The sequence below is a fragment of the Canis lupus genome, chromosome 19 (assembly GCF_048164855.1).
Source record: "Canis lupus baileyi chromosome 19, mCanLup2.hap1, whole genome shotgun sequence".
Taxonomy (NCBI): Eukaryota; Metazoa; Chordata; class Mammalia; order Carnivora; family Canidae; genus Canis; species Canis lupus.
In genome coordinates this window covers 43,026,126-43,164,764 of record NC_132856.1, presented here as the reverse complement: position 1 = coordinate 43,164,764, position 138,639 = coordinate 43,026,126, and the positions used below count along the sequence as shown (strand labels likewise).

Below are 138,639 nucleotides of genomic sequence, written 5' to 3'. Positions count from 1 at the left end.
AAAATATCCAGCTCCTTTTTAAAACTCTTGGCCAGAGGTGCTTAACTTTGGTACACATAAAAGTCACTAGCAAACTCTTAAACCACACGTTCACTCATAGGTCCCTCCTCAGGGACCTATGGCTAGGGTGCAGTGCGGGCACTCCAGTGCAGGCAAATTTCCCTGGTGGTTTGCTTCTCAAAGTGTGAGAGAACTGGACTCCTGTGTTTAGTTTCTACTTCTCCAAATGCAGCTGCATTCCAGAGCTGCCTTCTTGAGATTACACCCTGGTTACTGTGGTTGTGGATGTCAGGAAACTCTTCATTCACACTTTTCCAAAAGTCAGCTACTGACTGTCCATCAGGTAAATGATTATTTGTGAATGGCAACATTATTTTTTCAAGTCTTTGGAAGAGTAGGTCTCTCCCACATACATCCCACCAGCGCATGTTTCACACATAAGTGCTATTGATTCTCACCGGGACTTCGCAGGTAGTGTGGCTCATTTTAGTATAAGGAAACAGCCTCAGAAGGGCTGAATAACTGACCTATTCATCAGCTAACTGGTGGTGGTGTCAAGAATTGAGACCAGATTTCCACACTCAGTCTAGCTCACTGGATGGGAGCAGTGTCTGACCTTTGGAAGCAGCTGTTCCATCCAGCCTCATGCCCAGTGTGAAGGGGGCTGCTGCCTGGTACTGTGCAGACCTTAGATTATAGAAGCAACATCTCTATGCTGAAGCAGAGGGAGCCAGGTTATCTGGGGGCTCAGTGCTGCAGGAGAAAGATCACTGGTGGGGCAGCCTGGGTGGCTCAGCAGTTTAGTGCCGCCTTCGGCCCAGGGCCTGATCCTGGAGACCTGGGATTGAGTCCCATGTCGGGCTCCCTGCATGGAGCCTGCTTCTCCCTCTGCCTGTGTCTCTGCCCCTCTCTCTCTTTCTCTCTCTCTCTCTCTCTCTCATGAATAAATAAATAAATCTTAAAAAAGAAAAAGAAAGATCACTGGCCCCTAAAGTAAGAGAAGTGCTTTCCATGGCATCTATACTCTCTTGCTCAGAACCAAAGAGCCTGTGGATGAAAAGTGGACTGTGAGCTTTATTCCTCTGCTTGACTTCCCAAGTCCTTTTGTTGTAGTTCCGTGGACTCTTCCCCTCACAACAAACAGCAGAAACCACTCCTCTGCCCCCAAAGGTGAGCACTGCTGTTTTCTGTTACTGCTCATGATCACATAACATTGTACAACCAGGAACTGACCAAGGGATCACACAGTTCTCGTGGCAATTAGCCCAGGCTTGCTGTTCCCAATTTCATCTTTTGTGGTACACAGATGTTTTTCTCTCTAATGGAGCTGAGCCCCGTTCCGTATTCTCTTTTTCCAGCTTTGCAGTTAGGATAAAAACCCAAACTCCATAGCATGGCATAGAAGGCCACTGTGACCTGGCACTTTTCCCCACTCGGCCTCCCTGAAATAGTCCTTCAGGGTGTCCATTTGGATATCACCCCTGCAGGAAAGCAACTCTGGTCAGCCTGGTGCCCCTTCTCTATGCATGCTCCCTGTTCTTTATGCCATCAGGGCCATGACCTCTTTGCCTATCTTAACCTGGTAGATTGTGTCTTTTGTTGTGTACCCAGCAACCAGGCACATAGAGGAGGCCTAACAACTATGTTTCTTGAGCTTGAGGACACTTGGGTGTATCAGATCAGAAGGTTGCCTAATCATGCTTCTCTCCTCTTCCTCCATTTCACATCACTGGCTTTTTAATAGTTTTATTGAGGCATAGTTTGCAGACCTTAACATTCACCTGTTTGAAGTGCTCAAAATATTTTTGGTAAATAGAATTGCACAGCCACCGCTATCCCATCTTAGAATATTCTCACCATTTAAAAAAATTCCCTCATGCCTGTGGGCAGTGAAATCCCCGCTCTCACCCTCATCCTCAGGCCTTCTGTCTCTAGATTTGCCTGTTCTTGACATTTCATGTAAATGGAATCCTATAAAATGTGGTCTTTTGTGTCTGGCTTCTTAAGAATGTTTTTGAGGTTCATCTATGCTATGGCATGTTTTGTTCTTTCTGAATAGTATTCCACTGCATGGATATGCCACATTTTGTTTATCCAATTTTTTTCACTAACTGATGAATATTTAGATTGTTTCCAGTTTGTTTGTGGCTGTTACAAATAACACTGCTATGATGTACAAGCCTTTGTGGACATGTATCTTCATTCCTCTTGAGTAGATTCCTAGAAGGTTGCTATCACATGGTAAATGTTTGTTCAACTTTTTAAGGAACAGAAGAGCTTTCCCAAAGAAGCTGTACCATTCTACATTTCCATCAGAAGCAGGTGAGGGTGAGAGTTTCTCCACAGCCTTGACAAACCTTGCAATTGTCTCTATTTGAATATAGCCATTCTAGTGAATATGACGTGGCATCTCCGTGTAGTTTTTTGTTTGTTTGTTTGTTTGTTTGTTTGTTTGTTTGTTTGTTTATGATAGAGAGAGAGAGAGAGAAGCAGAGACACAGGCAGAGGGAGAAGCAGGCTCCATGCACCGGGAGCCCGACGTGGGACTTGATCCCGGGTCTCCAGGATCACACCCTGGGCCAAAGGCAAGTGCCAAACTGCTGCGCCACCCAGGGTTCCCCTCCCTGTAGTTTTAATTTGTGTTTTCCTGACCACTAAAGATTTTGAGCATCTCTTCATGTCCTTGTTAGCTATATCTTTGATGAAATATCTTTTCAATTCTGGCCCATTTGGGGGGCCTGGTGGCTCAGTCTACTGAGTGTCTGCCTTCGGCTGAGGTCATGATCCTAGGGTCCTGGGATTGAGCCCTGTGTCAGGCTCTCTACTTGGCGGGGAGCCTGCTTATTCCTCTCCCTCTGCCTGCCACTCCTCCTGCTTTTGTTCTTTCTCTCTGTGTCAAATAAATAAGTAAAATCTTAAAAAAAATCTGGCCTTTTCTTTTTTTAAGATTTTTTTTGTTTATTCATGAGAGAGAGAGAAAGGCAGAGACACAGGCAGAGGGAGAAGCAGGTTCCATACAAGGATCGCAACGTGGGACTCAATCCCGGGACTCTGGGATCACACCCTGAGCCAAAGGCAGATGCTCAACCGCTGAGCCACCAGGTGTCCCGAATCTGGCCATTTTTAATTTGGATTATATGTCTGATGAATAAACTGTAAGAATTCTTTTACATTTCCTGGATACCAATCCTTTATCAGATACAGGATTTGTAAATATTATCTCCTAGTATATGGTGTTTCTTCATTTTGTCAGTGGTGTCTCTTTTTTTTTTTTTTTTTTGTCAGTGGTGTCTCTTGAATTGTACAAGTTTTTAATTTTGATGAAGTTTGGCTCATCAGTTATTTGTTTTATGGATTAGGCTTGGAGTCATGTCTTACGAACTTTTTGCATAAGCAAAAATCATGAAGAAATTCTAGAAGTTTTATAGTTTTAGCTCTTAGGTAGCTATAGGAACCATCTTGAGTTAATCTTTAAAATTTCATTATTGAGGGGCACCTGGGTGGCTCAGTCAGTTGAGCATCTGACTTGATATCAGTTCAGGTTGTGATTGCAGAGTCATGAGGTCAAGCCTTGCATTGGGCTCCATGCTCAGCAGTGTGTCTGCTTGAGATTCTCTCTCCTCCCTCTGCCCTCCTCCTGTCCATGCTCTCTCTCAAATAAATCCTGTTTTAAAATTCCGTTTTTTTGTGTACATGGATATCCATTTGTCTGAGTACATTTGTGGTAAAGACTATTCCTCCATTGAATTGCTTTGGCATCTTTGTTAGTCAGTTGACCATAAATAGAAGAGTTTATTTCTAGCTTCTCAGTTCTGTTCCATTGATCTTATATACTTGTCCATGAGCCAATACCACACTGATTGTATGGTATTGATTTCTTCATCTTTAAAGTAAGTCTTAAATAAGTCCTTAACCTTGTCTGCTCAAAATTCTTTTGACTATTTTAGATACTTTGCACTCTCATACCTTTTGTAATCAGTTCATCAGTTTATACAGAAAAGCCTTCTGGGGATTTAATAGATATTATGTTGAATTTACAGATCAATTTGAGGAGAAAAGCCATTCTTACAATATAAGTTCTTCCAATCCATGAACATATAATGTTTGCCATTTGTTTGGATCTTTCTTGATTTCTCAGCAATATTTTGTCATTTTCAGTGTATAATTTTGTACTTCTTTGGTTAAAATATTCCTACATATTTTTGTTTTTATGCTATTGTCGATGGAATTGCTTTCTTTATTTTCAGATTTTTTTGGTGCTAGTTATTTAGAAATTATTTTTTAATATTGATCTTGTATCTTAGACCTTGCTAAACTCATGTATTTGTTTTTATTCTTAAAAAACATGTATATCCCTTGGGATTTATATACATTATATAATATATATGATATATATATGACATATCATTTGTTAATAAAGGCAGTTTTACTTTTTTCTTTCCAATCTGGATGACTTTAACTTTTTCCTGCTTAGCTATGCCTGGGTGGCTCAGCGGTTGGGTGTCTGCCTTTGGCTCAGGGCGTGATCCCAGAGTCTGGGATTGAGTCCCACATTGGGCTTCCTGAAAGGAATGTGCTTCTCCGTCTGCCTACGTTTCTGCCTCTCTCCATGTGTCTCTCGTTAGTAAATAAATAACATCTTAAAAAACAAACAAAACAACTTTTTCCTGCTTATTGCACTAGCTGGAACTTCCAATACAGTGTTGTGTAAAAGTGGCAAAAGTGAACCTCCTTGCCTTGTTCTCAGGAAAACATTCAGTCCTTTACCATTAAATATGTTAAGCTGTGGATTTTTTAAAATTTTAATTAATTTATTTTTATTCATGAGAGACACAGAGAGAGAGAGGCAGAGACATAAGCAGAGGGAGAAGCAGGCTCCATGCATCCAGACATCCCTGTGGATTTTTTTTAATAAAGATTTTATTTATATAACAGAGTGAGTGTAAGCCCGGTGGGGAGGGGCAAGGGGAGAAGACGACTCCCCATTGAGCATGGAATCCAGTGCAGGGCTCTATCACAGGACCCTGAGATCATGATCTGAGTCAAAGTGAGGCGCTTAGCCAACTGAGCCACCCAGGTGCCCCAAAGCTATGGATTTTTCATTGACTTTTCAAGCTGATGAGGGCTTATTCTATTCTTAGTTTGCTGAAAGTTTTTGTCATCAAGGGGTATTAGATTCCATCAGATGCTTTTCCTGCATATATCACAGTGATCATGTGGGTTTTGTCCTTTAACCTATTAATATTGGATATAACACTGATTTTCAAGAAGAAACCACTAGGTTCCCTGAGTGAGCAACTAGGAAGATGAGAGATACACTATGAGGAGGGGGATACTAGGGGGTGACCGGTTGAGGTTCCACTTTGGACGTGGTCATATAAGAGTCATTCATCTTTTTCTTTTTCTTTTTTAAAGATTTTATTTATTTATTCATGAGAGAGAGAGAGGCAGAGACACAGACAGAGGAAGAAGCAGGTTCCATGCAGGGAGCCCAATGTGGGACTCAATCCCGGATCTCCAGGATCAGGCCCCGGGCCGAAGGCGGCGCTAAACCGCTGAGCCACCAGGGCTGCCCTTCTTGGTTCTTTCTTTCTTTCTTTCTTTCTTTCTTTCTTTCTTTCTTTCTTTCTTTCTTTCTTTCTTTCTTTCTTTCTTTTTCAAGATTTTATTTATTCATTCATGAGAGACACAGATGAAGAGAGAGGCAGAGACACAGGCGGAGGGAAAAGCAGGCTCCATGCAGGAAGCCTGATGCGGAACTCGATCCCGGGTCCCCAGGATCCCGTTCTGGGCCAAAGGCGGCGCCAAACCGCTGAGCCACCCGGGCTGCCCCACCCTGGTCCTTTATAGAATATTTGTCCGACAAGTCTTGTAGGATCTCCCCAAAGAGATAGCAGGGATATCCACATTTTATAGATAAGCAAACAGGGTGAAAGAGGGGAGGAGACCCCCTGCCCAAGATCACTCTATAATAAGTGGCAAACAAAATCAACAGGTAGATAACAAATTGTGATGTGACCATACTTGGCAATAAGGAATGAACTATTGATACAACATGAATGAATCTCAAAATCCTTAGAAAAGCCAGACATGAAAATAATGTCTACTGTCTGATTCTTAGCCCATTCAGGCTGCTGTAACAAAATGCTGTAGACTGAGTGGCTTACAAACAACATAAATTTATTTCTCATGGTTGTGGAGGCTGCGAAGCCTAAAATCAAGGAACTGGCAGACTTGGTGTCTAGTGAGGTCCTGCTTCCTGGTTCACAGACAGCTAGCTTCTTGCTTTGTGTGCCATCACGTGGCAGAACTGGCAGGGCAGCTCTCCATCTCTTATAAAGGCACTAATGGATCCATTTGTGAAGTCCCCACCCTCATGACCTAATCACCTCCCAAAGGCACCACCTCCAAATACCTTCAGTTTAGAGCGTAGGGTTTCAACATACACATTTTGAAGAGACACAAACACCCAATCTAGAGAAGCTTCCTTTTATATAAAACTCTGGAAATTGCAAACTAATCCATACCAACAGAAAGCAGTGGTTACCTGAGAACAGCAGGACTGGGGAAGACGATGTTAGGGAAGAGGCAAGGGTTATAAAGAAATGTGAGGAAGTTTTTGGGGATGGTGAACATGTGTACTATTTTTACTTTGGTGATGACTTCAGGGGTATTTACTATGTCAAATGTATCTAAATGTACATTTTCAATACATATGGGCAGGTTAATTGTATGTATTTAATTCAATGTGTATTGTATGTCAATTATAGCTCAATAAACCTGTTTTGGTTTTTCTTTTTTTTTTTTTTTTTAAGATTTATTTTAGAGCATGAGTCAGAGGAGGGGCAGAAGAGAATCTTCAAGTAAGCAGACCCCTTGCCCAGTGGAGCCTGACTTGGGGCTCGATCTCACAACCCTGAAATCATGACTTGACCCGAAACCAAGAGTCAGATGCTTAACCGACTGAGCCACCCAGGCACCCCTGTTTTGTTTGTTTGTTTTTTAAGCAGAACACTGATTGTCAAAAACAAAACAAAACACTGATTCTCACTGCAGCTTCTGAGTCCCCTAAGATCTCCTGTCTCCTCTGGGGCTCGGGATCCTGCGATAGGGTGCAGATGGTAAGGGGGCCTGTGGGGCCTCAGGGCACTGTGGTCTCCATCACATGGGGACAAGCCCAGCTCAGCAGCTCCCGGGCTGAGGCCAGGTATGTCCTCCAATGTAGGTAAGCTTTGGAGTCCTGCTTTTACCATTTGACACAATTTCCTTGATGTTACATTGTCCTCAAGATTATCACTGTTTTGAATTGTTCAATTTCTTTATGCCTATACTCACCTCATACCTCCCTCTTCCTACTTCACATAAAGGAGAAGTGTCCCTCAGAGTTAGGCTTTGCTCCAGTGCAACTCCCACTTTTTTCCTTTCATTTCCTGCTTGACTCCCCCTCATTCTCCTACCACTTGTATCAGTAGCTCCCCCAACAAAGAGCCCCGCTAACACCCATGGATTTTCATCTCTGCTTTTCTCCATCTGCATGTCTATATTAGGACTTTTTGTCTGTTTCACAGAAAACGGATTCTACTGTCCATAATGCTTGAGCTTTCTTTTTCCCACACCTTCTGCTGAAGCTCTAATCTAACCCATGTATTTGCCCCACCATTGATTCAGCCATTCCCCCCACCATTCCTGGTTTCCTCTTCATTCCCACATTTTGGCCACTTGGTTTTCTTGAAAGATGTTGTTTTATTTTGTATACCCTGTGTCTTTAATCCAGCTGGAATTATTAATAGATGTTATATGTTTCCTCCAAGTGGCCAGTTAGACCTACCTCATTTGAAAACTATCCTTTTCCCACTGACAGGCACTGCCATCATGATCAGCCATCATCACCCATCTCTTCTGATAAATCTCCCTTCCTAGACCATAGTCACTTTGTCCAAACACATTTTTAATATTCAATAATTTTTGTCTATTTTTTAAATAGATTTTATTTATTTATTCATGACAGACACAGACAGAGGTAGAGACATAGGCAGAGGGAGAAGCCGACCCCTGCGGGACTTGATCCCAGGTCCCCGGGATCATGACCTGAGCCAAAGGCAGATACTCAACCAGTGAGCCACCCAGGTGCCCCTATGTTCTGTAATTTTTGAAAGCATGCATTGCTTCTATAATAAGATTCATTAATCACTTACCAAAAAAAAGAAAGCAATTTGAGAAAAAACAATTCTTTAAAAGGCTTGCACAGTCAAACTTCACATGGCTAGGTGAGGTGGGTGGAGGCAGAGGCTCAGCGCCCTTGAGGTGGGACAGTGGACAGGGCCTGCTGCTCCCCTGCCCCAGTGGTGGGAGATCCATGCCACTCTCCCTGAAGGCCCACCTCTTTAATCCTAAGGTTGAAGTGGGTGGTGGTGCTGGACTTCTAAAGAAGCCAGAGAAAACCAGTAGTTGACTCTGTTTTACAAATGAGGGAACTAGGGCGTGCAGAGGTCACAGTTACAGGTTTGAAGGGACTTAGCCCAGGTCTTCCCACCAAAACCTCTGAAAGGGGCCTCTCAGGTGACTTCCCCAAAGATTTAAGATGTTTGGGGCTTTTAGAAACTAGCTGAAGGATCTCACTTCATAGCTGTATCTGACCTTGAGGGGTCACTTCCTGTCTTTGCCCCTCCTCTCCATTTCTGTGAAGTCAGGAGAATACCTGCCTTGCCTGTTCAGCTGCCAGGAGAGGGGCAGTTGGGCCAGAAGGGGATGCCAGAAGCCTCCATCCACCACCATCACCGGGAGACACTAGTGAGACCAGTCCCCTTCCTGTCTGTCCTTTGAAACAGCTCTGTATATTCCTTTCTGCCCAGGGCCTGAATATAGGCTGAATTCCTAGACCCACATTTCATCCTTGGGCAAACCCCCAAATTTACCAGCTGTCCAGCTGTCAGGCCTTGAGATTAAAATCTTTGTCTTACCTTACCATGGAAGAAACATGATCACAAAAACAGCAGTAGCTAATGTTAACCAAGCACTTAGTACCTGTGCCAGGCATTCTTTCCCGCCCACTGACCTCACAGGCTGCCTTTTGGAGGCAGATGTTACGTGCTTCCCAGCCTGGGTGGGCCCTAGGACACCCATCAAGCTCAGTAGTGGGATGGCTTCCAGGCTGAAGAAGGGCCGTCCTCATGTCCTCTTATTAAAGAACCACAAGGCTTGGGTGACAATCTCCTCATAGCTTGGTCGGCGCTGGGCCACACAGGCCACCAATGCTAACTAAGCCTCTGGTTAGCACTGGTGTCTTCCAGGCCCCTACCGTTGTCCCTTCTCTGATCCTGCCACCCGCAATCCCTTTTGGGTGCTACTCTGGCTGCCTTGCCCAAGGGCTGCTGGTGACATGTAAGACTGGTGCCTTCCTGAAAGGGGTCTCTCCTTTGCTACAGATCAGACAACCAGTCCAAATGCCGACTGACATCCCCAATTTAAAATGGAGCCTCAGAAAGAATTTTGGGGTGAGCTTCCTCTACCCTAAAGGCTGTATGGGAGTTGGAAGACAGCCAGAATCCCAGGGACCTGGAACAGGTCAGCTATGGGGAAGAGGTCTGGTCACAGCAGCAGCCTAATTGGGGTAACTGGCATCTGCCTAATTCCAAGTCTTATTTATCCTATCCGATAAGAGACACCGAGTTTATTTTTTTACTTATTAAAAGATTTTGTTTATATGAGAGAGAGAGAGAGTGCACGCTCATGTGCAAGACCTGGGGTGGGGGGAGGTGGGGATGGGGGTGGAGGGATTGTGTGGGGTTGGGGAGAAGGAGAGGGAGAAAGAGAATCTCTCAAGCCGAATAAGCATGGACCCACGCAGGGCTCAGTCCCACAACCCTGGGATCATGACCTGAGCTGAAAGCAAGAGTTGGACACTCCACCAATTGAACCATCTAGGCACCCCAAGAGACATCAAGTTTGGGAGTATGCACCCTGCACCCTGAACCCAGGCTGGTAGTTGGAGTCCAGCCAGAGATCCATGGGCTTAGACTGCCCCCTACAGGTGGAGGCGCACTAATAACATGAAGCCTGTGCCTGCTCAGGTGGCACAGGTCAGGGTGGCCAAGTGCTGCAGCAGGACAATGTGGTCAGGCAAGGCTGGTTCACGGCCACTTGAGGAGTCCCTGGCATCAGCCTAGCCGCAAGCCTTCACCTACACAAATGCGCATATTCACTGTGCAGGCAAAGCTGGAGGAACCTGTACTACCTCGCCAGGTTCAGCCCAGCACAGTGGCTGGGATATCTCCTCCAATAAAAGACACCTGTAAGTCTTGATTTCCGGAAGAAACCAGAGACCTCAAAGAGCAGTCAGTCCAAATAGGGACTGTCCCTCAAAGCTGACATCTCAGGAATATATTTTGGAGGTGGGCTTCCTCAGTCCTAGAAGCGTGTACCAACTCAAGCTCCACTTGACTAGAGGACCCTGGCTGACCTCGGCTGGCAGACCATGTGTGCGCTCTGCTTGTTTGAGGTGTGCAGGTCAGGTTGTCAGGGTCCTGGGACAGGAAAAAGTCAGTCGAGGCCTGTCACAGGAGGGGCACATAGATAGATCAGCCTGATCCCAACCCTTAACCTACACTGATGTGCGTTTTCCCACTGCAGGCAGAGCTGGAGAGATATAGACTCCCTTGCTGGGGCAGTGTCTGGAGGGATGGCTGGGGTACCTTCCAATAAGAGACACCTGGGAGCCCCAATTGCCACAGAAGCCCGGGACCCTATCAGGCAGCCCGTCATCTGTAGAGCAGAGATGACTCCTCTTACCTTGGAAGAGTGAGAAGATTAAAAGCTAATGTGGGTGGAGGACCTGGGTCAGCAAGTAAGGCAGAGGAAGCCTCAGGTGCGGTGGCTTCTAGGGCTGTGGTGATTTTTAGGGCAGTGATGGCCTAGAGGCGCAGCTGAGACCATTAGCAAGTATGGAGCTCTGACCCCTCCAGACTCTGACCAGGACCCGATTTTGCAGATGAAGAAAGTCAGGCCCGGGGTGGTTAAGAATGGGGTCCCGGGCACAGAGCTGGTAAGTGGAGGTGCTATGGTTTAGAACAAAAATATTTCACAAGGGCCAAGGAATTGTGAAGAAAGGGATCCCTGGGTGGCACAGCGGTTTAGCGCCTGCCTTTGGCCCAGGGCGCGATCCTGGAGACCCGGGATCGAATCCCATGTCGGGCTCCCGGTGCATGGAGCCTACTTCTCCCTCTGCTTGTGTCTCTGCCTCTCTGTGTGTGTGTGTGTGACTATCATAAATTTAAAAAAAAAAAAGGAATTGTGAAGAAAGAAGCCCAGTGGCCCCTTGGGCCAGCCTCTGTCCTCTTGGGCCTCAGCTTCCCCCTTGCTCTAATGGGGTGATCAAGGAGGGGTACAAATTCTGGGAACCCTTAGCCCTTGCCCAGGTGGCCTGCACAAGCCAGATGGAGAAAGTGGTTGTGGCCATATTGGGCCCATGGGGACACACACTCAATGTTCCAGAACCAGCATTAGGGCCCCACTACCCACGGGCACTGAGACCTCAGCTAGAAAGAGCCTGACACTGAGAATCCCACAGGTTGGCCCCAGCCCTGACCCATCAGGTTTGGCACCCCCTTCCTCCATGCAGAGGGTGCTGCCCAGCCTCCAGACTCTCACTGCAAAGGCCAGGACGTCTCAAAGTTCTGCCACGGTTGGCTGTGCTACTGCTTAATGCTTAGCACCAGGCAATCCAGGAGGGTGAGTGTGGGCAATCCTGAAGGCTCCATCTATCCTGCAGTCTCTCCCTATCAATGACCTGAACTAGGGTGTTTGTCCTAGGTATGGGAGGGATAAATCCTCTGATGCTTCTTTTCTACCCACAAACACTGGTACAGGAGGGCCCCTCACCCAATATTTCAATCTGGTCCTGAGCAAAAAAAAAACATTGTTTCAGATCTGCTGGAGGTTGGTGTACCAGTGACCCCTGGGATTGTGGCTGTGTCGTTACAACACTGTGGCCTTGGCGCCATCTGCTGGCCAAGTGGCCTCTGGGAGATGAGGAGTTGAGGGGGAGTGTGGTTTCTTGGATGGGCCTCAGAGGCCCCTGACCTTCTTGCATATTTGCAAACCTGTTGTATGGGAGCCTTTCCTAGGAAGAAAGTAACCATTGCTCCAAGAGATCCTAGAGGGTCCAGGGCCTCTCTAGAGGGAAGAGGACCAGCCCTAAATCACTGAGCATCTGCTCCCTTGCTGGGTGCCTTTCTCTGGGTCAAAGAGAGGGGAGCTGCCTCAGAGTCCCCTCCCAAGCTCCAGTAAACTGGATGGTGGCTGGAAGGGAAGGAATTCCATGGGAACCCCTCTGGCTCTGGCTTCCAGTTTGTCAGGTGTGAGACCCAGAGAGTTCTCTCCCCACTCCCTTCCTTCTCTCCTCTCCTTCCCTCTTCTCTCTTCTTTTCTCCATTCCCCTGCCACACCAGACTGAGCCCCTGTCCTCCCTCAGAGCCCATGTGCTGTTCTAGGCAGGCTATTTCCCTTTCTATGCCTCAGTTTCTCCACCTGTCAGGCAGTGGTTCTCGATTCTCATCCAAGGAAGGTGGTAGGGGATGAGGACTCCCTGTCTCCTATTTGGATAGCTATGACCATTCTTCCTGGATACACCTCCTGGTGTGTGTGGGCAGGAGTCTTTCTAGGCTATGTAGATACCCAGCCATTGAATTGCTGGGACACAAGAGATATGTAGTGTCAACCCAACTAAATAATACAAACTGGTTTTCCAAAGTGATGGTGCCAATTTACCATCTGCAGTGGACGAGAGTTCCTGTTGGGGCACATCCTCACCAATACTACTTTTTGACTGATGTGTACTCATTCATCTGATTTGTATGAAGTGGACTTTCATCACTGTTTGGGTTTGCATTTCCCTGGGTATTGATGAGGTTCAACATCTTTCCATACATGACTGGCTGTTCCCCTACGAATCATATGCCCATTTTTCTGTTAGGCTATTTGTCTTTTTCTTCTTCCCCTCCTCCTTGTTCTTATTCTCCTTCTTCTACCTTTAAGATTTTATTCATTAGAGGGACACCTGAGTGGCTCAGCGGTTGAGCATCTGCCTTCAGCTCAGGATGTGATCCTGGAATTCCAGAATATCTCTGCCTTCTCTCTGTGTCTTTCATGAATAAATAAATAAAATCTTTTTTAAAAAAAGAAAGAGAAACTTCTTTTTTTAAAAAAATATTTTATTCATTATAAAGAGAGCAAGGAGTGAAGGCAGAGGGAGAGGGAGAACCAGACTCACTGCAGAGCAGGGAGTCCAATTTGGGGCTCAATCCCAGGACCCTGAGACAATGACTCTAGCCAAAGGCGGACGCTTAACTGACTGAGCCACGCAGGCACCCCTGTCCTTCTTGAGAACTCATGAGAGTTTTTTACACAGCCTATTTTTATTCATTTTTAAAAAGAAGTCTTCGTGCTTGACATGGGGATCAAACTCACAACCCCAAGATCAAGAGTTGTATGCTCTACCAACTGAGCCAGTCGGGTGCCCTGAGGTGGTGGTTGTTGTTTTTTTTTTTTTTTTTTTTACATATTCTGGATGATAATCTTTTACTGGTTATGGCTGACAAATATTTTCTCCCAGTTTGGTCATGTCCTTGCTTTATGGTGTCCTGTTATATGATTTCAGACTTATATAGAAAAGTTACAAAAGTAGTATAAAGAATTTCTTCATCCTCTTTTCCTAGATTCTCCAAGTGTTAATATTTTGCCACATTTGCACCCTCTTCCTCTCTTGCTCCCTGTATATAACATTATGGATATAACACAAGTACACACACACACATACTTATCCCTCACCCCTCCCCCTCCCAGCTTCCTGTGAGAGATTTGAGAATAAGGGAATAAGGGACAGGGGCAGAATGCTGCCTTTTTACATCTAAATAGTCAGATGTATATTTTCTAAAAACAACATTCTCTTCAGTAACAACATTCAGTAACAAGTCTCAAAATCAATAAATTAACACAAAAACACTACCATTATCTAATCTACAGACCTTATTCAGATTTCACCAATTTTCCTCGTGATGTCCTTTAGTGCAAAAGAAAACTTCATATCACGAATGTTTCATTCCATTGTTAGGCCTCTTCAGTGTGGGTCTCTCAAGCTCCTTCATCTGAAGTTATTTTTTCCCCTTGGTAATTAATAAGTATATTGCAGGAAGATACTATGGGAGTATAGAACTACCATGTTACTTTACTTCTTAAGTTCATTACTTTTATGTCCATTGATGATTTTGTCTAAATTATTAATATGATGGTTGCTGAAGAGTGGTTTCCTAATTTCCTCCTTCGTAATAAATCTAGTAGTTGGCTTTCTACTGTTTTCCCCATTATTTATTTATACCTGTATAAATTCATGTATCTTTTATTTGATAGGTTATAATCCCTTACTATCCTTATGTTATTTTGATTCTCAAATTGTGCCAGATTTGGCAGATAAAGCTTCTTAAGCTGGCTCCAGTGTTTTATGATGTCTTTTGCTCAACAGAATTTATTAACTCACATGAAGTTGAATTTACTGATCTTCCATCATGGCTGGTACTTTCTATACCTTAAGAAATCTTTCCCTGCTCAACTTTATATAAGATATTCTCCTATATCTACTTTGAAAAGTTAGAGATATTTGCCTTTCTCATTTCAGTCCTTAATATACCTGGAATTAACTTCTTATGTTAACTTTTTATTGAACTGTAACATGTATGCAAAAAGTGCTCAATAGAAAAGTGTACAGCTTGGTTTATTTACTTCTTACTGAAGTAAGTAAACAGATTCCTGTAACCAGTGCCCAGATCGATCAAGAGACAGAACATACATTCACAGGAGCCCACAAGTTCCTTGTGTGTCCTCCACTTGCTATCACTTCTCTTCTCCCATCCCTAAGGATGACCCCTCTCCTGACTCTCTGCAAGACTGGAAACATGATGTGAGGTTGAATCTGTATCAGTTAGGGTTTTCCAGAGAAAACAGAACCAATAGGAGACACATAGATAGTTTGTAGATAGACACATAGACAGATGGATTGATTTTAAGGAATTGGCTAACGTGACTGGGGGGTTTGCTATGACCAAAGTCTACAGGTAGAATTTCTTCTGTTAAGGACACCGGTTGCTGGTTTAGGGTCCACCCTAATCCAGTATGACTTTAATTTGACTATATCTGCAAAGACCCTATTTCTTCTCTTTCTCTTTTTTTTTTTTTTTTTTTTTAAGATTTTCTTTATTTATTCATGAGAGACACAGAGAGAGGCAGAAAGAAAAGCAGGCTTTCTGTGGGGAGCCAGATGTGGGACTCAATCCCCAGACCCCGAGATCACAACCTGAGCCACCCAGGCATTCTGGCCCTATTCCTAATTAAGGTCATGGTCACAGATACCTGGGGGTTAGGATTTTAACATATCTTCATGGGGATTACAATTCACCCCATAACAGACTCCAATTTATTATTTATTTTTTAAAATTTATTCATGAGAGACACAGAGACAGAGAGGCAGAGACACAGGCAGAGGGAGAAGCAGGCTTCATGCAGGGAGCCTGACGTGGGACTCGATCCTGGATCTCCAGGATCAGGCCCTGGGCTGAAGTCAGCGCTAAACCGCTAAGTCACCCAGGCTGCCCCAGACTCCAATTTAATTGTTTCCCTTTGGGGAACTAGTTGATCTGCATCATTTAGTCAGTCACCTTTCCACTCCTCTCTGGCCTGCAGTGCTAGAGTCCACTGAGTGGACATGGAAGGCTTCAGTCTTTTACTGGGTTTTCTACTCCATTCCGATGTCTAATGTTATATTCCTGAAGAAATACCCACCCTGTTCCAATTCCCCAGGTTTCTACCAGGACTAGACATCTGGTGGAATAGGTCTTCTCATTTTGTTTCTCTTCTTTAACACTCTTCTTTAAGGCTCTGGAGGCCTTTGCTTTTACATCTAAATTTGAGAAGCATCTTCTCAACTTCCACACACACACACACACACACACACACACACACACAAATTAGGAGTTTGACAGGAGTTGCACTGAGCCTAAGGATCACTTCTCTTCTTTTAGGAAGACTTCTCTCCTCACCAACCCCATTAGGCTCTCTCTGTCCCCCACAGATTCAGTTTCCCTACCCTGTTCTGTGGAGGTGATTGGGCCTGAGCACACCAAACCCCACCCCCGTTCTGCCCCTGTGGTACATTCTTTCCTCTAGTTCCCCCTCACACATTTCCTATGTGTGCCTATCCCAGACCTCTCTGTGAAGATCCTGAGGCAGCAGTTCTTCTGCCCCTACTGCTCTCTATAGGGCCCAGAACAGAGTCCTGGGAATCCATAATTCTTGGTATAGGTCCTTCCTCTGAGCACCACCCTCTACAGCCCATCAGTATACCAGCCAGTGTAACCCTTAAACCTAGGTCCGATCATATCCTTCCTCTGTTCCTGAGCCTCCCATGGTTCCGTCATCCAAAGAAAAGCCCAGATCCTCACCATGGCTTTTGAGACTCTGTACCACCTGCAAAACCCTACTTCACCTCTACCTAGTGCCTCTCTGACCCTGTCTCTTATGTTTTCCACACACCCTGGCCTCTTTGTTGTTCTCCAGACACAGCCTTGGCTCAGGGTCTTTGCCTTTGCTATGCTCTCTTTCTAGAACTCTCTTTCCCTAGCTATGTCTCTGGCTTGCTCCTTTACTTCCTCAAATTTCTGCTCAAATAGACATTATCAATGAAGCTTTTTCTCACCATCAATATAAAAGCTACAAAACTGCAGATGTCCCTTCCTCATGCTCCCACCCTCCTTTCTCTGCTGCTTTTTCATCTTAACCATAGCTGTTATCGCCATCAAACATACCATATATTCTTTGTTCTGTTAATGTCTGTGTCCCCTCACTAGATTATGACCTCATGATGGCAGAGATTTTGGCCTGTTTTATTCAACAGCACCTAGGACAGTGCATAGGACACAGGCAGTGTTGAGTAATTATTTGTTTTTTTTTTAAGATTTTATTTATTTAAAATTTATTTATTCATGAGGCACACAGAGAGGCATTGACATAGGCAGAGGGAGAAGCAGGGTCCCTGCAGGGAGCCCAATACAGCACTTGATCCCAGGACCCAGGGATCATGCGCTGAGCCAAAGGCAGATGCTCAACCACTGAGCCACCCAGGTGCCCCAGTAATTATTTGTTGAATAGCTTAACTGAGAGGGAGGACACCCTGACCCAGCCTGGACTCTTCCATTCACTTGCAGGGAGACTTGAGGGATCCAGTCATCAATCCAGACCTCAGTTTCCGCTTCTGTAAAATGGGGAGGGTGTCTGAATCCTGGAGCCTAGTCAGAGTTCCCTTTTGCCACTGCAGTTCCACTCACTTGGAATGCCTGCCTCTATGTAGAGGTTCTCTGTCTTAGGAGACTTCCTACTCCTGACCTGTCCCTTTCTGACTGTCCCTGCCCATACTAACCTACAACTGCTTAATTTTGACCCCTTGCTGGTCTTAAGCTTGGGGCCTGAGCTGTCTATGTCCTGTGGCCAAACTGCTTCCTGTATCTGCCTGCTTCCCTAGGCCTATGTCCTGAATCTTGTCTTTTTTTCTTGCTCAGCAATGTTTTTTTTTTTTTTTTTTTTTTTTTTGCTCAGCAATGTTATGCTATAATTAGTCTCCCATCTCCCAGCCTGCTTTGGTTCTAGCTGCTGTATCCATGTCTAATGCTTCCCTGATGGCTGGCCACTACCTCACCATCAGAGAACCCCTAAATAAGCTGCTTTCTGCTTCTGCATTTCATTTACTATAAACTGTGTTGGGGCAACTTTCTCCTCTTTCTCGTGGTTGGGATTTTTCAGGGCATGGGCTTTATCCTCAAGGCCTCCACCTGTGACCAGGTGACCCCAAGATGCTCCTCCAGAAACAGGCTCTTTTAAGATATCAGTAAATTTTTCTCTTCTTTAAAAAAAAAAATTAACTGTAAGATCTTGCCTTTTCTTAAACAAATTTTTATTGTAGTAAAATGAACCTAACATAAAGTTCAGTATTTTAACCATACAATTTGGCATTAAGCACATTTACACTGTTATGCAACCACCATCCATCCCTAGAACTATTTTATCATTTCATACTGAAACTCTATATCCATTAAACACTAACTCCCTCCCCTGGCTCTGGTAACCACCATTCCACTTTTAGCCTCTATGAATTTTTTTTAAGATTGATTTTATTTATTTATTTATTTATTTATTTATTTATTTATTCATTCATTCATTCATTCATTCATTCATTCATTCATTCATAGACACAGAATGAGAGAGGCAGAGACACAGGCAGAGGGAGAAGCAGGCTCCGTGAAGGGAGCTTGATGTGGGACTTGATCCCGGGTCTCCAGGATCACACCCCAGGCTGCAGGCGGCGCCAAACTGCTGCGCCACCGGGGCTGCCCTAAGTCTCTAAGAATTTAACTATACTTAGGTACCTCATATAAGTGGAATCATACAATATTTGTCCTTTTTTTAAAAAACAGATTTGAGAGAGTGCGTGTGCAGGAGAGCACAAGGTGAGGAGGGGAGCAGAGGGAGAAGCTGAGCAGGGAGCCCCACCTGGGACTGGGTTCCAGGACTCCAGGGTCACGACCTGAGCTAAAGGCATGCTTAACCAACTGAGCCACCCAGGCGCCCCAATATTTATCTTTTTTGCTCTGGTTTACTTCACTCAGCATAATGTTTTCAAGTTCATTGATATTGCAGCAGGTGTCAGAGTTCCCTTCTTTTTTTTTTTTTGACAGGTGAATAATAGCCCGTGGCATGCATTTGCCACATCTTGTTTATCCATTCATCCATGATACACATTTGTTTTGTTTCCACCTTTCGGCTGTTGTGAATGACATTGTTAGGAACACTGGTGTGCTCTCATTTTCTTTTCCATGAAGGTTGGCCCGTGACTGAGTCTTGCAAAGTCTGGGCCCAAACTGCGCTGTGGGTGAATCCTCTCTTGTGAGCCCCCATACCACATTCCAGGCTCTCCTTTGCATTTCTTGAATGGCTCAAAGCCATCCATATCCGGCTTCACACAAGACAGACCTGAACTCTTCGCTTCCCCTGGCTTTACACCCCACCCCATCTAGGCTTTCTTCTCCCATCCCTGCAAGGGGACACGTCAGTGTCTGAGTCCCCGGCCTTTCAGACCGAACCGAGGGTACCAGTCTCCAACCACTCACTTCTTTGCCCCAAAGCTCTGCACATGGGATAAAAACCCTTCGCTGTCTTCTCAGCCCCATGTCCTACCCAGCCCGGGGGTCCCTCCTTCAGGGCTCAGTTTCCAAGTCACCTCTTTAGGGCGGCCCACCTGCCACGCTCTCTCTATCCGAGCACCTGCCTCTCCCCTCTCGGTCCTTCCGCTCCACTTGGGACTTCAAGCTTCTGGGTGAGTTCTCTAACGCCCTTCCCACGAGATAGGAGCGCCGAGGCGAGGCGGAAGGCAGGCCCGCAGGTCCCCCGGGCCGGCCGGGAAAGGAAAACCAGCTCGCGCCGGCTTCGCAGCTACGTGCAGGAAAACTATCACTCCCAGAAACCCTTTCTCCGGGGGCTGGACAGTCGCCCTCCGCGCCCTTCCTGCGGAGGAGACTGAGCATGCGCAACGGCCGCTGCGGTTAGCCCGCAAGGCTGCGCGGGCGGGGACTGCATCTCCCAGGAGGCCCTGCGTGCAATTTTCATCGCCGCGTGACGAGCGGCTTCCGGCGCGGAGGGGCGGGGCGCGCGGCCGAGGCAGCAGCTGGGGCAGCTAGGGGAGCGGCCGGGTGGCCGGCGGGCGCCAGCCGCCATGGAGGCCGTGCCCCGCATGCCCATGATCTGGCTGGACCTGAAGGAGGCCGGAGACTTCCTCTTCCAGCCGGCCGTGAAGAAAGTAAGTCCTTCCCCCCATCTCTCCCGCGTAGCGCCGTCTGCCAGCGCGTGACGCCCCCTGCGCGTCCATCATCTCCCTAGGCCCTGGTCGCGGGGTCGGGTGAGGCCGGGAGGGGCCTCCGCTGGATTTCCTCAGCCCGCCCTCCCCCCCGCCCCCGCAGACATTCCTGTCCCCTCCTCGCCCGCTCGGGGCTAGCACCCGCAGTCCGTCGAAACCTGCTTCCCGACTCCTGCTCCGGCCATCCACGGTTCCCACCGAGGCACCGCACTTCCTCCGAGTGACGCTCGGGACCTGGTTCTGCCCCGCCCGTCCTCCACGCCGGGACCGCCTCGCGGGGAGAGGTGGGCGGCCCTGGCCGTCTGCTCTGAACTGTGCCCTGCGTGCGCTGTCTGTCGTTCCAGGACCGGCCTGGGACGAGCGCCGGGGATGGCTCAGCATGTGTGTGTGTTAAGGCGGGAGCCAGAGGAATGCCTGACCTCTGCGATTGGGGTCTCTCTGACACTTGGTGCAGTTCTCTCTGGACTCTTAAGAAGAACCATATTCGGGAGCCCCCTTAGGCCAAAAGATACAATTCCTTGTCATTTTTTTGGGAGAGTTACTGCTTTTCTTAATTGCCAGGAGGGGGTAGACAGCGTTGTAGCTCCTGGAGAAGCCTTAGCAGTCGTGTTTGGACCTTCAGTTGGACGGAGGAGACCCAGGCAGGTTTGGTGGTGATGGAGGCAGGGGACCTGTGTGGTGAGATCAGGTGGGGCTGGTACAGAGAGGGGGGCCAGGTGTGTTGAATGAGCATCGGGTGCCCTCTGAGACTTCAGCCTTGGGAGGGCCACCTAAGAGTATTGGGTCAGAGCAGAAGTAAACAGGAACAACCAGGTCGTTACAGGTTGGCATCCTCGTGATTTTAGTAGTTTAGAAAGACAGGAAATTGGATTCATCTAAAACTTAAGAGTTTTGTTACCTCTTCCCCAGACTTTGGCCTTCTAGCCATCTGCTCTTTCATACAAGTACAGTTAGATGAGTTTTCCTGAAACACAACAAAACTTTGTTTTCTAGTTCAGCTCTAACCCATTTAGTTCTCCCCGACCAACCACAGTTCTTTCCGTAGTTTTTGAAGGCCCACTGTATGTTTGATCTGTGTGTGTGTGTGTGTGTGTGTGTGTGTGTGTTTTTAAGATTTTATTTATTTATTTGAGAGACCGGGTGAACTAGAGAGCACAAGCAGGGGGAGGGGCAGAGTGAGAGGGAGAAGCAGACTACTCCCTGATCAGGGAGCCCGATGAGGGGCTCGATGCCAGGGTCTCGAGATCATGACCCACGCGGAAGGCAGACCCTCAACCGTCTGAGCCACCCAGGCATCCCCTTGATCTATGTATTTCTGATATAGGTTCTGTTCACAGTCAGCCATTTGCTGTTCTCTTAACATTCTCTGTATATTTGCTCTTCTGTGCCTTTGGTTGTGGAATTCCTCCCACCCAGAAGTGCCCTATTCTTTGTCGTGTGGGATGGGCATGGGGCCCTTCTTTAATCTCTTAGGTTGATTCTCTCCATCTTTCAAGGTCCAGTTTAAGTTCTTTCTCTTCCAAAAGTGCTCTTTAATTCTTTGATTTGGGTTAAACTTCCCCTTCTCTGAATCTTTTTTTCCATTCTTCTCCTGGTGTTAGTATTGTGTGCTATGTTTTAACTCTCCTATTCAATTTTAAGTGACCTGAGAGGCATCTCCCTGCTCCTCGAAGCCTAGCGGGGTTGTCTCTACACAGTTGGCATTCAGGAAAATACTGCTCAAATAAGGACATTTGAGAGAGAATTTAGTCATGGTGACCATAAATTTATGGAAATCCAGTGGATAAAATCTCAGCCCAGAAAATCCTAGGAGATATTTTTGTTTAAACTTAGCCTTTGATATTCTGGTCACTCTTACCTAACCAACAAGGTTTTATGTGAGTAATGACTTCCCTGGAAGCCTTCCTGAGTCTCCATGAAAGTAGTTGCTCACTAGCCATTTAGCCTGAGGTGGTATTAAATACTGAAGAGACTATTCATTTCCTAGACTTCAGCTCTTTTTCTGTGTTTCCTCCTGGGGATTGGGGAAGATGCCGCCTGTGATTGTGGCATGTATTTGCATGAACCCATTGAAAAGGACTAACAACCTGTGGGTAGGCTGGGCTTGCAAATGGGTACCCTGGAGCTCTTCCTACAGGAGACTGCAGAAGCCACTGCAACCTGGGAACTCTTCCTGACCTGGACTCTTCCCCAGCCCTTGAGCCCTTGCTCTACCCTTGTCCTCTTCTATCCTTTCTCTTAACCATGGGAACCTTCACCAATGATTTGGAGCTGAGAGAATTTAAGTTAGGATACTGGGGTAAAAATTGATTCTGTTGAGGTCACCCTGTTGAACACATCTGTATTGGTAATACAGATGAATAACAGACAATTCTGTTTGTTTTTCTTTCATGGAGTTCAGTTTAGTAGAGGAAACTTAAAAATTAAATGGCAATATCAGTGGAAGAATATGTGTAGGGTACAGAAGTACCAGCCTAAGGAGGGGCCATCAGAGAAGCCTTGGTGGGATGACTAGCCTTTGCAGGATGAATTGAAGTTTTCCGGATAGCTGAAAGGGTTTGTTTCATTGTAAGGCCTGGGCTGTTGAAAGACCTTTAATAATGATTAGTATTGTTTTTTGCTGCTGATGGACATGCCTTCAATTATGAAATAATGTAAAATAAGAGCCAGGAGAACAGCAAGCTGGTTTTGAACTGCAGCGCCATGTTTTGGGTTGAATACCGCGGCCCATGTAATTTTTTAGTGGAAAAATGCTGCTGTTCCTGCACTTCCTTTTTTTTTTAAAGATTTTATTTATTTATTAATGAGAGACACAGAGGGAGAAGCAGGCTGCACGCAGGGAACCTGACGTGGGACTCGATCCCGGGACCCCAGGATCACGCCCCGAGCTGAAGGCAGGTGCTCAACTGCTAAGCCACCGTCATCCCGTCCCTGCACTTTCTTACCTGAGCCCAGATTGCTGACTCACTGGAAACTGATGAAGGCTGATTTGTACTTTTCATCATTGAGTGATTTGGTGACAAGTGTTGGTATTTGAAGTTGTTTTCTTTTCTGGTGCCAAACACCTTTCCCTAATCAATTGCACTGGAGCATAAATCAAACTGACTTGGACTTAGGTGTTAACATCATCTCTGACTCATTCATTGAGCAAGTGTTTGTTGAGTGACTGTATGTGCCAACCCTGAGAATTCAGGGCTGTGTGTAATGATAAAAATTGTTGCTTTCAGGGAGCTTATCTTTTAATGATCCACATGGTAACCCATCCTCAAGGGAAGATGTATCATGTGGTAGCCACCCTGCCATCTGAGTGACTCCTTGGCCTTTCCCCCACTCCCACTCTGGCTGGATTGATCTCTAAATCTTCCGTTTTCCACCAGGTTCCTCCAAAGAAACTGCCTGCTATTCAAGGCCTGCCACCACTTGGCTTCAGCCTGCCTCTTTCTAATTCATTCCCTCAGGCCTCTCCTCTAGGAACTGTCAGCCTCTTTTCCTTCCACATCTGATCATTGCTCTTGCTCTGGTCCTTACTGGAATTCCTTTCCTCTTGTTCATTACTCTGGTTGAACCATACCTCCCCAGCTGCCTGGCTATTGAATGACACTCCAAATTCAGACAGGTCTTAGCACTCAGCTTGTCTGTACCACAGAGTGCACACTCTTCTTACCTCTTGTTACTGTTCCTCTTATTCACATGTAGGGAAAGTCTGGTTTTTAGGTTTGTGGAATTCCCCCCCCCCCCCTTCCGTGTTTCTCATAGGATAGCTGCTGACTCCTTTGAATCACTTGCAACATACACAGAAAAGATTATGAGACAACTGGAGGCCTAAAAGGGGACCTGCCTCCTCAGCAGTGAGGAGCAAGGGACATTGCCAGTTACCTCTGGTGTTGGGTGACCTGTCTTTTCTCTTATCACAGATTTAGAGTTACCAAACCTGTCTGCCTACTTATGTTTTACACAGGATGACTTTAGGAACAAATGACGTGCATTGTCTAGTTCATTCTTCTCTGACTTTAGTCTTATACACCAAAAACCTGTATCCATTTCACTCCAGATTCTTCCTTTTACTCGGGAAGTAATAAATATCTGTATGTGGAGAATGCTTTACAAGTGTTGGTTGAATGACCTAGTCTAGTTCTAGCACCCACTGGGAGATGTAACATGAGTTGTCCTTGCTGATATTGTTTAGATGAGATGTGGAATAGGGGTTAGGCTAGGCAGGGACGAAGGTCTGTTCTCTTCCTCTGTGCAGTAGGGCTGTAATTTGGTTTTAGGCTTGCTGACATCAAGGGTGGGACTTGATCCCGGGACTCTGGGATCACACCCTGAGCCAAAGTCAGATGCTCAACCACTGAGCCACTCAGGCGTCCTAATAAAATTAATCTCATTTGAAATTCAGTAGCAAAGTATATATTGTATTTATTAACAGTCCTATATGTGGGACTTAGTTTTATGTGTGTTTCCATGGACCTGCCTAAGGAATGGGCTTCAGAGTGTGAACTAAAATTGTTTGCACATTTTTGGGTTTGTGCATAGTTGAATATTTCTAGGGAGATTTCTTTTATGGCTTTTGTAATCTCAAAGGACTCAGAAAAAGGCTAAGAACTATGGATATAGGGGAAAGTGTTTTTCAGGTACCGTTTAATTCTTCAGCAACTCTTAAATATTTGTTTTCCACATTTCCAACGTACAGAAAAGTTGAAAGAATAATAAATTTAATAAATAATAATAATAAAATTCTCTCTACCTAGTTTTGATAATTATATTTCACCATGTTTGTGTGTTCTCTGTGTCTTTGTGTATGTATGTGCTTACGTGCATGTGTATGTATCTTGTGAACCTTTGAAAGTAAGTTGTACACATCTCAGCACATCGTAAGACTAAGGACATTCTCCTGTGTAACCATATTATCATCACACATAAGAAAATCCACAAAACTTTTCTACTATATGTTAAAACTTCACCTATTGTCCCCAAAGCATTTTTTAAAGATTTTTTTCATTTTTTAAAAGATTTTATTTTTAAGTCATCTCTACATCCAATGTGGGGCTCAGACTTATAACTCTGAGATCAAGAGTCACATGTTCTACTCACAGCCAGTCAGGTGCCCCTCCCCCCAATTTTTGTCCCCCCCAAAGATTGTATTTGTTTATTCATGAGAGATAGAAAGAAAGAGGCAGAGACATAGGCAGAGGGAGAAGCAGGCTCCACACAGGGAGCCCGATGTGGGACTAGATCCCGGGACTCCAGGATCATGCCCTGACCTGATCATGCACCCAACCACTGAGCCACTCAGGCGTCCCCCCCCCCCCGCCCCAAATATTTTTTATGACTTTTTCTTCCCCAAATTTGGATTCAGTCAAGGTTCTCATATTGAATTTAGTTCTCTTTCTTTAATGTTTTAAAATCTAGACTGGTCTCCTGTTTACCCCACCACCACCATGACATTGATTCTTTTCAGAGACTGGGTTAACTGTTGAGCAGAAGTCCCAGCTTTTGAATATTCTTGAGTGCCTCCTTTTAGTATTTTCAGTTTGTTCACCCATCCTCTGAATTTCCTGTAAGTGCCACCATTTGCAGACCATCTGACACATCTGATAAGGCTCCTACCATTCCCAATGCACTCATTGTTTGGTGCGTGTTAGAGGGGTGTCACTGGCATGACCCTGCCACGGTGCCAGGCACAGTCTGGTGAAGGCATGTTTAGAATGTAGAGAGAGCAGCAGTTAAAGTTTAAGGGATTGACATTTCAGCTGAGTCTTTTTTTTTTTTTAAGATTTTATTTATTTATTCATGAGAGACACAGAGAGAAGCAGAGACATAGGCAGAGGGAGAAGCAGGTTTCCCGTAGGGAACCCAGTGCGGGACTCGATCCTGGGACCCCGGGATTATGCCCTGAGCTGAAGGCCGACACTCCATCGCTGAGCCACCCAGGCGTTCCTCAGCTGAGTTAATATTGGAGAGGGGACAACATGTGGGCAAGCATTGAGACCTGAAAGCAGCAGTTCCACAGGACTGTTGGCTGGGCGTCCCCAGGAGTCACTTGAAGACAGCCCTTGAAGGCAATTGGGAGCTGATTGTGAAGGGCCAGGAACTCTGTGCATAGGAGAGATTGGAGGCTTTGGAGAGCCATTGTTGCACATCCTTTTCAGATGATAATTTTTCTCTTTAGATTGCAACTCATTTCTCATAATCTCACTAACCTGAGAAAAGTGTTTGGGTTTATTTTTTCCCCCGGTGTGTGTGTGTTTCAGAAGGCTTTGAAGTTAGCAGTGACAGTGAAGTTTGCTAGAAAGAGAACTCTGGCCTCTAGGTAAGGGGCACATTTAAAGGGGTGGCAACAGGATAGAGAAGAGAGCTCATGGACACAGGGATTTGCAGGAGGTAAAACCAGCAGAAGAGGTGGGCATCACTGCCCTTTGTGTTTGTGGAATGGGTATATTTGGCTCCCCCTAGATTGGCAAGTCAGCCAATAGGAACCATAACGGGGTGGTTCCAGCTGCCTTAGTCTGTTGACCTTAGGTGAACAAGGGGTCTTTTGATGCAGGCTGTGCCTCCAGACTGATGAGTTTGCTCATTTTTGAGAGAGTCCGCTCCTGAGGTGGTGAGTGCTGTTGTGGCCAGGCATGCCAGTCCCCTATCTGATGTGGGCACTGACTTTTCCTTCTATCTTGATCATTCCCAACACACACCTGCAGGCCTTTCTTCAAGGTGAGGAAGATGTAAATTATTTATTCTGTGTTGCCATATCCTAGCCTGGAAAGCTGGCAAAGAAGGCTTTGCACTCCCACTCTTGTTTGGTATCTCTTGCCTATGTTTGTGGTTGGATTAGGATTATGGTTGTAATCCCAGAACACAGCAAGGTCTAGTCCTTGAGGGAGGCTTGAATTTGTGGCCTATTGGAATGTTCAGTAGGATCCCTTTTCAGCCAGCTAAGTTCCCCTGCTTCCTGAGCTGCCAGAGTCCTGGACTTCACAGAGAGGGCTGCAGCATGATGAAGACCAGTCAGGGTGTTCACCTAAAGTCGCCCAGCATTATTTTCTATTTTGCTCAAAGGTAGAGGCATCTTAGCACTGCTCCATCTTTGAGGTAGAGTTCCTAGTGGTCCGGGAGATAGGCTCGTGATTGTGGATCTAGACTGGTGACTGCCAAGGACTCAGGACAGGAGTGAGAGCAGGGGAGTGTTCTGCATTCATGGTTTAAGTTGTTTTCTCTTTCTCTTTTTCTTTCTAGTTTGTCCTAAAAAATTATGGAGAGAACCCAGAAGCCTACAATGAGGAACTGAAGAAGCTGGAGTTGCTCAGACAGGTAGGAGGATAGTATTTTTATGCACTTGTAAACAGGACTGCTTGGTAGGGAGGTAAAGAAACCACCTGAAACTGTTGTTAATTTAATATTTTTTCCTCTTTAAGAGCAGCAAAGTTAATGGTAAAAAAATTTGAAAATGCTTAAAAAGGACAGTTTTTAAAAAATCCTTCTCATTTTTGTATATATTTTATAATTTTTATATAGTCAATCCTTGAACAACAGGGATTTGAACTGTGTGGGTTCGCTTATATGCAGGTTTTGTATAGTACAGGCTTTACATGTATTTTCTTTATGATTTCTTTAGTATTTCCTTTTCTCTAGCTTACTTTATTATAAGAATACAATATATAATGTATATAACATACAAAATGTGTGTTAATTGACTGTGTTTCCAGTGGGGCTCTGGTCAACAGTAGGCTATTAGTAGTTAAGTTTTTGGGAAGTCAAAAATTATAGTAGATTTTTAACATGGGGGTCAGCACCCTTTAACCCACACTGTTCAAGTGTCAGCTGTGTATACTATATAAAAACACACTAGGATCCTACACTGCCTGTAGAGCTTATTTAGTCTGAGCTTTATTTATTTATTTATTTGTTTATTTGTTTGTTTATTTAAAGATTTTATTTATTCATGAGAGACACAGACAGAGAGGCAGAGATACAGGCAGAGGGAGAAGCAGGCTCCATGCAGGGAGCCCGATGTGGAACTCGATCCTGGGACTCCAGGATCACGCCCTAGGCCAAAGGCAGGCGTTCAACTGCTGAGCCACCCAGTGGTCCCATGTGTTTTCATATAATGCGCATTGTAGATTTGTTTCTTTATCAATGAACATAGAACAGTAGTATTTTTCATGTCTTGTGATCATTACATTGCACTGTGATTTAATCCATCTGGTCTCATTGAACATTAGGTTATTTCAGTTTTCACCATTGTAAGTATAATCCATGTTTGTGCATACTTGGGCATTTACAGGATTGTTTCTGTAGGAATTAGTGGGTGAACAGGATGCATTTGCTTTCGTTTCCACCTCCAGCATGGTACATGCTTATTCCTGCTGTTACTTTTCAGTTCTGGCAATCTGGTAGGTGAAAGGGGTATTTAATTTTAATTTTCAGTTATTTGGCTAATAGTAAGGTTTCACTTTTTTTTTTTTTTTTTTTTTTTAACTTATGATAGTCACACAGAGAGAGAGAGAAAGAGAGAGAGAGAGGCAGAGACACAGGCAGAGGGAGAAGCAGGCTCCATGCACCGGGAGCCCGACGTGGGATTCGATCCCGGGTCTCCAGGATTGCGCCCTGGGCCAAAGGCAGGCGCCAAACCACTGCGCCACCCAGGGATCCCGGTTTCAGAATTGTTAATGTGTTTGTTACATATCTTCTTTTAGAGCTTGCTAATATCTTTTGTCCATTTTTCTATTAGAGTGGTATAGGCATACCTTGTATTGCGCTTTGCTTTATTGCACTTCACAGATACTGTGTGTGTGCGTTCTTGAAGATTTTATTTTTAAGTAATCTCTGCACCCACTGTGGGGCTTGAACCCACAACGTCAAGATTAAGAATCACATGCTCCACCAACTGATCCAGCCAGGAGCCTCTAGATATACTGTGTTTTTTACAGATTGAAGGATTAGGCTGTCTTGCATGGAGCAAATCTATTGGTGCATTTTCCCGATAGTACTTGTTCACTTTGTGTCTCTATGTCACATTTTGGTAATTCTCACAATATTACAAACTTTTTCATTATTGTATTTGTGAGGGTGATATGTGATCAGTGATTTTTGAGGTTACTGTTGCAATTGTTTTGGGGCACTGCAGACCCCGTTTAAGACCGAGAGCTTGGGGATCCCTGGGTGGCTCAGCGGTTTGGCGCCTGCCTTTGGCCCAGGGCGTGGTCCCGGAGTCCCGGCATCAAGTCCTGCGTTGGGCTCCTGGCATGGAGCCTGCTTCTCCCTCTGCCTGTGTCTCTGCCCCTCTCTCTCTCTCTCTCTCTGTGTCTATCATAATAAATAAATCTTAAAAAAAAAAAAAATACCAAGAGCTTGGGGCAGCTCGGGTGGCTCAGCGGTTTAGCGCCGCCTTCGGCCCAGGGCGTGATCCTGGAGACCCGGGATCGAGTCCCACATCAGGCTCCCTGCATGGAGCCTGCTTCTCCCTCTGCCTGTGTCTGTCTCTCTCTCTCTTTCTCTCTCTCATTAATAAATAAGTAAAATCTTAAAAAAAAAAAAGAAAAAAGACCGACTGCTTAATGGGTAAATGTTCGGTGTGTTCTGACTGCTCAATCAATCCACTGTTCCCCTTTCTCTCTCCTTGAGTTTCCCTGTTTCCTGAGACACAACAGTATTGATATTAGGGCAATCAATAACCTCGCAACAGCCTCTAAGTGTTCCAGTGAAAGGAAGAGTCTCACATTCTCATCTTAAATCAGAAGCTAGGGACGCCTGGGTGGCTCAGTGGTTGAGTGTCTGCCTTTTGCCCAGGGCGTGATCCTGGCGTCCTGAGATTGAGTCCCAAATCGGGCTCCCTGCATGGAGCCTGCTTTTCCCTCTGCCTGTGTCTCTGCCTCTCTCTTTCTCTCTGTCTCTCATGAATAAATAAAATCTTAAAAAAAATAATTCAGAAGCTGGAAATGATTAAGCTTAGTGAGGAAGACAGGTTGAAAGCCAAGGTAGGCTGAAAGGTAGGCCACTTGCACCAGTTAGTCAGGTTGTGAATGCAAAGGAAAAGTTCTTTTTTTTTTTTTTTTTTTTTTTAATTTTATTTATTCATTAGAGAGGCAGAGACACAGGCCGAGGAAGAAGCAGGCTCCATGCAGGGAGCCCGATGTGGGACTCGATCCCGGGCCTCCAGGATCACGCCCTGGGCCGAAGGCAATGCTAAACTGCTGAGCCACCCGGGCTGCTCTGCAAAGGAAAGGTTCTTGAAGGAAATTAAAAGTGTTACTCCAGTGAGCACATGAATGATAATAAAACCACATCAGCAATGGCTGATGAGGAGAAAGTTTGAGTGGTGTGCATAGAAGATCAAAGCAGCCACAACAGTCCCTTAAGCCAAAACCTAGTCCAGAGCAAGGCCCTTACTCTCTTCAATTATATGAAGGCCCAGAGAGGTTGAGGAAGCTGCAGAAGGAAAGTTTCAAGCTAGCCGAAGTTGGGTTATGGTGTTTTTTTTTTTTTTTTTTTTTTTAAGATTTTATTTATTCATGAGAGAGAGAGAGAGAGAGAGAGAGGCAGAGACACAGGCAGAGGGAGAAGCAGGCTCCATGCAGGGAGCCCAACGTGGGACTTAATCCCGGGTCTCCAGGATCAGGCCCTGGGCCGAAGGCGGTGCTAAACCGCTGAGCCACCCGGGCTGCCCGGGTTACAAGGTTTAAGAAAAGAAGCCATCTTCGTAACATAAAAGTGCAAGGTGAAGCACCAAGTGCTGATGGAGAGATCTGGAAGATAATTCATGAAAGTGGCTACACTAAACAACAGATTTTCAGTGGAGACAAAACAGCCTTCTGTTGGAAGAAGATTCCATCTAGAACTTTCACAGCTAGAGAGGATAAGTCAATGCCTGGCTTCAAAGCTTCAAAGGATAGGCTGACTCTCTTGTTGGGGGCTAGTGCAGCTTGTGACTGTAAGTTATAGCCAGTACTCATTTACCATTCTGAAAATCCGAGAGCCCTGAAGAATTATACTAAATCTACTTTGCCTGTGCTCTAGACATGGAACAACAAAGTCTAGATGGCAGTACATCTATTTACAATGTAGTTTACCAAATTTTTTAAGTCCCCTTTTAAGATCTGCTCAGGAAAAAAAAAGATTCCTTTCAGAATATTACTGCTCATTGACAATGCACATGGTCACCCAAGAGCACTGATGGAAACGTAGGAGGGCTTTTTATTTTGTTTCGTTTTTACCCCCGGAGTTCCTCAAAGTTTTCTTCATGTAGGTTTTACACATAACTTGTTGAGTTTATTTCCGGACTTTTTTTTGATTGTTGTTGCTATTATTGAATATTCCTCCCCTTTCTTCTTTTATATTTTCCACTTCTTACAGTAGAGAAAAGCAACTGAGCAATATATTTTGTTTTTTGTTTTTTGTTATTTATTTTTAATTAATCTCTACATCCACCATGGGGCTTCAGCTCATAACTCTGAGATCAAGATTTGCATGCTTATCCGACTAACCCAGTCAGGCACCCTGAGCAATTTATTTTAATTTTTTTCTTTATGAGTTCACTTTCTTTTTATTTTTATTTTTATTTTTTTAAAATTTATTTATGATAGTCACACAGAGAGATAGAGAGAGGCAGAGACACAGGCAGAGGGAGAAGCAGGCCCCATGCACTGGGAGCCCGACATGGGACTCGATCCCGGGTCTCCAGGATCGCATGCTGGGCCAAAGGCAGGCGCCAAACCGCTGCGCCACCCAGGGATCCCTTGAGTTCACTTTCTTGGGTTTTCCAAGTTCTTGAGTCATAGCATAAACACATAATGATTTTGCTTTCTTTCTAGTGGTTGTACTCCTTATTTTCTTGGAATTAGGCATTTCCAGAGCATTGCTAATAATTGTGAAAATGACTTGTTTCTGGTGTTGAGGTATCAGCTTTGAGCACAGTGCTGGCTGCTGTACCCCGTGTCTGAGGGCTTGTTTCTGCATTTGGGGGTGCAGTGGCCCGTAGCAGTGGCTCTTAGCAGCTCATGTCTGTCTCATAGGGGCAGGGGTGTCTGCACATTTGCTCATTTGCTGTTCTGATTATTAACAGATCATAAAAACTATAGAAAGTTTTGAAAATAAGAGAAATATAAAGAACAAGACAGTCATTCCCACAGTCATTGTGATTTTACACATTTCATTTTTATTTAAAAAGCGAGAAGTTAAAATAACATTGCCAAAACACTATAGACTAAATTATTTTAATTGTTACAGTATTTGCTTAAATTTTATTATGTTTCTAACCTTTCTTAACCCTTGCTCCTTAGCAATAAACAATGACCAATAACCAAATGGTGTTTCTGCAATTAATATGAAGAAAGCATTTTTCCCAGTTTTTGAATAAGAATGACATAAAACTGAATAATTTCAGCTCAGCTCTTGCTGGGGGCAAAGCTTGATCACCCAATAGAGAACTAAGAGGAGCTCTTTATCTGTCCTATTTATATACTGGACTTCCAGTCATGCTTTTTATTTATTCCATTAGCAAACATTTGTTGAACGTTTTCTTAATTTCAGGTACTGATCTAGGTACTGTAGATCCAACAGTGAAGAAAGCAAAGTTCTTGTGGCGTTATGTGACATTCTTTTTTTTTAAGATTTTATTTATTTATTCATGAGAGACAGAGGTGCAGAGACACAGACAGAGGGAGAATCAGGCTTCATGCAGGAAGCCTGATGTGGGACTCGATTCCGGGTCTCCAGGATCACACCCTGGGCCAGAGGCAGCACTAAACCACTGAGCCACCCGGGCTGCCTGTTATGTGACATTCTAAATAAGATTCTTTGAGCACAGTGGCACTGGTGTGGCACCACTGGCAGTGGGCTAAGCTTCCAGTGGCAGGGAAGAGGACAGAGGAGCCAAATTCTTCTGAGGGTTAGGGGGAAAAAAAAAGGATGCCCAGTGAACGAGAGGCTTCATGAGGGATCCAGGAAGCGTGATGCTGGAGTGGTGGTTTCATTAGGCAGTCTTGGGTAAAGCCTTCATGCTTCCATAGGACTTATTAAATGCCTCCCTCAGCCTCCTGTGGTGTGGTCCGAACCATCCATATGGTGGTGCATCAGAGACACAGTTATGGAGCAACAAGTATGGGAACCAGATCTAGAAGATTTTTTTTTAAAGGTTTTATTTATTCATTCATGAAAGACACAGAGAAAGAGGCAGAGGGAGAAGCAGGCTCCATGCAGGGAGCCTGATGTGGGACTTGATCTCAGGACTCTGGGATCATGCCCTGAGCCAAAGGCAGACAATCAACCGCTAAGCCACTCAGGTTTCCCCAGATCTAGATTTGATGTAGGTGCAATTCTCAAGCAAGAAGTTGTTCTCCTGCCTACAGGATTGTGGAAACAGTGGTATCAAGGCCAAGTGCCAGTTTGCTTATTTTATTTTTGAAAAATTTACTCAAGAGTTTCAACAGTGAAAGGCTGCAATTAAGGAAGCTGCACATGAGTCCCCTTGCAGATCTTTTTTTTTTTTTTTAAGATGTATTTATTTATTAGCAGGGAGTGAGGCAGAGGGAGAGAGAAAGCATGCGCACATTGGGGGGCAGGGGCAAAAGGAGCTTGAGATGGGGGAAGGACAGGGGGGAATCTCAAGCTGCCTCTGCACTGAGCATGGAGCCTCATGCAGGGCTCAATCCTATGATCCCGAGATCATGATCTGAGCTGAAACAAAGAATCCGATGCTTAACCAACTGAGCCACGCAGGTGCCCCCTGGAAATGGAAGCTGGATACATCTTGGGGAGCTGTAGGCTCTGCTCACAATCTGGCCTGTTTCCTCATCGGTAAAGCAGAGGCTGGAAGAGTTGTCTCTAAGAACACCTTCCAGGTGCAACTCTGAGGTAAATTCTTGATTTATAGAGCATAAAGCTGGCAGGCATGGTGAGGGGCTTGCTGGGAATGGTAGGAGTGGCATGGTCTCAGAGCTTCCTTACCGACCCTCCTGCTCGCTTCAGCTTCTCCACGTGCAGGTATTAGAGAACAGGGCAAGTGGGACGAGGGGAGTTCCTGGCTGGGTTAAAAGTGCCAGTGAAGGTGTGCCTGGGTGGCTCAGTGGTTGAGCATCTGCCTTTGGCTCAGGGCCTGATCCCAGTGTCCTGGAATAGAGTTCCTCATCAGGCTCCCCACGGAGCCTGCTCCTCTTCCTATGTCTCTGCCTCTTTCTCTGTATCTCTCATGAATGAATGAATGAATAAAATCTTTAAAAACAAAAAAGTGCCAGTGGAGTTGTGTGGCTTAGAGGGAGGGTTGCTTTCATTGTTTCCCAAAGATGATTTTAGGAAGTACAAAGACAAATCTTTTGTTTTAATCTTTTTGTATAGGCTTTATATTAAAAAAAAAAATGTAACTATAACATCAACCCTGTTGTTGCAAAGAGGTGACTGCTTAGGATGTGGCTCCACTTTGAAAAATGGCTCAGCCTAAAGGAAAATGTTAACTCTAGGTGGTATCTGATTATGGCAGAGAAAGATGGGGAGGGGGTAGTGACTGATTCCAGAAGTCCTGGTCTGAGGGACAAGTCACACCTTAGCAGTATACGTGGCTGTGGGCCTCATCTTTGCTCTGGGCCCTCTGGAGGCTGCTTCCTGAGGGAGCTTACATTCCTGTTCAGAGAGGAGACAGGTCCTAGGGAATGCTGTTGAGTGTAACTGGTGCTGGCTAGCCCTGCCCTGTTGTTCTTCTGAGAGCATCCCTGGCAGGGCCTTGGAGCCCAGCTCTGGAGGGTGGTATCCTCCAAGAAGGGTTTCTTCTAGCCAGTGCTGGCCAGCTCTCTGCTGGGCCCCCTGGCTGCTAAAGTCTTCTGGGAGTATGTGTGGGGGGATACTCTGGTTCTCTCCAGCAGGTGGGGGAGAGTGTTCACAGTGCTGCTAGCCTGTCCCTTTGTTTTGTGCTTCTTGGAGAGTAGGTTGTCTGCTCTTCTGTTTGTTTGAGCACGGGGTTCATCTGCTTTGATTTATTTCCCCAAAATGGGAAGAGCTTTATTGTTTTTAATAAAAAGTGAAAGTGGGGGCAGCCCAGGTGGCTCAGCGGTTTAGCGCCGCCTTCAGCCCAGGGCGTGATCATGGAGACCCAGGATCAAGTCCCGCGTCAGGCTCCCTGCATGGAGCCTGCTCCTCCCTCTGCCTGTGTCTCTGCCTCTGTGTGTGTGTGTGTGTCTCATGAATAAATAAATAAAATATTTAAATTAATTAAAAAATATTTTTTTAAAAAAGTGGGGGAGGATCAAGAAGGATGGGGTAACTGAGTGTTGGGAGCACGTGATGTAATGGGCACTGGGTGTTATATGCAACTGATGAATCGCTGAACTCTACCTCTGAAACTAATAATATACTGTATGTTAATTGGATTTAAATGATAAAATAATAGGAAAAAGGTGAAAGTGTTTAATATGAAGAATAAGCAATACAAAGAAATATATGTCTCTACATGTGTATACAGAATAGGATAAGTTACTTAAACCCTGTTACCCAGTGGTAATCACTTAACATTTTGGTGTATACCCTAGAATCTTGTGTTTGTACCTAGTTGGCTATCAGTTTCTATACGATTTCACATAAATGAAATCATATTGCTCATCTGTTACTTTTTGTTTTTTTTTTTGACTCAATAAATATATCATGAACATTTAAACATAATACTCTCATCTTGGGTCCTTGTGGCTATAGGGTATTTTCTTTTGTGGGTAGTCTTGACATTATTTAAACAGTCTTGTTTAATGGAAATTTTGGTGGCATCCAGTATTTGACCCTGTTAATAATCTACTGTGATAAATATCCTTGTATGCTCACCAAGCATTTGGGTGTCTTTTACTGTATGTTTTAGATACAGAACTGTGGGTCAGGATCAAGTACATGAACATTTTTAATGCATGTTATAAAACTGCCTTTGGGAGAAGTGGGACTGACTCAGCCAGCCCTGGCTGGTGGGGTGGTTGTTGAACAGCTGCAGGCATAGCTATGGGCTGTCTCTGGATCCCTTGGAGTGTGCAGTTGCCTAGCTCAGATGCAGATTTCTTTCTTGGGTATCTATGGGCAGACAGACCTGCCTGTACTCTACCCCAAGTGATGGCAGGCCTGCTTCTCCCATCCACCCTCCAGAATGCTGTCCGTGTCCCACGGGACTTTGAGGGCTGCAGTGTCCTCCGCAAGTACCTAGGCCAGCTCCACTACCTGCAGAGTCGGGTCCCCATGGGCTCAGGCCAGGAGGCTGCTGTTCCTGTCACTTGGTGAGAGCTGGCAGGCAGGGCTGGGGGGAGCCTGAAGGGTGCCTCGGGCAGCCCAGGGTGTTTGGGTGATGGAGATGTCCCAAGCCCTCCCTTCCCTCCCCTCCCCTCCCTTCTTCCTCGCTGCAGAGGATGGGGAGTGGCTTGGTGTGGTTGGTCTCCTTAGGTATCCCTCTGACCTGCACTGGGGTGGCTGGTCCCCTCACCTGGCCTCAAGGCCCTAGCCGGCTCCTTTCCTTAAGATGATGTGGGTGGCATGTCTGCAGGACTGAGATCTTCTCTGGCAAGTCTGTGGCCCATGAGGATATCAAGTATGAGCAGGCCTGCATTCTCTACAACCTTGGTGAGCTGCCTACCACTTTCCCCATGGTCCTATCTCCCAGCCCTGCCAACCCAGGATCTCAGCTCAGCAGGTCACAAAGGTGGTGGGTTCATGGGCAGAGGATCCCTGGGTTCTGACCCCTTCACTGCCTTCCTCATAGCTCTGCCAGCACCTCTTTTATGGGCCAAGGGGAGCCACCATGCTGGGGAGGAGCTCCGCTGGGATGGCCACCATGTGGTGTTGCTGTGTACTCTGGCCAGGAGTGGTGGCCTCTGTTTGACCGGACACTCTGACCCCCGCTTATGGCTTTGGGCTGCACCAGTCAGGAGAACAAGGATGGCCTCAACTAACCCTGTTATCAACCCTGATGACTTAGCCTCAGTGTGGCTCAAGGGAGAATCCTGGGGAGCTCGAGTCCTATATAGGCATCCCTGGGGCTTCAAGACTGGACCTGTTGGCTGGGTGCTATGTATGGAAGTTCTTCCTTCCTCCACCCCCACATCAGCTTGGTGTAGAGCAAGGCAGAGGGGCTTGGGCTGGACTTGTGAGTTTTTCCTTCTGGGTGTCCTTGGACCAGCTCCCTGATCATGAGTGACAGCACTGCCCTTCCTGCCTTATGCTCAACAAAGGCGTGGGGCAACCTGAGAGCAGCCCCAGGCTAGTTCTGACATTGTGTCCTCTGACTTCCCAGGGGCGCTGCACTCCATGTTGGGGGCCATGGACAAGCGGGTGTCTGAGGAGGTGAGGAGAGGTGGGGCGATGGGCGGGACATAGGACATAACAGGGAGAGGTGCTGAGTGTTCTTCATCTCCAGAGCTCCAGAGTTTACATCCTGTCCCGTGGGAGTGGACCTGGGCAGCTCTCTGGCTCTGCCTTTGGCCATCTTCCTCCTCTCCCCTCCCAGGGCATGAAGGTCTCCTGTACCCACTTCCAGTGTGCAGCAGGCGCCTTCGCCTATCTGCGTGAGCACTTCCCTCATGCCTACAGCGTTGACATGAGCCGCCAGATCCTCACTCTCAATGTCAACCTCATGCTGGTGAGGCAGTGCCCTTGTTGGGTCCCAGTTCACTGCAGGGGAGGGGGCAGCTGGCACTGGAGTCTGGACCAGGCCCTGTGCACATAACAGTGGGGCCTTGGCTTTGAATTTTTAAGCCCCAGGTGGATCAGAGTAGGGCAGTATTTCTTGGAGTAGGAAGGCTAGAGGAGAGAGGACAGGGCAGGGTATCTCTCACTGGTTCCGATGGGGAGGGTAAGATCTCTGGGTGAATGAATGACTGCACCTGCATTTGTCCACCCAGGGCCAGGCTCAGGAGTGCCTTCTGGAGAAGTCAATGTTGGACAACAGGAAGAGCTTTCTGGTGGCCCGCATCAGTGCACAGGTAGGGACGGGGTAGATGGTGGCATGGCCCCCAAGGGACTGTGAGAATAGGCCTTTAGTTTACTCCTGATCCCCACTCTTGACCCCCTCCTGGTTCCCAGGTGGTGGATTACTACAAGGAAGCATGCCGGGCCTTGGAGAACCCTGACACCGCCTCACTGCTGGGCCGGATCCAGAAGGACTGGAAGAAGCTTGTCCAGATGAAGATCTACTACTTTGCAGCTGTGGCTCATGTGCGAGCACTGTGACCGCTGGGGTGGGGTGGGCTGGGGTGTCCACAGCTTGGGGAATAAGTAGTGGCCTCTCTTCTTTCTTGCCAGCTGCACATGGGAAAGCAAGCTGAGGAGCAGCAGAAGTTCGGTGAGCGGGTGAGTGAGCCGTGGCAGGGAAGGATTCGACTGATTCCAGCCTTTTCACGAGGTGCTAGAGGGGTCCCTTCTCTATAGCATAGAGGAGGCTCTCCTCACCGTCCCTCACCCCCACATGCTTGGCCACCCCCCTGACTGTAGGCCTGGTGTTTTCTTTTGTGTTGTTCCATCTGCTTTACCCTCATCCCTAGGGGACTGCAGAGGTATAACAGGCTCCCGGCCAGTGGGGACTCCTGGTGGGAGGCGTAGCTGTAAGGTGGAGTGGGCTGTGTACTCTTGGCTGGGCTGGTGCCTGGCTCCTTCCTCAGCTTCTGGTCTCGTGGGTCACCTCATAGCCAGGCAGGGCTTAATGGGGTGGCATAAGGAGAGAAGGATGGACCAGGCTCTGCTTGTTGCTCCCCACAGGTCGCGTACTTCCAGAGTGCCCTGGACAAGCTCAATGAAGCCATCAAGTTGGCCAAGGTAAAGCTGAAGAAGAGTCTGGTGGGTCTGCGGGTTGTCCTCACTCTGGCTTTGATTGGTGTTGAGTCCCCTCCCATCTCTGTCCTACAGGGCCAGCCTGACACTGTGCAAGATGCATTGCGCTTTGCAATGGACGTCATTGGGGGCAAGTGAGTCTATGGGGCTGGGGATGGCCTTGGTTCCTTCCTGTTGGGAAGGGTCTTGGCCCTCTGCATTGTTGGGAGGAAGCCACTACCTGAGAGCAGTGGCCTGATTGCTCGACTTTCCACTTCCCTTTCTGACCCCAGGTACAATTCTGCCAAAAAGGACAATGACTTCATCTACCATGAGGCTGTCCCAGCACTGGACACCCTTCAGCCTGTAAAAGGTCTGGAGCTGAGGGGGGGCCAAGGATTGGGAAGGGGTGAAGATGGGAGTATAGAACAGAGGCAGACCAGAGGCTTGTGTGGGCCTGGTTTCTACAGTTGTTACTCTCCCTCCCAGGTGCCCCCTTGGTGAAGCCCTTACCAGTGAACCCCACAGACCCAGCTGTTACGGGCCCTGACATCTTTGCCAAACTGGTACCCATGGCTGCTCATGAAGCCTCATCACTGTACAGGTGGGTGGGAATGGCTAGCTCTGGTCTTAGCACAGATGGGGTTGGGATGTCTCAAGACTCAGGCTTCCAGCAACTGCTTTGTCACTTTGGCAGTGAGGAGAAGGCCAAGCTGCTTCGGGAGATGATGGCCAAGATTGAGGACAAGAATGAGGTCCTGGAGTGAGTTCAGGGCTGGAGGTGGGAGGCGTGGGAGGTACACAGCAGACCTCTGCGGGGTCCCCAGTGCTGCTTGCACAGGGAGAGGAATAGCGAATGTCTTCTTGTACCAGGTTTCCTAGCTCAGCCCTTCCGGCTCATGGTCTTGGGTGCTAGATTTATAGGGGGCAGTCACTTGGCGTGGGAGGGCGATGTTCCCGTGGCCTGTTGTTTTTAGCAGTGCCCTGGGTGTGTTCTGTGGGGCCAGGCCAGACTCTGTTGGTGGAGGTCAAGAGGCTGATCTGCCTCTGCTAGGACCTCAGACTTAGTTTCAGTGGTGAGGGAGGGAGGAGTTGGGTCGGTGCCCACCTGGTTCTAACCCCCCTGCAGTCAGTTCATGGATTCAATGCAGTTGGACCCTGAGACTGTGGACAACCTTGATGCGTACAGCCACATCCCACCCCAGCTTATGGAGAAGTGTGCAGCTCTCAGTGTCCGGCCAGACACTGTCAGGAACCTTGTCCAGTCCATGCAAGGTGAGCAAGGGGGAGAAGCAAGTGAGTGGAGTCCTCTGTGGTGGCCTTCTCCATGGACCCTGTTCCTAAGGACAGAGGAGGTGCCAGCACCCGCCCTCATGCCTCTGTAGATCCCTGCACCCTGTATCTGTCCTGCTCGGCAAGTCTGGGGTCACACACAAGCCCTTGACCATGGGGGTGGTTCTGTCTCCCCGGGGACGGGCGCAAGTTGGGTGCCTGGTGTGCCTGCATCAGGAGCTGTTGTTCCCCTTCCACAAACACTCTCCAGTGCTGTCAGGTGTGTTCACGGATGTGGAGGCCTCCCTGAAGGACATCCGGGAGCTGCTGGAGGAGGACGAGCTGCTTGAGCAGAAGTTGCAGGAGGCCTTGGGGCAGGCTGGGGCCAGCCTGGCAGGCTCCAAGGCAGAGCTGGCTGAGGTGAGGCGCGACTGGGCTAAGTACATGGAGGTCCACGAGAAGGCCTCATTCACCAACAGCGAGCTGCACCGTGCCATGAATCTGCACGTCGGCAATCTGCGCCTGCTCAGCGGGCCACTGGACCAGGTCCGGGCTGCTCTGCCCACGCCAGCTCTCACCCCTGGTGAGCCACCCCACCCCCCATCCCATGCCCCTGAGAAGGGATGTGGAGCTGTGGCCTCGGGTCTCACCCACCCCTGCTGCACCCAGAGGACAAGGCTGTGCTGCAGAACCTGAAGCGCATCCTGGCCAAGGTGCAGGAGATGCGGGACCAGCGTGTGTCCCTAGAGCAGCAGCTGCGTGAGCTGATCCAGAAGGATGATATCACGGCCTCCCTGGTTACTACGGACCACTCAGAGATGAAGGTGGGATTGGTGGGCCAGGGACAGTCTCTGACTCTGGGATCCACCCCGAAGTAGTGAGGCCCTGAGTATCTGCTCTCCACCCCCCCCCTTCCCCCCCAGAAGCTGTTTGAGGAGCAGCTGAAGAAGTACGACCAGCTGAGGGTATACCTGGAGCAGAACCTGGCGGCCCAGGACAATGTCCTGAGGGCGCTGACGGAGGCCAACGTGCAGTATGCAGCTGTGCGGCGGGTGCTCAGTGAACTGGACCAAAAGTCAGTGTCTGGCCCTGTGCTCCAGCCCAGACTCCCACCTGGAGCTCGGCCTGGCCACTCACCTCCTGCTGGCCCTTCTGCCTGCCAGGTGGAACTCCACACTCCAGACCCTGGTGGCCTCCTACGAAGCCTATGAGGACCTGATGAAGAAGTCGCAGGAGGGCAAGGACTTCTATGCGGACCTGGAGAGCAAGGTGGCTGCTCTCCTGGAACGGGCCCAGTCCACCTGCCAGGCCCGCGAGGCTGCCCGCCAGCAGCTCCTGGACAGGTGGGTGTGGCCTCGGGGCAGCTGCAGCCCAGCCCCAGCTTGGCTGGTGGGGGCCCGGCTCCACTCTCTGCTCCTTCCTGGCCTTGTTCTGTAGGGAGCTGAAGAAGAAGCCACCCCCTCGGCCCACAGCCCCAAAGCCACTGCTGCCCCGGAGGGAGGAGGGCGAGGTGCTGGAGACAGGAGACCTGCCTGAGGAGCTGCGCAGCCTGCCCCCTGAAATGGTGGCTGCTCCCCGGCCACCTGACGCCTACTTGGCCGCTGCTGCCATCCTCCGTTTTCCTCCTAGCCCCTTCCCCAGCTCTGCGGGCCCAGGACCCCACTATCTTTCAGGCCCCTTACCTCCAGGTGCCTACTCAGGCCCCACCCAGGGCTTGCAGCCCAGGCCCCCCCAGGCCCCAGGCCCTCCTGCTGTGGTCCTGGCCCCTGGTCCTGCTCTCTACCCTGCCCCTGCCTACACTCCAGAGTTGGGACTTGTGCCCCGGTCGTCCCCACAGCACGGTGTGGTAAGCAGTCCCTATGGGGGGGTAGGACCACCCCCGCCAGTTGCAGGTCTGCCCTCTGCCCCTCCTCCCCAGTTCTCAGGACCCGAGATGGCCCTGGGGGTTCGGCCAGCCACGACCACTGTGGATAGTGTCCAGGCCCCCATCTCCAGCCACACTGCTCCACGGCCAAACCCCAGCCCCGCTCCACCCCAGCCCTGCTTCCCAGTGCCCCCACCACAGCCGCAGCTGCTGCCCACACCCTACACCTACCCTATGGGGGCCAAGCCGCCCCTCACAGCTCCCCCTGCCCAGCACCACTTTGCTCCTGGGATTCCCCCAGCTTTTCCGGCCCCCAGGGTTGGGCCCCAGCCCCATCCCACAGGAGTGGCATTCACACCCCAGCCCCCCCAGCAGCCCCTTCCGCTCCAGCATCCGAACCTCTTCCCACCCCAGGCTCAGGGGCGAGTGCCCCCACAACCCCCCTACCCTTTTGCTCCTCAGCCTAGTGTCCTGGGACAGCCCACACCGCCTCTGCACACCCCTCTCTACCCAGGCCCCTCTCAGGACCCTCTGCCCCCCCACTCAGGGGCTCTGCCCTTCCCTAGCGCCGGGCCACCTCCGTCTCCCCATCCCACCCTGGCATATGGTCCTGCCCCGGCCCCTAGGCCCCTGGGCCCTCAGGCTACCCCGCTCTCCATTAGAGGCCCTTCACCTGCCGGCCAGCCCGCCCCTACCCCCCACCCAGTGCCTTCACCTGCCCCGTCACCAGGGCCTGGCCCAGTGCCGCCTCGGGCCCCCGCAGCAGAGCCGCCCCCATGTGTGCGCCGGGGGCCTGCAGCTGCAGACCTGCTATCCTCCAGCCCAGAGAGTCAGCACGGGGGCACACAGCCTCCTGGGGGTGGGCAGCCCCTGCTGCAGCCCACAAAGGTGGATGCAGCTGAGGGCCGCCGGCCACAGGCCCTGCGGCTGATTGAGAGGGACCCCTATGAGCGCCCCGAGAGGCTGCAGCAGTTGCAGCGGGAGCTGGAGGCCTTTCGAGGCCAGCTGGGGGACACTGGGGCACTGGACGCCATGTGGCGGGAGCTGCAGGATGCACAGGAACATGACGCCCGTGGCCGCTCCATCGCTATCGCCCGCTGCTACTCGCTGAAGAACCGGCACCAGGACGTCATGCCCTACGATAGTAACCGCGTGGTGCTGCGCTCGGGCAAGGACGACTACATCAACGCCAGCCGCGTGGAGGGGCTCTCGCCCTACTGCCCGCCCTTGGTGGCCACCCAGGCCCCGCTGCCCGGTACTGCTGCCGACTTCTGGCTCATGGTGCACGAGCAGAAGGTGTCCGTCATTGTCATGTTGGTGTCGGAGGCTGAGATGGAGAAGGTGAGGGGGTGGGCAAGGAGGGCAGGGGAGGGGGTGCCCGGAAGGGGACCCAGAAGAAGAGCAGATCTCACCACCTTGCTTGTCTGTCCCTTAGCAAAAGGTGGCACGTTACTTCCCTGCTGAGCGGGGACAGCCCATGGTACATGGTGCCCTGAGTGTGGCACTGAGCAGCGTCCGTGCCACCGAGACCCATGTGGAGCGGGTGCTGAGCCTGCAGTTCCGGGACCAGAGCCTCAAGCGCTCACTTGTGCACCTCCACTTCCCCACCTGGCCTGAGTTGTGCGTCTGCTGCCCCCGGTGTGTGTGGGGGTGGTGGGTAAGGGTATCTATCTGGCCCTGCTCACAGCCCTCTGGCCCGCACCCTGCAGGGGCCTGCCGGACAGCCCTGGCAACCTGCTGCGCTTCATCCAGGAGGTGCACGCACACTGCCTACATCAGCGGCCCCTGCACACACCAGTCGTCGTGCACTGCAGGTGGGGCCCAGGCTGGTGGGTAAGGGGGGGTGTCGGGGGGGGGGGGCCCTGGGCCCAGCTGACACCCCGCCTTCCCACCACAGCTCTGGGGTGGGCCGCACGGGAGCCTTTGCACTGCTCTATGCGGCGGTGCAGGAGGTGGAGGCCGGGAACGGGATCCCTGAGCTGCCTCGGCTGGTGCGGCGCATGCGGCAGCAGAGGAAGCACATGCTGCAGGAGAAAGTGAGGGGCGGGCTGGAGGGGTGGGGCTGGGGCTGGGGGCGGTGCAGGGGGACACCCTCAACCCTAGGGCAAGGAGGCCCTGTGCTGTTGACCAAACCGAGGGCCCTCTCCAGCTGCACTTGCGGTTCTGCCACGAGGCGGTGGTGAGACACGTGGAACAGGTCTTGCAGCGCCATGGCATGCCCCCTCCAGGCAGATCATCAGCCGGCACAAGCATCAGTCAGAAGGTAGGGAGCCCTTGGGGCTTGCGGGGGGCAAGGGGGCACAGCCACAGCCTGGTGGACTCATGTACATCTACTTCTGTCTTCCCAGAATCACCTTCCTCAGGATTCCCAGGACCTGGTCCTCGGCGGGGATGTGCCCATTAGCTCCATCCAGGCCACCATCGCCAAACTCAGCATCCGGCCTCCTGGGGGCCTGGATTCCCCGGCTACCAGCCTCCCAGTCCCTGTAGAGCCCCCAGGCTTGCCACCAGCCAGCCTCCCAGAGTCCGCCCAGCTCCCATCCTCCTCCCCACCCCCTCTCCCTTCACCTCTGCCTGAAGCCCCCCAGCCTGAGGAGGAACAGCCAGTACCTGAGGCCCCCAGTGTGGGGCCCCCCTCCTCCTCCTTGGAGCTGTTGGCCTCCCTAACTCCCGAGGCCTTCTCTCTGGACAGCTCCTTGCGAGGGAAGCAGCGCATGAGTAAGCAGAACTTTCTGCAGGCCCATAATGGGCAGGGCCTACGGGCTGCCCGGCCCACTGATGACCCTCTCAGCCTTCTGGATCCGCTCTGGACGCTCAACAAGACCTGAAGAGGCTTTGCCTGCCCGGTCCTTACACTACATCTCCCCCGCCGGTCTGCCCACCCTAGCAGGGCCTCTCCAGCGGGCCTGGTCTCTTACTCCCATTCCTGCTGCCTTCAGCCCTGCCTGGCCCAGCCCGCACCCCTGTGGGGTGGAGATGCCTTGCGGGCCTTGGGTCAGGTTCTCCTTTGTGGGACCTGACATTTTTCAGCTCTTTGCTATTAAAGTAATCAACCTGTTCTGTGGCCAGTGTCTGCCCATTGCCTCAGCGAGGGAGCCTGGGCCTCGGTAGCACCGCCTGAACCATGGTGCCTTAGTGAGCCTGGATGTGGCCGCCCTGGCCTTCCACCCCTCTGAAAGGTTAAGAAAGCAGGCTCGTAGCCCGGGCTCACTGAGCTTCCCCGCCCCGTAACCTGCAGCTCACAAAAGCGTGTGAGCCAGTGCTGGCTTTTAGGCCCAGGGAGGGTGGGTGTGTAGCAGCTCTAGGGGAAGACTTAAGTGGCTCAAAAGGCCAGTGGCAGATGGGATTTAAAAAAAAAAAAAGTTTAATATTACAGTCACAAGGCAGAGACAGCTTCCAGAAGACTCAGCTCTGTACCACAGCTCCTGCCCGCCACGCCCCCACTCAGTCCAGCTTCTCCAGCACAGAGGGCACATACACCAGGCTGAGCTCGCTGCCAAAGTTGCAGACGATGGCAGCATTGTCGAGCACCAGGATCTGGCGGGTGGGCTGGGCCTCGCTGTTCTTCCCCAGGTAGACTGTCTGTAACAGGTCCCCGTAGTTTAGGTCCCAAAAGGAGACACAGCCCTGGCCGCCAGTCACCAGCAGGTTGTCGGAGATGACACCCAAGCTTGCACCACAGCCCAGGTCCTGGAGGCAGAGACACGATGAGCTCTAGGTCTCAAATCCCCCTCCCTAAAACACCAAGAATCCTGTGGCCCCCAGTCTGCCCACCTGCTGAATGGAGTAGAGTTTGATGCCCGTGCTACGGTCCCAGATGCTGATGAGGTCATCCAGGCCACTACTGATGACGCAGGAGGTGGTACAGGTGAGGGAGGTGACGTCCCCACGGTGAGCGAACATGTGGCTGACCCGGCTGCCGGTCAGCACGTCCCACAGGCAGATGGCCCCATCTTGTCCTCCACTGGCCAGCACCATGGTCTAGGGGAACAGGCCCAGGGGAGCCAGGTCACTGGTGGAATACCTTTGTCCACGGGGGTGTCTCTACCCTGGGGAGTGGGGGGGCTTCCCGCTCTGCTTCCCACACAGTTCTGGGGTCCAGCTGTCCAGAGTCAGAAACAAAGGCCATGGCTTGGTACCCCTGCAGCCCACCACAGCACCCCCCCTCCGCTGACCCCCTCACCTGGTCAATGTACACAGTTGTGATGGCCCCTGAGTGGCCCTGCAGGGTGAAGAGGCAACACGAGTCCTCCAGACGGAACACCTGGGGCAGGGGTGGGCATCAGGTTCTGGTCTCTGGGGGCTTCCCACTTACATTTTGGCCAGGAAATCCCTTCTGCATCCTCTCCCTGACTGACCCTGAATGCTTGCCCTCCTATGGCAGGCCACCCCAGCACCCACGAGATGGAACCAACTCTCACTCTCAGCGTGTGGTCTTGGCTCCCAGTCACAAGCCGCCCAGCTGCGGCCTTGAGGGCAGTGATGGGTTTCTGGTGTGCACAGGGCACGGTGTGGGTCAGGCGACAGGATACTGTGTCACTGCTGCTGTACACAGGGGACGTAGGGGAACTGCTCCGCCCTGGAGTCCCTGGGGACAACAGACCAAGTGAGATCTCAGAGAAAACACGATGCAAGCAGTGACCGCCCTCCCCGCACCAGGTGCAGACACCTGCACAGGCCTCTGACCTCGGAACTGCAGGGGACTGAGGACGCTGTGGGTCTCCAAGGAGAAGAAGTCCAGGGAACCGTTGAGCCGGGCAGCCACAATCCTGCAAGAGAAGAGTGGCTGCTGGTGGCTCTCCCTCAGAACACCCGGGCTTGGGGCTGAGCACTGCGGCCACCTGAAGGGTCAGCTCCACTGGGCATATGGGAACAGACGGAGGGACCACGGCCAAGATGCAATCACAGGTGCTGGGAAACCTGCTGAAGCCAGGAACGTGGGGTGCAACTCTCCTTTGCCTTTATCCGTGAAATGGGGACAACTACCGACCTCACGGGATGAGCCTGAGGGTAAATGAGCTTGTGTGTTAAGAGGCACCTGGAGAATATCATGGAAGACTAGGGTTTAAGAGCCCTCACAGCCTGGAGATTAGGAGGGCCTTCTGAGGAGGGAGATGGGTCCCGGGGGCGGCTGTGTGGTGGAGCTCTGCTCTGCTCTCCGAAGCAGCTTTGATCCAAGCTCCACCCACTGCACTTCCTTTTTCCACAAAGAAAAGATTTCTTCACTGCCAGGGGGATTCCTAGGGAGAGACGGGGGGCATCTGCTCAGCGGCCCCAAAGCTTTGAAACGAGTGGAGTTCCAAATCTTCCTCCGGCACAAGGTGGTGCTTGCCTATGAGCCCTGAACAGGAAGGGCCCACCAGAGCCTTCGAAGGCAGGCGTGCGGGGAGGGGAGGGCGAAGGGAAGGGGGAGCACACACGGGCACCAGGAACTCAGGGCAGGGCTGACACCTGGGGGCTTTCCCTGAACCTGAAAAAACAAGCAGTAGGGAAGAATTTCCAAGTGTGGAGGAAGCCTACAAGCCTGGCCAGGCTGGAGGAGAGAGTGATCGCCAAGGCCCACGCAAGCAGCCTCTGCATCAGGGCAGAGATGACAGTGGCAGCCACCAGAACCGAGGGCCAAGTGTACCCCGCCCCAAGAAGAAAAAGGCTCCAATTTTAGCTTAGAGGCTGGTACCACTCGGGACCAGCAGGAGTCAGGCAGGTCAAGTGTTGAGCAGGAGGCACCAGGTCTCAGTGAGACCTGGGTTTATTGGCTAAGAATGAGGAGCAAAGAAAGCCCTGGTGGCTGGGCCCCCGGGCAGCACCCGCAGCCAAGCAGCAGGCCAGGGAGGGAGGCGAGAGCAGCGGACAGCACCAAACTTGAAGGAAAGTTTTAAAAAGGTTCTTCTGAGAAAGCCTCTTTCTGTCACAAAATGCAGCTGAGACCTGGTAAGGTCTGCACTGATGGGCTCGTCTGGGAAACCCGGACTGTGAAACAGAAGGGAAACCAAGGTGCAGTCGTTAAAGGCCCCAGGCCCTCGGCGGTCACCCCTGCGGTTCACAGGTGTGGGGCTGCAGTACTGAGAAGGGCCATCAAGCACGGTGGGAAAGGGGCGAGGACGTGGGCTTGGGGAGGGCAGGCGGCCCAGCGCGCTTACCTCTTGTCCAGGAAGACCAGGGCCGTGATGCCCGAGGACACCTCCTCGCTGCTGCAGCGCAGTGTACCCTCGATGGCATCCCAAACCTGCAGGCGCAGAGGCCATGAGCCCTGAGGCCAGGGAGGCCCCCAAGCCCACGCAGGGACGCCCTCCGCCCACCCGGCGCCGCCCACCTCCAGGCGGCCGCTGCTCCGCCCCACGACGATGAGGCTGCCCTGTAGCTCCAGGCTCCAGATGGAGCCGTCTGCGCTGGGGGCCCAGGCCAGGCAAGGGGAGCCCTTCTCGGGAGGACCCTCGTCCTCGGGGGTCAGGGGCGGCCCGGGCCCAGGGGAGGGCGGGCGCAGAGGGGGCGTGCAGCTGGGCGCGAGGCCGTCCTCCTGGTACACGCGCTGCACCAGGCGGCTGAAGTCGTAGCCCGGGCCGTCGCGCGCACGGCTGCAGCCCGCCCGGTGCCGGGGCTCGGGCTGCGTGGGCTCCGAGAGCCTCGGCTGTGCCGAGAAGTTGGTGTCGATCAGGCAGGTGAGGTCTGGCTGGTCCCCGAAGAGGGCAGGAGGCGGAGGGCCCCGGGGCCGGTGCCGCAGCGGAGGGCTGTCCCCAGGCTCCTCCGGGCCCCCCTTCCCGCTGTCGGACAACCGTTCCCAGCTCTCCTGCGCCTCGAACGCGATGCCAACGCCACTATCTCGGCGCTGCCTGCGGGGGTCGGGGGAGGCAACGGAGTGAGGGTGGGGGGTGGGGGGTGGGGGGGTGGGGCGTGGGGGGGGTAGGGGCGGGCCGGGCACCTACCCCGGGCGCGGGATGCGCGTGAGACAGTCCCCGGTCTGCGCGTCCCACACGCACACGTGGCCCGCCAGGCAGCAGCTCACCAGCAGCATGCCGTCGCTGGCCAGACACTCGATGTCCTGCGGGCGGCGGCGGTCAGCACGTGGGCCCCGCCCCGCCCCGCCCCGCCGGCCCCCCGCCCCCGCGCCGCCCCCTCACCATGAGGTGTCCCCGCAGCACCAGCGGCACGATCTCCGTCTCGGGCGGCGCGTAGCCGTAGTCGTCGCAGGGCAGCTCCCCGCGCCGACGCCGGCCGGGCCCGCTGCCGGGCTGCCCGTAGTTGCGCGGACACAGCACGCGGTAGAGGCAGAGCAGCAGCAGCACGAGCACCATGCCGGCCGCCAGGCCCAGCGCGGCCACCCTGCACGGGCGGGAGCGGTGAGCGGCGCCCCGGGCCCCTTCGCCCCCCGCCCACGCCCTCCTCACGGGCCTTACTTGTACAGGGTGACGTCGCCGTGGGCCGGCGCCACCCCCGGTGCCCTGGGGCCGGCCTCCCAGAGCCCACCGGGCCCGGGCCGCCGCTGGGGCCAGGCGCTGCGGCCGTCCTGGGGGTGCCGCCCCTCCAGGGCCTCCCTGGGGTTCAGGCGCAGCGTGACCGGGATGACGGGCAGCAGGCTGATGTACCTGGGGGCGGCCGCGGATCAGCCGAGAGCCTGCGGAAGGGCCCCTCCCCACTGCCCCGCGCCGGCTCACCCGGCCAACTCCAAGCCCCCCTCCCTCTGGGGACAGGCTTCCCAGCAGTGGGGGGGGGGGGGTGTGTGCTTTGCTCTGTTACAGCCATCACTGCGCGCGGGCTCCCTCCTCCGCCCATCCTGGCATGGGGGGGTGACGGCTGGGGGGCTGAGGGACTGGCAGCAGCACCCTGTTACTGTCCTGGGCTTGTGCTGCCTGGAGCGCTGGGTCCTACCTCACAGCCCTACGGGTGTTTCTTTGAAAGGAAATACAGAATTCAAAGCAATGGATCTCCCACCTGAGGGGGAAGGGATGCTCTGGGGGCAATGAGCCGACACCAAATGGGAAGGTGGCAGCTGGCACAGCCCAGCTCACCTCTTGGCCAGGGTGATGTTGTAGTAGCTGAAGAGCGTGGGCCAGTGGCGGAAGGACAGCTTCCTCCAGAGTTCCTCATCCTCAGGCCCCCACGTTACCTCGGGGACCAGGCTGTCATGGGCGCCCTCTGCTGGGCCCCCAGGCTCAGGCGGCTCTCCAGGCAGCGTCTGGTTCTCAGGTAACTTAGGGCCATCAGGTGGGAAGATGGAGAAGGCAGGGTCCGGGTGGCTGGCGGGCAGCACTCCACCAGGCACGGGCATGGGAGTCAGGGCACCCTCACCCAGTGGGCTCTGTTCTGTCACCTGGGCGGCAAGGTAGGTGCGCAGCCCTGCTGGGTCTGTGTACACCAGGATGCCGATCCAGACAACGGTGCCAGCCTGCAGTGGGGTAGTAGGGTGCTCTCAGCAGGGCCTTTGGGTGGCCCTGACCCCCAGCAGCCTTGGCCCTTGTGCCAGAAGGAAGCAGCACAGGGACCTCATGCCTGGTGGGGGGAGGACACAGGCCCCAATCTATCCTCCCTTCTGCCTCATGAAGTCCCACCACTACCATCTGGGCCAACTGCCATTGGAGGGACCTAGTTCCCTTTTCATGGTCATGGTTTTGGTTTCCTGGCCTAGAAATACAAAGAGTACTCTTAGAACTTCCCCAAACCCATCTCAGCTGGGGCCAAAAGGCAGGCACCATTCCCATGGTCAGCAGAGCAAGAGGGACCTGCTCAGAGATGCCATGGGTCCCCCCTCGTCCTCGGAGGGCCTCAGCCTTGCTTCCTCTCCCTGCAGCCCCCTGGGGGTGCCACTGCTGGCCAGCAGCCTGCCCTGCTCCTCTCCTGCCCAGCCCAGAAAGTGAATTATTCTGGCCAGCATCTTCTGATGCCTGTGCACTATATAGCAGGGGAGCCCTGGCTTGGGGAACCACGGTAGCTCCATTCCAGAGCACTCCATCTACCAGGTTCCGTCCTGGGTCCCTCTAAGGAGATGATGACTCTTCTACCCAATGCCCCAAGGGCTGCTTCTTCAAGGGATAGATTTATTGCCTTAGAAGCCCCGGTGGCTCAGCGGTTTGGCGCCGCCTTCAGCCCAGGGCGTGATCCTGGAGACCTGGGATCAAATCCCACATCAGGCTCCCTGCATGGGGCCTGCTTCTCCCTCTGCCTGTGTCTCTGCCTCTCTTTCTGTGTGTGTCTCTCATGAATAAATAAAATAGTTTTTTAAAAAATCTGTTTAAAATAAAAAAAAAAAAAGAAGCCTCTAGGATCTGGGCAAGACGGTATGGCAGGCAGCTTCCCAAAGCCAGGATTCATGGAGCCACGAGGGCCTGAGGAGCACCCCCCACCTCCAAGGCAAAGTGCAAAAGTCCAGAGGGAACGGAGCGCTGGCCCTCAGAGGGCAGGGAGGGGTGGCCAATACCATGATAAGGCGCTGTGCCAGGCGGGTGCGGGCCAGGAAGTAGATGACACGCAGCCTCTTGGGAAGCCGCAGGTTTCGGAAGGAGGATGGTTGCAGGGTGATGGTGTGGGGTGTGGATGGCCGTACGGCCAGCTGCCGCTCGAAGCGTGCTGGTCGCCCCACTGGTTTTGCTGGAGGCAGGCAGGCCTCAGAGGGCAGCCGCTTGTTCAGGTCCGCTAGCTGTTGGGGGCGCAATGGTCAGGGCTTGGGGCTGCCCAACAGGGTGGATGCCCCAGACAGGATGCCCTGAACATGGCCAGGGCCAGAAAGGCAGGTAGGGCAGGGCCCAGCCCACTCCTACCTCCATCCGGCGAATGTCAATGGACAGGACAGTGGTGAAAAATAGCATCTGAAGGAAGAAGTCTGACACGAGGCCCACGACGGCAAAGAGACAAAACTCCTGGAATTAGAACAGATGAGGAGACACGATGACATCACAGCCCAGCACCTGAGAAGCAGCTCCCTGCCTGCAGGCCCCTCAGAATCTGTGGGGCAGCAGAGAGAAAAAGAGACGCTGGTTACATTCGGAGTCTGGGAGTGGCGGCGGAGGGGCAGTGCCAGCTGCCCCCCTCCCCACCAGGGGGCAGCAGAGAGAAGGCTGAAGGGGGGTGCTCTCCGGAAACCTTCCAGTCCGCCTTGAGAGGAGGGCCTGATCCAGCCTGGAAAGCACTGAGCCCCACCAGCCCGCTCCCCAAAAAGCCCTCCCCCACTGCCCCTCTGGCCCTGCTTAAGTCCCATGACCAATGCCTACCTAGAGCCCAGGCCTGACCCAATGTCAGGACGCTCAGAAAGCTTGTTGGCCGGTGACTGCCAAGGACCAAAGGAAAGAGGGCAGGAGGAAATTAATTTACGCTCTGAAACTTAAAACAGGTAGTCTCTGCTCCCCAAGCTCTGCCAAGAGATGAAATCTGCTCAGATTTCAGTTTTCCTTCCCTGCCCTTCACCACAGCTTCCACTCAATCTGCGGTAAGATGAAGGACCCAGCAGGTGGTGGCACAGTGGTCATGTCAGTTTCATGTCCCAAGATGGCACTGTGTCCCGCGGACACCCTCTGGGGAGAAGCCTACAGCCCTATGTTGTCTGCTCTCCCCCACAACTCAGTAGGCCTGCCAGCCATGGGGGCAAGTAGCGGGGAACAAGATCCAGTACTCCCTTCCTGCAACCCCTCAAGCAGTGGTCAGCAAGTCTGGGTTCTGACTCAGTGTAGGGCCCCCTCCCTCTGCTCACAGCCCCACAGCCAAGTGAGGGCACTGGGCCAAGAGCAGGAGCTACTCTGAGCAATGAGTGGTGGCCCTCCTGGTCTGGAGGCTGCAGATGTGGGTGAGGGCTAAACCTAGGAAGGAGGAGGGGCCCCACAGTGCTTCTGCCTGAGAAATGAGCAACAGGTCTGCCTGGAGCCGCGGGAGCACTTCTGAAGCAGACCTGCTGGGAGCACTCTGTGCGTGGAACACCATCCCTGGCAGCGAAGAGGTCCCATCTCCCAGGCGAGGGTTGCCTGCACTGAGAAGGGTACACCCTGCACGCTGCTGCACAGCTGGGGAGCTGAGCAGCTGGCTCCACACTCACCCGAGGAGAGCCTTAGGGCCTTACCTGGATGGCGGGCACCAGGGTGAAGTAGCCAATGAGGATGATGCCCAGCTCCGTGGCCATGTTCTTCATGATGGACCAGCTCTCACTGCTTAGGCCTGCGGAGGACGACAGGGCCATGGGGCCAGCACATGTCTGCACCCAGCCTCCTGTTCCCCAGAGGGCAGAGGCTTTGGAGGCTGAGTGCCCAGCTTTTTGAGGCAGCCGGCCCACCACAGCACCCAGGCTCCGGGTGCTGCCATCACTGCACAGGTGCTGCGGGGAGGGGCAGGAGGGTACAGAGGAGAGCTACAGCCACCATCAGAGCCAGGGAGAAGCAGGGTGCTGAGACGAGCAAATCCAAGAGGAAAGCCGAGCACTACCCACTCTGCCACGTCCAGCCTCCAAGTACTGCTCTGCCTGGTGCGCACGGGCCCCACACGGGCAGAAGACCCAAGCAAGGGAAGTGCTGGCTATGGTCTTCCTCCAGCCCTCCCCTATAGGAAGCCTCTGCTGGGTGAGGGGCCATGTCTCCTCCTGCCACCAGAGCCCCCCATCTAGTGCAGGGCCTGGCCTCTCACAGAATTTCACAAAGGTCTGTCCAACAAATGAACAGCCTGCCCTCAGCCCTGTTCCCACAGACTAGGGGTTAGAAAGAGGAAGCACAGAAGTTCAGACTTCCGGGTCTAGGCTCTCTGCCCACTTTCCTCAGAATCCTGATCCCCAACTCCTGGCACTGAGTCCACAAGGACCTTTTGCGGCAGCTGTGGAGGCAGTCTCTGAAGTGACCAGCCTCAGGAGTCTGGGCCTAGTGTGGTGGAGTGAGGCAGGAAGCAGCAGCACCAGGTGCCAGTCTGGACAAAAGGCCACCAAACACAAGCCCTGCAGAGTCCAGTCTGTGTTCTTAGGGACACATGAACCAGGACAAAGTAAAGTCGAGCAATTCCATGGTTCCTCAGGGCATGTGCTAACAAGCTGCCAGGGCCTGGTGGTCCACACCATGTTACACTAGAGGTCAGACCAAGGGCAATTTCTGGTCCTGTCTCCTCCACAGCAGAAAGCACAGCATAGGCCCTCCCCTGTGTACCCCCCCAACTGCCAGAATTACCTTGAGCGATGCGCAGCTTCACCTCGAGGTCCACTGGGGTTGAGACCACTGACTTGGTGAGCACCAACACGTTCTCTAACCCAATAACCACCACAAGGTAGGGGAAAATCTCGCTGGGGACAAAGAGGGAGAGGGTGAGGACAGTACTGAGGAAGGCTTCTCAACAAGTCTGGGTCCCGGGAAGGCTGTGGGGTTTGCAGCCTGTAGTGGGAGGATGCTGAGCACAGGGCCTAGAAGCCCAGGGCCCAAGCCCTAACCTCCCCCACCTCGCCACACACATGCCTGTCTACCTCGCTTTCAGCTTTCAGGCAGCCCTGGAAGCCTGGCCAAGTGGCCAGCAAGCATCCCTGCCTCCATCTCTGCAGTATGGTGGCTCCCGGTGCACCCCTCTCCCTGTCCCTCCCACACCAGACTCTGCTGGCCAGAGCGAATGGCCAGGAGCCCTCAGCATTGCTGCCAGCCAAGCCGTCAGGATGAAGTAACGGCAGATGAGAGGGGTCTCAAGCCCTGCTCACCTCTACAGAGGGTGTTTGGAGAATGGGTCCTAAAGAAAACTACTAGCTCTCCAGGAGCTGAGGCTCACACTACTGGTGAGGGACTATGAGAAACTGGGCACACCAGCTAAGGTAAACCTGGTGGGACCCCTGCTGTGGGGCGGTGGGAAGGAGGGCTCTGAGGATGGCATGGCAGACAGCCATGAGGGAGGGGGTGTTAGCACCATCAGATTCAGGAAGGAAGCAAGTGTTCCACGAGCAAAAGAAGTAACAGAAAACACAACATCACTGCTCCTGCAACCAGTATGACAAACCCCGGGAGGGGACAGGCCAGGTGGCCAGCAACCATGAGCAGACAGGGGGCGCAGGGCCTAGCCAGAGCCATGCAGGCCCAAGACAAACATGGAAACGGGCTTCCAGCCCAAGAGTTGGAGAGAAATGGCAAGAGAAAGCACACATCAGTGGAAAGGTGGCAAATTAGTGTGTCTTTTAAAAACTTACTCTGAAATGACCTATTTTATTAGTCTTTTAAATGTTTTAGTGGTAAAAAAAGGGAAGAGATGTACCTTTCTTAACTTCCTACCCATCTATGCCTCAAACCATCATGAAGCAGTATGCGTGTTTGTGTATATAAATATATATAAATGAACACACACCCACATCCACTTACACACACAAGCAGGACAAGACCACACACGTGCAGAAATACACTTATATCTACATATATGAATGCATGTCGCCCCCCCCCACACACACACCTATACATGTATTATATGTATATACAGATGCGCTATACATACATCAATATGAATACAGGCCAGGTAAGTCAAAGGTAAAAATGTACCTCTTAAATGTCAAAATAACAATGTGAAGATATGAGAGCAATCATCCGGTCCCAGGCATGCCCAGAGGCTCTCCGGCCCAAGGGCACCCCTGAAGCTCAGTGGAGCCTGGTGAGGACCTACCCGCCATTGAGGGTAGGGGTCAGGCCGAAGAGTGTGCAGAGCCCCACAGACATGAGCAGCGAGCTGAGCACTGTAACCACGGCAGCCAGAGCCAGCCCCCATTTGGACTTGACCATGTCGATCTTGCCTGGAGGGCAGAGAGGGCACATCAGGGCAACATCTTCCCCAGATCCTGACACACCCCGGGCCCTTCTGTGCTTATCTCCTAGGAGTAGAGAGTACCTTGACATCTGAGGAAGGGGAGGCCCCTGGTTTCACCAAAGAAAAGGACACCCACATATACTTCCCAGTCTCAGAAGCAGTGTGTCTTTTGGGAACCCTAACCGAGAAAGGGTCTTTTCTGGAGAAGCCAGAGAAGGCCTGGACCCACCCAAGCCCAAGACTATTGGGGGATGAAGCCCTGGCTTTTGTGACCACTGGGCATGTTTGTCATCTCTGCCTAAGCCACCTCCAGAGGCAGGGAAGCAGGTGGTGTGGAACGCCCATTTAGCTTGGAGGAAGCCCTGAGCCTCTGCACTGGACCTACGTGTGGAGAAATAGATGTAGGCAAACAAGATGATGTAGGTGGTCACGAGGGGGATGAGTTCGGCGATGCCAATCTCCTCCTTGAAGTGCACGTGGACCAGGCTCTCCGCCCGAAGGCTGCAGTTGGGGCTGGGGTGCAGGAGCATCAGGCGGGCCCGCAGGCTGCCCAGGAACCTGCTCATAGAAGGGGGTGATCGATGGACTGGCTCTCTTGCGCCCGGGGTAAAGACAATCCCTTGAAGGAAGGCCCATCGGGGCCAGGGCTTCCCTCCTCCCTGTGTTGGAAGGAGCTTTTCTGTGGTGTCTGAGTTTCCCAGTCTTCAAGGGGCCTTGGAAGAACTATAAAGTTGTCTTAGGAGCACCCCAGGCTCCTTCCTCAACACCCTTTTCCTGACCTGTCATACCACTCTGAGTGCCAAAGGCCCAGGACAGTCAGTTGGAGGCATCCCCAGTGCTCTCTGCCTAGGGAGGGAGCTGCCTGCAGCACTTGCTGGGAAGGCCTGAGGCCACATGCCTATGCCACCAGCCGGGCTCTACCAGAGGCTCAAGAAAGACCAGTGGGGGCACCAGGACCCTGAATTTGCCTTCGTCCCTTATTCTTGACCACGTGTCAGGTCACCCCCACTCAAATGTGAATCTAAGGGAGATAAACATTTTAACAGGAGGCCTAAAAACTCCAATTCCTGGGGGACATTCTGGATATCCTAAAACAGAACGGGGACTACTCCGAGCCTCGTGCCATTCCACAGCCCAGCCAGGAGCCCTGAGTGCCGACGGCCTTACTTGGCATGGTAGCGCTGGAAGACCAGGGTAATGGTATATGAGACCATCCTCTTTCTGGTGTAGAGGCTCACCCCGCTGTACTTCCCAGGAACACCAAACAGCAAGTCTGCAGACAGAAACCAGCAGGCACTGACAGAGGAAGACAGCCGCTGTAGAGCCAAGGACCCCTTCCCACCCCGAGCCAAAAAAACAAGGGGTAACCCTTGATCTGCCAGAGCGCCCATCAAAGAGGGCATGGTGACCAACAGACACCCTTTGCAGGTCCCTGGGGAACCTGCCCTGGGGGTACCTTTGAGCGTGGCTGAGGTCTGTAGGGTTTTGGGCTCATGCTGGTGGATAGTCCCGATGATGTCAGGATCAGCATGAAAGCGTTCCCGGTCATTCTGCCAGAAGTTCCCAGGGGATAATAGCAGGCATCCATGCTCAGGAAGTAGGTTCCGGAGCTTCCTGAGGCCTGGCAGCAGGTCGGTCACCTGCAGGCACACCTCCTCCAGACCCCTGGTCCCGGAACTGTGCAGGAGATAGCACAAGGCACCTGCTATGTCTGTGAGCACAAGGCAGGCCCACTGCATTTACGGGGGACCCTCTGTCATCAGGCTCCCAGATGCCTGCTATCTCAAAGAGCCTAAGGATGAGGACAGCAGGGAAAAGTTCTTCCAGGTGGTTGACAGCATGTGGCTGATGCACCTTCAAAGTACATGTGGGGTCCCAAGGCTGTGAGAAGTGAATTCTGGGACCATACGCAACCTCTCACCCACTAAGATATCTCGGCCAATTCAGTGGGCAGAGAGGCTAGGGTGAAAATTAGGGGCTTCATTTCATTCACCAAAATGCACTGTCAAAACCCTCAGCTAACTGAAAACCCAGCGGGTGAAGCAGCCTGTGAAGCCAGCACATTCCAGAGACCCACTGGGAGCCGGGGGGGCACCATCTTGGCTGGGACGTCCAAAGTGATCCCCAGGTGGAGTGTGCTCCTCCTCAGCTCGGCCACCATCATATCCACACCTAAGAACCACTGGGAAGTAAGCCATCTGAGGCGTGAGGCAAGCAGCTCCCCATCAGCTCAGCCCTAAGGACACCTACTCTGAGACCTGAGGACAAAACTGCCTGCGCCATCCACAGAGGTCCAGGGGGAGTGCAGCCATGCGGGCCCCACAGGATGCTGAGCCAGGAAGCTGGCTCACCCGTCACTCTTCTCACTTGTTCAAGTTCTGCAGAGCTGGCTGGCTCAGGAGAGTTATGCCAAGGACTGTCCCTCCCTTCATTCTGGGATGGATTCAGGGCGGCTGGGGTCCCTGGGAGGGGTACCTGTCTCTCAGCACGTGGTTCCGGATCTCTTCCACCAGCTGGAATGCCCGGGACAGAGGTGAGCGAAACACATCCACTGCCAAGAGGTTCTTGTGCCAGGGAGACACCGAGGACTTCACAAATATCTGCTGGATATAAGCCACAGGGGCACCCACATACTGCAGAAGAAATAGGGGAGGGGTGGAAAGGTTAGCTCACACAGGAGAGAGAAAAGCGGGCCCACATTTAGTAAGGGTTTACTGAGCAACTCTATGGGCAAAGCACGTGGGGCCCAAAGGACAGGCTTTCAGAAATGAAGATATCCACAAGGGGCTTTTTATCAGCTATCAACCACTTTCCTACACACTTCCCATTAGACCAGGGGTTGGCAGACTATGGCCACGGGCTAAATCAAGCCGGATACCTGCTTTTCTAAATACGGTCACCCCATTCTGTACTGTCCGTGGCAGCTCTCAAAACCAACAATAGCAGAGGTGGGTGTTTGCAACAGAAACTGTGTGAGCTGCAAAGCCTAAAGCATTTACCATCTAGGTCTCTACGGAACATACCTGCTGACCTCGCGGTGGACCATAAGCTCCCAACAGGGTGCAGCCTGTTTTATCAATCCTTCCACTTGTAGGTCAGTGGTTTTTAAAGATTAAAAGACCCAATTTTAAATCCCAGCTCTCCAACTGTATGGCCTTTGAAACACTTTGGATTTCAGTTTCCTGACTGTGAAGAGGGGGTAACCGACATTCATCCTGCACCATTGAAGATGCACACACACTCACGCACACCTCACACCACCATGGACACTATTACACACATATGCATACAAACAACACATGCAGAGATTAAGTATTAATGGAAGTATTAGCAATCAACAGTTGTGGCACATCTCTTCATCAACTCCCCCATGACAGTCCTATGGGAAGCAAGGTGACGACGCAAGATTTCATGACTCATGCAGGGTGGTGCAAGGACCCAAGCCCATGTCTCCTCACTGAACATCACGACTTTCTCTCTAGAACATGCCATCTGCTCCTGAAGAGCTAACAACAAGCACCTGACCAAAGCATTCAGACATGTAACAGGCAAGGAGTAACTCCCAGGAATGGAGAGGTCGGGGGGCACCCCCAAAATAAGGTACTGGATTAGCCGTGGCAGGATTATGGCCAAAGGAGAAACTGAGCAGAGCCACAAGGAATGGCAGGAGAGGGACAGGGAGGGTCCCTGAGAGCACAGCCAGTCTAGACAACACAAAGGAGTCTTGCCAATAAATAACAGAAATCACAGCTAGAACGATGAGGGGTGGGAAGGAGGACGCCTGACTGAGCTGTCTGGATTCTAACGAGCTGAAGTGAAAAGCCTCCAGGTGTCTCTGAGAGGAAGGGTGACCCCAGAATAAAGCAGTGCTCTGGAAGCCTACTCTGGAGTTACAGCGTCATCTAGCTGGAGGCCAGGAAAGACTGCCCACAGCCATGACACACGGTGGTACCAGCTGAAAGGGCTGTCCTCACGTCCATGCCACAATCAGGGACTCTCAAGGGGAGAGGAGGAGGTGAAGGAAGGCCACTTAGCCACTCAATGATGCCTGACTAGAGATTATTGCACAAGCAAGGGTCAGGAAGCTGAACACAAATACCAAGTCACGGCCTCCTGGGCATAAAGGAACAACCCAAGGCAGCCACCTGCACCTTTGTGAAGTTTACGTTTATGAAGCCATGTCTTACAAAGGCTCTGGGGAAACAAGGCCTCACCTGCTTTGTCATTTGCACTGGACTCGGCCTGCTAGAAGCTGTCCAGAGGAATCTGGATGGAGCTGGCTGCCGCAGGCTCTGACCTAAACAGCAGCTCAAGGGCTCAACTCATCACACAAGCCTGATTATGGGAGGAGCTGTCTGGAGATGAACAGCTCTACAAGGAGAGCCATCCCCATGGAATCATCCTCAAACCCTGTGAAGGACACAGTGTGTCACCCAGGGACAGCATGACACTGTGGAGCCTCCATCCTGGGTGGGTCTGTCTGTTGGCCACAAGGCGGTGTCGCACGTACCACCTCCTCTGCCCAGCGCCCTTACTGGGCCCTCCACCTCCGACCTCAGGCCCACCGGAGCCTCTGCAACTGAACCCTTAGTTTCCAGGCGTCAAACTCCTCCTCGTTCCTCGGCCCTCCAGCCCACTTCCCAACCAGGCACCTTCTCCCCAGCCAGGAGCACCATTTCAACAAAGTACTAATGAACACGACAACCGGAACTTTCTCCCTGGGCTCTGGGGATGGCTCTAAGAGTTCTGCCTATAAGCGAACATACGTACATATGGTTTTGTTTTTGTTTTTGTTTTTAATGTTTCTGCCTAAAAGTATACATATTGTCACTGCTATCGTCATTTTCGGGGGAGAGGATCCATGGCTTTCATCAGATTTTCACAGGAACATGTAACCCCTCTATCCCAGACATCTCTCCATTGTCCTTCCACCAGTGCTGGGCAAATCCACTACTCATTTGTTTGCATGCCTCGGCTGGCAGGCCCCGCCAGGCAAGAACCAGGGAATAGTGAATCCTACTGCAGAGCCCTGTTCCCTGGCATTGGCCAGGCCTCCCTCTGCTGGCAGGCTCTTGACTCACCCTCCCTGATTTCCAAATGAACTTTCTAAGCAGTTATTCCACATCTTTCCAACCCTTCAAAGGGCTTGGTCTGCTCATGTTTTAACATGATTGTAGCAAACTCGTTGCCCAACATATGTGCCCTCTACCCCCCCTCTTCTGGGCATCGAAATTCCCTTACAGTGGTTTATTCAACAGGCATGGACCTGACTCTTGTCATCCACTACCTAGTCTGGGTTCCCTAGGAGTGGACCCTAAGATGGGTGCTTTACTTGGGAGGTACAGAAAGCACAGGGAGGGGAGTAGGGGCAGGAACAAGGGAGGGAAAGCAGCCAACAAAGGGTATTACTGGCCAAGTGACCTCTGTGGGTAATGGGGTTTAGCTGAGTCATCTCACCTAAGGGATTAGGGAGCTCAGGTACTACGTGTCAAGCCCTGCGGCTATTGCTTGAGGGCTGCTCATAGGGGCATGAACTCCCCAGCACCTCCGGCTGGCTGCACCAGAGGTCCTTTGACTTACGAGATGCAGGTACTGGTGGCTGGAAAGCATGTAGGCAGGCACTGAAATGGCAGTGAGGATTGGCAAGGGCCCCCCACTCCCCATCTGGGTGCTATCGTCATCACTACTAGATATTCAAGTGAGAAACAGACATGGAAACAGACACAACACATGGTATCTGAAGTGAGTGACAGAGGAGGCGTAAGGGCCAGTGGATCCAGATGCCAGTGGGCACAGGGTGCAGACTCCCCACGGGATGGAGGCTGTGGCAGGCAGTCTTCTAACAGGGCCCCGGTCACCCCCACCTCCCTGTGCTCATGCCCACGTGCAATACCCCGAGTGGGCTGCGCCTAGTGATTTGCTTCTAACAAACACATTAGAGCAAAAATAGTGAGATGTCATTTCTGAGATTAGGTTACAAAAGACTATAGCCCTTGAGGACATTATGCTGAGTTAAAATAAGCCAGTCACAAAAAAAAACAAGTACTGTACAATTCTACTTATATGAGGTACCTAAAGTAGTAGAGAGAAAGAACGGTGGTTGCCAGGGGCTGCAGGAGGAGGGCAGTTATTCATAGGTATATAGAGTCTCTGTTTTACAAGATGAAAAGTTATAGAGATGGATGATTGTACAACATGAATGTATTTAATACCAGTGAACTATACACTCTAAAGGGCTTCGATGGTAAATTTTATGTTGTATTTTGATACACACACACACACACACACACACACACACAATTGGAAGAAATAAAGATATAATTCTTCCTCTGTCCCCCTCTTCTGGAACCACGACTCTGATGAAGTCAGCCATTTTGTGAACTTCTCCGAAGGTCCACAAAGCAAAGAACTGAGGTGACCCTCAGCCGGGACATGATGAGGAATGGAGCCCCTCTGCTCAACAGCCTGCAAGGAGACTGTTGCCAGCTGGCCACTGAGTGAGCCTGGAAGCTGATTCTCCCCAGTTGGGCTTGGAGATGATGAATGCAGCCTTGGCTGCTCACCTTGAGTGCAGCCTCAGGAGACCCTGAGCCAGAAGACCCAGATAAGAAAACCAAGGCCCAGAGAGATAAGCTATGTGTCCAAGGACAGAACTGACAGGCAGCTGAGCCAGGATTAAAGCCAAGGCCGCCCAATTCTCCAACCTGTTTTTTCTCAACAGCCAACGTGTCTGGGTAGTTGGGAACCACGCGAGTTCCCACAGAGAATCGGAAACGGATGGGAAGGCCCAGAACAAGCCGTGCAGGAGGGGAGCTGAGGTTCTGGGGACCCCTGGGGTCTCCAGCCATCAGCATTCACAGCAAGAGGCCCTGACCAGGGCTTCTTGGAAATCCTGTGTCCAGGCCAGGCTCAGCCACCAGCACAAACACTGCAATGCTGGCCCTGGGAGCCCAGCCAGCTCTGAGGCCTGCCAGGTAGGCCTGATGACCTGGTCTAGAGAAGGAAGCCAGACCTGTGCAGATCTCAGGCTTGTTTTGGTTTTTTTAAACACGGTTGTTCCTCTACATTTGGATAGAGCAACCTAGAGCTCCAGAGATTTACCTTTACACTGACACACCCAAGGGCTCCCTTTAGAACATGACAGAGGACACTTGTTACTCAGCAATTCCAAAAACCAGGGCTCCTGGTTTCTTGTCATCCAGCCCTGGGCATGTACGGGGTGTAGCGTGGGGAAAGGGCAGGCTCAGGGGACCCACCTGGGTCCAACTTTTAGTGCTGGCCTCAGCTGTGTGCCTTGGCAATGGTGCCTATACTCTCCAAGCCCTAGTCCCTTCCTAGGGAGCAGGGATGGAACCCTAGAGCTCACATGTCACTGTGAGGACCAAACAAAACAACACACATAACCATCCAGCAAAGTGGCCAAAAACATGTCAGTTACGTGGAGCTACATCATCATGGCTTAAACCTACTGAAATTAGCTTTGCCATCCTCTGAAGATCAATCCCTCTGCTCCTTCCACACCCTAACCCTTCTCCTAAGCATGGGCACCTCCATCTCCAAGTTCAACATGACTGATCTCCTTACTGCCACTTTCCTCATGTCCTCACCTCTGGGGGACTGGCTTCCCACTGCCCAAAGTTGAAAGCCCACCACCTCAGCTTCAACTAGGTCCCATCTACCTTATCACCTGTCATGCTCCAGGAAAAATACCTCACTTTACATTCCTGGCCTGCTAAATAAGTGGCACTGTTTCTCTGTTCAACAAGAAGCCTTTCTTCAGTATCTACTATGTGAAAATAGTGGGCTATGCACACTTGAATGGAACACGATTCCATTCGAACACAATTCCTACTAGGTGGAAATACAGAGCAGAGAGAAGCAGGGAGAAAGAGCTGGGGAAGGCTTCCTGGAAAGAATGGCATGTGAGCTCAGGCTAAAGGACTGCAGGCCTGGTGTGCCCCAGAGGTAATCCAAGCATATAAACTTTGGTCCTCCTCCAGAACTTTGGCCAGATCTGATCAATGACAATGACAACAGTGCCCAGGGACTACATGCCTTCATGTAATCCTCTGACAACTTATGATATAGATGTGATTATCATTTCCATTTTATGAATGCAGAAATGAGGGCACGAAAGTGTGAATTAACTTGCCTGAGGTTAAAGCTTGTGCAAAGTGGAAGGCCTCTACCATTTTTGCTTTGCTCTTCTCTTCCTCTGGGAAAAACATCCCTCTTTCCAGAAAGTTCCCCTCCCAACCCAACAAGGCCATTCGTTAGTGACTCCAACAGAAGGTGGGCCTGACTCAGAGCACCAGGACCCGGTAGAGAGGATCAGAGACCTCTCTGCAGGACCCACAAAGGTGAAACTGCACGGTATAGCTGGCATTCCACTGTGGGGACCCTATAGCAAAAGGGGAGGAAGAGATAGCCATCTCCAGCATATGAAATGACTTACAATTCCATAAAAACAAATCCACACAACTTCATTCAAAATGGGCAAAAACCTAAAGGAAGACATGCAAATACAATAAGCACTTGACATAATAAACCAAGGAAGGCAAATGAAGACCACAATGAGATTTCTCTATGTACCCATTAGAAAGCCCTTTTTTTTTTTTTTTAAAGGTTTTATTTATTTATTCATCAGAGACAGAGAGAGAAAGGCAGAGGGAGAAGCAGGCTCCATGCAGGGAGCCTGGACATGGGACTCAATCCCGGGTCTCCAGGATCACACCCTGGGCTGAAGGCAGCGCTAAACCACTGAGCCACCCGGGCTGCCCTATCATATTTATTTTAAACTGACATCTTTGGGGTCCCTGGATGGCTCAGTGGTTGAGCGACTGCCTTTGGCTCAGGTCGTGATTCTGAGGTCCTGGGATTGAGTCCCGGATCGGCTCCCCACAGGAAGCCTACTTCTCTCTCTGCCTATGTCTCTGCCTCTCTCTGCATGTCTCTCTTGAATAAATAAAATCTTAAAAAAATAAAAATAGGGGGCACCTGGGTGGCTCAGCAGTTGGGCAGAGTGTGCCTTCAGCCCAGGGATCAAGTCCCACGTCGGGCTCCCTGAGGGAAGCCTGCTTCTCCCTCTATGTCTCTGCTTCTCTGTGTCTTTCATGAATAAATAAATACAATATTTAAAAACAAACAAACAGACATCTTTGTCTTCTCTAACTAGACAGAGATCTCCCTGGAAGCTGTGGGGGTTCTAGGTGTCCTATCATCCTGCTAGGCACACGACACACATGCAATAAACATTTGAAGAATACAGGAAGGAATGAGGGAATGAAGGATGTTCTGGTTCCGGGGTGGGCAGCAGGTACTTGTGTTGTGCTACCCAGTGCCTGAGCCTCCTGATTTTCCTTTGGAAATGGTCCTTTCTCATTCTCAGCCTCATGATGGAGACAACTAACTGATGAAGCCAGTCAACAAAGTACCCACCTTTGCCACAGGATTTGGGATGGAGACAGGCAAGTCACCTCACATAGCATCAACGTGGCACCCTCTCATCCTGCACCAGATTGAATACTGCAAGAATAAAGCACTGAAGCTGCTGAAGCTACTGTTAGGTAGGATCAAGAGGGGAGCTGACAGAGCGGAGAGGTGGGCTCCTTCTGAGACCCCAGCCATACTATGCCTGAGTTCTGGGACTTCCAAAGTTCCCTTCTGGCTTACTCTGGTTTGGGTGGAGTTTTCTGTTCCTTATAACTAAAGCAGTTCTTACCACTCCTGTTTTGCTGGCCTGAATTTTTATCATGGACTGTCAGTGGAGGTAAGATAATGGAACACCGACTGGATAACAGGTGGCTGCACTGAGGCCTTGAAGGGGTGGGGGCTCCAATGAGGAAGAGAGAAAACACAATCCTCTGACCGCGGAGCCCTGAAGTTATTTGTACCCCTGCTCACTATCATCATCCCAGACCAAAGAAGGGCACTATGGAAGTTTAAAGAGCTTACAAACAAGTCTCCCCCCACTTGCCCCACCCCATAGCTGTATCACTAGACATCTCTCCTGTACTATCAGGCCCAATGAACTCCTGGAGTCATGAAACATCCACAAACACAGACTACCCTGCTGTGACCAGGAGCCATCAGTTTCACTATGTGGTATAACTGCATCAGGAAGTTAATGAAGATAAAAAGTGTGAACCAAGAAGGTCCCATGCTGAGCCAATGGTCAAGCTGGGACATGAAGTCACAGAGCTGGTTTCTGCCAGCAACAGATTGTGCTCCCTCTGACCTTCATGGACAGGGTCCTAGTAAGCCAATTAATGTACAGCTTAACACTCACCCAGCTTCCCAGCTAGGTCTCTCTCTGTTGAGCACCAGTTGGGCTAAGTTTATAACAAGGACCTGACCGTTACATTACCACAAAGAAAACAAAAAGGCTGTCAGAGAGAAGGCAAGAGAGGAAGAGCTCTGTTCTCTGAGCTTTGGTTTTCCTTCTCAACAATGGACTCAGCCCCAGCACAAATCCACAGGACCAAAGCACAGTGTGTGAAGGAAGGACACTTTACCCACTACCTGGCAGGTAAAAGCTTTAGAGATGGACTAATTGAGCTTTTAAGATTTCCAAATAATGAGTCCAGCATCACAGTGAGTGATACCTGAGACTCTGGATTGGAGCAACGGTTATTCCTTGGTGGACATCAGGGCTCAGCTCAGAGACAGTTAACTGAGAACAGTATGGTACAGAAGCAGCAGGGACCTGGGGTTCTGATGCAGCAATGACCCCATGTGTGCTAAAAAACAGAGGCCCTTCATCACTCTGGGCCCCACCTCCTTAACTGGAAAAGGAATTTAAAAAAACCCAAAACCTCAACACTTTTTACCTAACTGCACTCTGAGGAGAAAATCGGACCTAATCAATCTGAAAAAATTGGGTGCACACTGCAAACATTAGACAGTGTCAAGACTCCAATGACAGAACATTCTCTAGGGATGCTTCATGGTTCTCATGACCCACTGGGGCAAAAAGATGGCTTGTTTGCCAGAGCACTGCTTGGCCCTGGGCATGGTTGTGTGAGCAGCCCAGGTAGGCATCCAGACCCATGTGGCCACAGCTCTGACAACCAGAGATCCCACCCAGTTGTTGTAGGACAGTTGCACTTCTGTGTCATTTGGTGTTTCCCTTCAAAAAGGGTTACTCATTAGCTGTGTGACTAGGTATCTGTGGTGCCTTTGTAAAACCGGTTATGTATGTGTATTCACCAATCAGAAGCTGGCCACCTTCACTCTCACTCCCAGAACCCCTGCCTGGGCCCATCTCCACCCAACCCTTGGGGCTCTCCCCAGCCACACACTGAGCACCTACCCACTCTGGCCGCTCACTGGGCTCCCCTGGTTTGTGGTCAGGGGCCACAGGCGGGGGCGAGTAGTCCTTCACGGGAGTGGTGAACTCCACCGGTCCTGTCCCTGGCAGGGGCAGTTTCAGCAGTGGGCAGCTGGGATGAACAAGAAGGAGAGAAGGGTTAGGATATGGGCGGGAGCACCATCTGCGCCGAGATGAGTGATACAGGAGCCACCGCAGGTGCACTGCGTTCTCCCTGCTGGGACTGTATGTGTGCGAAATACTGGAATCTGAAAACTGCAGAGCTAGAAAGACACTCAGAAGCCACCTAGATCAGAATTTTTCAAGCTCATTTTTAGTCACAGAAAGCTTACAAGGAAGTCCAATTCATAAAACAGACTGGTTGAGTATTTTTGAGATGTAACAAAGACAAGATGCAAAACAAAAACAAAAACAAAAAACAAAAAAACAACGGAAAATAAAACTTCTCAAATTAGATGTAAGCAAGACTATAAAAAACAGGGGAAAAAATCTATAAAAATCCCAAGGATCCTGATGCATATTGCAGGGCAACAGCTCCGATTTAAAGAGACCACAAAAATCGTGTGTAACATGCTGAGGGTATGGTATGGTTTACACTCAGACCCACCATTTACAGGGGAAAAATATTGGCTTTATATCAAAAAGCTGGCAAACCAATATGCATTTTGTTTCATGTCTTACTTTTTAACAAAACTTGTTTTTGAGAATTAACTTTTATATAATACAATGCACAAATCTCAACTAATGAATTTTCCATATGCATACACCTGTGTAATTACTACCTATATCAAGCTATAGAACATTTTCCAGAATCTCGAAAGGCCTTTGTGAGCATCCCCCAAACTACTATCAGAACTTCTAGGGTCAGTCAAGTATCTGATTTCTTGATCTCAGCTCAGGTCTTGATCTCAGAGTTCTGAATTCAAGCCCTGCATTGGGCTCCACACTGGATGTGGAATCTACAATCAATCAATCAATCAATCTTGGGACACCTGGGTGGCTCAGCGGTTGAGCATCTGCTTTTGGCTCAGGGCATGATCCTGGAGTCCTGGGATCAAGTCCCATATCAGGCTCCTGCATGGAACCTGCTTCTCCCTTTGCCTATGTCTCTGCCTCTCTCTGTGTGTCTCTCATGAATAAATAAAATCTTTGAAAAAAAAATCCATCTTCTATCACCATAAATTAGTTTTGCTTTTTTTAATGGCTTATACGTGAAACCACCCATTCCATTTGTGTACTCTCTTATAACTGGCTTTTTTCACTTAAATTTTATCTGCTAGAACCATCCATACCAGTGGGTGCAGCAGATCACTCCCACAGATATGTGCTGTTCCACTGAATTATACTTTAGTGCATTTTTCCATTCTGCTGTCAAGGAATGTCTGGCTGTTTCCAGTTTCACTTATTAAGAATAAAGATATTATGGTCATTTTTACATGTGGCTTTGGTGGCCATAACCACTCATTTCTGTTGGGTGTGTTCCTAGAAGACAATTTCTGAACTGTAGGGTGTACATGTTCAGCTTCGTAAATACTACCAATTTTCCAAAGTACGTGTACAAATGTATGTTCCCACCAGTAGCATAACAGGAGTTTTAACTGCTCCAGATCCCACCTCTAGATACTGTCAGGCCAATTAATCGTAACTATGTAGAGGAGGAGGAGGCAGTGATGTCTCTCTATGGTTTCAATGTTCAACAATGTTGAAAATTCTTTTGCATACTTGTTGGCCATTTGGATGTATTCTCTTTTTTTTTTTTTTAAAGATTTATTTATTTATTTATGATAGGCATAGAGAGAAAGAGAGGCAGAAATTCAGGAGGGAGAAGCAGGCTCCATGCCGGGAGCCTGACACGGCACTCGATTCCGGGACTCCAGGATCGTGCCCTGGGCCAAAGGCAGGCGCCAAACCGCTGAGCCACCCAGGGATCCCCCTGGATGTATTCCCTTTTGTGAAGCCCCTCTTCAACTCTTTCGACCATTTTTCCCCCTAGATATGAGTACTGAGTCTTCTTCACAGCTACACATTTTCCTCCTAGTAGTACTACATTCACAGCACCCCATCAGACTTGGTGTATTGTGTTTCTGTTTCTGTCCTCAATTCAAGGTATTTCCTAATTTCCCTTCTGGTTTCTTGGCTCACTGGTTGTTTTAGAACGTATTGTTTAACTTCCATTTATCTGTGGATTTTCCAGTTTTTCTCCTAGTATTTTTTGTTTCATCCTACTGTGATTGAGAAAGACATTTTATATGATTTTGGTCTTCTTTCATTTATTAAGACTTGCTTGTGGCCTAACACATGGTCTCTATCCTGGAGAATGTTCTATAAACACTTAGGAAGAATGTCAATCTCGGGCAGCCCGGGTGGCTCAGTGGTTTAGCGCCACCTTCAGCCCAGGGTGTGATCCTGGAGACCAGGGATCGAGTCCCACGTCGGGCTCCCTGCATGGAGCCTGCTTCTCCCTCTGCCTGTGTCTGTGCCTCTCTCTCTCTCTCATATGAATAAATAAAAACTAAAAAAAAAAAAAAAAAAAAAAAAAAGAAGAAGAATGTCAATCTTGCCATTGCTGGGTGTTCTCTACATGTCTGTTAGGTCTAGCTAGTAGACAGTTTGTTCAAGTCCATCTTCTTATCATCTTTTTGGTTTTCGTAGCCAATACTGAAAGTGCAGTATTCAAATACCCAACTATAACTATGGATTTCTCAATTTCACATTTCAATTCTGCTCATTTTTGCTTCATATATTTTGGGGCTCTATTGTTAGGGGTGGGTGTGTGTGTGTGTGTGTGTGTGTGTGTGTGTGTGTTTATAACTGTCATGCATTCTTGCTGTATTAAAGCATTTTTTAAAATATTTAAAAAATATTTAAGATTTTTTATTTATTTATTCGAGAGAGAGAGAGACAGAGACACAGGCAGAGGGAGAAGCAGGCTCCATGCAGGGAGGCCGACGTGGGACTCGATCCTGGGACTCCAGGATCATGCCCTGGACCAAAGGCAGGCGCTGAACCACTGACCCACCCAGGCATCCCAGTTTCAATACTATCTAAACACTGTCTCTATAGAACTCTGTCTCTCCTCTTTTGTACTGTTATTGCTACAGATTACAATTTATTTTTTTTAAGATTTATTTATTTACTTACGAGAGACACAGAAAGACAGAGGGAGAAGCAGGCTCCTTGTAGGGAGCCCGATGTGGGACTCGATCCCAGATCCTGGGATCACGCCCTGAGCTGAAGGCAGATGCTCAACTGCTGAGCCACCTAGATGTCCTAAGGATTACAATTTGTACACTGAATGCCCATCACCAAATATTTAAAAATTATTGTTCAATGCACTTGCTTTTAACTCACAAAAGACAAAGATGTTACAAACCAAAGTATACAAGTCTGGTTACTTTTACTAGTGTTATTTTTAATGATGGTTTCAAAGTACTGTCTAGTATCCCTTTATTTCGGCCTGAAGGCTGAACAAATCCCCTCAGCTTTTATCTGGAAAGATCTCAATTTCTCCTTCATTACCAAAGAATCATTTTGTAGAATACAGGAATCTTGGTTGAGTTTTTTTTTCATTCAAAACTTTAAATAGGGATCCCTGGGTGGCGCAGTGGTTTGGCGCCTGCCTTTGGCCCGGGGCGCGATCCTGGAGACCCGGGATCGAATCCCACATCGGGCTCCCAGCATGGAGCCTGCTTCTCCCTCTGCCTGTGTCTCTGCCTCTCTCTTTGTGACTATCATGAATAAATAAATAAAATCTTTAAAAAAAAAAAAAAACTTTAAATGTTATCCCATAGCCTTCTGGGCTCCATGGTTTCTGAGGAGAAGAAATAAGCTGTCACTCAAACTGACAGTCCCTTCTATATGAACAGTTGCTCTTCTCTTGCTGCTTTCAAAAGCTAAGGTTCAACTGTTTGAAGGCAGGTGTCAAGGGCTGACTCCAGACTTAGCTAAGGTTGTGCTATGGAAAGCTTTGTACAACACATGGGCTGAGCCCTGGGCTCTTGGTGTGCAGCACAGCCTTAGGACCCAGAGCTAATGCTGATGGGAAAGCAGGCAGTATTTTTACATCCACATTCACTTTCCACACTAGAGCTGCTCAAACACTGACTGAACTAAAGGCAGCTGGTTTCTCAAACGGTGATTTAAAACATCTGTGAAGGGCAGCCCGGGTGGCTCAGCAGTTTAGCGCCACCATCAGCCCAGGGCGTGATCCTGGAGACCCAGGATCAAGTCCCACGTCGGGCTTCCCGCATGGAGTCTGCTTCTCCCTCTGCCTGTGTCTCTGCCTCTCTCTCTCTCTCTGTGTGTCTCTCATGAATAAATAAATAAAATGTTAAAAAAAAAATCTGTGAATTCCAGGAATCTAAACACTGCAGCAGGAAAAGAAAGGACAGGATACTTCAGAGCATCCAACTTTCTTAGGATAAAGGCTCTTGGGAAAATGTCCACAGGCCTTGAAATCCTTCAAAAGGTTCCTAGTCCTTCTCCAACCTTGCCCTGGAGCCACACAATTGCTCTTTTGCTGCTGAGGCTCTGCTCCTACTGGAACATGCTTGCCCATGCTTTTCCTAGATAACTCATCTTTGAAGCCTCAGTTGTAGTACCACTTGCCCCCAGAAGTCTGTCCCTTTCCCCAAAGTGTGGTTTGGGAGCCCTCCTCCTGTGAGCTACCCAAGTGCCCCATACTCATCCCAACCTGGTTCTTATCACTGACAGTGAACCCGTTTCTGTCCCTGTACCAGTAATGGTTTCTCTCACTGAGTACCTATGGGCCAGGCACCAATCCCAATGCCTTCCATCTATTTGCACATTTAAAAGCCCTACCACAACCCAATGAAACACACAAAAACTATAGCTCACTAGGAAGTGACAAAACCAGTATGTCAACACAGGCAGTCTGGCACCAGAGTCTGTGCTCTTAACATCACACTCTAATACCTAGTATTGCATTTGTTTTGTTAAAAAAAATTTAAACAACCATATATTCTTCTTAACATAGGCAAAGAAAAACACCAAAAAAAAAAGACTCTACAAAATTACAAAATGCGAGGTCATAAACACCATCCATGGCTACCAAATTCTAGCCAAAAGGAAAGCTTGGAAGAAAAGTGTCAGGCAACTTTGAGAAGTAAAAACACTCACTTTTCCAAGGTTAGAAAACAGACTAGAGGAGCAGCCTAGGTGGCTTAGCGGTTTAGCGCCGCCTTCGGCCTAGGGTGTGATCCTGGAGTCCCAGGATCCAATCCCACGTCAGGCTCCCTGTATGGAGCCTGCTTCTCCCTCTGCCTGTGTCTCTGCCTCTCTCTCTCTCTCTCTCTCTCTGTCTCTCATGAATAAAAAAAAAAAATCTTTAAAAAAAAAGAAAAAACAGACTAGAGACTTGTAAAGAAACTGGGGATTTCTACCACTACCCCCATGTTGCTTCCGCAAAACCCATTTCTAAGGCCAGATTATATCTTGGCTTACCCTGATCTTACAGGGGTAAAGGAAATTAACCAGGGCTCTAAACCTCCCCTGCCTTTCCTGTCTCAGCTCCACCCATCCAGCTGCTCAGGCCAAGCACTTTGATCTTGACTCCTTTTTTTCTCATACTCCACATCTGGTCCTCAGATAATCCTGAGGGTTCTACCTTCAAAATATAGCCAGACACTGCCACGTCTCACCTCCTCCAGGCCTTCTGCTTAAACTAAGCAATCATCAACTCTCACCTGGAGCAATGCACTAGCCCAGCAAGACTACTTCTACCTCTGGTATCACTTATCTCTTAATCAAGTATAGAACTGAAATCCCAAATCCCCACCACCACCCAGCCCACACACTTTCTGCTACCACACCTGTCCAGCCTGCTCCCCAAATGTGGCCATCCAACTCATCCCCAGAGAGGCTGCTGGTGCCCTCCCCTTACTTCCTCTGTTCTTCTGGGCATGCTGGCTCAATTTCCAACTGCTAGCACTTGCATCTCTTTCCCTGAAATTGTTCTATTGCTGTTGGAGGCCTCTCTCCCTAGGTTGTGGGAACTGATACTAGCTGGAGGCAGCCCTCAACCAGTGGTTGATGCTGTTGTATAGATCAGGGTTGGCAAACTACAGCCTATGGCCCATTTCTGTGTGGTCTGGGAGCTAAGAATGGTTTTTACATATTTAAAAGGCTATTTGTTTTTTTGATTGATTGTTTTTTTAAAATATTTTATTTATTTATTCATGAGAGACACAGAGAGAGAGAGAGGCAGAATCACAGGCAGAAGGAGAAGCAGGCTTCATGCAGGGAGCCCGACGTGGGACTCGATCCCAAGTCTCCAGGATCAGGCCCTGGGCTGAAGGCGGCGTTAAACCGCTGAACCACCCGGGCTGCCCCTTAAAAGGTTATTTGAAACAAATAAATGTGGGTGCCTGGGTGGCTCAGCCAGGTAAGTATCTGCCTTTGGCTCAGGTCATGATCCCAGGGTTCTGGGATGGAAACCCACATCAGCTACCTGCTCAGCAGGGAGCCTGCTTCTCCCTCTCCCTCTGCTCCTCCCTCCTGCTCGTGCTTTCTCTCTCTCTCTCAGATGGATAAATAAAATCTTAAAACAACAAAAAAAGGAATGCCTGGGTGGCTCAGTGGTTGAGCATCTCCCTTTAGCTCAGGTAGTGTTCTGCGGTCCTGGGATCAAGCCCTGCATCGGGCTCCGCAGAGGGAGCCTGCTTTTTCCTCCGCCTATGTCTTTGCATTTCTGTCTCTCATGAATAAATAAAATCTTTAAAAAACAAACAAACACAAAGAAAAATACATGACAGAGACCGTATGTGTCCTTACTATCTGGTGCTTAAGGGAAAGAGTCTGCTGATCCCCAGCACAGACTGTCCAACTCCCCCACATGCAGGTGGGGAGCTCTGAGATGGACGTCCTACATCGTTTCTCACCACTCCCCAGTGAGATTACACAGCTGCCTGCGGTGGGAACTTGCTGCCTGATACTCCTTCTTTCCCAGCTCACTGTTCCACCTTCTGCCAGTGCTCATTTCATCTCACACACAAGCTACATGTACTCAAATCCTTGTCTTAGGGGAGTACAAAACAAAACGCTCCCCCTGCCCTCCAAATGCCAACCAAATTCCTGCTTCTCCTTCAAGGCGATACTGCCTCTTTACTCCTCTGTCCTTAAGCAGGTAGGTACCTCTCCTCTGTGCTATGGCAGCAGGCTGATCCAGAGACCTGTACTCATCTGCATGATCAGATGAAAAATGTAGGTAGGGGACATGCCATTTTAGTTTCTGCATCCCCAATACTAGGCACGTGGAAGATGTTCAAGATTATTTATCTACCAGATGGTCCACACAAGGCTGCCTTCATGGGTATGCAATCCATATTGCCACACAGGACCCCATGCTGAGTCCCAGTGCTTGGGGTTTAATGTTCTTCAGTAGCAGTATGGAAATTCTTAATACATTTATCTTTAAACTTGTGTTTTGAAGTCCATTACAATGGAATGTGTGTTGAGGGTACAGGCTGTAGTTTCACCCATGGCCCCTCCTCCCTGGGACAGGTTCTTGACCACCACCAGCTCCTCTGCCCCCTCACATCCCAGGACCTGGCTTTGCCCTCCCTATACACATAGGGATATGCTGCTGCCCTCTGGTAGGCACCTGAATGTAAAAACAAGGAGGAGGGAGCTGGGTTCAGATGTGCACACTCTGTTGTGTCCTAGGGCAGGGTGAGGCATTGGCCATCCAGTAGCCCAGACTGGCAGCACCATAGCACATCTAGTGGGTTTTGGCTGGGGACTTTCACCCACTGACATGCAAGTATATTTAGGACCTTTAATGGTCCTTTCCCCTTCTTGACCAAGCAGCCCTGCACTGTCCTGTTGCTTGGGTCCCACAATTACGGGAATGCTCCTGGCTCTAGTCTTGTCCCTTTTCACTCCCAGTCATCAGGGACAGGGGTTCAGGAGATGCTGAAGACAAGATGGAAACAGCAGCCACAGAAATGACACTAGGAGATATCGCCTGAGGCACCTTTCTGGAGACATCAGGGTGGGAGAGGTTTTCTCTCTTCTCTTCTCAGGGGAAAATAGTACAAGACTAGGGATAGGGTAGTCAAACACTAGAAGGTGGTATTTCTGAAATCTCCTGCTTTCTTTTGTGTTTGAGGAAATCTTGGGTGGTAAAGGAGTCTTTGATCTCCCACAGGCATTTCAGAGCTTTTCCAGAGCTTGTTTGTGAAGCCAGGAGTAACTTTTGCTGGGGGGGCTCGGCTTTGGTATACTGGACAGGCCAGCATCCTGGAGCAGCTGTAGGAGCTGGTCCCTTGGGCTCTGAGGTGTAGGCTTCAGGGCAGAGCTCAGTAGTGCTTTGGGACTCATTCTCAGCTATCTAGCCTACCTCTTCAGAACACAGTTGCAGACAGGGCTTCAATTACTTAGATTTCTTTATTGTCCACGAAGAGAATATAAATGTGTTTAGAGCTGCCACACAGGCATAGAAAAAAGAAGCCTTTAACACAAGCCCCTGTGTGCACAACCCCCCAAGAAGCCATGGTGATCTGGGGAATTTCAAGATGTGGGCAGACTCGGGGAGAGGCTAACAGGCAGAAGTCACTGCACCAGAGATGTGCAGCCTTAGCCTGAAGGTACTGTCCCTCCAGAGAAAATGGAAGAGGAAAGGAGCCAAGCCTTCTCTGGAATACCCACACAGGCTGCATAATTACCATCCTTCATGAGGTTTAGAATGCCCTCGTTGTGATTTAACTTGCTCTCCAAGTTAAAATCATCGTCTTTGGCCATGAGCAACAGGTTGTAGAATCAAGAAGGGACCCAAAGACCTTCAGGCTAAGGTCTGACCTGCACACAGGCAGGCCAGTAGCCTGGCACCCAAGCAGTCTTTCTTCATCCCACGGTACACCCACCATACAACTCCGCCTGGGAGCAGCAGTGCCCTCCGCCTCACTGGGCTGCTGCTGGGGTGCACCTCAGGTGGCCTAACCTCTGGGAAATGTGAAGACACCTCTTGCCACAGTGCCTGTGTGCTACAAGTTTCATCAGCTCTCCCGAGGAAAGAGCATTCACTGACAAACAGAGCTGACAAACAGGTCTATGGCTCAGGTGGCTGCTAGGTCTGGACAGGGATATGGAGTGCAGGAATCCTTTGGGTTCAAGCTGCACAAGTACCTCATTCCAGGAACAATAAGATGTAAGCAACTAAGTAGAATGTGGATATCTAACAAAACTACTAAAAGCTGTCTGTGATCCACACTTGGTTTTCTGTAGGCAACCTGAGGTCTGAACAAAAGTGGGGAAGACCCTGCTCTGGACAGAGAACCTTCTCAGGTTAAAGAGGAGAGGAAGGCTTGTGCCCTAGGTCCCCAATATCTGGTCTCTTAGACAAAAAGGCCCAGAATCTGTGGATTCTCTGATATAAACTTTGTCATTTTAAGAGGCTGACAGGCTTCATTGATCTGGCCTTGGATAATTTTCCCTAAGCCAATCAGATTTTAAGAAAAGTTGTTAAAAAACTCCTTTGAGATGACACGACAAGATGCTGGTTTGAGAAAGTAAGCACACAGCACTAACGATGAGAGTACATAAGACTGGTTTTCCTCTTCAAAGAAAAACCTTGTGACTACAAAGACATGAGAAGACTGTAGTGCCATCAAAGAGGGCGGGACCAGAAGAGGCAGCAGGTTCTCAGTGGGGCTCCCCGGGACACTGCCCTCCCTGCCCCTCTGCTGAGTGAGCTGATGGCCATAGCCATATACAGGACAGGGGGAGAGGAAGATGGCACTTATTCTTCCTGCAGGGTTTGGCTCAGAGCTTCCCCCGCCACCACCCACCACCTCCCGCTGCCCTGAGAAGCCTCCCTGACATTGTCTCCTTTTGCACCAAGGCCAGGTCACAGCTGCTGGGCACAATATCCAATGGCCCTGCAACCGCCTGTTTCGGGCCCAGACCCGCTTCTGAGAAGGATGATATGTACACCACTGGTCTGGCACGGTGCCTGGCATAGATTATTGTCACCTTTATTAAAGTGCTATGAAACTCAACTTTGTGCTCTCTCAATTTCCATTACACAAAGCGACTGCCTCAAAAAGCCTCTATGCTCTCTGTCTAGGCACAGCCTGCTGGGCCCTGCTCCTGGCCCAAATCAGCTGAGACCATCTCTCTTAGGTTTCCTGTTCAGGGAGCAAACTCCTTGCAATTAAAGCTATTGGCACTATGTGGTATTCTTCAAAAAGTTCCCATCACTTTGCTGAAGTGGAGAAAGTACAGGGCTTTCCTCAAGGACCTGTTGGTTGAAACACCACTTACCACTTACCAGCTCTCCATGCTAGTTTCATCATCTTTAAAAAAACTAGGACATAACCACCCCCTCCAAGGATGTCAGGCATCAAACAGAACAGTATGTGTGAGGAGGAAGCACCTGAGGACCCAGGAAGCCAGGGGTCAGTGAAGACCTGTTTTCCGTGCCTTCCCAATGGCCCAGTCCTACCCTGAGCCTCGTCCACCCCTTTCCTGGGACTGATGTTCAGCCAGGAGCACCTGTGCGATATAAGGCAGGCTTGGCTGCATCTGGACTGTGCTGGAGGTTAAATATGGTTATCATCACATCTGTCTCTTCTTCCCTTCCAGCCCATTCTAATTCACCCTGAGTCAAGAAGGGATCCTCCAAACTTGAGACCTTAGCCATCTCCTAAGGTTTTCATACCAGAGGCCCTCACCAGAGGCCATTGGATGGTCATTAATCCAAGGACCATCTGTTCTGAAACACTTGTGTAACAGCAAATTATTCATTCAAAGGTAAAGCCCAACTGCACCCAAGCAGCTGCTACATGTATCCCATATCCGAGGTTCAGGAAGCTGCCTGGTCTCAGCTGGCGACACCCACTCCCCAGAAGATGAATAGCAAACAGGAAACATCCTTTCCTTTTCCTGTAACTAGAGTTATCTTTGTGGAAGGAGAATCACAACTACCACCTCTCCAATTCAAACTGTCCACACAGCATACAAGTTTATTTCAAGGTACTCATCCATCAAGTATTTCTTACCACCTTCCCATGTGCTGAGGTGGGTACAAAGAGGCCACTGAGGAACTGAGAATGTAGTGGAGAGGAAGTTCAGTCCCCCCACCCTCAACAGAAGGCCATACCAGTGATAATAAACACGAGCATCTCCATGAGCTGCTGCTCTATAAATCAGAATAAAAGAGAAAACACTTTTAGCTGAGACACAGTAGAGTTTCAGGGATATTTTCAAGAAAGACAGTCTAGTGGTTCTGGGCACGTGATCCCAGGCCTGGAGACTCTGTTTGATATACAAATTCTTGGGCCTATCCCAGACCTAATGAATGAGAAACTCTGGGGGTAGGCCCAGCAGTCCGTGTTGTGCGGTGTCTCCAGGTGATTCTGTTGCTAGCTCAGGTTTGAGAACCACTGACTTATTACATATATCAGGCCTAGAAAAGTGTGATTTTGAAGGACAGAGATGACTTTTAAAAAGTATGATCTTGAGAGATTTTGAAAGATAATTAACTTAGAGAAAAAAACAAACGCAAGAGCTGGGTTCTACTAATATATCTCCTATAGGATGTAGCCATGTCTTATCTTTTACAACACAATTTAGCAAAATTTAAACATCAGTACAAATACACTGAGCCAAAGCAAGGACGGTCAGGGTGACAGAGTGCCATGAGGGCAGGCACCAGAATCCCTAGGCCTAGACTGAAAGTCCAGTGTCCCTGCTTACTATGTAGATCACACAAGGCTCCAATCCTCCATTCTCCTTCAGTTAAATGGAAATATAACTGGACTGTTTCCCAAGATTATTATGAGGACTGATGAGATTAATTATATGCCTGAAGCACTCAGCAGGAAATTCTCGAGATACTCATCTTTCTTAGTCCTAATTAGAGAAGAACTTGGAAGTGTTAACAACTCAACAGTGAGCTCAGTCCTGAACCACCTCCTTCCAGCACTGAATACATCTAACAAACTTCAGATGTACAAAGAATGTGGAAACCAGAATGCTTTCCAGAGGCAAGGATAACACAGTGGGCTCTTTTCATGGCTGTTAGTGTTTTGGAGCCAAAAACGGCCGTCAGATAGCCTCTTACACCAAGCCTGCCCTTTTACAATGTCATCGTCGGCCATAGCCTCATGAAGTCCTCTAACAGACAGACAGACATGACCCGAAGGCAGCTACAGCAGGCACAACCACAGGCCCCAAGAATCAGCAAGAAGTCAGAAAGAGGCTCCTGGTGAACACAAGGAAATGACCAGAGAGCAGAGAACTTGGGTGAGCCTGCATGAGGGTGTCCAAAGAATTGTTCCAATGGATTTTGTTTTACAACACTTAAGTGCTGTCATCCAGGTACCAAATGAAACTGTCAACTTTTGAGAAGGAATATTTAAAAATCATGCCTTTCAATTATCTTGCAGTTTCTTAGAAGCATCTAAACATTATTCTGAAATAGATTCCTAGTGACGTGGACAAATCTGCTGACTCTCTAAGTTGGGGGCAGCCTTGGCTCAGCAGCTCCAGTGAGCCTCCAGTTCCACTGTGTAAGAAGTATACACAGTCTGAGAGTTACAGAGTAGTCAGGATTAGGAAGCCTACTGTCCCAACACAGTGGCCCACCAAATCCAGGGCAACTCAGAAGAACCATACCAGCAGGCTAAGATGCAGAGCCCCGTGAAGAGGATGATAGGGATGGGGTAGGATGCGCAGAGCAGCCCATGGTTGTAGAAGGCCTGAGATATCTTCTCACGAAGCCTTTCAGTCAGGGTCATCCTCAGTTGAAGTCACCTTGCTGCCATCCCGGAAAGTGACCATGGATCAGCCTGGTGTGCGCTGGACAGCACCGACAGTGGACACCATCTGCAGGGAAAAAATTCAATGAGTGCTGGTTCTGCACCCTGGGGCTGCTGGGGAAGGCAGCTGTGATGTGTGGCTGGTGATGTGATTCAGGATGCCTACAGGCAAGATCTGGAGCCATCACCCCCCCCCAACACACACACACACACACACACACACACACACACACACACCTCTCTCTGGTCAGCTCTTAGTTTCTGTGGGCAGTTTTTCAGTCTAACCAAAAAGGCCAAAAACTGCCCCTCCAGCACTGATAACACACTCTTAACCCTCTTCCATACAGACATTTTTTTTTCTTTTTTTCTTTTTAAGATTTGAGAGAGAGAGCAAGCATGCACATGAAAGAGAGAGAGCATGGGCGTGGGGAGGGATGGAGAGAGAAAAGCAGACTCCTCACCAAGCGGGGAGCCAGATGCAGGGCTCAATCCCTGTACCCCAGGATCGCAACCTGAGCTGAAGAGAGACACCTGATGAAGCCACCAGGCACCCCCATGCAGGCATTTTTCAAAGACCACTCCCTCAAGTGGGCACTGTTCCCACAGGTGGCACAAGAAAGCACACCTGAGTGACAGACATCCCTGTCAGCTGCTCCTTGATAGAGGGGCTTTCTGGGCCTCCTCCCCATCTTTCTCTGGGCACAGGCCAGATGGACAGAGATCCTTGGGGAAAGACTTTACACAGGGCTGATGCTTCAAAAAACACAGTCTTGCACAGTGTTTCATTGGTAAAGAATGTTCAGTGGAGTCAGCCTCTAACATACAAACAGCCAAAAAGCCCCGGCCTCTGACAGAAAACAAATTTCAGCATGGCAGCAGCATCAGGTGGAAGCTATTGTTCCTGAAGAGGTAGCTGTTCCAGGGACGCAACCATGCTGCAGCCTGCTCAGCACCTGTGTCCTTCATGGCGCAGAGGAGCCTCCTCTTTCCCTAGGACTGGGCCTGGACAGGCTGTCAGCCCAGATGCTCCTCCCTGACGTACACCAGGCCAGTTGGGCCTCTGTCCCTGGACTTGGACTTCTAAGAGAAAGAAGCAGGAAGTGGATGTAGTGGAGCTTATTCAACTCCAAGAGGTTCCTGCTCCCAAGATCATGGCTCCTCTGACGCCAGCCCTTTCTGAAGACAAGGCTCGGCAGCTTTTCCTTCAGCCTGTGAGCCATCCCATATCCTTCCAATAAATCCTCTTTCCGCTGGTGTCAGCCAAAAGTAACTTCTGTTGCTTCCAAGTAGAAAACCTTAAACCAATAAAATCAGAATAGAAAACTCTAGCAGAAGGCCCTGGAATCTAGAATTCCCTTCCTCACTGAACTTGCCAATATTACCCATATATAAACCCACTTTTCCTGCTCCATGTTGCTGTTTTCTTTGGTCTGTGTTACAGGGAACGTGCCGGGAGTTTTGTCTTGGCTTGATCAGGCTCACTGATGGAAACCTAGGCCAAAGAAGAAACTCTTCAGCAGCATCAAGACCAGAAAGAAGCAAAAGGAGTCACAGCACAGCCAATTCACAGATGTATGTATGGCTACCACTCCTTCTACCACCTTCCTGGAAACACAAGCATTCAGTGCATATGCAATTTTCTGGTCCAGCAGCCTACTAAGGAAACACAAAGAACCCTCTGGGGGTCAACTCAACAGGCTACTGACAGAGGAGCCAGCAGGTGGCAGGTCCAGCCAGCATAGGAGTTTGTGGCAGCTCAACCATTCATAAGGCTTGCCCAGAGCATGGCAGGTTAAAGAGGTCTCTAGTAGAGCACCCACAGCGGGCAACTCGCAATAGTGCTCCACCCAAAGTACACAAGGACTCTGGGAGGCAATGTTTCTGCTCCTGTGCCCTGGCTCTCCATCCTGCCCCAGGGGTGTGGGTAGGGAAACAAACACTAATGAGATGTACACCTGCAGGGAGAGAGACACTATCACAAGGATCCCTGAAGACTGAGGCCATAAACCAACTGTGCCTCTTCCAAGCTCAGTCCTCTGACAAGTCTCACAACATTTCCCTTAAGTGTTGCAAAACTAAGCCCTCCAGAAAATTGATTTTGTAATCCCAATCTCCTTCTCTACCTCCTCTGCACACACACTGGCAATACAGGAGGGGGAGGAGCCCCACCTTTGTAGTCCAGCTCTTATAAGTGGAACTAAGGAGAGGAGAAAAGAACTAACTTGCGGTTTGCAGCAAGCACAACTTTTTCTGACATGATCTTAATTTCAGCTTCCTCTGATCTTAATATTATCAGTTATACTAATATTAACAGCACCTGGAAAACAAAGCAAAAAAAAAATCCCAAATTCTAGTTTATTACACAATCAACCCACCTGAACCGTCCAAAAGGAGACATTATTCATCTCTACTGTACACATTTTACTGCGAAGCTACTCCAAAGCAAAATTTACACAACTTAATCCAAAAACCTGTTTTTCTTACATTGCCCCATACTTATAGGTTTCTTCAGATCAAAATCCACAGCTCTGCTTCCTGAATTTAAAGAGACACAACAGGGCAGCCCAGGTGGCTCAGTGGTTTTAGCGCCACCTTCAGCCCAGGGTGTGATCCTGGAGACCCAGGATTGAGTCCCACGTCAGGCTCCCTGCATGGAGCCTGCTTCTTCCTCTGCCTGTGTCTCTGCCTCTCTCTCTGTCTCTCATGAATAAGTAAGAAAAATATTTAAAAAAAAAATAAAAAGACACAACATGTGGAAAGGATGAAGGCCTGGGAGGCCTAAGTGGACATTACATAAAAATGTAGATAATCCTGCCACCTGCCTTTGTGGGAGACCCCATTATAAGCAAAAGCAAAGAAGAGGGGATCCCTGGGTGGCTCAGCAGTTTAGCACCTGCCTTTGGCCCAGGGCACGATCCTGAAGTCCCGGGATAGAGTCCCACATTGGGCTCCCGGCATGGATCCTGCTTCTCCCTCTGCCTGTGACACACACTGCCTCTCTCTCTCTCTATGTCTATCATAAATAAATAAATAATTCTTAAAAAAAAAAAAAAAGCAAAGAAGATTGTTAGTAGACACCTAAATTATTGACCTGCCCACATAAAGAAAAAAACTCCTAGAACCAGTCAGAACAGCCTGAGAAATTCTATAGAGGACAAGCCCAGATCAAACCAGACACTCTGGCTCAGAAAATAAAGGGCACTAGGAATGGAATGTGTCTGTGAGGAGAGACTAAGGAGGCGGCTCATCCTACTTTGTCATCAGCTTGCTTGAGGTGCCCACAGTTCTGAATCAGCCTCAGATGAGAAAATACATAAAATACATACAAAACTTCAGAAAAATCCAAATATATACAACATATTATCATAAGACTTAAAAAAAAGAAAAAAAAAGACTTAAAAAAAAAGAGATTATCTTTTTGTGCCTATATTCACCAAACATTCAACATTTAAAATCCTCTTCAACCGGATGCCTGGGCGGCTCAGTGGTTGAGCATCCGCCTTCAGCTCACGGCGGGAACCCGGAGTTCTGGAATCCTATGGAGCCTGCTTCTCTTCCCTTGCCTATGTCTCTGCTTCTCTCTCTGTCTCTCTCATAAATAAATAAAATCTTATAAAAATAAAATAAAATTCTCTTCAACCACCTCACACATATTAAGAATCAATCAAGAAAAATAAATGTGCCAAAGACACAACAGAGGTGGGGCGGGAACAGGAAAAAAGAGGTAAAAAAACTATATAGACTACAGGCTCTGTCCCACAGCTTTCCAGGATCATTTGTTGAAAATACTCACCATCTACCCCAAGGTTCAGCCGCAATGGACCTATCATGCTTGTTTTTTTTTTTTTTTTTAAGATTTTATTTATTTATTCATGAGAGACACAGAGTGACAAGAGAGGCAGAGACACAGGCATAGGGAGAAGCAGGCTCCATGCAGGGAGCCTGACGTGGGACTTGATCCCGGGTCTTCAGGATCATGCCCTGGGCCAAAGACGGCGCTAAACTGCTGAGCCACCTGGGCTGCCCTCATGCTTGTTTTTAACCACAAAGTTTACTGACTATCCCATTTCTTTGGAATAAATGCCTAGAAGTGAAACTGCTAAGTAGTATGGTATGTTGACGTTTTCTAAGAAACTGCCAAAATATTTTCTAGAGTGCCTGTACCATTTTATATTGCCATCAGCAGCATATAATGTTCTGTTTCTTCTCATCTGCCATCATTTGGTATTTCCACTATTTTTTATTTTGGCTGTGCTAACAGGTGTGTACTGATAATTAACAGGGTCTTAAACTGTATTTCCCTAATGACTAGTTGATACTGAACATGTGCATGTCTGCCACCTGTCTGTGTATGCCTTAACATGTTACATACATGAGATCATGTCATTTGCAAGTAGAGTTAGTTTAACTGCTTCTTTTCTAATCTGGATACTTCTTTTTGTTTTTCTTATAAAACTGTCTTGGCTAGAACTTCCAGTACAATGTTGAACTGCAGTGGTGAGAATGAATCCTCAACTTATTCCTGAGTTTAGGAAGAGAACATTCAGTCTTTCACCATTAAATATGGTATTACACGGAAGTTTTTCATAGATGCCTTTACCAAGCTAAGAGAGATCCCTTCTATTCCTAGTTAAAGGTTTGTTTGTTTGTATTTTGGAGAGTTTTTTGGGGGGAGGGGGCACACAAAGGGAGAGGGAGAGAGAGAATCTGACGCAGGTTCCATGCTCAGTGCAGAGCCCAATGTGGGGCTTGATCTCACAACCCCAGGATCATGACCTGAGCCGAAATCAAGAGTCAGATGCTTAACTGACTGATGCATCCAGGCATCCTAAGAGTTTTTATTTTTAATTAGTTTTACTTTTCAAGTGGGAAATTTTAAAATCAACTCAATTTCTTTCCCTGTTTCCTGCTATTCAGATTTTCTATTTCTTCTTGGGGCACCTGGGTAGCTCAGTCAGTTAAGTGTCCTACTCTTGTTTTCAACCCAGGTCATGATCTCAGGGTTGTGAAATCAAGCCCTGCATCAGGCTCTGTGCTGGGCGTGGAGCCTGCTGGGGATTCTCTCTCTTCCTTTCCCTCTGCTGCTCTTTGTTCAAGACCCCTCTTCTCTCTCCCTCCCTAAAAAAAGAGGGAAAAATTTCTAATTTTTTTTTAATTTTTTTTTTTTTAATTTATGATAGGCACACAGTGAGAGAGAGAGAGAGGCAGAGACATAGGCAGAGGGAGAAGCAGGCTCCATGTACCGGGAGCCCGACGTGGGATTCGATCCCGGGTCTCCAGGATCGCGCCCTGGGCCAAAGGCAGGCGCTAAACCGCTGCGCCACCCAGGGATCCCGGAAAAATTTCTAATCTTATTTATTTTAGACAAAAAGATCAAGGGAGGGGGGGAGGCACCCCTCTAGATCTTCTCTAGTAAGTTTTCTTAGTTTGTATGTTTCTTAGTTTGTATGACCTGTCTGTTTCATCTAAGCTAATTTACCAGTATCATATTTACTGTTCATAGCATTTCTTTACAATCATTTCTGTTTAGGTAATTTCCCTACTTTCATCAATAATGCTAGCAATCTGGAGCACCTGGGTGGCTCAGTGGTTGAGTGTCTGCCTCTGGCTCAGGTCGTGATCCTGGAGTCCTGGGATCGAGTCCCTCTGCCTGTGTCTCTGCCTCTCTGTATCTCTCAAGAATAAATAAAGTCTTAAAAAAAAAAATTCCAGTAATCTGAATCTTATTTTCTTGGTCATTCTGGCTAAAGGCTTGCCAATTTTGTTGATCTTTTAAAAGAATCAATTTTTGGTTTGTTTCTACTCTAGTCTTTATTCTTTTCTTCCTTCTGTTTGCCTTGGGTTTATTGTGTTCTTCCTGTTCTAGTTTCTGAAAGCAGTTAATCGCTGAGGTTACTGATTTGGTATCTTTCTTCTTTCTTCATACAAGCATTTACAGCTATAAATCTCTCTCCAAATACTTTAGCTGCATCCCATAAGTTGCCATATGTTGTGATTTTTGTTTTCTCGTTTCTCTTGTGCCTTCTTCTTTGATCCATGGGGTATTCAGGAATTGCTGAGACTTCCTTATATTCTTTTGATAGGAGTCTCTGTATGATATCTTTCTTAAAAAGATTTTTAGAATTTATTCATGAAAGACAGAGAGAGAGAGAGAGAGAGAGGCAGAGACACAGGCAGAGAGAGAAGCAGGCTCCATGCAGGGAGCCCGATGTGGGACTCGATCCCAGGTCTCCAGGATTAGGCCTCCGGCCGAAGGCGGCACTAAACCACTGAGCCACCCAGGCGTCCCTGATATGTTGTTTAGAAATATTTTCTCCAACTCTGTAGCTTTTCCCACTCCCACTCTTTTTAATTCTTTCCACAAACACTTTGACAGAGTCAAAGTTTCTAATTTCGATGAAGTCTAATTTACCCATTTTTTTCTTTTATGGATCTTGCTTTACTTATCATCTATAAAATTCCTTTCACCAAGCTGTACTTCTGAAAATTTTCTGATGTTTTTCTCCTAACACTTTTTATACTTTTACATCTGAATCTATAACCATTTGAGTTACTTTTTGTATGAGATGTGAAGCATAGAAAAAAAAAAAAAAGTGTGAAGCATAGGCCTAGGTTTGTTCTTTTTCCACCCCCTCTATGGATATCGAATCGTTCCAGCACCAACTGTTGAAAGACCACCCTTCCTCCACTGAATTGCTTTGGCACATCTTAGTCTATTTGAGCTTCTGTAACAAAAATACCATGCACTGGGTGACTTAAACAACATAACATTTATCTTTCACAGTTCTGGAAGCTGGGAAATCAAAGATCAATGACCCTAGCTATTACATTTCTGGGGAGTGTCCACTTCCTGGTTCACAGATGGCCATATTCTCACTGTGTCCTCACATGGCAAAAAGGAGAATCAGAGCTCTCTGGGGTCCCTTTTATGAGGGCATGGATCCCATTCATGAGGGTTCCATCCCCATGGTCTAATCACCTCCCAAAGTTCCCCACTTTCTAGTAGCAGCCCACTGGGCTTAAGATTTTAACATGTGAATTTTGGGGAGTTACAAACATTCAGTCAAAAAGCAGTTGGCTCTACTTGCATGGATCTATTTCTGGGTTTCCTATTCTGTTCCTGTGATTTCCATGTCTATCTCTCCCCACCAATACTATAGTCTTGATTACTACAGCTATAAAATAAGCCCTGAAATAGGTACTGTGATTCCTCCCATTTAAAACTGTTTTATCTAAAGTTTTTTTTTTTTTGGTGGATTCCTTGGGATTTCTAAATGGATATGTCATCTGCAAATTTCTTCCTTTCCATACTTTCCTCCAACAGTTTTCTGTACCACTCCATCACCTCTCTTTTTGGGATTTTGGTAATATGAAAGCTAAGCTCTGTGTTATTGTTCCATAACTCCCTACAGCTCTGTGTACTCTTCTTCAGTTTAATTCCTGCTAGGTTGGATTGGTTCATTCTCACTGCTCTGTCTTCAAGTTAACAGACTCTTCAGTTACCTCCACTCTGTTACTGAGGCCATTTGATAAATTTTTAATTTAGCTTAAGTTGTAAATTTTCCAACCTTAAATATCTAATTTTCCATTTGTTTCAAGAGTGTTCACTCTTACTTCTTAAAAAGAGGTTTTAATTATATATATATATATATATTTTAAACATTTTTATTTATTTATGATAGTCACAGAGAGAGAGAGGCAGAGACATAGGCAGAGGGAGAAGCAGGCTCCATGCACTGAGAGCCCGACGTGGGATTCGATCCCGGGTCTCCAGGATCACGCCCTGGGGCAAAGGCAGGCGCCAAACCGCTGCGCCACCCAGGGATCCCATTTATTATATTTTAACTATACTTTCTACCTTAAAGTTTTTGATAATCCTAATACCTATATCGTGTCATAGTTACCATCTGTTGACTGTCCTTTCCCCTTAGGACACAGTAAGATTTTCCTCATTCTTCATATGTGGAGCAATTTTCAATTTCTGGATATTATGCTATGTTTATCTGAAATCTTGTTTAGGTGAAATGGAAAATGTTGGATTTTTGTTCATTTTAACAATTATTAACTTGATTAGGTCCAATTCCACAAGTTCCTATCCATCTTTTGTAGGCTGTGATCCAATGTAAGTGTAGTTTTCACAGCTCTTGTAGTACTATTTTGATCTGTCCCAGGCACATCACGCAGTGGCAGCAGAGGACTTGGGCAGTAGTCTACTCCACAGTTGAGTCTTAAAGGCTCTTGGTATGCTGTTTAGGGTCAGATACATGCATGCTATTTCAGAGGAGATCCTAGGAGTTCATACATAATACTCTGGGTTTCCTTTGTTGAGTTACTTCCTCTCTGCAATCTTCCTGACACCTTCCAGTGCACAGGGGCTCCTTTCCCAGTCTTCTGGCTAGAAAGGAAAGCTTAGTTTCTCTGTTGAGCACCTCCCACAGCAGTGACTGCCTCTAGGGTAAAGTGGTGAGAGGAGAGAGAAAAAAAAAAAAATTAAGTGAATCTCTCCATGCTCTTGGGACCATAATCTCTCCAAATAAAAGGATTCCTCTCCCATCTGGCTGCCAATGTCACTACTGCCTCCACTGCTACAGAATTTCATGTGGGCCAGGGCAGGAGAAAGGGGAGAAGCATGGGGAAGCAATCAAAAAACAAGAGCTTCTCTTCCTCCATCTCTACTCCCTAACCCATAGGAATACCCTTTCCTACTCCCAAGACTAGAAAGAGAAGGGTTCTCTTGAACCTTCTTCTGTCTACACCCAGTGCCCAGTTCCCAGTATTTTGCTACCTTTGAGTCCATGCTCGAATGTCCATCTGCTATCATTTATCTTTCAGGGTACTCAGCTGATCCATGCAGTCAGTCCAGGGATTTTATTTGTATTCAGTCAGAGACAAAGGGTAGAATGTGCTTACCACATCTTGACCAGAATCAGAACCTTTTCATTTCTTGATGTAAATATTTTCCTAAATTCCTGGATTTTTTTGCCATTAAAGAAACTTAATGGCTATCCTACCCATTAGCACCTTTCTGTAATCATATCATCCTTCCATTGAGAGAAGTATACAATGCATATACTTTTTACAAGTTTAACAAGTTTTCCACACAGAATATGTGTTATATTTACAGTCTGAAATAATGAAATAAGGGTTATAGGCAAAAAATGCACATCAGGAGAATGGAAGGAAATGTTAATACTGGTTGTTCATCTTCATGTGGTTATGAGATATGTGAAGAGATATTTTAAGTCAACTTTCTGTACTTTTACATTTTTTATGAGTACTGCCTTTTTTATTTTAAATAAAATCTTTAAATTTAGCATAAAATATTGCAGAAAAGTATACAAATTTTATAAGCATACAGTTCCATGAAATTAAACACAACCATTTAACCTAAACATCACTCGCATCAAGAATTAAGAGCATTACCCCAAAGTTCTCCATTACCAGTCACAATAGTGATTGCTTTTCCATTGTAAAAGTTGTACATGCGGATTTATATTTAAATAGTACCAGAATGTATTTCTGATTTTAGTTACTGTGATGCTTATCTCTTTATATATTGTCAACATTTATGTTTACTTCTTAAATTGTTTTTAAAAATCTGTACATTTTGTATAGGTTGCTTCTAAAACACAATAACCATTTAAAAAGCATTTGGAGGGGGTGTCTGGGTGACTCAGTAGGTTAAGCGGTTAAGTATCTGCCTTCAGCTCAGGTTATAATCACAGGGTCCTGGGATCAAGCCAAGAGTCTGTATCCCTGCTCATTGCGGAACCTGCTTCTACCTCTCCATCTGCCGTTCCCCTTGCTTATTCTCTCTTGCTCTCTCTCTCTGTCAAATAAATAAATAGCACTTAGAGGGGTGCCTGGATGGCTCAGCCAGTTAAGCATCTGACTCTTAAAAAATTTTTAAATTTAATTCAATTTAGTTAATGTATAGTCTATTATTAGACTCAGGGGTAGAATTCAATGATTCATCAATTGCATATAACACCCAGTGCTCATTATATCAGTGCCCTCCTTAATGTCCATCACCCGGTTACCCCATCCCCCCACCAACCTCTCCTCCAACAATCCTCAGTTTGTTTCCTAGATTAATACTCTCCTGGTTTGCCTCCCTCTCTGTTCTCAACTTATTTTACTTTTCCTTCCCTTCCCCTATGTTCATCTGTTTTATTTTTTTGATCTCAGAGTGTGAGTTGCTGGGTGTGGAGTCCACTTGAAAAAACAAAAAGATAAAAAGCATTTGGAATATCTGATAATACAATTGTCATTCACTGGGAAAGCCTCAGGATCCCCAGCAAGCTGACAGAGAAGGTATTTTTCTCCCAAGGCCAGTCCATCAAGGCTAGAGAAGGTGACTACTTCTTCAAGCAAACACAGCAACATAAGACATCCAGGAACATGAAATCAAGAAAACAAGACATCACCAAAGGAACACAGTAATTTTCCAGTAACTGACCTCAAAGAAATGGAGACCTGCAATCTACTTACTAAAGAATTCAGCCAGGGAAACAGAAAGACAATTCAATGAAATCAGTAAACAATACAAAAAATGAGAAGTTTAGCAGAAAGATAGAAATTATAAAAAAGATCCGGGATCCCTGGGTGGCGCAGCGGTTTGGCGCCTGCCTTTGGCCCAGGGCGCGATCCTGGAGACCCCAGATCGAATCCCACATCGGGCTCCCGGTGCATGGAGCCTGCTTCTCCCTCTGCCTGTGTCTCTGCCTCTCTCTCTCTCTCTCTCTCTCTCTCTGTGACTATCATAAATAAATAAAAATTTTAAAAAAAATTTAAAAAAAAAAATAAATAAATAAATAAAAAAGATCCAAACAGAAATCTTGGAAGTGAAGAATGTAATGAGTGAAATGAAAAATGCAGTAGAGGGCACCAACAGCAGACATGATTAAAGCAGATGAAAGAATCTGTGAAGTCATAGGTCACTTGAAATTATCCAAAGAACAAAGAGAAAATAACAAAAAAGATTGAAGAAAGCCCATGTGAATTATAAAATACCATCAAGAGAAACTATTTAAGCATTGCTGGAATCCCAGAAGGAAAAGAGAAGGAAAAAGGACAGAAAGCTTATTTAAGGAAATAATGGGTGAGGCCTTTCCAAGTCTGGAGAGAGATTTAAGATCCATATTCATAAAGCTCATAAGACCCCAAAAAGGTCTTCTCCAAGACACACTATAATAACGCCATCTAAAATCAAAGAGAGAGGGGATCCCTGGGTGGCTCAGCGGTTTAGCGCCTGCCTTTGGCCCAGGGCGCGATCCTGGAGTCCCAGGATCGAGTCCCATGTCGGGCTCCCGGCATGGAGCCTGCTTCTCCCTCCTCCTGTGTCTCTGCCTCTCTCTCTATGTCTATCATAAAATAAATAAATAAATCATAAATAAATAAATAAATAAATAAATAAATAAATAAATAAATAAAATCAAAGAGAGAATTTTTAAAGCAGCAAGAAAACAAAAATTCTTCACATATAAGGGAACCCCCATAAGGTTATCAGTGGATTTCTCAGCACAAACACTGCAGTTCAGGGGATCCCTGGGTGGCTCATCAGTTTAGCGCCTGCCTTTGGCCCAGGGTGCTATCCTGGAGTCCTGGGATGGATTCCCACGTCGGGCCCCTGGCATGGAGCCTGCTTCTTCCTCTGCCTGTGTCTCTGCCTCTCTCTCTCTCTCCATGTCTATCATAAATAAATAAATAAATAAATAAATAAATAAATCTTAAAAAAAAAAAACCAAAAAACTACAGTTCAAGAGAGTGAGATGATGTATTCAAAGTGATGTAAGAGGGCACCCCCGGCGGCACAGCGGTTTAGCACTGCCTGCAGCCCGGGGTCTGATCCTGGAGACCCAGGATCGAGTCCCATGTCAGGCTCCCTGCATGGAGCCCACTTCTCCCTCTGCCTGTGTCTCTGCCTCTCAGTCTCTCTCTCTGAATAAATAAATTTTTTTTTTAATTTTTATTTATTTATGATAGTCACAGAGAGAGAAAGAGAGAGAGGCAGAGGCACAGGCAGAGGGAGAAGCAGGCTCCATGCACTGGGAGCCCGATGTGGGATTCGATCCCGGGTCTTCAGGATCGCGCCCTGGGCCAAAGGCAGGCGCCAAACCGCTGCGCCACCCAGGGATCCCTGAATAAATAAATTTTTAAAAATGTTTTATAAACAAACAAACAAAAAAACAAAAAAACCAAACCGATGTAAGAGGGCAGCCTGAGTGGCTCAGCAGTTTAGTGCCACCTTCAGCCCAGGGCGCGATCCTGGAGACCTTGGATCGAGTCCCACATCGGGCTCCCTGCATGGGGCCTGCTCCTCCCTCTGCCTGTGTCTCTGTCTCTCTCTGTGTCTCTCATGAATAAATAAATAAAATCTTAAAAAACAAAAACAAAGCGCTATAAGAGACTGATTGAGGAAGATGACGGTGGAGTAGGGAGGGCCATAGGCTGGCCTTGTCTCACAAATACAACTAGATAACTATCAAACTATCCTCCATACCCCAGAAATTGATCTGAAGACTGACAGGAGAAACTCCAAAACTAAAGATAGAGAAGAGGCCACATCAAAGAAGGTAGGAAATGCAGAGATGCAGTTTGGGAGAGAAATGGATACTACATTGGCTACTGCAGTAGGGAGGCTACTGCAGTAGGGAGAGAGCCACAGCTGAGAAGGGCAAGAGACAGAGTAGCACACGGAGGAGTGCATAGGGAAAACAAATCCCCAGAGCAATTGCCTTGGAAAGCAAAAGGACCCAAATTTCGAATCTCATGAGTTCTTCCAACCACTGGGGCTTGAAGCATGCTTGGCTGTGGGAGAGCTGAGAGGACACTGCAGCTGCTCTCAGAGAAAAGGCAGGGCAAATAGCCTGCAGGCATACAGTGTAGAGACAGTAATCTGAAGAGGGTCTAGGACACAGAGTGGGGAGGTTAGTTGCTTATCTGGGAACATGTCCCCAAGAGGCAGTGTTCACAGAGAGACACTCCTTCCCTCCCATTCGCCCTCCCCCCTACACCAACAAAGTAACTGGACAGTGCCATTTCCCTCCTCCATCCCTCAGTGTAAACACAAAGCCACTGCCTGGAACCAGTGCAGTGGCTACATTCCCAACCTAATTTGCTTACATCAAGCTCCCTCCTACCACTCACCTCCCTGCACTCAAGTGGAACTGCCCTTCCCAGCCACACTTGCCTCAGTCCCAATCTGGGGAGAGGAAGGCACCCTCCCCTGGAAGACTGGCCCAAACTCCTGCCCATACCGTGTCTCCCAATCCAGAAGCTTTTTGTTTTTTAATATTTTATTTACTTATTTGACAGAGCAGGTTAACATATGAACACACACAGGAAGGGGGAGAAGAGGAAGAAGTAGGCTCCCCATTGAGTAGGGAGCCCAATGCAGGGCTCGATCCCAGGACGCTGGGATCATGACCTGAGGCAAAGGAAGACTCAACCAACTAAGCCACCTAGGTACACTCCAACCAAAGAGTTTTGTGAGGCCTCAGTTCCAGTGGCAGCAGCAACAGGTCTCATTTCACAAGCAGGCCAGAGCACACCAAGTCAAAACATGCCACACTCAGGCCAGGGACCAAACACTACCCCACAACAGGCAAAGAAAGCCTAAGCAGACAACTGTCCTGAAGGATTAAGTGGCCAGAATACAAGAGTAAAGCACATACAGCTCACACTGGAGACAGTCCCAAAAGTACCATGCCCTGGAATCAGGGGACTACATGATCTCTTCTTCATAAAGCCATTACCCTCAAAAACAGGAGATGTTCCTGACTTCCCAACACAGAGAAACAGGCACAAAGACTTAGACAAAATGAGAAAACAGAGGAATTTGTCTTAGATGAAAAAAGAAGACAAGATCACGATCAGAGACCTGAGTGAAACAGATATAAGTAACATGCCTGATGCAGAATTTAAAGCAATTATCAAAAAATAAATAAATAAAGCAATTATCATGGGGCACCTAGCTGGGTCAGTTGGTAGAGCACACCATGCTTGATCTCAGTGCCATTAGTTCAAGCCCCATACTGGGTGTAAAACTTACTTAAAAAACAAAACAAAACAAAACAAAACCTAAAGCAATGATCATAAGATCACTGGACTTAAGAGCAGAGGGCATCAGTAAAACCATTAACACAGTGCTAGGGAATAACATAGCAGAGATAAAGGGCTCAATAAACACAATGAGAAACACACCTGATGGAATGAACAGCAGGCTGCAAGAAGCAGGGAAACAAAGTAATGACTTAGAAGACAGAATAATGGAAAGTAATCAAGCTTAACAAAACAGAGAAAAAAGAATTACGCAAAATAAGAACAGACTTAGGAAACTCAGTGACTCCATCAATAACATCTGTATTACAGGAGTCCCAGAAAAAGGAGAGAAAAGGGGGCAGAGAATTTATATGAAGAAATAATAGCTGAAAATGTCACTAATCTGGAAAGAAAGCAAACATCCAGATCCAAGAAAAACAGAGAACCCCTCAACAAAATCAACAAAAGCAGATTCACATCAACACATATTGTAATTAAAATGGCAAAATAGGGATGCCTGGGTGGCTCAGTGGTTGAGCATCTGCCTTTGGCTCAGGGCGTGACCCCCAAGTCCCGGGATCAAGTCCCACATTGGCCTTCCTGCATGGAGCCTGGTTCTCCCTCTGCCTATGTCTCTGCCTCTCTCTCTCTGTGTCTATCATGAATAAATAAAATCTTTAATAAATAAACAAATAATGAAATGGCAAAATACAGTGGTAAAGAAAAATTATTAAAAGCAGCAAGACAAAAGAAGACAGTTACATACAGAAGAAACACCATAAGCCTATCAGTGGATTTTTCATCAGAAATTTTCCAAGCCAAACAAAAAAAAAACAAAAAACAAAAAACAAAACAAAAAAACAAAACAAAAAAACAAAAAAACAAAAAACAAAAAAAAGAAATTTTCCAAGCCAGAAAGGAGTGGCAAGATTCACTCAAAGTGCTGAATGTGGAGCACCTGGGTGGCTCAGTGGTTGAGCATCTGCCTTTGGCTCAGGTCATGATCCTGGGATTGAGTCCCGCATCAGGCTCCCCATGGGGAACTTGCTTCTCCCTCTGCCAATGTCTCTGCCTCTCTCTGTGTGTCTATCATAAATAAATCAATTAATTAAAAAGCCTTAAAAAAAGTGCTGAATGGGAAAAACCTGCAGCCAATAACAATCTGTCCAGGAAGGTTATCATTTAGAAGAGAAGGAGAAATAAAGAGTTTCCTATACAAACAAAAACTAAAGGAGTTCATGACCACTAAACTAGCCCTGCAAGAAATATTAAAGAGGACTCTTTGAATAGAAAGAAAAGACCAAAAACAACAGCATGAAGGTAGGAACTACAAAACCAATAAAAAGAAATATTTCTGTAAAAAAAAAAAAAAAGTTAAGGAACACAAAATAAAAGGATGTAAAATATGACATTATATACCTAAAACATGGGGAGGTGTAAAGAATGGGTTCAAACTTAAATGACCATCAACTTAATATAAACTGTTAAATTCAGAAAATATACACAAACTTAATGGTAACCACAAAAAAAAAAAAAAAAACACTAATAAACATGAAAAGAGCCTTTTCCCTGTCAGAACAACACAAGGATGTCCACTCTCACCACTTTTATTCAACAGTATTAAGTCGTAGTCATAACAGACAACAAAAAATAATAAAAAGCATCCAAATCATCAAAGAAGTCAAACTTTCACTATTTCTAGATAACATGATACTATATAGAGAAAACCCAAATGACCACAACCCAAAACTGCTAGAACTAATAAATGAATTCAGTAAAGTTGCAGGATACAAATTCAATTTACAGAAATCTGTTGCACTTCTATACACCAGTAATAATAAAGCAGCAGAAAGAGAAATTAAGAAAACAATCCCATTTATAATTGCACCGAAAATAGTAAGATACCTAGGAATAAACCTAATCAAAATGGTGAAAGACCTGTACTCTAAGAACTGTAAAACACCAAGGAAATTGAAGATGACACAAAGAAATGAAAAAACATTCTATGCTCATGGATTGGAAAAAATATTGTTAAAGTGTCTAAACTACCCAAAGCAATCTACACATTTAATGTAATCCTATCAAAATACCAACAGCATTTTTCACAGAGCTATTAACAAACAATCCTAAAATTCGTATGGAGGGATGCTTGGGTGGCTCAGTGGTTGAGTGTCTGCCTTCGGCCCGGGGCATGACCTCGGGGCCCCGGAATCGAGTCCCACATGGGGCTCCCTGCTCCTCCCTCTGCCTGTGTCTCTGACTCTCTTTGTGTGTCTCCCATGAATAAATAAATAAAATCTAAAAAAAAATTCATATGGAAATACAAAAGACCCCAAATAGCCAAAGCAATCTTAAAAATGAAAAGCAAATCTGGAGACATCACAATTCCAGATTTCAGATATATCACAAAGCTGTAGTAATCAAAATTTGTATGGTACTGGCACAAAAACAAACACATAGATCAATGGAACAGAATAGAAAAATTCAGAAATAAAACCACAATTATATGGTCACTTAATTGTTGATAAAGCAGGAAAGGATATCCAATGGGGGAAAAGAACAGTCTCTTCAACAAATTGGTGTGAAACTGGACAGCTACATGCAAAAGAATGAAACTGGACCACTTTCTTATACCATACAGAAAAATATATTAAAAATTAATTAAAGGCCTACATGTGAGACCTAAAACCATAAAAATCCTAGAAAAGAGCACAGGCAATAATAACTTCTCTGATATCAGCTATAGCAATCTCTTTCTAGATAGGTCCCCTGAGGCAAGGGAAACAAAAGCAAAACTATAAACTACTGAGAAGACATCAAAATAAAAAGCTTCTACAAGTAAAGAAAACAATAAAATAAACAGCAACCTAAAGAATGGGAAAAGATATTTGCAAATAACATATCCTTTAAAGGGTTAGGGTTAGTATCCAAAATATATTTACTTATAAAACGATGAGATGCCTGGTGTCTCAGTGGTTGAGCATCTGCCTTTGGCTCAGATCATGATCCTGGGGTCCTAAGACTGAGTCCCACCTCAGGCTCCCCCGCTATGGGGAACCTGCCTTTTTTTTTTTTTTTAAAGATTTTATTTTATTTACTTATTCATGAGACACACAGAGAGAGAAGTAGAGACAAAGGCAGAGGGAGAAGCAGGCTCCATGCAGGGAGCCCAATATGGGACTCGGGCTAAAATCTTTAAAACAAACAAAAAGGAACTTATAAAACCCAACACCCAAAAAACAATCCAATTTAAAAATGGGCAAGAGACATGAACAGACATTTCTCCAAAGAAGAAGATGGCCAACAGACACATGAAATGATACTCAACATCACTCACTCTCAGGGAAATGCAAATCAAAAATACAATGAGATACCACCTCACACCTGTCGGAATAGCTAAAATAAAACACACACACACAAAAACAGGTGTTGGTGAGTATGTGGAGAAAAAGGAAGCCTTGTGTACTGTTTGTGGGAATGCAAACTGGTGCAGCCACTGTGGAAAACAGTATGGCGGTTCCTCAAAAATTTTAAAATCGAACTACTCGATGATCCAGCAATCACACTATGGAGTATTTACCCAAAAATTACAAAAACATTAATTCAAAGGAATACATATACCTCTATTTTTATAGCAGCATTATTTATAATTGCCAAGATGTGAAAGCAGCCCAAGTGTCTACTGAAAGATGAATGAATAAAGATGATGTGGTATATACATGCAATGTGAAACTATTCAGTCATAAAAAAAGAATTGCCATTTGCAATAACATGGATGGAGCTAGACAGTATAATGCTAAGTGAAATAAGTCTGAGAAAGACAAATACCATAAGATGTCACTCAAAGGTGGAATTTAAAAGGAGCAAAGGAGTAAAAAAGAGAGAGACAAACCAAGAAACAGACTCTTAACTATAGAGGACAAACTGATGGTTACTAGAGGGGAGAGGTTGGGGGAATGGATGATACAGGTGATGTGGATTAAGGAGTACACTTGTCATGATGACTACTGAGTGATTCAAATAAATACTTAAAACAAAAACCGCACAAAGTGTTGCAAGAAAAACACTGCCAACCAAGAATACATTACCCAGCAAAGTTGTCCTTCAGAAATGAAGGAGAGATAAAGACTTTTGTGGATAAACAAAAGCTTAGAGTTCATCACCACTAGACCTGCTTTATAAGAAATGCTGAAAGGAGTTCTTCAAGCTGACATGAAAGGACAATAATTAGTACTGTGAAAATATACACTGGGTAAAGCCCAAGTATACAGTCAAATTCAGAATACTCTAATACTGTAATATGGTGTGTTAATTACTTAACTCTAGTATAAAGGTTAAGAGACAAAACTACTAAAAATAACTACAGCTACAATAATTTAATAGCTACAAAGAAAACATAAAAATAGTCAAAAGGTACATGAAAAGGTGCTCAATATCCCTAATCATCAGGGAAATGAGATCAAAACTACCTCACACCTGCTGGGATGGCTTTTATTTAAAAAGACAAAAATAAATAAATAAATAAATAAAAAGACAACACGGGGGCACCTGGGTGGCTCAGTTGGTGAAGTGTCCTTGGTTTCAGCTCAGGTCATGATCCCAAGGTTGTGAGCCCCATGCTGGGCTCATACACTGGACATAGAGCCCACTTTAAAATAAAATAAAAAGATAAAAAGACAACAGATAACACGTGTCAGGAAAGATGTGGAGAAAAGAGAATCCTTGTACACTGTTGGTAGAAATGTAAATTGGTATGGTCATTATGGAAAACAGTATTAAAGTTCCTCAAAAACTTAAAAACCAAACTATCTTATAATCTAGCAATCCTACTTCTGGGTATATATCCAAAGGAAACAAAATCATTATATTGAAGAGTTATGTGCATCCCCATGTTCATGAGCATTATTCACAATAGCCAAGATACAGAAACAATTGTCTTTGAACAGATAAATGGATAAAGATGATGCGGTGTATATATACAGTGGAATACTATTCAGCCATAAGAAGGAAATCCTGCCGTTTACAGTATATACACCTACATATAGATAGATACAGACTTCATATATCCTTCTCAACCCCAAAGCCAAAATCAAGCCAATTGAGAATACATTAGAATAATTCCCATCAGGGATCCCTGGGTGGCGCAGCGGTTTGGCGCCTGCCTTTGGCCCAGGGCGCGATCCTGGAGACCCGGGATCGAATCCCACGTCGGGCTCCCGGTGCATGGAGCCTGTTTCTCCCTCTGCCTGTGTCTCTGCCTCTTTCTCTCTCTCTGTGTGACTATCATAAATAAATAAAAAAAAAAAGAAAAAAAATAATTCCCATCAAAGTAAAAGGCAAAACAAGCCTACGCATTTCACCATCACCATTTACTACTGTCATGGACGTATTAGTGATCACAATTAGGTGACAGAAAGACAACAGAGGTATGCAACTGGAAAAGAAAAAGTAAATGACCATTATTTGTAGATGACAATATTATATACCTAGAGAATCAACTAAAAACCTTTACTGTTTTACAATCAGATATGGTAGTGAAAACTAATATATAGAAATCCATGCCTTCACATACATCATCAATAGGTGGAAGATAAAATGCTTCAACACTAAAAATAAAACAAAAGACCTGAGAATAAACTTAACAAGAAATGCCAAGAAATCTCTCAAAGAGATTTCATTGGGATGAAAGAAGGCTCAAGCAAAGAGGAGAGCATACAATCTTAGTGGGGAAGACTCATCACCTAAATATCACTCTTCCTACATTAATCTAAAAATGGAATGCAGCGTCAATAAAACAGGATTTTTTTTAAACAGGTAAATTTATCTTAAGGTTCATATAGAAAAACAAACATAGGGCAGCCCTGGTGGCGCAGCGGTTTGGCGCTGCCTGCAGCCCAGGGTGTGATCCTGGAGACCCAGGATCGAGTCCCATGTCGGGCTCCCTGTGTGGAGCCTGCTTCTCCCTCTGCCTGTGTCTCTGCCTCTCTCTCTCTCTCTGTCTCTATGAATAAATAAATAAATAAAATATTAAAAAAAAAAAGAAAAACAAACATAGCCAGGAAAGTTCTAAAATTAAAGGTAATGAATGATAATTAACTTTACCAAATATCAAAACATGATCTAAAGCCAGAGAGAAAACGTATACCCAAACATAAATACACAGAAAAATGTATAGAACAGAAAGTCCAGAAATAGACCCAAATGTATATGATACGTGGCAAAATATATCACATTTAGTAAAGAACATTTGAACAAGTGGGAGGAAAGATGAATTGCTCATTACAAGGTGTCCCAGCAAATGTGTGGCCATTTGGGAAAAATTAATTTGGACCTACACTTCTTACCAAAATAAATCCCAAATGGATGAATATAAAGGTGAATAATTAAAATTTAAAAGCACTTTAAGAAACCACAGGATAATTTTTCATATTCTTCTACTAGGGAAGATCTGTCTAGGTATGATAAAGAATCCAGAACATGACCCAATAAAGAATCTTTTTTTTTTTCCAATGATATCCTAAATAAAGAGAAATAACAATCTGAAAAAATACAACTGCAATTTATATCACCAACAAAGTGCTACGTTTCTTCATATATAAACAATTTTTACAAAATCAATGTTAAAAACACCAAAGCCTCATAGAAAAATGGGCAAAGAAAATGGAAATGCTTCTTCAACCTTATAGCAACAGGAGAGCTACAAATTAAAAGAATATAAGTGTTCACTCTATTACTCTTTTAATTTTTCTACAGGGCAAACTAAGTTTTGGAAGAAAAATACACACAAAGAAATACTTTTTTTTTTACCTGTCAGAGTTCAAACTGTATACTATCACAGTATTGGTGAGGCTGTGGATATACAGTCACTGCCACATACAGTTAAGGAGCATACATGGACAAAGCCTATTTGGAGGTTTATCTTTTGTATTACAAAAGTACATACTCACCAACCCAGCAGTCCTGCCTCTGGTAAGTGACCAGACAGATGTACTTGCCTATGCATCAAATGATGCATATAGAAGGTTACTGAGTGTTTCTGCACTAGCAAAATTTACAACACCTTATATTTCCATCAGTAGTGCTTTTTCTAAATAAAGGTACATCCTGACAATGGAATATTATCCAGTTGTGAAAGACAATGAGAAAGCGCTTATGTATGGATAATGAACTATCACAAACAGAGAAAAAAGCAAAGGATATAGTGTGCTACTTTCACGTAAAAGAAAAGAGCTCTCTTGTGTGTTTGTATTATGCAAAGAACACCTGTGAACAGATACTTGAGAACTGGTAACACTGGCTGCCTCTGGGGAGAGGATGCGGTAGCCAGGGACAAGATGGAAGGAAACTTTCCTGTGTATACTCTGTTGTTCCCTTTTAATTCTATGCCATGTGAATCTATTACTGCACTGAAAAGCCAAAATTAAAAATAATGAACGCTTCCCTGTGGAAGCAATAGCCTTCTTCTCTGAGCTTCTGTAACTGTGTATTTCAATCATGCCTGTGTTCATTCAGACTCTTTCGGCCTCCTCTGATTGATTGTGGTTTCTTTGAGGAAAAGGTCACTGTTGAATCACCTTTGTATTCCCTAGAGCACCCAGCACCTCCTTTGGTGCCAAGTGGAAAGTAACTGCTGGTCTGTTCACTGTACTAAACTAGTCCACTAGTGCAAATAGTTCATCCTTGGAGGAAAGAAGATTTTTCTGAAAGTTGTTTTGTAAAATGGACCAATATTATAACAGGAAATTCTGCTTCTGTGAGCATCAAAATTAGCCAAATAAGCCAGAAGTATGCTCAGCAGAACAAGTTAAAAGTACTGAATAGAGGGATGCCTGGGTGGCTCAGTGGTTGGGCGCCTGCCTGCGGCTCAGGTCATGATCCCGAGATTGAGTCCCACATCCAGTCTACGGCCATACCACCCTGAACGCGCCCGATCTCGTCTGAGTCCCACATCCAGCTTTCTTAAGGAGCCGGCTTCTCCCTCTGCCTATATCTCTGCCCCTCTCTCTCAGTCTGTGTCTCTCATGAATCAATAAATAAAATCTTAAAAAAAAGGTACTGAAAAGAGAAAGAAGTTTCAGTTCATGATTGAAAGCTGATTCCAGAGAATGTGAAGCCTGAAAACACATATATTCAAGAGAATGATTACTGCCACATTTAGAATAACCTTTCAGATGACACAGCAAAACCCAGATTGAAGGGAAGACAAAATTATATTAACTGGTTGTAATGACCATCACAGATAATCACGTACATGATGCCAACCCTCTTTACAATTGAACATCAACAAATATATTAAATATTTTCTTCCAGAATGCCAGCTACCTACATTCTTATTCCCTCTTGACCTGGTTAGGAATGACTAACAAAGAGACTGAACTGACCCCTGCTAAGAATATGGGCAAAGAAATTTTTTTTTTTTTTTTTTTTTAAGAATTTGTTTTAAAGCTAGAAACAGGGGCACCTGGGTGGCTCATCAGTTAAGCATCCAACTCTCTATTTCAGCTCAGGTTATGAGGGAAAGAACTGCAAAGAGAGCCAAAAGGTGAAGTTCACCTGTAGCTCTTCTCCTTGACACAATCTTGTCAACAAACAGTGCTGGGAAAACTGAACAGCCACTATGCAAGAGTTAAGTTGGACCCTTACATCACATACAAAAATGTGAAATGCATCAAAGACCTAATCAAAGAGCAAAAACTATAAAACTCTTGAAAGAAAGTAGAGTAAAAGTTTTATGACATTGGATTTGGCAGGATTTCTTGGATATGACATCAAAAGCATAGGTCAAAAAAAAAACTGACCTCAAAAATTAATATTTTTTTGTGCAAAACAAAGGAAACCATCAACTGAGTGAAAAGACAACCCAGAGAATGGGAAAAAGTATTTGCAAATCACATCTAATAAGCAATGAATATCCAGAATGTATAAAGAACTGTTATAAGTTGGCAACAAAAAAACAAACAACCCTATTCAAAACTGGGCAAAGGATTTGAACAGGCATTTCTCTAGATATACAGATGGCCAATAGGCAGATGAAAAAATGCCCAACATCACTAATCATTAGGGAAATGAAAATTAAAGCCATAAGAAGATACCACTTCACATCTATGATGGCTCTTATTAAAAAATAATTTATTTTTTTAATTTTTTTTTATTTATTTATGATAGTCACACACACAGAGAGAGAGAGAGAGAGAGAGAGAGAGAGAGAGGCAGAGACATAGGCAGAGGGAGAAGCAGGCTCCATGCACCGGGAGCCCGACGTGGGAATCGATCCCGGGTCTCCAGGATCGCGTCCTGGGCCAAAGGCAGGCACCAAATGGCTGCGCCACCCAGGGATCCCTAAAAAATAATTTAAAAAATGCAAATAGGAAATGAGTGTTGGTAAGGATGTGGAGCAACTGGGAACTCTTGTACATAGACTATGTAGACTATGAAATGGGGCAGCCGCTGTGGGAAACAGTTTGGCAGCTCCTCAAAAAGTGAAACACAGAATTACCAAATGGTCCAGCAATTCCTCCCCTGGGTACATATCCATAGAACTGAAAGTAGGGATTTGAACAGATATCCATACGTTCATGTTTATAACAGCCTTAGTCATAATAGGCAAGAGGTAGAAACACCCAAAATGTTCAGTGACAGATGAAAAGATAAATAAAATGTAAATAGACTTACAATAGAATATTATTTGGCCTGAAAAAGGAATGAATTCTGATACATGCTTCAACATGACCACTGAAAACACTATGTTAAGTGAAATAAGTGACATACAAAAGGACAAATACAATATGATTCCACTCATGTGAGGGACCTAGAATGGGCAAAAGCAGAGACAGAAAGAAAAATAGTGGTTGCTAGGGCCTAGGGTGAGGGGAGAATCAAAACTTGTTTAATGAGTAGAGTTTCTGTTTGGAATAATGAAAAAGTTCTAGAAATAGACAGTGGTGATGGTTGTACAACATTGTGAATACATCTGATGCCAATGAATGGTACACCTAAAAATGGTTAAAATGGTGCTCACTTAAGGAGCACATATAGTAATATATGAACAATACATCCTTGGCCCCTGTGCAAGGATGACACACAAATTTGTGAAGCATTCCATATATTTTTTTTAATTGTTAAAATGGTAAATTTGTTATGTATGTTTTAACACACACACACACACACACACACACACACACACACACAAAACCCTCAAATAACTTAGAAAGAAAAAAAAGGGCAGCCTGGGTGGCTCAGAGGTTTAGCACCGCCTTCAGCCCAGGGCATAACCCTGGAGACCCCGGATTGAGTCCCATGTCAGGCTCCCTGCATGGAGCCTACTTCTCCCTCTGCCTATGCCTCTGCCTCTCTCTCTCTCTCTCTCTCTCTGTGTCTCTCATGAATAAATAAATAAAATAAAAACATAAAAAAAGGAAGAGAGAATACAGATGAAGCAAGAATGCCCTGAGTTGAGTAAATGACAGATATAACTAAGTGACAGGCACACAAAGGCTCATGCTTTCTGCTTTTGTACATATCTGAATTTTACCATAATGAACTTTAATAAACAAAGTCCTTCAGAATGAATTCTTACAAAACCTTTTAAGAATTTATCCTCTTACAAAATTTAGCAAGATTGAATATGTAAGGTTCAAAGATCTGGGGTACTTGGCTGGCTCAGCTGGAAGAGCATGTGATTCTTTTCTGAGGGTTCTGTTGTGAGTTTGAGCCCCACACTGGGTATAGAGATTATTTAAAATTTTTTTTAAAAAAGGGGCAGCCTAGGTGGCTCAGCGGTTTAGCACCGCCTTCAGCCCAGGGCCTGATCCTGGAGAGCCAGGATCGAGTCCCACTTGGGGCTTCCTGCATGGAGCCTGCTTCTCCTTCTGCCTGTCTCTCTCTCTCTCTCTCACTGTCTCTCATGAATAAATAAATAAAATCTTTAAAAAAATTTTAATGGTTAAGAAAATGTTCAAAGACCTAAACTTAAGACCAAAAACTATAAAATTCTTAAAAGAAAACAGGGGGAGCCTGGGTGGCTCAGTTGGTTAGGCATCTGCCTTTGGCTCGGGTCATGCATGATCCTGGGGTCCGGGGACCCTGGGATCAAGTCCCACATCAGGCTCCCTGCTCAGTGGGGAGCCTGCTTTTTCCCTCTGCCCCTCCCCGCTGCTTGTGATCTCTCTCTCATGCTTTTTCTTTCAAATAAATAAAATCTTAAAAAAAAAAAAAAAAAGAAAGAAAGAAGGGATCCCTGGGTGGCGCGGCGGTTTAGCGCCTGCCTTTGGCTCAGGGCATGATCCTGGAGACCCAGGATCGAATCCCACGTCGGGCTCCCGGTGCATGGAGCCTGCTTCTCCCTCTGCCTGTGTCTCTGCCTCTCTCTCTCTCTCTTTCTGTGTAACTATCATAAATAAATAAAAATTAAAAAAAAAAAAGAGTGGGTTCATGAGATCCCAAATGTTTAAAAAAAAAAAAAAAGAAAGAAAGAAAGAAAGACCAGTCCTGGTGGCGCAGCAGTTTAGCACTGCCTTCGGCCCGGGGTGTGATCCTGGAGACCCGGGATTGAGTCCCACCCACATCGGGCTCCCTGCGTGGAGCCTGCTTCTTCCTCTGCCTGTGTCTCTGCTCCTCTCTCTCTCTGTCTCTATGAATAAATAAATTAAAAATATTTTTAAAAAAAATTCTAAAAAAAAAAAAAAGAAGAAAGAAAAGAAAAGAAAACACAGGGCAGGGGGCGCTTGCCTGGCTCAGTAGGAATAGCATGTGAGTCTTGATCATGAGCAGGGTCATGAGTTCAAGCCCTACACTGGGTGCAGAAATTACTTAAAAAAAAAAAAAATAGGGCAGGGCAATCCCGGTGGCTCAGTGGTTTAGCGCCGCCTACAGCCTAGGGTGTGATCCTGGAGACCCAGGATCAAGTCCCACATCAGGCTCCCTGTATGGAGCCTGTTTCTCCCTCTGCCTGTGTCTCTGCCTCTCTCTCTCTCTCACTGTGTCTTTCATGAATGAATGAATGAATGAATGAATGAATGAATGAATATTTAAAAAAAAAGAAAAAAACAAACTGGTTTCATAAAAAATTTTAAATTGTGTGCATCAAAAGATATAATCAACAGAATAAAAAGGCAGCACACAGAAAATATTTACAAATCAGGTATCTGATAAAGAGACTACTATCCAGCATACATAGAGAACTCCTAAAACTCAACAACAACAAAAAACAATCTGATGTAAAACTGGGCAAAAAACTTGAATAAACATTTCTCCAAAGATATACCAATGGCTAATAAGCACATGAAAAGATGCTCAATATCACTGACCATTAGGGAAATGCAAATCAAAACTACAATGAGATACCACCCCACACCCACTAGGATGGTTACCATCCAAAAACAAAATAAAAACAAAACAGAAAATAACAAGTATTGGCAAGGTAGTGGAGAAATTGGAACCCTTGTGCATTGCCAGTGAGAATGTAAAATGGTACAGCCACTGTGGAAAGCAGTATGGTGGTGCTTCAAAAAATTAATCATAGAATTACTATATAATCAATTGCACGTATGTATGTATCCAAAACAGGAACTTGAACAAATATTCATACACCTATGTCCATAGCAGCATTATTCACAATAGCCAAAAGGTAGAAACAACCCAAATGTCCACCAATGGATAGATAAATGAATAAACATAATGCAATACATAAATTCCACGGACTATTATTCAGCTTTAAAATGGAAGTAAATGCTAAATCATGCTATGATACAGATTAACCATGAGGACATCATGCTAAATGAAACCAACGCCAGTCACAAAAAGACGAATACTGTATGATTCCACTCACATGAGGTACTTAGTGTAGACAAAAACATAGAGACAGGAAGTAGAATGGTGGTTGCCAGGGGCTAAGGGAAGGAGGGGATAGGGAGTTAGTGTTTAATGGGTAAGGAGTTTCAGTGTTGCAAGATGAAAAGAGAAATAGAGAAGAATGGGAATGACAGCTGCACATTATGAATGTATTTAATACCACTCAACTGTACACTTAAAATGATTAAGATGGTAAATTTTATGTATATTTACCACAGCAGAAAAATTAAACAACAATAACAAAGAATGAGTACACAGGAAGGGATGGGGGAAGACAGGGGGAGGAGAGATTCAAGTGTATCAGAAAAAAAGGAAATAGGAGGGAACAAATATTTGGCTACAATATAATCACAGTAACATTCAGAACAGGGATGAAATGTGTTATATATTTTATGGTATAATCTGAAAAAGCAAAATAACTAGCCATTAAACAGAATATTAGTAATCTTAACACAGAAAGCACAAGTCATAGAATTCTGAATACAAACCTGACTCTGAGCTCCCTAACAGTCAACACAAAGAGGGAAACATTATTGACATAGTTCATGTTATACGTTAGACAAAATCAAACCAGTGGCTTAGAAGAGGCACAGTCAGTTTTAAATTGTGTGCATCAAAAGATACAATCAACAGAATAAAAAGGCAGCACACAGAAAATTATTTACAAATCAGGTATCTGATAAAGAGACTACTATCCAGCATACATAGAGAACTCTTAAAACTCAACAGCAACAAAAAACAATCTGATGTAAAACTGGGCAAAAAAAAGGAAATAGGGAACTTCACTTTCTTCACTCCAGGCACTGAACGTGAAGAAATTTCTAATTGGCCTCACAGACTTTCTTGGGGACTTCTCACATAGATCTCAATGCAAGCTGATGGGGCCATACAAAGTCAGTTTATCAAAAAGCTGGAAAAGGGGCCAGAATTATGTTGCTTCCTAATGATCTGACTTCACCCAAAGACAAAATATGGCTTGCAATGTGTTCATTAAAAGACCTTCCAGCACAGTCTGATGAATGTGCTTTCTCACAGATGGAACTTAGGATTGGCATTTGGGAAGTGAAGAATTCAAGATTACCCTTCTTCTCTGACAAGAATATGATATGCAACATTCCATGTTGTTTGCTAAAGGCAGGTCTTGATGTTTCCAGTAGTCACTGTGGCAGGGAGGACAAATTAGAATGCATGTCCAAACCCAACCAAGGCTCAGACTAGAAAGAAGGGACCTTCATGGAGATGAGGTGGCATCAACAAGAGCTGGTATGGAAGAAGGGCTGGGCAGGCCAGCTTGGGGAAGATCATGAAAGCAAGGGTATATGGAAGACTGTTGAAGAGAACCACAACTGAAGACTTGCTGAGTAATAGTATAGTCTTCTGAAAGGTACAACTCACAGCCAAACACAACAAGCTGTTCAAAGGATCAAGTTATTGGGAAATATTAAAAAAAAGAGATTTAAATAAAAAAAAAATGTTGTAGAATAGTGTCTCTGTTCACACACAACAGAAAATAGACACAAAACAGTACCATCCCATTATAAAGAGAGAATGCTTGAGAACAAGAGAATGAGCAACAATGAAGCCTACTAGTGGTCACCACTGGTATTACAGACAAAAACTGCACATGCACACCTGCCTATTTGTTGTTCCTCAAAAATCATTATTAAAAAAAAAATACTTCTAGCTTTTCAAGAAATTTATATAGTGTTACAGTAAAAAATATATAGCAATATAATTGTGAATGAAATCTCATTTATGACATCATCTAAAAATAAGAACTGTCTAAAAACAAGAGCCAGTTATGTACTTGGCAAAACTATACTATACAACTGACTGACGCTGATGGGAATCAGCGTGAAATACGTAAGCCCTGGCATCATGATTTGGTTTTAGGTGCACTTGTACAGAGCCATGGCTCTCAAAGTATAGATCCATAGACCAGCAGCAGCAGCACCTGATAACTTGTCTGAAATTCAAATTCCAAGGCCTATCTCTAACCTACAGAGTGAGAGACTCTAGTGAAGTGGGATTAAAATGAGCCCTCCAGGTGATGCTGATTCACACTAAAGTCTGAGAACTTTCATACTTTCATTCATACTGAGAAAGTATGAATAAGGTCTCACCTATCTAGCTAAGGGAATATATTTCTTGCTCAAATCCCTTTCTGTTATTTTAACCTCAACTCCTGAACAAACACTAATCTATTCAATTGTGAAATAAGCTGGAAGATAATTTAAAGATGTTTTTTACATTAGGTAGAATTCTGGAATTGCTTGTTTTGATATAATGTACCAACCACTGCAGTGGAGTGACCTGAAGAAAGCCAAACCTAGTTTGTAAGAAGTGGTAAAGAATCAACATATTTGGAATTTCAATATATCTAATTATATCTAAATATCATCTAAGATTTGAAAATACTCTAAAGTTGGCGAACAGCACAAATACTACTATTACAACTGCCACATTTACATTAACTATTTTAGTTTCTCTTACTTCTGAAATTAACAGGTTCAAAATATAAGCGGTTCAACAAAATTTTAATTTCTAAAGGGCTATATCAGTCACTATAGCTTCAAACTTAAGATTGCTGCTACATATGAGACATAAAGACCATAAAAATACCAGATCCTCTTTCATAAAATCATGACTGCAATTTTAAAGTAACTTATAATTGGTTATTTTTGTTTGTTTTTTAAAGATTTTATTTATTCATGAGAGACACAGAGAGAGGAAGAGACATAGAGGGAGAAGCAGGCTCAATGTGGGACTCAATCCCAGCACCGCAGGATCAGGACCTGGGCCAAAGGCAGAGGCTCAACCACTGAGCCACCCAGGTGCCCCTTTAATTGGTTATTGATATGAAATCCCATTCTCCCTGATTATGTGGAATTACACTGAACTTCACTAAACTTCCAACTTAGCACAACTTACCTATCTGATACAAATGCTAAATAAATATCAAATAAATCAGTAGTTTCAAAATGTTATTTGATTTGAACCCCCAATAAGAATTTATGTATATATCCCAATATATGTATATTTGAATATGTTAAATATACTACTATAATAAATAGCATACATTATAAAATAACCTAATAAAAATTACATAAAGCTAAAATAAACATAAAGATCAGTTTTGATTTTTTTGCCCCGAGACCTCCAAGCATCCTTGATGCACGCACCCCCCCATCCTTGGACTCCTTCGACTCCCCTGAAAAGCTTACGTATGGCCCAGCAACCCTGCAAGCATTCTCAGACAGGGCAGCATCGCCAGCCACTCAAGTGGAAGCTATCAAATGCAGCAACCAAATTGCTGTCTCCTTCCTGCTGAGGTCCACACCTCTGACTTGGATCTTGTGATGCTGGCTTCTTCCCTTCACCCCATCACCTTCTGCTACCTCTTTCCTGCCAATGGGCAGTGGAGGACTGTGAGGCCAGCAGGTGCAAGAAGAGCATAAAAACATGGACTGTTGTCAAGCAAACCTGGGTTTGTACCTAGGCTCTACCTCTAACTCAGCAGGTGACCCAGGGCAAGTCAGATAACATCTATAAAACTCATCATTAAAGAGGGGTGATAACAGTATCATTTCACCTGGTTACTATGATGATTAAATGAGATAAGCTATTATTAGAGTACCTAGCACAGTACCTACACAGCACAGGTGTTCAATAAATATTTTACTCACAATTACTACTTCAGGCAGCAGGGGGTAAAAAAAAAAAGTCATCTGGACTTTGTTTCATCAGCCAATTCAGGAAGGAAGCAAGTTACAGTAGAAGCAGCTCTGGCAGTAGTTTGGCAGATCTGGTTTGAAGGCCTGATCCACCACTTATAAACTGGGTTACTCAGGAAACCCAACTTCTGTATAAGGGGCAGTCATCTCATCTGTTCAAATGGAAGTGACGACATAAGCCATATACAAAGTACCTGTCAGGGGATCCCTGGGTGGCTCAGCGGTTTAGCGCCTGCCTTCGGCCCAGGGTGTGATCCTGGAGACCCGGGATTGAGTCTGACATCGGGCTCCCTGCATGGAGCCTGCTTCTCCCTCTGCCTGTGTCTCTGCCTCTCTCTCTCTCTCTCTCTCTGCCTCTCATGAATAAATAAAAATCTTAAAAAAAAAAACAAAAAAACAAAAACAAACAAACAAAAAAAGAAACAAAGTACCTGTCGGAGCCAATATAACTAACCTTGGCCACAGTAAATGGCTACCAACGGTGAGGGTAAACATACAGCACATAAACCTAAGTGTGATTCCAGGGTCCTCAGGACAGATTCATAAGCATGACTAAGTAACAAGGGAGTAAGCATTCCTAAAGACTGCCACCAAATGTTAATAAATGCATGAGTACTGACCCCACAGGCATGGTTTGCTTTTTGCAACTGGACAGTTTACTTGCTCACACATGCCCTCGGGCTATTCATCATCTTTCTGCTTTCATCTTCTAATCATAAACTAGGAGTAGATTTTTTACCTACCTCACAACAGTAAACTGTATGATGGGGATGGAGAAGGGGGCAAATCAAAGATTACAAAGCACATGGAGACCTCAGGAGAGGCACTGTTTTTGCACAATAGGAAAAGAGAGCTCTCAACCACCAGATTAGTTCAAAATAGATGAGAATTCTTTCAATCTATGACCAAAAAAATGAATATGAAGATACATTTACATATATTTTGTTTGTTTTACATCATATGCCTAGTGGGAATGCTGCAAATGTGTAAAACACCTAAAGCCAAAACTATATTAACATGCACTTAAAAAGGTACAGGTCACAGGGGCCTGGGTGGCTCAGTCAGTTGAGTGGCTGACTCTTGATACCAGCTCAGGCCTTGATCTCAGGGTCATGAGTTCAAGCCTCCGGTTGGGCTCCAAGCTGGGAGTGGAGCCTACTTGAAAAAAGAACAGATACACGTCAGATGGTAAGCACTCTTATGATAAGCATAATATACTGAGAAGTTGAATCACAGCTGTACACCTGAAAATAATGTAACGTAACTATGCTCCAAAAAAAAATTTTTTTTTAAATGGCACCATTTAAAAAAAGATTAAAAAGGGTAAAGAAACAGCTGGTCAGTTAGGCAGCAGTCGGGAACACAAACCAGACGTTCCTGACCCTAGCTCCGATCTTTAGCAGGATATCCTGAGACTGCAGCACACCAGTAAGACACGGTATAGTCAGGCTTCCAAAGCGAAACACTACACTAGCATCACTAAGAAAACCTTTCCTAGGTCTTCTTCACGAGAACTGTCACAAAAATCCCTGGAAAGACTATCATCACGGAGCCACAGAAGGTGGGAAAGCAAGGAGCCCAACAGAGGGGCAGGTCCTGCCAGGGCCCCCGCGGGGACCCTCCGCCCCCTCCGCCGACAGCGTTTCCACCTGTGCAACTTTCTGCGCTTCTAATGGTCCAAGCTCCCTGCAACTGATGCCACCGTGACGTTATAATCCCGTATGATACACTGAGACAATAAACACGAGGCAACACAGTAAACACAGGCAACGTGAGCGAGCAAAGTTTGGGCTTGGGCAAAACACAAAACTAGAAGCCAAGCAAAACCCAGCAAAGCAGCTACGTGTTGCCTCAAAACCAGACACGGCCCCAGGGAGGCAGGAGTGGACAGCATGCTCTCCCCCGCACCGTGGAAACCCAGACAGCCCCACAGCAGGTTCTAGAAGCGCCGGCTTCCCGGGCACGGCGCGACCCCCTCCCCCGGGGCCAGGAGCTGGGTGGGGACGCGGGCGCGCGGGCGGGGGCGCGGCCCGGGTGGGGGTGGGGTGGGGTGGGGGTGGGGACGCGGCGGCCCGGCCCCCTCTCGCGGCTGCGGTCTCCTGGCCCGCACGGCTGCTGGACAGCGCCCACGCCCGCGCGCCCGTAGCCCGTAGCCCCGGCGGCCCCCAGCCCCGACTCCCGGGGCCGCGCGGCCGGAGGCCCGAGCCCAGGCTGGCGGAAGGCGCTGTAGGGACACGCGCGGCGGTACCTGTGGCGGCAGCAAGCAGCTCCCGGGCGGCGGCGGCGGCGGCGGCGGCGGCGGCGGCGGGGGCGGGGCGCGGCGTGCGCGCTCCCGGCCCGCGGTCCGGTGCGTGGTGCCCGCCCTCCTCTCCCGGCTGCCGGGCGCCCGCGCAGCTCTCCGCCCCTTCACCTCTCACCTCCTACCTTTCCCCTCCCGCCCTCACCGCCCCCCGCACGTGTTCCAGCGGTGCGCACATGCGTAGTCGAGCCCCGCCCGCGGCTCCCGCCCGCCCCCTGGCGGATGCCCGTCCCGCTCCCCGGAGGGAGGGAGAGCGACGGTCCCGGGCGGGGACGGGAGGGCGGCGGGGCGGGGCTTGAAGATGCGGCAAGGCCCTGAGGACCGCACCGGGATCCACAGCACTTCGCGGAGGAGTACCAGGGACGTGCACAAGATGCCTAGGTCCCCGTTGAAAACAGCAAAAAATTAAAAGCGACAATACAGATAGATGCGCGACAAACACAGATGGGTCGATACACCTTGTCCATAAAAGGGGTTTCCCTGCAGTCTTTTTAAAGGATAAGTTTTATGAATACTTAACTGATGTTGGAACTTGTGCTTGAAAGATGGTGCAAAGTGAGCTGTAAAGTACGGTCTCATTTTTTATTGAAAGACATCCACGGAGAAGGTGGGGTCTGGGTGCTGCGGCTGTGCCGCGGGTGGGTATGTCTGGATGGCGGGCTTAGGGGGTTGTTTTCCATTCGCCGCTGGGCCTTAACCGTTTCCACACGGCCCGTGTCATAGCCGCGCCCGCTGAGCGTTTACTCAGTGCCGGGTGCCGGGTGCCGGGTGCCGAGCGGAGCACTCATCCGCGAGGGAAGTCTCCTTACTGAGTCTAACACAGGGGAACGGAGGAGGCTTCGCCCGCGCTGCGGACACAGGTCCCGGCCCGCCCAGCGCCGGCCACCCCGGGATGCTGCCCGGGGCCCGCGCGGGGATCCCGATCGCGTCCCTCTCGCTCTGGCGGGGCCGGGCCTCGAGTATACGGATCAGCCCCGCCCCCAACCCTGCTCAGCCCCACCTACCCCAGGGCAGGCCCTAATCCTGCCCTCAGGGACTGCAGCTCTGGGACGGTTTAAGATGTAGATCTAGCATAATGCAAGGTTGGACTCAGGAGCGGCCCTTCTGCCGATGTAGCCCCCTGGCCCCTTCTAAGGTTTCTTCAGAGTCCTACCCCCCTCCTTCACACCCATTCATTTCCACTGGACTCAGGACCACCTGTCCAATGCCACGTTTTGCCTCCCTCCCTCCCCATCACACTATTGTCACAGGGAAATTAAACAAGAGTGGAGACAACTGACCTTGGTCTAAAGTGACGTTTACGATTTTGCTCTGTATTTGGGATTGGCTTCTGGTTTTATTTTTTAAAGATTTTATTTATTTATTTATTTATTCATGAGAGACATAGAGAGGCAGACATAGGCAGGAGGAGAAGCAGGCTCCATGCAGGGAGCCCGACACGGGACTTGCTCCCCGGATTCCAGAATCACACCCTAGCCCGAAGGCAGGGTTAGGGTTAGGGTTAGGGCTAAACCGCTGAGCCATCTAGGGATCCCCTGGCTTCTGGTTTTAGATGGTAATTTGGAGAGGACACCTGGAGAGGGTAACTTGAGTAATATCATTACAGTTGATTATTCCCTGTTCCCTTTCTGTGAAGGGATCATACACACAGCCATGCCCATTGTCAAGTGACAGTGGTGCCTCCGGGCAGGGTGAGTGCACTTCCCTCTCTAGTGTCATCTTTGGTCACATGTCTTGCTTTGGCCAACATAGAGTATGAGTGAACATGACTTGTACGGGCCTGGTAGAAGCTCTAAGAGCCATTGCTTGAGAGAATGAGGCTCTCATTCTCTCCCTTAGTAAAAAAAAATAATAATAATAATAAAAAATAAATTGAACGGATAACTATTTCAGAAATAAATAGTACTAAAACTGGCACAACAAAGTTATAATATATACAGACCAATAACAAAGAAATATTTTTAAACTACCTCAAAAAACTACTTGACCTTGACCAACGCAAGTCCTAATCTGGGATAAAAAACACTAAGAATTTCAATGTATGTAAAATATAGTGAATTCCTCAACATGGTTTATGAGGCATATATTGCTATTTTTTTTAAGATTTTTTTTATTTATTTGAGGGAGGAGGGGCAAGGGAAGAGGGGAGAGAATCCTTAAGGAGACTCCCTGCCAAGTGCAGAGTCTGACATGGGGCTTACACCCAGGACTCTGAGATCACGACCTGAGCTGAAACCAAGAGTCAGATGTTCAACCAACTGAGCCATCCAGGTACCCCAAGGCATATGTTGTCCTAATGCTCAAGCAGCCAAGCTCACAGAGATAAGCAAAAAATCACAGCTCATTTTTGCTTACAAATATAGATTGCATAATATCTCAATAATATTAATTTAAAAATCTTAGCAAGCCTAACATAAATAGCAGGTTATAGAAAATACAACAAATACCAGTAAGACAAGGCTATAAAAAGAATCCAGGGCTCACACAGCAGAGAAATGCTCAAATCATCCACAGGAAAAATAGTGCCGATATTTCAATAAGGCTGAGAAAGTACAGAATTCACTAATAATTACTTATTAAACTATAAAAGGGGGGACAGGAGATTGAGGAGAATTTTTGTTTGTTAAGATTTTTATTCATTTATTTGAAAGAGAGAAAAAAATGAGCGGTGGAGAGGGGCAGAGGGAGAGAGAGAGAGAAGCAGACTTCCCAGGGAGTAAGAAGCCCGATACAACACTCCATCCCAGGACCCAGGGATCACGACCTGAGCTGAAGGCAGACACTTAACCACCTGAGCCACCCAGGCCTAAAGAGCATTTCTTTTTCCTTTCCCTTTCCAAGGTTATTTCACTGACTTGATAATTAATGTATTTTAAAATTAAGAATTACTCTAAAAAATGCTTCCTATTCCCTTAAAAACAGAAATGAAGACAGTAAATACCTTCACACCACTCTTAACAAATTTCAAAATGCTGACTAAAGTTATTCGGGGGTAAATAAACTATTGGAGCTACATCAAACTAAAAAAACTTTTGCATAGCAAAGAATGTCATTAACAAAATGAAAACGCAACTGACCAAATAGAAGAAATTTGCAAATGATATGTGATAAGGGGTTAATATCTAAAATACATAAAAAGCTCCTGCAACTCAACACTGAAAAAAAAAAAAAAGTCCAATTAAAAAATGGGCAGTGGACCTTAAATAGATATTTTTCAAAGAAGACATCCAGATGGCAACAGCCACATGAAAAGATGCTCACCATCACTCATCATCAGGGAAATGCGAATCAAAACCACAATGAGCTATCACTTCACACTTGTCAGAATGGCTAGAATAAAAAACACAAGAAATAACAAGTATCGAAGAAGATGTGGAGAAAAAAGGAATTCTCATGCACTATTGATGAGATGGTAAACTGGTACAGCTCCTGTGCAAGATATGGAGGTTCCTCAAAAAATTAAAAATAGAAATACTACATGACCAGTAATTCTACTTGTGGGTATTTACCCAAAGAAAACAATACTAATTTGAAAAGATAATGCACCCCTATGTTTATTGCAGCACTATTTACAACAGCTAAGATATGGAAGCAACTCAAGTATCCTATTAATAGATGAATGGATAAAGAAGATCACACACACACATAGACACACACACACAGGAATATCACTCAGCTATAAAGAAGAATGAACTGGGCACCTGGGTGGCTCAGTTGGTTAAGTGTCTGCCTTCGGCTCAGGTTGTGATCCAGGAGTCCTGGGATCAAGCCTCACAACAGGCTCCCTGCTTAGTGAAGAGTCACCTCCTCCCTCTCCTCCTGCCCCTATCCCCTGCTCATACTCTCTCTCAAAAAAATAAAAACTTTAATAAAAGAGAGAACTGTTGCCATTGGTGACAACATGGATGGACCTAGAGGGTATTATACTAAGTGAAATACCTCAAACAGAGAAAGACAAATAACATGATTTCACTTACGTATGGAATATAAAAACAAATAAAAAAACAGAAAGATTCATAAATCCAGAGAAGGTGGTCCCTCGACAGGAGGGGGGGTAGGAGGATAGGCAAAATAGGTGGAGGGGATCAAGAGGTACAAACTTTCAGTTATAAAATAAGTAAGTCACAGGGATGCAAAATACATCATAGGAAATATAGTCAATAATATTGTAATAACTTTGCATGATGAGAATTGAATTACCATTACTTGTATGGTGGTGAGTATTTCATAATGTATATAACTGTCGAATCACTATGTTGTACACTTGAAACTAGTAAGTCAAGGTGCCTGTGTGGCTTGGTCAGTTGGACATCTGCCTTCGGCTTGGGTCATGATCCCACCGTCCTGGGATCAAGCCCTGCATTGGGCTCCCTGCTTAGTGGGAGTCTGTTTCTCCCTCTCCTTCCACCCCTCTGCTAGCTTGTGCTCTTTCTCTCTGTCAAATAAATAAATAAAACCTTAAAAAAATAAGTCAACTATACTTCAATAAAAAATTTTCCCTACTTAAAGGAAAATTAAGCAAGGTTGGCATATATTTGCAGATGTTAATATCTGAAAAAAGGAAAACAAGAAAAATATCTAAAAATTCAGAAACATCAATTGGAAAATTATAGAGTAGTTTAGAAAAACTATAGGATAAGTTATAAATTTTAAAAAGTCAACTACATCCCTATGTCAAAGATACCATAGAAAAATCCACAAAATCAGGTGCACCTGGGTGGCTCAGTTGGTTAGGCATCCAGCTCTTAATTTCAGCTCAGGTCTTGATCTCAGGGTCATGGGTTCAAGCCCTGCATTGGGCTCCCTGTTGGCATAGAGCCTACTTAAAAAAAAAAATTAAAAAGTTCCACAAAATCAGATCATTTATTTTCCGATAATAAAAATTTAATAAGAGGATATTGGGATGCCTCAGTGGTTCAGCATCTGCCTTCAGCTCAGGGTGTGATCCCGGACTTCTGGGATCAAGTCCCACATTGGGAGCCTGGCATGAAGCCTGCCTCTCCTCCCTCTGCCTATGTTTCTGCCTCTCTCTGTGTGTCTCTTGTGAATATTTTTAAAAATCTTTTAAAAAAAATATTTTTAAAGAGGGTATTAATTTCTCCACAAGTGTTTTTATTTTTATTTTTTTAAAAGATTTTATTTATTTATTTATTTATTTATTCATTCATTCATTCATTCATTCATTCATTCATGAGAGACAGAGAGGCAGAGACACAGGCAGAGGGAGAAGCAGGCTCCATGCAGGGAGCCCGATGTGGGACTCGATGCCGGGTCTCCAGGATCACACCCCAGGCTGCAGTCAGCGCTAAACTGCTGCGCCAGAGGGGCTGCCCTCCACAAGTGTTTTTAAATAAAATTATACAACCACAATTCTTTAAATGAGAGGAAAAAATCCCTGAAGAACACTTTATAGAGCTTGACAACATGCTGGTGAAATTCATCTGGATAAATAAATGGCATGATACCCTTTTAATAAAGGCTCTTGAGAGCAGACATATAGTAACTTTTCAATACCTACTAAAGACAAATTTCAGAAGAGCTCAATTTTAAGAACTCTGCATATAAATAAACCCAAACTACATAACGAGAAAGGATCACTATTTTTCAGTAAATACTGCTGGGCTATTTAGTTATCACCACAGAGACAAATTACAACACTGTAGCAAATTCTAAATAAGTTAATTTTAAGCATATTTTAAAAATTATTTTAAACTGGAAAACAACAATCAACAGCACATTTTTTCCATTCAGGAAAACAAAAAATACCTCTCTGAATCCTGAAAAACTAAGGTACCACCAGAGACAAAATAGGAACATTCCAAGGTCTTTTTTTCAAATAGTACTGCCTCCATAAATTCTTCCCCAATTCTCTGCTCCCTCAACAAAACAGTGATGGGGAAATAATCACTCTTTCCTGTGACCATCAGCATGTCAGCGTCCGTTACTTGAGTTGTTTTTATGGCTCTCATCTTCTCCACTGTGTCACATCACTTAAGTGCCTGCTCTCTAGCCCCTATCAGACACAGTATGTGCCTTTAGGATTTTTATCTGATTAGTCCTTATATAAAACAAGCAGTCCACAAATATTTCTTGAACTAATACATATTGGAGTAGAAAATAAATCTTTCTGAAAATATTTTTAAAAACCCAAATATAGAAAAACATACATGAGCAAGTGATAAAATCCTTTCCAAAATATTACAAAGAATGGATAAAACAAAGTTGACACCAGATCCTCTTTGATAAATGATTAAGGGTGAAGAATACATTCTCCACACATAAGAATATACAGAGAAAATTATATCCTAGTCCTTAAAGAAATGTCCATTTTCACACAACTCTGCACAACTTTCAAATTAGTAAATGATAAGTTGTATCCAATGTTGGTGGAGGAAAACTTCTAGATCACTGTTAACTGGCTCCATCATTCTGAAGAACAGTCTGATATGTGAGGGCCAGTCCATGTTTTGTTTTTTAATTAAGTAGGCTCCATGCCCAACATGAGGCTTGAACCCATGACCCAAGATCAAGAGTCACGTGCTCTACCAACTGAGCCATCCAGGTGCCCCAATTCATGCTTTAATTCAGAAATTCGACTTCAGGGAGAAAACTAAATTTTCATCATTCCTCACTTTCATAGGCCCCTTTGCCTGCTTTATCTATTTTTTTAAAGTTTATTTTTTGGGGGCAACCTTGTCGGGACCCCTCTCACTTCTGAGAGCTTTCTCTGTATCTCTATTTAATAAACTTCTATCACTTTGCTAAAAAAAAAAAACAAAAAAAAAAGTTTTTTTTTTTTTGTTTTTTTTTTTTTAAGTAATCTCTACACCTATTGTGGGACTCAAACTCACAATGAGATCAAGAGTCTCACACTCTTCCAATGGAGCTAGCCAGGAGCCCCTTCCCTGTTGTATTTATAGTACTTTACACAGTTTAACTCTACATAGATTACTTTTCAATTTGTTGCAGGCAGGGACCTGCTTTGTCATGGTCATACCCTCAATGCCTACAGCAGCCTGCAATTTAGAAGGTGTACAGTTATTTAAGTGACTGAATTAATGTTCTAAGGAAACAAGTATCTGTCCCCACCTCCAAATAGGTATATGTAAAATTCGTAGGGCACCCAGCTGGCTCAGTTGGTAGAGAATGCAACTCTTGATCTCAGGGTTTTGAGTTTGAGCCCCATTTTGGGCATAAAGATTGCTTAAAAATAAAATCTTTAGGGATTTTATTTATAAAATATCTTTTATTTTATAAAAATAAAATCTTTGGCTCAGGGAGTGATCCTGGAGTCCCGGGATGGAGTCCCACATCGAGCTCCCTGCATGGAGAGCCTGCTTCTCCTCCTGCCTGTGTCTCTGCCTCTCTGTCTCTCTCATGAATGAATAAATAAAATCTTTAAGAAAAATAAATGAAGGGGGATCCCTGGGTGGCTCAGCGATTTAGAGCCTGCCTTCCACCCAGGGTGTGATCCTGGAGTCCCGGGATCGAGTCCCACATCAAGCTCCCTGCATGGAGCCTGCTTCTCCCTCTGCCTGTGTCTCTGCCTCTCTCTCTTTCTGTGTCTCTCGTGAACAAATAAATAAAATCTTTAAAAAAAAAAAGAAAGAAAGAAAGAAAGAAAGAAAGAAAGAAAGAAAGAAAGAAAATGAAATAAAATCTTGAATTTTTTAAATAAAAAAATAAAATGTATAACATAATTTATAACTACCAACTCCAGAACTACACACTCAAGAAAATAGCTAAGCAAATTAGAATGACACCATAACAGGCTCAATAAACATTAAACATTAAAAACTTAGTGAACTCATTGATAAATTAAGTGAAGAAACATAATAGCAACATTCATATCATGTAAAAAATGTTTTGTGAGGGGTGCCCGGGTAGCTCAGTCAGTTAAGCATCTGGCTCCAGCTTTGGTCATGATCCCAGGGTCCTGAGATTGAGCTTCGCATCAGGTTCCCCGCTCAGCTTAGAGCCTGCTTCTCCCTCTCTCTCTGCTTGTGTTCTGTCAAATAAATACATAAAATCTTTTTTTTTTTTAAGATTTTTTTTATTCATGAGAGACACAGAGAGGAGCAGAAACTCAGGCAGAGGGAGAAGCAGGCTCCATGCAGGGAGCCTGATGTGGGACTCAATCCCGGGTCTCCAGGATCACACCCTGGGCCGAAAGCGGCACCAAACCACTGAGCACCCAGGCGTCCCTCATTAGATCTTAATAACCACTTTCTCAAGTGACTTGTACACATAATTTTCAAATATTCTACCAAGTCTGTGTTATTTTGGGGGAAAAATAGCTAATGTTACTGGTTATCAGTGGGATAAGTAACACAAGAGTATGACTTGAGGAGTGATGAATTGCTCCCTTTGACAAAAACTAAAAAACATGAAAAGTTAAAATTAAACAATAGATCTGAAATTTCCTCAATCCCTGCAGAGCAGTGTTATTTACTTTTAGAATCAGTGTTTTATTTGCATACAACAAAAATGTACCCAGTTTAAGGGAAGGCCCCTGGCGTCCACTCCTGGGTGATCTTGGCTGATGGCCTGTGTGGCATCTCTGGGACGCTAGGGCAAGAGCTCATGTCTGAGGGAGGCTGCAAGTTGCCAAGGCCCCATCTTGCCTGGCAGTAAGAACACTCTCTACCCTTCTCACCACAGAAAACCAGGAGGAAGCGAGCCGGTGACCCGAGTGGGGAGCCTGCCCCTGGTTTCTGTGAGGCTCAGTCAGCGAGTGAGGACTCCAGAGTCAGGCTCCATTCCCTGCAGCCTGTTCTACAGCCTTGAGCATGCTGCCCAGCCTCCTGAAGCTGGTTTTCCGACTGGACTGAAGGGCAAACCTCTCTGCAGGATGCAGTGGATGAGACAGTCCACTACGAGGAAGCCACGACATGAGGACTCTCCTCATGGCAGCCATGATTATCCACAGTGTCCCCCGGAGGCCTGCCAACTGTCTCCTAGCTGGTACAATCATACCCACTCTGGCTGTGAAAGGCGACAGCAAAAATGGGCGGTTGAGGCTGAAGCGGATGTAATGAAAGGCTCCTGGGACCACTTTCACCCTGTTTCAGCCCGTCCCTCTCCACAGAGACCAGGTTGCAGGTCCTTCTGTGCTTTCTAACAGGGCCCAGGGGAGCGAAGGCATGCCATCACAGCACCCTTCCTCTGCCCCGTGTCACAGTGGGGCTGCCGGTCCAGGCTGAGATGCCACATCAAAGGTGTACAGGTCCACTGCTGCTGGATGCTTTATCTTTCACGTCTGAAAACACTCGAAGGTCACCACGTTTGCTTCTCAATCAGGTCACAGAATAGCAGGAGACATTCCTTTGGCAAAAAAGGACACACTCTTGTCCTGTATCTTATACTGGTAAGTGAGGCTCCGGTCCCGATGGGCTGCAGGCTGTGATGGTGTCCTCCAGAGGATCTTCAGCTACGGGACAAGAGGAATGAAAGGGAAGCAGCCCCCAAGTCCCTGCCTCCTCCACAACCTGCGACCGAGGCCTCCAGAGGTCCCAGTCAGGTGCCATGCAGCCATGGGACCCACTTCTAAAACAAAGCTTATTACCAGCTAACTACAACTACAGAGATCACTCCCCTTCATTACAGGAGTGACATCACAGAAATTGTGAAAGAGAAAGAGAAAGAAAATTCGCCATTCAGAGAAAAACCACTAAGGTATTCTTATGTGTTCCCTTTTGGTCTTTTTTTCTATGCATGGTTTTGTTGGCTACACTGATTTTGAAAATCAACTCATTAGAGTCAGTACATTCACTTATTTTATACTCATCTGTCTGAATGCGAGGCTTGCTAGAATGCTTAGGGGGACTGGCCTCAGAGGCGGCCCAAGCTGCTGGGCAAAACCCTCTCCTCATGCTGTGCACACACACACCACTGATACGGCTTTCCTGGGCTTGCCCATATTTGTTCTCTGTTCTATACCTGCCCGTGAATGACTCCGGGCCAAAACTCCCACCCGTGCCTCATGGGTCAAGAGTGGTCAATGTCAAGCTAACCTGGAAGCTGTGACAGAGGCTTTGGGGGATGATTCTGAAAGAGAAGGTCCAGGAGGCAGAGAACCATGGCAGCCCTCCGGAGGGCTAGAACCTGACCTCCCTCCCAAGGCAGGACCCTTGGCTTCTGCCTGAGTTCTCAAACATTCTGGTCAGAGGCAACAGAGGGGGTGACAGCCACCCCAACTATGGGTATGGTTCCCCCCAGGTTTGTGTTTTAAAAGAAGCAGCACTAACTTCTTATTCATAGCCTGCTGAGGTCCCACAGAAGCATCCTTCCATTCTGACAGCAGGGTCCCAGCATTCTGCTCTAGATGGCTGTCTCCTTTTTAGAGAGTTCCGCTTTGGTCGCATATGGGGTCACCATGGAAAACATGCACTAGTACCTGAGGCTAGTGCCCTCGGGAGCAGACTCTGCCTTGCATTCACACAACTCCTGAGGCTGCCCTAGCACCTGAAGAACACCCCAACCAGACAACCCCTGGGGCCCAACACGATCCCACATACAGTCTCAGCTCAGGCGCAGGGTGAGGAGCTGATGCCCAGTAAGCCCCTGTGTACCTGCCCATGCACGTCCCTGCAGAAGCCAGTAGCCAGACCCTCGGCCCTCAGAATCAGATGGCTCTGGTGACTAAGGCCATTCAAAAGGATGTCGTTCTCCTCGTCCTCAGCGTCTCCACTGTCGTGTACCAGGGCCACTATGTTTCCCTACAACAGAGAAATCAAAATGCAAATTCAATCCCCCCAGCAGGGCCATCAAGGGAGCACTGGGCTTGCAGCATCTTCACTCCCCTGCATGTCTTTGCCCAGATCAGCCTCCATGCTGCTGCTGCTGCTGCTGCTGCAATCATTCCCTCCGTGGGAAGGACCATTGCCTGTGCTCCAGGTCCCTAATTCCAGCCTCACCAGCACATCCAACCTACACTGCCAGCTCAATCCCTCTTAAACCAGGCTTGACTTGGCCTATGGTCCTCCATGTCAGCCCAAGTGCCACCTTTCTGCCAGGCTCCTGGTCATCTGGTCAGCTGCTCCTGAGTGCTCGGCATGAGCCAGACCCCACAGCATGGAGAAGAGGGGATTGGTGTGGGCCCCAGAGACAACACAGGGAAGAGGTATCCTATCTGGCCCAGAGAGGGTCAAGGAGGTGGGCACACATGAGCCAAGTCAACAGGGCCAGTAGGAGTTAACCAACCAGAACTGGAGGGAAGTCCGAGCTGTTGAAGGGGATACCCTAAATAGCAGTAAGTCCTTTCAAAGGAAGACTGTCCAGTTGTTAAAAACAATGTGGCAGATCTGTGTGTTGTTTCAGGCAAAGGACGCCAAAATATACTATGTTATGAAATGGCATGGCAGTGACATGAAAAATGCAGAGACACAAACATACTTAAAACAGGTTCACAATTGCACAGACTCTCTCAAAGAATATACATGTTGGGAAAGAGACAATTACTTTTTACTAAAGTCCTCCTCACACTCTTTACTTTTTTAACTATAAGAAACATTTTTACAAAACAAGGGTGGCAGTGGGTCATAAAGCAAGTTAAGCTGCAGGCATTGTGCCTGCCTCAGTGTGGCTGCTCAAGCCATCCACGACTGTTCCATTCCCTCTTCCTCCCATTCTCTCCATGTCACCTGGCTCCCAGCCCTGTGATTATGGCCATACAGCCCTGGAAGTTCTCCTGAACCCAACTGTCAGGCAAGTCTTTGCACACAGGAGGTGCTCAACACATATTGCTGGGTATATGCACCCCTGGCTGACTCCACTAGTTCATCCCGACTGCTGGCCAGCACCCCAGCCTGACCACACGGGGCACCACCACATGCTGAAGAGTGGTCACTGTGGGCCAGATGCCGTGCGGATGTGTTGCAAGCTGCATGTCACTAAACTCTTACAGTTGGGTTCCTGTGAGGCAAGCACAACAGCCATTCCTGTTTTATAGGTGGGTCTACCACCATTGTTTAACTCTCTGTTTTAGCAAAATGCCCATTTCTGCCACATAATTTGACAATAAAGGTTATGTCCTATACTTGCATCGCATCTCACATTTTTTTTTAAAGCAGTTTACATCTCAACTGATCAACACACAGGCAGAGTGATAATGACTTATCCCAAGACATAAGGGAGTGTGTGCAGAGCTAGGACTGGTACAGTACCACACACGACTGGCCACTTCAAGATAGTACTGGTCAACCTTTTAAGGGCTTTATTTTTTTGCAGTGGCAAGTAGGGGAGTGGAGGATGGGAGACCAAAAGATTTTGGGCCTACCAGAGTAAACCCAAACCCTCACGCAAATAAACAAGAAAGATCACTGCAAGCCAGGGAGGTATGGACCCCTCTGGGCCCATGAGGCCACAAGCAGGAGCACAGAGAGCAAGCCAATCCATACCTTTTGTTCCCAGCACACAGCAGCTCTGCAGTAGTGAATGAAGTCCAACACAGCCACCGCCCCCATGCCCAGGCTCAGCAGCACACTGAGGTCATCCACCAGCAGCACCGGGCACCTCCACGCAGCCTGCCCATCGTCCGCGGGCTTCAGAGCCTCTCGTACAAACTCATACAGGGGCTGCAGGTTCCCAGCATCAGCCTCCCTGGAACATCAGGCAAAGATCACTCTCTACAAATGTTTATCTGGGACCAAGCAACACCACAGGAAAAGGGCGGGGCAGAGGAGAGGGAAGGCAAAGAACTGGATCACAGTCCTCAGCCAAAGGGGCTCCTAATCTGGTTGGAAAGAAAAAGGAATGCATGCATACATGAGCAAACTGCGCTTCAAACACTCCTTGAGGCCTACGAGGTACAAAGCACTGTGCTAGAAACTGGGGGACACAAAAGCAGTCAGTCTCCTGGATTCTCAAGTAACACCACACAGCCCCTCTCTGAGGGAGAGCCTCAGATCTCAGGGCATCAGAAGATTAACCTGGATTGGGCCGGCAGGAGAAGCCTTCCCGGGAGCTCATAATGTGTACAAAAAGCTAAACAGCAATTCATGTGACCTGTCGGTGACGGGCCAAGGTCTGAGGCTGTTTGTGTACCTAACAGATTCCACCTGTTTCTGAGCAAGATGGCCCAGCTACCTCCACCTCCCCAGTGACTACCCCTGGCAGTCACTTCCCAGCAAAAGAGCTCAGAAAGCACCAGAGTACAGGGCCTAGGCACAGGCTCACACTCCACATCCGAGCACCGCTAACAGCGAAGACAACCCCCACAACCTGGGGGTGAGGTATAACCAGGCCCATCATTCAGACAAAGACACCCAGATTCAGAAACAGAATAGGCTGTATGGAAGATCACACAAAGTCAGGGCACAAGACCTTCTGACTCTACATGGCCTTCAGGCTGCTGCATAAGGCTGAGTCTAAGAGAGGGGGCGGTGGGGAGACTTCCCGTATGGACTCCTTTGTGGTGGAGGAAGAACACCAGTCAGGTGAGGAGTATGCACAGAGCTATGTTTGTGGCTGACACTCTTCAAGGACAAGAAACAGGAAAACCAATCTCAAAATAGCAAACCCAGGGGTCAACAAACTTGTTCTTAAAGGGCAACAGTAGTATTTTGGGCTTGTGGGCCATATGGTCTCTGTCCCAACTACCCAACTCTGTTGGTTGGAGAGCTAGAGAGCCAGGGACAATATGCAAATATGTGAATGCAGCTATTCCAATAAAGCTTTATTTACAAAAGCAGGTAGCTGGCCCATGGCCCATACTCTGCTGAGCCCTGTATCAAGCCGAAAAACAGAATAAAAGTGTGTGCTAGGGTTCTGAGCCAGGGTTGGGAAAAACATTCTCTTCTGCTATACTCCGAGCAAATAATGCTTTCCGTAGCATCTGGGTCAGCCATATAGAGCCATACAAAGCCAAGGGCTTTCTGATAAAGCTGCAACACCAGGGAAGTGTCTGCCAACTGAAGCCAGCTGCGTCCCCAATATAGTTGGGGGAAGAATCACATGGCAAGCCCGGTATGGGCCCACCTACCAGGTGTGCACTTCTGAGCAGGGCTGCAGGCTGGCTGACCTGAGGAACTGCAGGGGGTGTGGCTCCGCCTGAGCCCGGAAGAAGACATCCACGGAAGACTTGAGACCCTCCAGGAACACAAGCTGCCCACATTCCCGTGCTGCAGTCAGGCTGACACCCTAAACAACACAGAGGAGAGTGAATCACCATGTCCCGCAGGGGAACCCATCGTAGAGGTCAGACTCCAGCTCACAAAAGAGGACAGGACACATTCTAAACCCTGCAAATGTGCACCTGTCCACCTTCGGATGGGGCCTATGACTTCTTTCCACTGGATGTTCCCAACTCACAATCCCCACTGTGCTCAGGTGTGCCTTTACATTTGTCACTTGGCAAAAAAAACTGACACCTTGCTCACATGTTCATTTTCATGACCGCTGAATACTTGCTTTTAATTTGCAATAGTGTCATAAAGCTTCCTTTTTAAGTGTACGTATTTAAACGTTATGTACATTTAGACACAGTAATAATGACAACAAAACAATGGGAAAATGACCAAGGTCTGAAAAATGCTGTTGCAGAAGGGCCAGATCTTGGCTTTGAATTTCACAAACCCTCTTGTGTGCCCATCAGTGGCACAGGACCTCAGACCTGCTCTGAGGCTTTCAATAACATAACTCATAGATCATAACTGCCAAACTGCCTGTATTACACGAAGATCTTATCGCCAGCAAGTTCTTGTTTTCTTTCCTCTTCTCTGAGGAGGCACTCTCATGAGAGCTAAGCAAAATGAATTCTTGATGCACTAGTTCAGAGGTGGGCAAAGTTTCTCTGCAAAGGGCAAGACAGGCTTTGCAGGCCATACAGTCTATGCTGTAATTAACTCAATTCGGTAGAGTGACAGCAGCCGCACACAATTCATACACAAATGGATATGGCTATGGTTTGTCAACCCCTGCTCTAGACTTTTGTTTTAAGTTTTTTTATTTTTAAAATTATCTCTACCTCAAATATAGGGCTCGGGCTCAAACTCATGACCCCAAGATTAAGAATCACATGCTCTTTGGACTGAGCCAGCCAGGTGCCCCTAGACCAGAACTTAATATGGCTCTTCATGAACTACCTGATTAAGAAGCTCTTGTGTCACTCGATTAAAAAGGCAGATCCCTGAGTGCCACTCTACAACTCCAGAACCAGAAGCTTTGCAGGCAGGGCCCAGGAATCTGCATTTCGACAAAGATGGATACAATTTAAATATGCAACCCAGGGCAGCCCGGGTGGCTCAGCGGTTTAGGTCATAGGTCATAGGTCATGGGTGATGGCCTAGGTTAAGTAGGAAGGTTCAACACCCTCTTGGCCATCTTATTCTTGCCCACCTGCATCTGACAAGATGAAGGGCAGACAAATATGAAGTAAGGAACGAGTGACAAAAGCAGCTCCCCCCACATTTGGGTCCTAAGCCCTAAACTTAGGGAGACAGTAGGAGGCATTCAACTTGGTGGAAGACCAAGCTGTGATCTCCAGCTCAGGAGGACTGAGAATAAAGCGCACACTGAGGAGAAAATCTTAACTGGTCCAGAGTCAGTAGAGCTGCATTTGATTAAACAGATCTGGTTCTATAAACTCTAAATTAATAAAACAGGTAGAGATGCTGCCTTAGCCCTTCAGATAAGGGGTTCAGCACCATGATTTCCTCAGTGGCTCTCCTGCTAAGTTCTCTATAATCCAAACACATGAGCCCAGCCTTGGCCCCACTCACACCTGCATGACCCACATACTCAGAGACTGCACTGAGGAGGTCTTCAATATTTACCAACTTCTGTCCCACGATATTGTAGTGACTGAAGGACTGGATGAGTGCCACAAAACAGACTTTACAGTTAGCTAGAAAACAAAACAGATTTTTGATGAAGTCTTTGCTTATAATCAGTCTCATAGAATCCATACTTCTGGAAACAAAAGCATTGAGGCAGGTCTAGACAGATGCAAGGGGCCTTGCAACCTGACACAACCAATCTGATCTTAAGATGCACTTTTTTCTTATATAATAATTATATCTTATTTCATTGACCCTAAGATGTACTTCTGTTACGTGTATTGCTAGATATTGTACTTTGTTCTATTGTAAGTAAATTGTGGTTTTTTAAAAATATTTTTCGGGCAGCCCTGGTGGCACAGTGGTTTAGCGCCGCCTGCAGCCCAGGGCATGATCCTGGAGACCCTGGATCGAGTCCCGTGTCATGCTCTCTGCATAGAGCCTGCTTCTCCCTCTGCCTGTGTCTCTGCCCATCTCTCTCTCTCTCTCTCTCTCTCTCTGTGTCTCTATGAATAAATAAATAAAATCTTTAAAAAAATAAAAAATGGGATCCCTGGGTGGCGCAGCAGTTTGGCGCCTGCCTTTGGCCCAGGGCACGATCCTGGAGACCCGGGATCGAATCCCACGTCGGGCTCCCGGTGCATGGAGCCTGCTTCTCCCTCTGCCTGTGTCTCTGCCCATCTCTCTCTCTCTCTCTCTCTCTCTCTCTGTCTCTATGAATAAATAAATAAAATCTTTAAAAGAATAAAAAATGGGATCCCTGGGTGGCGCAGCGGTTTGGCGCCTGCCTTTGGCCTAGGGCACGATCCTGGAGACCTGGGGTCGAATCCCACGTCGGGCTCCCGGTGCTTGGAGCCTGCTTCTCCCTCTGCCTGTGTCTCTGCCTCTCTCTCTGTGTCTCTCATAAATAAATAAATAAAATCTTTGAAAAATATACTATTTCCATTGCCTTTTGCCTTAGGTTTCTTTTTACAGCATCAATGAGTCTTATACCTTTGAGGTAGAAGGAGAGAAAGTGGTGCACAAGGAAGCTGCCATCTGTCTTAGCATCACAGAGTAGAGTCAGTTTCCCCTACAAGAACACAAAAAGGTGAATTAGACTCCCTGGAAAGAGGTATCTACACACAGACACACACACACACACACACACACACACACACACACACACACACAGATTACCAAAAAGAAGAAAGTAAGTCAAAACTCTGGAAAAACCAACAATTAAAGTGATTGCTATTAAGTCACTTACAAAAAAAAAAAAAAAAGTCACTTACAAGCAGCAAGCCTATCTCAGCTTCCAGTTTCCCAAGACAAAGAATAAAATGCCTCTCTTCCTCATTCACTTTGGTAACTCAGGGATCAGTCTTGGGAGAACTAGATCCTGAACAAAAGAAGCTTTTACCATCAGAATCCAACAAAAATCACAGCCTGCCAAGATTGGAATGGACCTTCAAAAAAACTAATCTGATCCAACTTCTTTCCTATTTCTAATTCTGATACCAATTCTGTCCAACAGAGTGGGGGAGAAGGGAGTGGCATTAGTTGACAGAGACCTCCAGTGACAAGGTTCTCACCCCAATGGCCCTGGACACTGCTTCAGGCAGAGCTCTAATCATGCAAAGTCCTGGAAAGACCCCTAGAGATGGTCTCCACAGTGGCTGGCTGCCCTGCTCTTGCCATCTCCAGTTCCTTGTCAGTGATAGGGGAGGTCGGGATCAAGTGGTACCAAGTAACACTTTCGTGTTCTGACTTTTTTTCACTTATAGAACATGAAGGATTGGACTATCAGAACTTGAGGGTCATCTCCAGTGCCGTCATTTCCTGGTGCTCACTCTGATCCTCCATTACTTCACTACTCTGGCCCTGGGGTGAGCACTTTGGAGGTGCCAGTACTAACCAGCAAGGTCGCCAGTGCCACCTGCTGGCTTGGGGAACTGAAATCCACAGGGTCTATTAAAAACTGTTATTTGCGGGATCCCTGGGTGGCGCAGCGGTTTGGCGCCTGCCTTTGGCCCAGGGCGCGATCCTGGAGACCCGGGATTGAATCCCACGTCGGGCTCCCGGTGCATGGAGCCTGCTTCTCCCTCTGCCTGTGTCTCTGCCTCTCTCTCTCTCTCTCTATCATAAATAAATAAAAATAAATTTAAAAAAAATTTAAAATGTGAAAAATCTCGGGATGCCCCGGACTGCGGGAAGGAGGGTGGAAGAAACAAAGTGGCTGTTGTGCCCAAGGCCGACTTGATCCAAGCCGACGTTGACCCATTGAAGACTACGAAGAGGAAGAGGAGGAAGAGTGTTCACTCCCGCCCCTCAGGCAACCTGCTCTGGGCGCCGGGACGCCCACCCCAGGGAGGACCCACAGGGCACCCCAGTACACGTCTGGGAACAGTCGACCGTTTCCCGGGCACTTTCAAGAGTATGCGGGGCCAGCGCCGAGCCCAGTTCCCGGGGCGGCCCTTCCCGGGACTACAATTCCCAGGCGCCCCCCCGTGTCCACCGACGTCGCGTCCTGTCCACCGACGTCGCGTCCTTCCCACCGTACACATGTGCTTCATCCGGGGATGTGGTCTTCCGCCACGCTCCGGGACCCGCCCCCCCTTCCCACCGCGCGACGTCCTACCTGCTCCGCCCTGTCAGGGGTGGTGTTGAGAAGGTTATTGAGTTCCGGGAACATTCCGGGCGGCGGGCACTAGCGTCCCGAAGCGGGACCACGGAGATCGAGGAGCTACACGCCACTCGGACCCGCGCGGGGGAAGCGCGCACGCGCAACGCCACTTCCAGGCGCCGCCGCAGCCAATCAGGCGGGCGCCTGGACCCGGCCGCGGCCGGCGCACGCGCGAGAGCGCGCACCCGGCGGGCGTGGTAGCGGGCGCTGGTCCTGCAGCGCCCTCTTCCGGGGTCCGCTGCGCGGGAGGCCTCGCGGTGGCCCCGGAAGCCCCGCAGGGCAGGTCTCCTCCGGGATCTCTTGGCCTTGCCCTCTCCGCGGCCCCGGGCCTCCACACGTGCCTGTCGAGCTCCTACTGTGTGTCCCCCACGGCTCGAGGCTCCGGCTGCTTTGCGAGCGAGATGGGTGAGGACGCCCGCCCTTGCTCGCCCTTGCTCGCAAAGCAGAAAACGAACGCAATATGCACGGAATTGCGTATAGAAAAGTTATTGGAAAAAAGCAAAAGCAGGATAAGGGAGTAACGGTGGGGTAGGGGTGGGTTCGGAATTAAAGAGGTTGTCGGGGTAGGAACACTATGAAAATGTGATTGGAACACACCTTGCGTGCCCCTACTCAGGACTTGTGCACCAACAAGGCACCTTGCGTGCCTCCTTCCTAGAATTCGGTTTTCCCAAATACTCAGAAGATTTTTTAAAATCTCCCACTTTTTTTTTGAGATCTTCAGATGTCACTAACCAAGGTCTTTCTTGACCTTCCTGTTTAAATTGCTACTGCCTGGGGATCCCTGGGTGGCTCAGCGGTTTAGCACCTGCCTGCAGCCCAGGGTGTGATCCTGGAGTCCCGGAATCGAGTCCCACGTCGGGCTCCCTGCATGGAGCCTGCTTCTCTCTCTGCCCCTCTCTCTCCCTGTGTCTCTCATGAATGAATAAATAAAATTTAAAATATATAAAAAAATAATAAATTGCAACTGCCTTTTCTCCAACACATGCTTTCCCCCTACTTTTTCCATAGCATTTATATCTAGCTTACTATATATAGTTCTGTTGTAGCCCAATGAGCCTCAGAGCACCGGAGAGAAGCCTGTAATTCAACAAAATTGAGTTTACTTACTCAGTGCAATAAGGGAGGTAGCATACCAATGGAGTCCGGGGGCCTGTCACCAAACAAAGGAAAGGGAGTTATTTTAGGATTTGGCAAAGGATGGCTTTCAGGTAAAATTTACATGAAGTAGCATTTTGTTGATAGGCTGGAAACAGCACAGCTGTGTGTCAGGGGTCACTATATGGCCCGGACTGTAAAGTGGACCAAGGTTTCCAGTGCATATCGCAAGGTTAAGATAGATGTGGAATGGGGAGGTGGTTTGGGGATGGGTAAAATAGATAAAGGTAAGCGTACACTTTTTTTTCCGCATTAAAACACTCATAATTGAAATATTTTTAATTTTATGTACGATGAGTTGGCGTCAAGGTAGGTATCTTGGATGACCCAGTCAAGGAAGTTCACTTAATCAAACTTAATGAAACTTATATCCTTCGCATATTGATGGAACACTGACAGCAAAAATTGAGGCTGTATTTCTGGATCAGACCTTACTGGTTTGAGCAGGCAAGAACCCTGGCCATCTATCCTCAGGTGGCTCCAGTAGAGCTGCTACTGACCCAGGTTGCTCTCTCAGATGCAACAAGGCAAAAAGGGGAGCACCCTGATGAGCACTGAGAAATGTATGGAATTGTTGAATCATTATATTGTACACCTGAAACTATTATAATATTGTAGGTTTATACTTCAATAAAGAAAGTTTTTTAAAACATTTTATTTATTCATGAGAGAGGCACAGAGAGAGGCAGAGATATAGGCAGAGGGATAAGCAGGCTCTTTAAGGGGAGCCTGATGTGGGACTCGATGCCAGGACCTAAGGAAAACGACCTGAGCCAAAGGCAGACACTCAACCACTGAGCCACTCAGGTACCCCCAAAAAAGTGTGTGTATGTGTTTTTTAGGATACATGTTAAGTAGTCATTCACTTACTTGAAAATCCCCACCTGGGCTGGAAATCGAGGCTGCTTCTCTGTGTCAAAATTACTTAGATCCTCCAGCCAAGAATGGGATGTTACACGCTTACTGATATACAAGAAAGAGAAAAGCAGCCCCTGGCATCCAGGAGCTGGCCTGTCACAACTAGTTCTTGGTGTTGTCCTGTTGAGCATAAACAATTTCACAAAACATCAATATCAAACTGATTATGATGGATCAGGACAAAACAAGTCCACTCCATAGTTACGCTAAACAAGAAACAGGAATATTGTCCAAGCCAGACTACCACATATCCCCTCTCCCAGCTAATGGACTACAGCTTCTTTACCATCACAGCTTTAGGCTCACTCTTGTCAGCCCTCCCTGTAGAGGAAGTTTATTAAGATCCTTGATCATGGAATTAACCCTTGTTTCTGACAGCATTCAATCCCAAACCCTCCTCCCAATCACCTAACAAGCCCAAATCCTATAATGATGTTCTAATACTCTTGTAAAAATTTTTTTCTGGGCAGCCCAGGTGGCTCAACGGTTTAACGCCACCTTCAGCCCAGGGCCTGATCCTGGAGACCCAGGATTGAGTTCCACGTCAGGCTCCCTGCATGGAGCCTGCTTCTCCCTCTGCCTGTGTCTCTGCCTCTCTCTCTCTCCCTCCCTCTCTCTCTCTCTGTCTCTCATGAATAAACAAAAACTTTAAAATTTTTTAAAGTTTTTATTTATTTATTTGAGGGAGAAAGAGAGAGTGTGTGCACAAGTGGGTGGGGGGATGCAGAGAGAAGAAGCAGACTCCCTGCTGAACAGGGAACCAGATTCTGGTCTTAATTCCAGGATGCTGGGTCATGACCTGAGCTGAAGGCAGATGCTAAACTGACTGAACCACCCAGGGGTCCCTGTTCTAACACTGTTAATGATACATGCCATGGTTTCCTATGGTGCGCATTCTCTATCAGAGCAATGAATAATAAACCCTATTTTTCAATAATAGATAAATTCCTGGTGGTTGTTGCCTGGAAAGAATTGACAGGATTTCAAACAGTTTCAATCTCAGAAACTTTAGAAAACAGTTTCTCGGTAAGAAAGCAGGAATCACTCAAAGAAATGGATTACTATCAGAGTATAGCTGCAGCGTGTCCTTGAGAGAAATACTGTTTCAGCTGGCTTTATCTGTGTTGATGAACAGCCAGACAACTTTTTACAATCTGAGCTAATTGTTCCTTTCTTGATGTCCTTATTTGAATCTTCACACTAGAAGGCAGAAGAGCTGGGGGTTTTGTCTCCCTTATTCATTCTCATTTCTCAGTGCTTGCTATGTGCTCATTTTAAAGGAATAGATGTTTGTCTTTTTCTATAATGGTGGGCTGTCTTTTCATTTTTTTGATGGTGTTCTTTGAAGCAAAGAAGTTTTTAGCTTCAGTGAAATCCAATTTATCTTCTTTCCTTGTTTGCTTGGGCTTTTGGTGTCATTTAAGAATCCATTGCAACATACAACGTCATGAATATTTACCCTTGTGTTGTCTTCTAAGAATTTTATAGGTTTAGCTCTTGCAGTTAGGTCATTGATCTGTTTTGAGTTCATTTTTTTTATTTTTATTTATTTATGATAGTCACACACAGAGAGAGAGAGAGAGGCAGAGACATAGGCAGAGGGAGAAGCAGGCTCCATGCACCGGGAGCCCGACATGGGATTCGATCCCAGGTCTCCAGGATCGCGCCCTGGGCCAAAGGCAGGCGCTAAACCGCTGCGCCACCCAGGGATCCCTTGAGTTCATTTTTGTACATGGTGTGAGGTAAGGATCCCTTCAGCTGGTATCCTGGTAGGGCCTGTGTTGAATCCGTAGATCAATTTGAAGAGTATTGCCGTCTTAACAATGTTAGGTTTTCAAGTTCGTGTACATTGGATAATATTTTTACATCTACTTGGATCTTTAATTTCCTTCAACAATGTTATTTAGCTTTTGGAATGTAAGTTTTGCACTTTGGTTAGATTTACTCCCGTGTCTTTTTTTCTTTGTTGTGCTATAGTGAATAGAATTTTTTCTTCTATCAGCTTTCATGATGTTTATTGCAAATGTGTAAAAACTACAAATGGGGTACCTGGGTGGCTCAGTTGGTTGGGCTTCTGCATTCGGTTCAGGTCATGAGTCCAGGGTCCTGAGATCAAGCCCCATGTTGGGCTCCTTGCTCAGTGGGGAGCCTGCTTCTCCTTCTCCCTCTGCCACTCCCCCTTGCTTGCTCTCACTTTCTCTCTCTCTCTGTCAAATAAATAGATAAAATCTTTTTTAAAATGCAATTAATTACACATATTCAGTTGGTATAATGCAACCTTGCTGAACTTTCTATTCTAGGGTTTTGGTTTTTTTTTTAGTGGGTTCTTTTGGATTTTCTGTATATAAGATCTTGTCCTCTACAGATATAGTTTTACTTCATCCTTTCTGATCTTGAGGCCTCTTATTTGATTTTCTTGCCTAAATGCCCTAGATAGAACCTCCAGTATGATGTAGAATAGGAGAGGTGAGGGCAGACATCCTTGTTTTGTTCCTGCTCTGAGTAAGAAAGCATCCAATCTTTCACCTTGGAGTATGGTGTTAACCTGGGTTTTTCCATAGATGCCCTATATGAGGTTGAGAAAGTTCCTTTCTATTCCCAGCATAGTCCTTTTATTCTTTGTGATGCTTCTTTCCCCAGTCCTAGGCAGTTCCTCACCTGCTTCAGAATACTTGAGTGTGACCCTCTGCAGATCTTGAGGATCTTTCTCTGTGCAACTCTCTCATTGCTGGTACTCTGTCCTGTCTATGAACTCAGGCAGCCTCAGTCTCCCCAGGCTCTTAACTCCATTTTTTCAACTCAGAGAGTATTCACCTTAGTTCCTCCTCCCGGTCTGAAAACAAGGCAGTCAGCTAGGAAAATCACAGGGCTCACCTTGTTCTTTGCCCATTTCTCGAGGATCACTGTCCTTTGTTGTCTGATGTCCAATGTCTTTCATGTTGTTGTTGCATATATTTGTATACCTCATCTTTTCCTTTTTTGTTGTGGATTTTTTTTAAGATTTTATTTATCTATTCATGAGAGACACACAGAGAAAGTGACAGGCAGAGACACAGGCAGAAGGAGAAGCAGGCTCCATGCAAGGAGCCTCACATGGGACTCGATTCTAGGTCTCCAGGATCACGCCCTGGGCTGAAGGTGGTGCTAAACCGCTGAGCCACCCGGGCTGCCCTGTTCTGTTTTTTTGTTTTGTTTTGTTTTGTTTTAAGCAAGAAAATAAATCTAGTCCTTTCTACTCCGCTTTGTATAAAAGTAGAAGTCTGTGAATTATCTAAATGAACCAGAATTTGGCAAACTTTTCCCTTTTTTTTTGAGCTTGTTGAGTCTTCTTTTTTTTTAATATTTTTTAAATTCATTTATTCATGAGAGACAGAGAGAGAGGCAGAGACATATTCAGAGGGAGAAACAAGCTCCCTGCAGGGAGCCCAATGTGGGACTTGATCCCGGAACTCCAGGATCACGCTTTGAGCCAAAGGCAGGTGCTCAACCACTGAGCCACCCAGGGATCCCGAGCTTGTTGAGTTTTCTTTAAGAAAATCTTCCTTGGGCAGCCCCGGTGGCTCAGCGGTTTGGCCCACCTTCAGCCCAGGGCCTGATCCTGGAGATCCGGGATTGAATCCTGTGTCGGGCTCCCTGAATGGAGCCTGCTTCTCCCTCTGCCTATATCTCTGCCTCTCAATCTCTCTCTCATGAGTGAATAAATAAAAGAAAGAAAGAAAGAAAGAAAGAAAGAAAGAAAGAAAGAAAGAAAGAAAGAGTCTTCCTTACCCCAGAGTTCATAAGGATATTCCAGATTTTCTCCAAAAGTTGAGAAGTTTTTCTTTTCATGTTTAAGTCTTTAACCCATCTGTAACTGGTTTTTGTGTTTGGTGTGAAATAAGAGATACACATCAATTTTGGAAGTAGTATGTTCCATTTAACCTTGCTGTAACTTAATTGGTATCATATTGAATTGTTAGATACTGTTTGAGAAGAATAGGTATCTTTTTAATACAAAATCTTGACTCTTCTTGTATTTATCCATTTTCCTATCAATAGTGATAGGTTTGTTCCAGATTTTTCCTTTGACAAAGAATACCTCTGTGAACATACTCAAGCATGTCTTTTGGTACATGGTATACATGTGCAAGAATTTGTCCAAGGTATGTATCTGGAGTGAAATTGTTGGGTCATAGGAAGGGTGAATTTACCATGAAGCTAATAAGGCTAATTTTTTATTCATCACGTTGTATTCCTTTTCTTTCTTTCTTTTTCAGTAGGCTCCACACACAGCATGAAGGCCAATGCCGGGCTTGAACTCAGGACCCTGAGATCAAGAGCTGAGCTGAGATCAAGAGTTGGATGCCTAGCCAACTGAGCCACCCAACTTCCCCTGTATTCCTTTTCTTAATGAGAATTCCTCTCTTCCATTGTACAAGCCTAAGGTCCCCAAATCGCTGGATTTGCTCCCGTAGTTTATGCATATATTAAACAAAGTAAGCAAATCTGGAAAATTCAAACAGAAGGATTTGATGTAGGAAATTGGATCAAACGGTGTGGGAAGGACTGGAGGAACAAAAAGAAGAAGGGGATCTTACATAACAATTAGGAAATTGGTACTGTCCCTGGGCTGAAGAGCCCTCCTCTATAAGAAGGGGTCCAAAAGCCTGCAAATTACACTTTCCGGATTCCTTTGCCAGCTGGTTTCTTGTTATTTCTGCCAGGGAGATACTGGCAGCAGACTAGAAGGCAAGAAGAAGGAAGACGCCATTTTTCCTGCTTTTGGTGACTCTGCTGGCAGTGATGGTCTCAGTGTGGGTGACTGTGGGCTGCAGCAGTGGTGGGGAGTTTCAGCAGCAGTGGGAATATAGGCCCCTGGGTTCCAACAGCAAAGCCCACAGCAATGCTTCCAGTAGCTCCATGGCTCCCATTGCTCCCTCTTTGTCTAGTCCTCTCACACCCTCTTCCCACCAGATCTCCAGCTCTGTTTAGAATTACTGGCATTCAAATGTCCATTTTCTTTCCATGAGTTGGGACTTCCCAGCCATATTCCCTTCCCTTCCCAGCAGGATCTCACGACTGCCCTGGAATTCAGAGCTCTCTGGCAAGCTCCCCCAGTGTTTTCACCTGTTCTCCTCCTGGGAACAGTGACTGCTCTCCAGCTCCCAGCCCCAGAGCATCCTTCAGCCCACTTCTTTGTCTCTGATCATCCCTGGTAGAAAACATCACACAACCCTGCCCCAGATCCACTCCAAATCCTGTTGCATCTGTATCATAGTTTCCCTTTGCCTTCCTGTACCTAAGCTTTTTTTTTTTTTTTTAAGATTCTCTATTTATTTATTAGAGATAGAGAGAGAGAAACAGGCAGAGGGAGAAGCAGGCTTCATGCAGGGAGCCCGATGTGGGACTCGATGTGGGGACTCGATCCCAGGTCTCCAGGATCACGCCCTGGGCGGAAGGCGGCACTAAACCGCTAAGCCACCGGGGCTGCCCCCCTCTGCCTAAGTTGATGAATTGTTTCTGCCAAGTGCTCCCTGACACTTCCAGGATC

General features: G+C 47.1%; 3 protein-coding genes, 1 long non-coding RNA gene and 1 pseudogene across 9 annotated transcripts; 3 read left to right on the top strand and 2 right to left on the bottom strand.

Annotated features, from left to right (window-relative positions):
* Positions 1-19,723: 19,723 nt before the first annotated feature.
* On the top strand, positions 19,724-44,898 carry PTPN23 (protein tyrosine phosphatase non-receptor type 23). Of its 3 annotated transcripts, XM_072786428.1 has the most exons (26): positions 19,758-19,891; positions 20,510-20,589; positions 27,179-27,253; positions 36,050-36,177; positions 36,441-36,517; positions 37,188-37,237; positions 37,401-37,532; positions 37,795-37,875; positions 37,976-38,107; positions 38,195-38,242; positions 38,648-38,704; positions 38,795-38,853; positions 38,992-39,071; positions 39,188-39,302; positions 39,396-39,461; positions 39,828-39,973; positions 40,242-40,553; positions 40,640-40,794; positions 40,894-41,045; positions 41,134-41,313; positions 41,408-43,175; positions 43,270-43,454; positions 43,544-43,648; positions 43,732-43,870; positions 43,984-44,097; positions 44,183-44,898. In XM_072786428.1, the coding sequence occupies exons 4-26, from the start codon at positions 36,140-36,142 to the stop codon at positions 44,660-44,662; spliced, it is 4,671 nt and encodes a 1,556-aa protein (XP_072642529.1). In that variant the 5' UTR covers positions 19,758-19,891; positions 20,510-20,589; positions 27,179-27,253; positions 36,050-36,139; the 3' UTR covers positions 44,663-44,898. The 3 variants fall into 3 exon arrangements, with proteins under 3 accessions (XP_072642528.1, XP_072642527.1, XP_072642529.1); XM_072786427.1 differs by lacking the exon at positions 20,510-20,589 and having other exon boundaries at positions 19,724-19,891; positions 40,897-41,045; XM_072786426.1 differs by lacking the exon at positions 20,510-20,589 and having other exon boundaries at positions 19,724-19,891.
* Positions 44,899-45,180: 282 nt separating this feature from the next.
* SCAP (SREBF chaperone) lies at positions 45,181-112,676 on the bottom strand. The gene is made up of 23 exons (XM_072786429.1): positions 112,542-112,676; positions 79,525-79,734; positions 66,871-67,000; positions 58,035-58,192; positions 57,016-57,236; positions 56,727-56,832; positions 55,945-56,117; positions 55,419-55,545; positions 53,960-54,072; positions 52,876-52,970; positions 51,587-51,685; positions 51,247-51,465; positions 49,841-50,217; positions 49,229-49,417; positions 48,953-49,154; positions 48,758-48,873; positions 48,148-48,664; positions 47,975-48,060; positions 46,521-46,603; positions 46,256-46,422; positions 46,018-46,098; positions 45,609-45,815; positions 45,181-45,524 (listed from the first exon to the last, which is right to left on the bottom strand). The coding sequence occupies exons 2-23, from the start codon at positions 79,644-79,646 to the stop codon at positions 45,279-45,281; spliced, it is 3,834 nt and encodes a 1,277-aa protein (XP_072642530.1). The 5' UTR covers positions 79,647-79,734; positions 112,542-112,676; the 3' UTR covers positions 45,181-45,278.
* LOC140611526 (U6 spliceosomal RNA) lies at positions 103,721-103,818 on the top strand (annotated as a pseudogene).
* Positions 112,677-117,436: 4,760 nt separating the features above from the next.
* ELP6 (elongator acetyltransferase complex subunit 6) lies at positions 117,437-131,164 on the bottom strand. 4 transcript variants are annotated; one of them, XM_072786422.1, is made up of 7 exons: positions 130,989-131,157; positions 129,362-129,440; positions 128,366-128,436; positions 126,574-126,731; positions 124,991-125,192; positions 123,164-123,310; positions 117,437-122,022 (listed from the first exon to the last, which is right to left on the bottom strand). In XM_072786422.1, exons 1-7 carry the CDS (start codon positions 131,040-131,042, stop codon positions 121,894-121,896), a joined length of 840 nt encoding a protein of 279 aa, XP_072642523.1. In that variant the 5' UTR covers positions 131,043-131,157; the 3' UTR covers positions 117,437-121,893. The 4 variants fall into 4 exon arrangements, with proteins under 4 accessions (XP_072642523.1, XP_072642524.1, XP_072642525.1 ...); XM_072786423.1 differs by having other exon boundaries at positions 126,613-126,731; XM_072786424.1 differs by lacking the exons at positions 117,437-122,022; positions 124,991-125,192 and having other exon boundaries at positions 123,167-123,310; positions 130,989-131,164.
* Positions 131,165-131,276: 112 nt separating this feature from the next.
* Positions 131,277-137,753, top strand: LOC140610388 (uncharacterized). The gene is made up of 3 exons (XR_012012055.1): positions 131,277-131,438; positions 137,148-137,251; positions 137,366-137,753. It is a non-coding gene; the product is annotated as an uncharacterized lncRNA (long non-coding RNA).
* The last annotated feature ends 886 nt before the right edge of the window (positions 137,754-138,639 follow it).

Bases quoted from the DNA above. Each gene is read 5' to 3' on its own strand.
- ELP6 (XM_072786422.1), bottom strand. From the start codon at position 131,042: ATGTTCCCGGAACTCAATAACCTTCTCAACACCACCCCTGACAGGGCG. The intron at 128,437-129,361 runs GTATAAGACTCA...TTTGTTTTCTAG, and splicing joins TCTCTCCTTCTACCTCAAAG to CTAACTGTAAAGTCTGTTTT. The intron at 123,311-124,990 runs GTATGGATTGGC...TCTCTGTTGTAG, and splicing joins CTGTGTGCTGGGAACAAAAG to GGAAACATAGTGGCCCTGGT.
- PTPN23 (XM_072786426.1), top strand. From the start codon at position 19,808: ATGGAGGCCGTGCCCCGCATGCCCATGATCTGGCTGGACCTGAAGGAG. The intron at 38,108-38,194 runs GTGCGAGCACTG...CTTTCTTGCCAG, and splicing joins ACTTTGCAGCTGTGGCTCAT to CTGCACATGGGAAAGCAAGC. The intron at 43,176-43,269 runs GTGAGGGGGTGG...TCTGTCCCTTAG, and splicing joins CGGAGGCTGAGATGGAGAAG to CAAAAGGTGGCACGTTACTT.
- SCAP (XM_072786429.1), bottom strand. From the start codon at position 79,646: ATGACCCTGACTGAAAGGCTTCGTGAGAAGATATCTCAGGCCTTCTAC. The intron at 49,418-49,840 runs GTGAGCTGGGCT...GGCCGCCCCCAG, and splicing joins AACATCACCCTGGCCAAGAG to GTACATCAGCCTGCTGCCCG. The intron at 48,061-48,147 runs GTGGGCGGCGCC...CTGCGCCTGCAG, and splicing joins GGAGCAGCGGCCGCCTGGAG to GTTTGGGATGCCATCGAGGG.